The sequence below is a fragment of the Ambystoma mexicanum genome, chromosome 5p (assembly GCF_040938575.1).
Source record: "Ambystoma mexicanum isolate Mex_15411 chromosome 5p, UKY_AmexF1_1, whole genome shotgun sequence".
Taxonomy (NCBI): Eukaryota; Metazoa; Chordata; class Amphibia; order Caudata; family Ambystomatidae; genus Ambystoma; species Ambystoma mexicanum.
This window is the reverse complement of record NC_090930.1, coordinates 99,309,999-99,454,177: the sequence shown is the minus strand read 5'-3', so window position 1 is coordinate 99,454,177 and position 144,179 is coordinate 99,309,999.

The window sequence follows — 144,179 nt, the reverse complement described above, 5'->3', positions numbered from 1 at the left end:
ATCACGCAAGAGAAACAGACGAGCACGTCTGTCATGTGGTGGCATGCGCCAGGCCACGAGCCCTGACGCTGCAAGAAATAATACAAGAGACAAGAGAAGACACAATTTTACAACACACTACCTCGGCCATTCAATCAGGAAGCTGGAAGACCTATCTCATGTCGACATCCCACCGCACCATACCAGCTCAAACCAAACTCAGAGCACTGTTCGGGATTAGACACGAACTCTCGATAGCACCAGAGGGAGTGCTTCTGAAAGGTCACCGCATCATTCTGCCGGAGTCCCTCGAAGAGAGAGCGCTCAAACTAGCGCACAGTGGACATCAAGGAATTGTCAAGTCCTCGGCGTACCTCAAGTCCCGGATGTGGATGCCAAACATGCACCAAAGAATCACAGAACTAATTGAGTCATGCGCAGCCTGCCAAGCGTCCAGGAGACCAGAGAACCCAGAACCGATCTACAGTGCACCACGGAGCTGCAAAAGATGGGACGCGGTCAGCATGGACCACTGCACCATCGCAGGTGAAGGATACTTGCTCGTAGTGATAGATGAATTCAGTAGATACTCCAAAGTAGAACATGTGTCATCCACCAATGCTGAAACCACCATCCTCATGCTGGAGAAAATGTTCGCCACGCATGGGATCCCAAGGAAAGTGAAGAGTGACAATGGACCGTCATTCACCAGCCAAGAGCTGCTAGAATTCTTCAAAGAGGTAAACGTGAAACATCAGCGAATTACTCCACGATGGCCTCAGGCCAACGGAGATGCGGAACGCTTCATGGGGTCGCTAAACAAAGTCATCAGAATTGCCAAGGAGCAAAAACACCCCTGGCTGAAGGCAGTATACCGATTTCTGAGGACGCACCGGCAAACCCCGCACTCAGCCACTGGGATCAGCCCAGCAGCCCTTATGTTTGGAGTACCAATACAGGCGGAACTCCCCGTACATCCACACTGGGTTGCACCCGAGTTAGACATCCCGGAAATGGATGCTAGAAGGAAGAGGCACAACGAGCAAGAAAGCGTCGCCAGGCGCGCACACCATCGAGAACTAAATCCCGGGGACACAGTCCTCGTCAAGAACCGGGCACAGCCAAAGAAGATGTCCCTAAACTTCGAAGTTTATCCGTGGACAGTTCAAGCCACCAACCACAGCATGGTCACTGCCACCCGAGGAGGGGAAACTGTGACCCGGAACATATCCCACTTCAAGAAAGTACCCCCGGAGATGTGGGAAGAACACCCCCTGTCCCCGAAAGGAAAAGCTGCTGAGACGCCCCAAAGACCCACACCGTCAACCAGCGAAAATACGCCGGAAGAGTCAAATAGTCCGCGCCCACCAGAGATCGAGACAGAAGAAAGGATCACCACAGACACCTCGCCCAAAGGACGGAACACCCGCTACAGCCTGAGGGAGAAGCCCAAACCATCATCCCACCTCAAAGGGTATGTCATAGACAGGGTATATCGTAAAGAGACTAGCGGAAGAGACAGTAATCCATGCTAAAATGTATTCTGTGGTGCATGTGAATTTACCTCCAATTTGGGGAGGAATGTGGTGTCACGTGCCGGACGGAAGGGTCACGTGACACAGGGAGAGGGGGAGGAGAAATAAAGGAATCACCGGAACTGGCGGTTTCGCGCCAGTCCGGGTTTATGCAGCCAGCCAACGGGTTGTGTGTCCTTTTTCTGCGCGGCGCATGCTCCGCGAGTAGACCTGCGTTATCGGGGGCCGCGATCACTCTGCTGCCGCCGCCTGCTCCAGGGGCGGCTTTGCACAGAGGGAAACCCTGCGTTTGGGGGGCGCGGTCCGTAGGATGCCAACCGCAGGCAGCGGCAATGGCAGCCCACCGACAGCCCACTGAAGCGTCTGTTTTTCCAACGGAGCAACAGAGCAACGGAGCAGGTTCCAACGGAGCAGTCCCTGGGGAAACCGGAGCACGATACACGAAGCTCGAAGAGCTCGAAAAGCAAACTGTGGGCGTGTCAAGCCACACCTCCACCCACAATAGTAGCAACGTAACGCAGCACAGTAACGCAGAGGCACGCAAGGGGGAGGCCACTTCCGACACACACCGACTTACTATTGTTTTGAGCTTTAAGATTTTTGGGGATATGGAAAATGTTTTCATCTTATAAATGTCCGAACAAACAATGTCTTTTTTCATTCTCCGAAAAGATATTTCCGTCAAGCTTTATTTTGGAAATAAATAAATGTAAATACAAATTGCTATTTAACCTGCAATCCTGTTAATCGTGTCAAACAAATGTAACACTTTCTCTTTTGTTATGTTTTAAAGTAGAGGTATCCGACCTCAGTTCATACGTTATGCTTAGTTTCTAAGAATCATAGCCAGTGAATTGTTTTACACATGCACTTGGAATTAATGCAAAAATTAAAGAATAATTGCATAGTAAAAATAAGTACAGTGAATTCACAACCACAATGCACATACACATTAAGTTTAGATGAACTGAATATTTCAAAGTGAAAACAGCCGACACGTGTTTCGACCACAAGGTCTTCTTCCAGGCTCGACTGTGTTCTGTTCTCCCACTTGTGGGAACTTAAAGTGTACTGTTTTCAGTAAATTATATTAGCCGCAATTGTGTAGCACTCAACTCTGACGTCCCTAGCAGCTTGCCGTGCATCCTCGCACATGCAACTAATATAATTTACTGAAAACGGTACACTGAAAGTTCCAACAAGTGGGAGAACAGAACACAGTCAAGCCTGGAAGAAGACCTTAACGTGTATGCGCAGTATGGTTGTCAATCCGTTGCACTTAAATTCCTATTTGGTTACCCTGGACATAGGGTTCAAATGATCACAACCGCCAGCTGCATCTTCATTAGAGAAACAACCAATTGTCAACCTTGGATTTGATGGTTAATATTTACATAGCTCAAGGTATAGCATTGACATGCACTTTGTGCTTCCAGTCTTATGCCATACAATTATTGTTTCAGTAAAAAAGAGCCTAGTTGTTGACATTTTGTTTGTGTGTGTGCCAGTTATAGTTGTCAACCTTTACATAACCTCACAGAAAGGAAACAGCTTGCCTGTGTGACTACACTTCCTGCACTCAAAGTGGCAAATACACAACAACAAAAACAACTCTCAACCCACAGTAGCTGTCCCTGGTGAGTGTCTCTCGAAGAACAGGTGTCTGTTGCTGAGGAGAAAAGGAGAAAAAAAGAGCTCCGTGCCTTGTCACGTGAACCGAAAGGATGGAGTTTTTTGGACCGGAACGTATTGCCCCTTCACTCGGAAGTGATTCTGGATGACAGGAGCAACGCATGAAGAAAGCCATGTGAAACTGACCTCATCACCGCCAATCAGATCAGAATGCTGGCTTCGCTGAGAAGGCTTAGCCCGGTAATGACCTAGTTAGCCTCTAAAAGGAACAGCAGACGTTTTTCCCAGGCACTTGGCAACAGTGACTATGTTCAAGCACCAGATCACCCACCATACTAGAATTTGCATCACGAGTTGTGAGAAATGATGAATGGAGAAATGTTCATTCCTTTGCTTACCTTTTCTGGGTGCTAATATACCTCGTGGACTTTTTGAAAGGTCTTCTCGTTTTGCTCTATTTTCCTTATTATTTTCCAAAAACATGTTTTTTGATTTGCTTACTTTTTATATTTTTTAAAGTGTCAACAATAGAACAAAGATTAGGCACCCTGTACAAATGCATTACTTAGAAGACAATATAAACAGTAAGCTTACATTCCAATAAAATGGCAAGGGAATGCACATTAGCAAGAAATTGATAGAAACCATGTCAGTCATAATGTAGTAAGTTGTTATTTGAAAACATTAATTTCCTGAACATGGGTTACTCAGGATTGAGTATAAGCCACAGCTGAACAGGAAATTAATTCTAGAGAGGCACCGCAATCTAGTTCGAACAGTGAATCTGAAACACCTCGTATCTTGTATTTGGCATAACTACCACTTCACAACCACCCAGGATCCTCAAACATTTGAAGTTTATTTGCTAGAGAAATGTGGGAAGTATAATATACAGGCCTGTTGGTGATGCCATCAGCCTGAACATGAACGTGTCCACAGTGCCACGAAAAGAAAAAGAGGGGGCGTTGCTTGGACGCCAACTATGGTAGAGATATGCTCAGAACTTACCGCCCTTAAATAAGCATGTATATGCTTTCTAGTAAAGGTACACCACCTTATTTAGAGTGTCTCAGCCAGTGAACGGACCAGTCAGGGTGTGAGCTGGCATATACACACAAGGAAATTCCTATGTGGCTGGGCTGGTGTGGTCTTACCTTCTGTGACTACATTTGCTGCAGAGTAAAGCACTGCTTGCTTAGAGCCCAAGGTTAATTGTGGCATATCTCCCAAGACAGAGTTGAATTAAACAGTGTGTTAAAGTACCATTGCTTATAACTACTGACCTGAATTCAGAATTAAAGTTTGAGTAACGTTTTTAGGGACTGTTAATACACATCGCTAATATATCTGTCTGACGTACCCGCAGCTGATTCAAGGTATAAAATTAACCAGAGATAGGGGGAAGAGTGTGCCAAAACAAGATAACTCCTTACAGCTGCAAGGGACCTCACCTTCTAAGCCAGGGTGAGGCGGCAACATTTCTTAGCAAACAAGAAATAACTAATTGTTGGAGGTATTCAGTTTGACAAAATCCTTCATGTCTATGGGCCTCATCAAGAGTTTGGCGGTAACCCTTAAATGCGGCGGTAGCGCTATTACCGCCGCATTTAAGGGACCTCCAAATCACGGGTTTGTCAGATTTCCCCCCAGCTCTTAGCTGGGGGGAAATCCGCCGAAAAAGAGCGTGAAAATTCCCCATTGAGCCCAATGGGGAATGGGGAATTCCCGAATAGGCTCAGTGGGGAATGGGCAATACCCGTTCTGCCAAACCCGTGATCCGGCACTATTAGCGCTGGGGGGTTTGGCGGTAGGGCTATTAACGCCGGCGCTAATAGCGCCGGCGTTACCACCAAACTCGTGATGAGGCCCTATGTCTTCAAAGCTTATGTGTTTGGTAGTTGCATTGTTGTATGCAGTCCATTTTGGGCTGATGAAGCTATACTTAAAATAGCACCAACCTCTAAGATAATGGGCCTCATTACGGGTCCGGGGGTAACCCTGCCGGTGATACCGGCGGGTCAGAAAAAACATAAAGACACACTTGTTCATCTAACTCTAGACAATTACCTCTCTATCTTCAATGTTTCGTTGTACCTTCTGTCTGCACCCAGTGCCTTAATGCCTGATATTGAAATTGAATATTAAATACATAAATTAATAAAGAAATACAGAACTACATGGCGGGATACAGCGCTAGTTATGCTCGTAGTGCTTGTAGGATTTTTGTGGCTAAAAGGTATGTTTGTGACTTGCTTCACTGAAACACAACTAGCTGTACTTTTTCTGGGATCGATGCCTACAATATGGGCCAAAGAGATACACAGGTGACATATAATAGGTACAGGAACAGTGTTTGGGATTAAAGGCAGATCATTATTAACTGTATGGGTGATATATGAGTGGCCCATCCACCATGTGTTGTGTTCCTTAGATGAAAGGATGCTGAGATGAGATGTGGGTATTTTGTATCTGTAAATAAATTGGACATAGCAAGATGTTGTGAGCAGCCCATTCAGTCACAACACTGAGGTATTCTGGGAACTATTTTAAGATGATATGAAACATTCTAGCCAACATTCTTGACACAATCCAGTAAAATAATGGTTTGGCTCAGCTTAATCCATGGATACCTGAGTTGTAAATTGATTCAATCAAAGCCTGACAAAAACCTGTTCTAATTACATGATAATCTTAGGCCTTGATTAATGGAATTGTGCGCGTTGACCCTGCAAAGCCTGCCTGCTGTGTATTCATGGATTCAAAAGCGCATTTCAAACTGACCCGCAAAGAGAATCAGACTGTGTGAGAAACACCCACAACACCCACCCATACAAACCAAAAACAGAGCCATAGACTAACCTTTCCGCAAAGCTCCGTGTCCACCTATGATACAACATCCAGCACCCCAGCTACTGTGCGCAAGTTTCCACGTACGTAACGACTGCATCCCAGCTACTATGAACAAGGTTTCACGTAAGGAATAGCTGCACACCAGCTACTCTGAGCGAGGTCCCATGTAAGTAATGGCTGCACGACAGCTACTCTGCGAGAGGTCCCGCATAAGTAGTGGCTGCATCAAAACTACTCTGCATGATGTCCCACGTAAGTAACGGCTGCACCCCAGCTGCTCTGCGCGAGGTCCCATGTGAGTAACGGCTGAAACCCAGCTGCTCTGCCCGATGTCCCACGGAAGTAATGGCTGCACCCCGCTACTGTGCACAGGGTCCCAATAAGTAACGGCTGCACCATGCAAACCGTCCCCCCTATTCCCACTGAATACAAACTGCTAGCACATACCCTGAATACACAGCAGACCCCTCGAGTCCATACACCACCCACCAGCCCCCCTTGCCTCAGACACCACGCCCAGGCAGCCCCCTCAAGTCCTGACCCCAACCACAAGCCCCCCTCACCTATGCCACTACCCCAGGTTGCACCCTTAAGTCCTGACACCATCACCTGGCCTCCTCACCTCCAACAACACCCCTAGGCAGCCCCCTCAAGTACTAAAACAACCCACCAGATCCCCTCACTTCTGCCACTACCCCTGGCAACCCCTCGAGTCCTGACAGCACCCAGCAGCACTCCTCACCTCTGCCACTACCCCAGGCAGCCCCCTCAAGTCCTTACACCACCCACTAGCCCCCTTCACCTCTGCCACTAACCCCAGGCAGCACACTCAAGTCCTGACACCACCCACCAGCCCCCATTCCCTCCACCACCACCCCAGGTAGCCCCCTCAAGTCCTGACACCACCCACCAGCCCCCCTCACCTCTGCCACTATCCCAGGCAGCCCCCTCAAGGTCTGACAGCACCCACCAGCCCCCCTTACAAAATTCCAAAATCAAAAGGCACACAATGAACGATATACATAGCAGCTGGCTCAATAGTCTTGCATGATGTCCTTCAGGGCAGAGTCGCATTCCTCATCCTCCACTTTGATGCGAGCTACCGCTCGGTCCAGGATGGCTTGCAGGCTCTCCCTCATTTCCTCTACTCCTCCCCCGCATCCCTCGAAGCCTCCTCCAGTACGGCAACCTGCCTCAGTGACCTTCCCTGTTCCACCTCTGCCCTGGCCATAGCAACCCATGCCCTCCTAGCCCACTGCCTCTCCGCCATCAGCTGCATCCTTAAGTCCATCCGGACGCTCACCAATTGCCTAAATAAAGCGGCTGTGCTCCTCCTGCCATGTGTCCGAACGCTGTGTGTCACTTGCCTCCCTGATGTTGGAGTGCCCTCTGGCCACTCCTATACTGATGCTGCCTGGCCAAGCGTACCCTGCATATGCACCCCTGCCATCTGTATGTTGCACGATGGGGAGGTACAGTACAGCATGGCCCTCATGTGCCAGCTGCCCCATTGATGCCTGTTCCTGTATAGGTGCCTGTACAGGCACAGTGACCACCTCTACTGAACTTGCCGGGACTTTCACCTGAGGCAGGGATGTGCTGACCACCACACTGGGCGGTGTGGGAAGGATTGGAGTAGAAAGGGCCTTGATGGAAACTACAAACGAAGGCCCCACGGAGGAGGACTGGGGTACAGTGGAGGCAATGGAGGAGTGGGCATCTGAATGTGCCAGTGCACAGTGACCACCCAAGAGCAGCTCACATGCCAGCTGGCCAAGCTAGAGGCAAAGTGATTCATGATTATGTGAGAGCACTGCACATATCTCTCTCACATCACAAAGAATTGAGGCTGTCCACCTTGCAATCCCAGCCAGCAGGGCGTGCAAAATGTTTGTGGCCCCAAAGTGGGGACCAGACTTGGTGGAGGCATCCATAATGGTGGTCATAGATGCATCAGATAGAGCAGGGACAGGATATTGGTCAGCTCCTTCCACTGTGCACTGCACATCCTCCTTTCCCTGGTCCAGGGGTGCAGCCTGAACACCTGCCTGGATGCCTCCGTCCGACCCTATGCGCTAGCCTTCATCTGCCTCCTTCTCCACCACCACCTCCATCTACCTAGATGACTCCAGAGAGCCGTCCTCCCTGGATGTCCCTCTGGTTCAGCAACCTGGCCCACAGCTACTGAGTAATCCCCCACCATAACAACATCCTGGGATGTAACCCCAGCAGCTCTGCCCGATCACCATTGGATGATGTGGACTCAAGTCTAGCTGGTCGTGGTGTTGAACGGGAAATTATATCGTGCCTCCTATTTGATGAATATATGTATATTGGCCTACGCCAAGCTGCTTATAAGCCACGTACGAGGAAATCCGTGTTGCAAGGTCCTGACCTTAGATCAGTATAAACCGCCATTTTAGGTCTATCCGCCATTTTAGGTTCTCTCTGTAAAGTCACCCTGTGAGCTAAAATGGTGGACAGAGTCATTCCGAATGTAACATGGCCGTCTTGACCTCTGTGTACAAACTAATGTGTAACTTGCCTGCAGGCCACATGTTAGGGTCATGAACTGAGACCTTGTCCTTCGCTGACCTGTGTGTAGAGGATTACCTGTGGCAATGAAGCTAATCCACGAGTATATGTTAAACACAATGTATCCAAATACTGAACTGTGGACACTTGTTTGACTACATTGTATAAAACTGTTTGAGAAGGCTCTACGAGAAATCCTAAAATATACTGTTGCCATTGAGGCTTGTAGGCGAATGTATTAAAGGTAAACCCTAAGCGTACAGATGTATGAACTCGGTACGCTGTAATGTATTAACTTATATTAACTTACAGTTGGGTTCAACATCATGTTTTTGAGGGTATATAAAGTGAGACTATTCTAATGTACAGTCCCACTCACTCAGCACACCGAACCACGCTGGAGTTCGCTGTGTTGTACTGAGGGCCGATAGCTATCTGTTGCTTTGTACTTTGAAACTGTTCAGCATAAAATAAAGATCTTTGTATGTTCTTTTGTAACCCGTGTTCGGTGTATTTCCTTTTGGGGTACTGAGCCTTGATATCTTCTCTTTGTTTTCACAGTTGGTGCCCGAATAGGGACCCTCAAGATTGATGCAGGATCGTCGAAGGTTGACGCACGCTATCGGACCGGGATCGGACGGTGTGAAAAAATAAAGGGGCCACTTTCTGAAAGAGACGCAACACCTCAGCAGCGCTGCACGACCCGATCCCTGGACGATGAGCTTGTGGTCCGAGACGGCATCTTGACGAGGGTCCACTTATCGGGCGGGCAGATTTCCAAAAATCACGAGGTAGAGAAATCGTTAGAAAATCATTTTGAAATCCGATCTGACCTCCTTGGGATTGATCAGGTGAGTCGTGACCTGATTCTTAAGTATCCTGATAATTTGTTTTGGCGCATTGTATCTGCAAATAAAATTATTGACCAGGTAACACCAATATTTTGATATGCCTGGGAAATTGTCTACCTGCTTCAGGGCGTTATTCCGCAGCAATAGGTAATCTTTAGAATTTAGCCATCCGGCACCAGAGAAGGGGTCGCCGGCTTGTACTATGTAGTGTAAGCATGGCATTGGTAGTATAGTGTTTAATGATATTTGCCAAAGACAAAGCAGACATGCTTCCGAACTTCAGTGGCCAATCAATGGTAGTTTTGAAATCCCTCGTATTGAATATTTAGAGTCAATTTTGTTAAAGAAAAAGGCTAGACCTGCAGCATTCGATGTTTTGCAGAATTGGAAAAAAGAAGCTTTACAGCAGCTTAAGAGTAGAGAAAAACATGCGCGTCGTCATAAGACGAACGCAGAAAAAGCATTATTATATGACCAAGATAAACAGACTGAGTCGGCTAGGAACATGGATAGGGCTTTATCACTTGGCATTCAGAAAATCTATCCTTCTAAAGACTTTCATGTTTCCGACGCACTTATTGACAAATTGTTAAATGAGCGAAGGCCTGGTGCCACTGTGCCACCTATGTATGTTCCTCTTCCTGCTGCTTTGCCTCTTCCTGCTGTTATTCCTGCTCTTCCTGCTCTGCCTGTTGTCCCTGCTCCTCCTGTTGTTCCTCTTCCTCCAGTCGTTGTTCCTCCTTTTGTTGCTGCTCCTCCAACCGTTCCTCCACCTCTTCCTATTGCACCAGTAACAGAACCTCAGTTGAATTAGCCTGCTCCCCCTCTTCCAAGTGGTCCTGCACCGCTTGTAGTCAGTCAGGGTGCAAGAATGAGGGTTGTCACTCGCAATACTGTACCTCCAGAGAAGAAACGTGACTTGATTGCATGGGCTAAGCATTGTATGGAGAGGGATGATCGAGCTAATGTTTTCGCCACACTTTCTAATATGGACAATTTTTTTATAGAGGGATTGGGGATTCACTTAAGTGTAATGTGGGACGGATTAAATAATGCAGATCTCCCACAAGGGTTGAGGGATCTGAACACTTTAGCATTCTCAAGAGACATTGTGTAGAAAGTACAAGAGCATGTTGAGAGGATATTTGAGTATAGAAAGGAGTTGGAAAGGTTACAGAATGAGGATGAAGATCAGGATAGTATGTATGTACAGAAACGGTTCCTTCCTTGTCGTAAATCGATATCTGAGGAAGCACGAATTTGTACGAAAGATGCGATCAGACAGACATGTCGATAACTCCAGTTGAAGTATATGACACATATAGTCAGTATACGCCAGAAATGCAGAGGAAAGTGATACAGGTAATGGTAGAGTACCTGCAGGATGAGTGTGTAAAGAGAAAGATTTGTTGTCCCACAGAGCTATTGAGTATTTATAAGAGAGCTTTTTCACTTGACACTTCTTCGGCTGCTTTAGCACTCGATTTTGCTCTGTTGCTTAGTAAGCGTTCGGAGTTGCCTACTTCTCAGTTGCCTATGAGAGAGGTTCCTCTGACATTTTTCCCGAAAGTTGAGATTGTGGCTAATGCTGTAATGGGTGCAGCTGCTGTGGATATTCCAGCACATTATGTGTCACAGTTCGTTCACGTCCCGTTCTCAAGACAGGAATGGAACACTATTAGACAATCTATTCCCGACATTAGGAAAAATCCGACAGGATTCTATAAAGAAATAGAGTCTGTCTTGCAATCTTCAATATTCACCTTAGGTGATATTGATCTGTTGTTTCCTGTACTCCTGCCTGTATATTTATGGAAACGGGTTAGAACTATAGATGATGCAGCAGGGTTAGGAGATACATGGGCTAACATAATTAGACTCGATGGAGAAAAGCCAGCTGGCGAGAGACCGCCTCAGGTGATACTAACTTTACCTGACAGAATTGTTGTGAAATTGAAAACCATAATTCCCGAGAAGAGAATTATTTGGGACAAGCTTACGGCCTGTGTCCAAGGGAAGTCTGAGGGTACTACCGAGTTCTTTAATCGGTTCAAACAGGTATTCTCGGATTTCAGTGGACAAGACTTAGGCACAGAGTCTGGGAAAAGATTATTTGTGGACAAATTTGTGCGTGGATTTTTGCCTGACATCCAGTCGCAAATTATGTCTTCTGAGAGCGCTTGGCTAGCGAAGTCTCAATCAGAAGTACTGAATATCGCTCAGTACTATGAGAATCGTGTCAATAATGAAAAGGAAAGAGTCGAAAAGAGAAAGGGTGATTTGAAGACTAAAGTGTTATTACAGCAAATTGTTAGAGGCCCTAGAGGAGGTAGTTCACAGATTAGAGGTCAGTTTGTTCCACAAGGAAATGTGCCCTTGGGTCCTGTGAACATTAATCAATGTGCCTATTGTAGGCAAGAGGGTCATTGGCATGCACAATGTCCGGTCTTTCGACAAAGGTCGAATAACACATTTGGAAATATGGGTAGATGATCCAGAGGTCGCCCGGGTGTAGGGGGACCTGGTAGAGGTCAGTTTGCACAAGATTCACAGCAACCTTTTTTGCAGGATAATCAGGTTCCGAGTGTGGATACTAGAAACATATTTGATCATCCTTCTGCCGCTTACCTCTCTGAAAAACTTCCTTTTGACGACATTCTGTTTCGTTAGGATTGCCCGAAGCAGGGTTTGGAACCAACACCTATTCCCGTTAATCAGAAAGGTCCATACATTGAAATGATAGTGGGAAATAGGAAACATCTGTTCTTGATAGACACAGGAGCACAGAAGTGTTCCATTGATCATTCTCGGGTTCCAAACATTCCACTGTCAGGGCAAACCAATGTTTCTATAGGGTTTTCTGGCACACCAGTTGTCTGCCTGGTTTCTTCGCCGGTACCTATCTCTTTGGCTCCCTTTACAGACCACTGTCCATTCCTGTTGGCTTCGAATTGTGGAGAGAATTTGCTGGGGTTGAATCTGTTGAAAGAATTAAATGCAGTAATTCATTGTTCTTCTGATGGAGTGCGTTCGACGATTTCACCACAGCAACTTTCTGTCTTACAATTCTTAACCAGACCTTTGCCGCCAGAATTTAGTGATGTACCAGAGTGTTTAAGGGCAATTGACGGCAATGATGTTGGTGTTTTACCGATCGAGCCTGTTAAAATAGTCTTGAAACATGGAGTAAAGCTGCCTCGTATTCCACAATATGAGATTTCAGTTGAGGGCGAGTATGCTTTGAAATGCATTGTTTCCGATTTTGTACATCGAAGGGTAATTGAGGAAATTGCAGGTAGTTTGTGCAATAGTCCAATTTTGCCCGTGTACAAAAAAGGTGATAATGCAATTCCATTTCATTTCATAATTGATCTACGTGCCATTAATAAGGTTGTCGCTCCACAATTTCCAATTGTGCCTGACGTGACGACAATATTAACTATGATTCCGGCTTCAGCTACTTACTTTAGTGTTGTGGATCTGAAGAATGCTTTCTTTAGCATTCCTATACACAAGGACAGTAGATACTTGTTTGCGTTCACTTTAGGGGAAAGCCCATTCACCTTTACCCGTGCACCGCAAGGTTACACAGAAAGTCCTAGCATCTACAGTAGGGCTTTGAAAGAACAGCTTGATACCCTTGAGTTGCCCTCTACTTGTACATTGCTTCAGTATGTTGATGACTTTAGCTGCCGACTCTGAGAGCGCTTGTAAGGAGGGCACTGTGTTGTTACTTATACATCTGGCTAAACATGGTTACAGATCTTCGCTTAAAAGTTTCAATATTGTTGTCAGGAGGTCGCCTATTTAGGCTATCTCCTGTCAAAGGAGGGAAGAAGATTGACACCTGAGCAAATAAAGCTAATTTCTGGCATGTCTGTCCCAAATACACAGAAAGAAGTTAGAGCCTTGATAGGTATGGCTTCTTACTGTAGGTTGTGGATCCCGAACTTCTCACTAGTGATTAAGCTGATGTTGGCTTTGACGAAGAAGGGCATTTTTTCGCCATTGCCGTGGAACACGGAACACCAGCAATCATTTGATCTGCTCAAGACTGCATTGTGCTCGGCACCGGTTTTGGGCACACCAAACTATGAAAAGGCCTTTGTGTTGATTGTGCATGAATGTGATGGATGTGCTTTGGCTGTATTAACGCAGGAACATGGAGGGAAGAATAGGCAATGCGGTTACTTTTCTTCCGCCCTTGATCCTGTAGCATGCGCTTTGCCAAGATGTTTGCGAGCTGTCGCTGCTGCTGCTGCATCTGTAAAACAGAGTGAGGGAATGGTCCTAGGCCATGATTTAACCCTAATGGTACCTCACTCTGTAGATGTTCTACTGCACAGAACTCAAACGCAACACCTCGTGTTGTGTTCTTAATTCGGCTGAATTCTTACCTTTCCCGCAAGGTACGCTTGCAGTGATGAAGAGTCACATGACTGTCTGTACACTATCAAGCAAGAGACAAAGGGTAGAATTGATCTAAAATACACTCCTTTGAACAATCCACAAGGGGAGCTGTTTTGTGATGGCTCCTGCTTCAAACTTCCGGATGGTACATCCACAGCTGCTTATGCAATCACCACAGTAAGCACGGTCGTGAAAACCAAGAGAATCACGCATGACTCTGCGCAGGCCGCAGAGATTATAGCATTGACCCGAGCCTTTGAACTTTCCGAAGGGCTTATAGTAAACATATATACTGACAGTCAGTATGCTTTTGCGGTGGTTCACAACTTTGGGAGACTTTGGTCAGAAAGAGGATTCTTAACTTCACATGGTACAAAGATTCAGCGTGGCTCCCTAATAGTACAACTGCTCTCAGCGCTTGCGCTCCCTACTCAGTTAGCTGTCGTGAAATGTGACTATTTTGGTCAGATTGGGGACAAGCACAGGTTAGCTGTTTGTTCTCCATAAAGAAACGGTATGCTGGACTAAGGCATAACCCTTTTTATCCCGCAGACAATATTATCTATTGTTGAACTATGTGACTTTAGTGCCTTACATAACTCCTTAAGCCTCACTAACTAACTCTTATACACATATATATAGAGTTTGGTTATAATATATCCCCCTGGTTAAATACAGTCGGGGGTTCAATTGAGGATCTTTGCTGTCCACGGAAGCTATGTATGTTTGAATTAAGTTAGGCACAATGCACTTATGCTTACATCCTAGGATGTTCAGTAAAATAATATGCACTTTAACTAGATATGTTTAGCATCGATTATGTGTTTTTATGCTGGTTTTAATTGTATGGTAATTGAATATGTGTTTAATAAAGATTGATTGAATATATCTCTATGTTCCTTGACCTGATCTGTCCCCTTATTTAGCTCCCTCATAGTGGGCAGTACATTCCATTGATTGATTCTATGGTTCTATTCCCATGAACTTCCTTTTTTCCCCCTTGGTGGGTTTGTCTTACTATAGTCGTGAAATGTGCAGCACATCAAAAGATTGTAGATGATATAGGAAAAGGGAATGCTTTCACTGATCAGATAGCTAAGCAGACTGCCACCAATCTCTCTGCAGAGGGAGACCTTAAATGCCTACGCAATGGATGAGGGTGTTGATTCTGTAAGGGATATCCAAGCCGATGCCACATTAGAAGAGTCCAAGAAATGGGCTGACGGCTTGGGGAAACTCGATGATGATGGGTGTTGGGTGGACATAGTTGAAGGGAAATGGCTACTTCCTGACGCATACGTGATGATGATGGTCGTCATGGCTCACGGCCCTACACATATATGTGCCCGGAAGCTTACAAAAATGTTGGAGAAAGTTTGGGCGAATGACAACATTTCTAAAATAGCTCAGCGATATGTTCAGGACTGCATGATCTGTTTACAGCACAATGTGGGAAAGGGAACATCAACTCCTAGGGGATGTTTTGGACCACCTTCTGTCCCATTTGAGGTTATTCACTTTGATTTTATTGAGATGGAATGGTGTAACAATTTGAAATATGTGTTAGTTGTCATCTGCGCTTTCAGTAAATGGGTTGAGGCTTTCCCTGTCAAAGACGCTAGAGCCATGACTACTGCAAAAACTATGTTAAAGGAGTATTTTCCCAGGTTCGGGCTACCAAGAGTCATCTGGTTGGACAATGGTCCACATTTTGTCACTGCTGTAATTCTGCAGATATGTGAGGCATTGCAGATCAACAAACGGTTCCATACGGCCAGACACGCTCAGAGTGCCAGACTAGTAGAAACACACAACGGCATTATCAAGAACAAGCTTGCTAAAACGTGTGCCGGCACCACACTACAAACCGATCGTGTTACTAGCCATGTGTACAATCCCTCAAACTAAGACTCTGCTCTCTCTATTTGAGGTGGTAATGGGGAGACCTGCCAATATCTGGAACCTTTCAAAATGTCGGTCTTTAAGGAATGTTGAAAATTGACTTCTTTCAGATTACTGTAGCCAGTTGACTAAAAACTTGTATTTGATTTATCACCAGGTACGAGAGGCTTTACCTGTACGATATGAGTGCCCGGGCCACTGCATTCGGCCTGGAGACTGGGTGTTCATGAAGGCATTTGAGCGATCTTCTTGCCTTGCACCTCGGTGGTGGGGCCCATTTCAGGTCCTGCTGGTCACACAGACGGCGGTGCGAGTCGCAGGCAGAAAGAACTCGATCCACGCGACGCATGTCAAGAGACTTCCTCACCCAGTGCCATACGATACAGAAGAAACAGAACCCCTCGCTAATGCTGTAACCAATGATCCCGAAGCAGTAAATAGCGTTGAGAGTGCATCGGAGTCCCTCTCTGAGCCCGTGAGGCCTGGGGAACCCGCCATTTTGTCTCCACACTCTCCAAATGTTTTGCTTCCAGAAACTGTTGTTCCGGATCTTGCATCATCACTTACTGTTGATACGCTGCTTCCAACAGGAAGTGACGACACGTTGTTCTTGGATCAATCAGTGCCAGGGACAACAAGGTACAATTTACGTCCAAGGAAAATAGACTTACGGTTCGGCTGTGCGTCCGAAAAAGGAAGGAAAAAATCATCAAGGGCTTGGTTTTGGCCCAAATAATTGTTTGAAAAAGGTGATTCTGTTGGCTAGGGTTGTGGAAGGACTAAGAAGTCTCTCGGCCTGGAGGCCGCCAACAAAAAAAACATTGGGGTTTCCGTTTGAAGACTGTAATGCCTGCAACCGCTACCGCTCGTACAGGACTGATAAATGATTGTGTGACCAGCTGGGAAAATGGCCAAACTGTTAGGGCCCCGAAAACGTATTGCTGTCTTTTTATAATGTTAATTGGTTTATAATAGTCACTGTCTTAGGCTTTTGGCATCTCGAAGAAGTACATCCATTAGAAACCTTGTTACCGAATGAAAATGTACCCACTGTTTCTACTCCTTTTGTGCATCTGCATACTTTATCTCCTAGAGACTTCCAGCATAGACAAAGATATTTCAACAATACATTATTACTTATCATGAATGCTACACATGCCATTTTTAATAAAACTAACTGTTGGGACTGTTCACTTTTAATGCAACACGGGGATAAGGGGCTAGGTTGATATATTCATCCTTTACCTTTGACAACTATTTGTTATGCTTCTCTTAGAGCACTGTTTTTTGGTCAATGGAACAATAGCATTTCGGGGAACTTTGATGATACTAATTTTAATAGTTTTGAGAAACGTGTCCTTACGCCCCTGGCATGCTCCCTTTCTTCACAAATAGGAGTAAGCTTAATGTTGCTTCTATTAGGCCTTCTGACAGACTGTCTTGTCCTTTCCATTCTATGATTTCTTTCAAGATGGCTCCTATAGGCAATAAGGATGCCATGCCTCCATTTTACGCTGTTAACCATAGCCCCGATTCAGTTTCTTTCTGCATACAGAGGAATGGTACTCAGTCAATGGGAGATTTTAAAGGTTGCGCCAATGTTGCGAATTGACTGGGGAAGACAGACATTTGTATGTAGGTGAACCTGTCTACTTTGCAGTAATGTAGCATTCCCATGGTTACCCGGGGATTGGCAGGGAACTTGTTATTTAGGGATCTTGTTACCCGGGGTATTCATAGCCAGTACTTTAGAGGTTTCAAAGGCTCGTCCACGGCAGGACGAGAATGGTGACACTCCAGCACAGGTTCTGGGAGATGTAGCGAAATCCTTTGTGCCATTTTGGGGACAAATAGCGAACTCTGAAGAAATCAGAAGACTAGCGAGAGTACGGGAGAGAACCATCAACCGGACCACGGACATACTCTATAATATGACATTAGAGGAAAAAGCAATAAGATTAGTAGCACTTCAGAACCGGATGGCATTAGATGTCATTCTGGCTGAACGTGGTGGAGTGTGTAAATTAGTGGGATCCGCTTGCTGCGTTTTTGTGCCAGATTCCTCCCAAACTATCTTTAAGGCAATACAAAATCTGCACGTCCTTAGTTCAGAAGTGCATGTTCCAGATGGAAACTGGGATCTTAGCGCTTGGTTCTGGGACTTCTTGCGATCTTGGGGTTGGAAGGTGCTTTCGGTCTTGCTGATCATTTTGGGAATTCTGTTGTTTCTTTGCTGTTGTATTCAGTGTTTACCTATTATATGTTCGATGCTAGGGGGATGTTGCGCACAGGTGATAGGTACAATAGGACATAAGGTATACGCCCCAGATGAGAACTCCAAAGAATATGTGTTAAAAGAAATCCTGATAACCGATCTAATGGCAATATATATTTCTGACAGTGATTCAGGGTGTATGGACAATGAGACATGGAGTTGTTCATAAAAGTGATCAGAAGTAGTTTTAGCACTTGGCATAGGCCAAAAGGAGGGTTTGTCGAACAGGAAATTATATTGTGCCTACTATTTGATGAATATATGTATATTGGCCTCCGCCAAGCTGCTTATAAGCCACTTATGAGGAAATCCGCGTTTTAAGGTCCTGACCTAAGATCAGTGTAAAGCACCATTTTAGGTCTATCCGCCATTTTAGGTTCTCTCTGTAAAGTCACCTGTGAGCTAAAATGGTGGACAGTGTCATTCTGAATGTAACATGGCCGTCTTGACCTCTGTGTACAAACTAATGTGTAACTTGCCTGCAGGCCACATGTTAGGGTCATGAACTGAGACCTTGTCCTTTCCTGACCTGTGTGTAGAGGATTACCTGTGCCAATGAAGCTATGAGTATATGTTAAACACAATTTATCCAAATACTGAACTGTGGATACTTGTTTGACTACATTGTATAAAACTGTTTGAGAAGGCTCTACGAGAAATCCTAAAATATACTGTTGCCATTGAGACTTGTTGGCGAATGTATGAAAGGTAAACCCTAAGCGTACAGATGTACGAACTCGGCGCGAACCCTAGATCTGTATTGTATTAACTTATATTAACTTACAGTTGGGTTGAACATCATGTTTTCGAGGGTATAGAAAGTGAGACTATTCTTATGTACAGTCCCACACACTGAGCACACCTAACCACGCTGGAGTTCGCTGTGTTGTACTGCGGGCCGATAGCTTTATGTTGCTTTGTCCTTTGAAACTGTTCAGTATAACATATAGATCTTTGTATGTTCCTTTGTAACCCGTGTTCGGTGTATTTCCTTTTGGGGTACTCAGCCTCGATATCTTCTCTTTGTTTTCACAGTGGTGTGCACTTTGTACTGGTGGATTTGTCCCTGCCTTCATGCTCCACAACAATGCCTCTGCCTTCTTCAATAGCTGCAACAAATGCAGAAAATGTGAACAAAAAAAAGACATTTGTCAATGTATGTGTGGCATACACAAAATAAATATAACCAATCATGAATTATGTTTCAACCATGAACTGACACACATACAATGCACACACACACATGGATGTGCTGTGGCAAACTGCATTGAAAATGTTGCATGAATGTAGTGTGAAGGCTCAATCACAGTCTTGTCCCCTGCACATGTGAACAAAAGGAGCTACATGATTTGTCCGCGGGTAAATTACCCACAGCAGAAATATTTGAATGGGAAATGCGTACATTTTCCATGCAAACATTTCCATTACAAAACCATACAAACATACACCCCCACCCACACCCACAACACACCCCCAACATACCCCCACCACCCTACTTACTTTCCCTTCGCACTGTGTCCGTGTGGCACCGTTTCCCTTTCACTTCCGTGATCGGGAACCAGCGCTGCAGGGACCTTTTCTTTTCTTTTTTTTTTTTTTCATGCAGCTACAGGTGTTTCTCCTGCAACCCCCTGCTCATTCTACTGTTTAGTATAGTGAGCGGGGTGTTGCGGGGGGCACCCCTGGAGCCCGTTTTTTCTTTTCTTCCTGTCGGGTGTGCTGTGGGGTTTTTCATTAGAGCTGCAGGGGTGTCCCCCCGCAACTCCCCCTCACTATACTTTACAGTCTAGTGAGCAAGGTGTTAAGGGGGACACCCCTGCAGCCCCCGCAGCCTTTTACATTTGTTTTATTTCAGACCGACCCCACCAAAAGACCTAAACACATTCCACGGAAAGTTAATGACTAACCATCATAAGAATGACATGCAGCCATGGGCATGGGGACAGCACCAGGACACATGCCCACGCAAACACAGTCACCAATGTGCACATGCAACAGCATGACCCACAAGCAAGCAATATGTACCGCCAAACATACTGGAAACAAATTGCACATGTCAGTTCGCCAAGCATACAAGTATTGTATGTACACACCCATACTCTTGTGTTACAAATGCTGTGGGGTGATAGGTCACATCCCAGTCCCAGAGACGTCAATGCATCAAATCCACATACACAGCCAAAATGCACATGTCACTATCAGCAGATGTGCCTGCATGACTGCACTGTCAGATGAGCCACACTCAGACATCATGCGCATAACTCACATGCCCACAACATAGCATGTCTACATCTGTCATGTCCAAGCACTTGCTCCATGCTCACACACTACATGCGACCAAGTCCAACAAGCCATGGATGTGCATTCTAACAATAATCGCGCAAATGCCAGAATACAATGTCTGATGCCACAAATGGCTTGCATTGGCATGCTGCAGCAATCAACTGTGTCTCACAACACACACAATCCACAAACAGGATGTGGCATCAGCAAACATGCATGCCATACATACACCATAGGACATTATCACACACGGGTACTCACAAGTGGCATCCAGACAACTTCTCCAGTCCAAGAACTGTAAGTGTAGGTCTGAATCGAACCTCTCATGTACCTGCAGCTGTATCTAGATGAACCAGTGGCAGCCAGCAGAGTAGTCCTCCATGGTGAGTTCAGTATCGAGAATTGCCACCACATTGGAATGGCTATGGGTCTTGAGGCCATCCCAATGTTTCCGGACTATGTTCCTCGGACGGACTGCCACCCCCTCTGTGTTGATGGCAGCCATGATCTCATCCCAGATCCTCAGCCTTGCATCATTGCCCAGCTGTGTAGCTGGGTTGAAGAGGGCATCATAGGCACCCAGGACCCAATCCACCAGGATGCCAACTTTGGTGGAGGTGAAGTTGGCAGCCCTTTGCCTCGACGTGGGGGTGCTGCACTCCCCGGATGACATAGATGGGACAGACATGGCACCACCATGGCAGGCATGGGCTTCGTGGCTCCTGGGTAGGTGCTGTGGAGCTTTGGGGGTGTTGGCAGAGGTGGAGGTCCGGCTGGACAGCTGGCACACCAAGACAGTGCTATTTTCTGGCAGGCACTCACTCTCAAGCAGGTAGCAGCAGTATAGGAGTAAGTGAGGCAAAGCAGGGCCAGAGGAGGCAAACACAGCAGTATGTAGGCTCGAGGAACAGTGGGGTGTGTCTTCCATCCACAGCAGCCGATAGCAGATTACAGACCTATGCATCTCACTGCAATGATGGGGTGATATAAGGCACGCAACCCGCATCACTGGTTTTGCACATGAAGGTGATCCTGATGAGTTTCCCAGACGTATTTTGGGGTGCTATGAAATCCTTTCATTCAGGTACTGTATACTGAATATTTCCATACGTGCATGTTGTTGTGAACTTTTGAGGCCTACAGTGTGTTGCATACGCACATTTGTAATCTCTGGGTGCCTCTGTGTATCAAATACCACATTTCTGACTTTCCGGAAGCTTTACAGGTAACACATACATAATTTCTGTGTTTGGGGGTGTCACAGAACATCATGTATCATATTTATTTTTTATTTTGGGGTACATTTGAGAACTGTTGGACCACACATCTACATGGCACATCATGAAGATTATTCTCTTCATCATATTGCCCAGGACACTCACTCAGTATGCCTTCCATTCATCCCTTACACCTGTGCCCCAACAGGGAAAGGGGGCAGACACGGTCGGGGACATGGTGACGGCACATCTGCCCTGGTCGCAATGGGGTCAGGGGTGTGGTGTGGACACATCTGGCCCAGTCACAGAGGGTCGGGGACGTGGTGGGGAGACATCCGCCCCAGCCCCAGGAGGACATGGCATGCCCCAGTCCACAGGTGGCCCAGCACCTGGACTCCAACGTGGTCCCAGCCAGACAGGGGCAGCACCAACAACCCGTGCTACTCAGTCCAAGAAGGGATGCCCTGCACAGCAGAAAGAGGACACTGGCCCACAAAGGAAGAAAAACTTCACTGATGAGGAGCTCCACACCCTCATTAACTACGTGACCGATCACCATCGTGACATGTGCCTCTATGCAAGGAGCACCCAGGCACTCACACAACGTATGGTGCATTGGCAGCGGGTCACAGATCAGATCAACGCCTTAGGGGACGAGATGCACAGTGTCAAACAGGTTCATAAGTGTTGGAATGATTCCCCTTGTCAGACTAAAGCACAAATTCAGTGTCAACCTCGCCTCTGCACTGGCAACTGGAGGGTCCACAAGAGGAGGAGCAGCTGACACTGCATAAAGAGGCCACAAACCAATTAATCTTCCTTAAGCAGGTGCAAGATGTGGGAGGCCTGGGGAACTATGAGGGCACATCTGGTGTGTGGCTGTCATTGTGCATCATATGTTTTGCCAGTCATGCATGACCCACCTTATTAATGTAGAGGCAAATCTTTCTGCAGTTGTATGACATACATGGGTAATGATTGTTTGCAGACGATCAGAGTCATAATAATAATAATAATAATTTGGCATTTATATAGCGCTACAAACCCTCAGGTATCTGAGCGCTGCTTATTATTACCCACGGTGTGTGGTGCTCATTTATCGACCTCGGAAGGATGAAAGGCTGAGTTTGGCCTTGCTGGGATTCGAACCTGCGTTAGCAGGCTCTGCACGGATGTCAAAGCGAGTGCTCTACTCGCTGTGCCACTTGCCACAATGCCATCATTCTGGACGTACCCTTTGTGGTGGGCATGTGTGGCACATGTCTGTGTGACAGTACACATCACCCGTGGGGTACTCCCTTGGTACATGGGCATCATGAGACACCAACATGTACTGTTGTGTGCTTCATTCATTTGGCGTGTGACTCTGCACTGCTAGACAGGAACATGCAATCAATGCAGAACTATCACATCATGTCATGCTGAGTTGCATATTCCATTTGTCACCTGCTTCTATGGGATGCCTTGTCATGATGCATATTTGAGCTGTCTGTCACCATGCCTTGTGGTGTGCCCAGAGTGAAGGTGCATAAGTGCACACAGACCACAGACCTGAATTGTAGGCATGTTATTAGTACTTATACTAATTCATGTAGTGAGGGGTTACACCATGTACTACATGGTGAAAAAATAGCTGATGGTGGGTTGTCATGCAGGGGTTGGCATCCTTGCAACATGAAGATCACATGGCCATAGACAGTCCATGTGGTAGGTCATGTACATCATGAATGACAATGAGTGTGCCTGCCTTCATTAAATTCTATACATGTGCATGTTGTTCAAACTTATCAAGTGACTTTCATTTCCAAGCACTTGTCTGGCGTCAACAGCCTGTATGTGTCTGTCAGTTGATACTTGACAGGAACATGCTTTGAAACTTCCATCATTGTGTTGTGCAGTTGCACAGGCATTGGCCTCTCTGTGAACTTGATACATGCACAGTTCCCCACACCTGTGTCATCTTTCTGATAAAGACAGACATGCCAGTCACATCGCACACCCAGATGTGCCATGTGACTTTGTTGCAACATGTGTAATGTGATAGGTATTTGAGGCAGTGCTGGTTCACAGTTTGAGCATGCACGGCCATGACCATTTCAACCAGCATTGTGGGATGATGTGCATTTACAGGGACTGCATTGCAAACGAGAGCACCAACGCCAGAGGCATTGCTGTGGGGATTGATTGCTGCACATACATGCCACTCATGGACCTTGAATGACCTTCATCACCTTGTCCAGATACTGGGTCTCAGGATATGTTCTATGTGCTTGACATTTGCACATACACGGCACCCCCACCCGCATAGTTGAAGCAGGAACAACAGGGCAGGGACATGCCACTGGAATACCGATGATACGCAACTCTCAAACAATCCTCAATCCCTGCCTTCCTCTCATACTCTCGGATAAATTACTGCCCGTCTGCTATACAGCAAAGGTGTACTGCTACCACTCTTTGTCTCAATGCAAGTGACACATAGAGCATACTCATTGGTACCCCTGCTCCCTCTTTCCCTCCCACACTCTGGCCGAACTCCCTGGTCCCACTCCCCTCATCCTCTTGTGGGTCAATGGACCTCGTTGTCATCTTCAAATACTCTCTCCTTCTCTATTCACTTTGCCGACCATGCCTAGAAGGCCCACTTTCAGCTGAACCTCCTCAGAGGCATTTTCCCTCTCCTCACCTTATGCCAGGACCTCAATGTCTCCAGTTACCTGTTCAAATTCTGATTTGTGTGTCATGTGTTGACTGGGGTGGTGTCTGGGGTATGGGTGGCTGATGTTGCAATGTGATGTCCTTCAGCATTACAATGTCACATGTGCCATACTTTCCCCTGGTGTGTGTGGTAACATGACAGTTGCATGGCCCATCATTGTGTGTTTACACCACCTTTGTGCGTCAATGTGTCCACTGGTGACATGGACAGGACCCGGAGAGGGGGGGTGACACTAGTCAGAAAATGCCACGCATCCATTGCAAATAGCTCACAGTGTGTAAATGCACAATGTCTGATGCTTGCGTGTCCTGAAATGTGTTGTTTGTGTGCACATTGATGCACATGTGGATTTATTTCTCATTGCACATGGCTCAATATGTCTTTCTCTGCCCATGTGCAGATGAAGACGCACCAGATGCAGAGGAGAAGGAGGACGAGTTAGTGGTGCCTCAGACCAACAGTGAAGGACTTGGTGTTGTACGCCATGAGAACCCACTGGAGCTCCAGACCATCCTCAGTCGTGCTGTGGACTATTCGTACTCTTCAGACTCAGCTGACTTTGATGCGCAACCAACTGTATATGCCGCAAAGAGAAAAAAGGAGAGTGTCCAAATGGGTCGATCCGATGGGGCCCTTAAGTCTGTGGTGGTGCAGAAGGCTTCACAAGGGCAGTCAATGGTGGGCCCCCGTCTGCTGTGTATATGGCTGCAAGGCCACCCTCCAATTAATTGGCCTCAGGTCCTGGGGCTGCAGTTTAAGGGAGGATTGCAGACCTGCAGCCAATGACAGGGGCACCAAACCAACAGGCATGGTCCCTTCTATCAGGCTGCCATTGGGCCCTGCACACGTGGTTAACGTGTGAAGACTGGGGAGAAGAGTGGGAGCAGCAGATGTTGCATGCCACCATCCGACATGGCAATGTGTTGGACAGAATTTCAGAGTGCATGTATAAGATGGCCAAGACCATGACCTGAACAGTGGCTTCGGTAGAGCAACAACTGCAGGTCATGCGGTCCTCATGTCACTCCCACACACTGTACATGGAGGCCAACATCAAGGGCCGATGGGCTTATCTGAGGTGTCTGCAGGGGTCCCTGCAAGCAGATGCTTAGATATACACATAGGCCCTGAGATGTGAGATGCAGGCCATGAGGACTGCACTCAATGATGAACTCTCAGCCACAAGGACACTGATCCATGAGGAGATGGATGACTTCAGACAGACACTGTCCAATCAACTCAATGCATCATGGGTGAGTGCACATACAGACTCTGCAGCCATCCTTAATGCCATGCATGGAGACCTCATTTCCCTTACTGTGCTGGTGCATTCAACTCTGTCACAGCTGGCTGTAGCCAGTGAATACCAGGCCATGGCATTGTTTTGCAGGGCTCCAACACCACAACCACCTGCAGATCAACCGCACAATGGGGGTCCCAGCACAGACCAGCCTCCTTGTCCACCGTTGCCGTGAGGTCCATCAGCCCATGGAAGGGATTATTTCTTTGTTTGTTGTTTTTACCACTCATGTGGGTATTGATATGCACCCACCCCCAGTCCAGGATGGACTTTTTTCTTTTCTTTTGTTGCCCCTTGATTCGGCATGGGCACATTTTTCTTGTTTTTCAATACCCCTGGGCCGGATGGTGGCATGTTTTTTTGTTTTGCCCTTTCCAAGGTGGACTCTTTTTTTTCCCCTTGAGATGTGCAGTTGCCCTCTCAAAGGCATTATGAATGCAGTTATAGTCAGTGGTGTCAACCTCCCTGGCTGCCTTGAGGTTGACAGGATGGTATGTGGATGTAACAATTGGTTTATGGAATCTTGATACATGTTTGCTGTATGCATTATTGTGAACTATGGCTGGTGAAATGCAATGTCCCATGTGGTTGCAGTGATCCTGATTTAACCAGTGACTGCAGTCCATGGGCGGTACACCCTGCATCCTTTCACATCCCTAGTTCCCATGCCCTCTTTTAGGAACTGGCCCTCCTTTCACATATTTGGAAGTACAGTTCCCCGTCGAGGTGATGAGGGAATTACATCATGCCAGCTCTGTCTGCAAGTATGCATGTGCACTGTCTCGCATGTTGTGTCTGTATTATTGGTTGCCATGATCTTTACATGCATGACACTTTTTTACTAGCTGGAGGGGTTCATCCTTGAGTCACGATAAATGTCTGTCCAGATGTGTGTCTGTCCACAATCATGTGTGTGTGTATGTGCTGTTACACTTCTATGTGGGTCCATTGTTTTGGTGGATGCACTTTCAGAATTAACGCAATTAATGGATGTGATTGGGCAGCACTGAATTCATTCTGGATGTTCATACTAATTGATGGCAGCCATTCTCCCTGCATCTGCACGCTGTGTATTTTTTATCTCCAACACTTGGCTCACTGACTATGATGATATCTCCTTACTTCTACCCTTATACTCCGCCTGGCCCCATGTATCCAACCGGGCCCTGTAGGTGTACGCCGTGTGTACACTTTCTTTGACGTGTGCCACTTCCCAATCCACACCCTTGTCCACTTACATTACCCGCCCTGCCCTGCACATATACCACACATGTCCATAGTCAGGTCTCATCCTCTGCTGCACCGCTTCATGTTGTAGCCTCTGGTGACACAATTCTAGCCATTTGTGTCCATTGACTGCACAGGACAGGTTTGTCACACTTGCTGCATGTAGGGTTGTACAGATATGCACATGTGTACCCCTGACAGACTGCTTCTGTGTTAATCAATCAGGTCACTTTTTTGACATTGTTTTGTTTCTGTTGGTTATCTACACTGGTGGGTGTTGCATGTATTTTGGTTTCCATTCCTTGTTCATCTCATAGGTGCACATTGTGGGCCAAAGCATGTGTTCCATCGTCCAGTCCCCACATCTTGTCTTCATCTGTTCTCCAGGTGTGAGTTTCGAGTGCACCCTGAGATCCATGCACATTTACTGGGACAGTCTCACTCCGGATGTCTGATCTGTTGCGGGGTGAATGAACAGCTACATGTTGTCCTGATGTCCATTTACAGTGGTATCCAAGAAGGATGAATGTTTTTTTGATGTAGGGTATGGGTATGTGGTTGTTGGCACATCTTTGCAGGGATGTACCGTACATGGGTCTTTTTCTGCTTTGCATGCCATGGTGGGTGTTGCCGGTGGTTTGTCTGATATAGAGCTGCTGATCGAGCTTTCAAATGTGCCCATTCTTTTCTAGTCTGATATTCTCCATCACCCACGTTTGTCCTTCATGGCCCACAACACGTGGTACCTTTCCATATATGTTCCTTCCAGGCTTTCTGATCAGGCTGCTTATTGCAAAATTGTTCATGTCTCCATCTTCCTCTCTTGGACAACGTCTCTCTTTCCTCACCCACTGTGATGTCAGCCATATCCATCCTCATCTACCCTCCAGCTAGTCTCCTCCTTGCAGTGTTCTTTGCCTGTCCTTCTCTCTCTTGCTCCACTCCACTGCTGTGCAATCGTCACTCTGTGTCCTGTCTCCTTCCTGCACTATGTCATCCTTCGACACTGGGCGGTCCATGTCTATTTTCTTGTTCCATCCATGAGTTGTCATGGATGCACAGTAACTTTATGTTATTATAATGTATGTCTTTGAAAATGTATTTCAGGTGTGATGCAGTGGATGCAAGCCAGACGGTAACCTGGGCAGGTAAGTTAAGGACTCTCAAGGTGTCACTTGCATTGTGTTTTGTGGCAGGGAGTCTGCCACTATGTGGCGTTGCTTCTCTTTTACTTGTATTGAGGTGAACAGGTCCAGCATCATGGGTGCATGTGACACATGGTGATGGCAGGCTGGTGTAGCTATGCATGCTGTGTTCTCAAGCAAAACAGGGGGTGCATTGGTTGCCGGCTCATAGTTGTGAGGAAGGCTGTCACTGTAGGGCCTTTGTTGATGAGTTGTCATGAGTGTGGCATGCCAGGCTGTTGTTGTGCTATGACACATGGTGATGGTTGGGATGGTGAGTATGTCCTTGCACTTTTGACATGTGTCTTGCCTGCCACGTGGCATCCCGTACAATAATTTTTCAATAGTCATATCTATCCGGGCAGGTATTCCAATCTTGGTCTACCTTCCCTTCTGAGGGTGCTGTCACAAGACAAATCAACACAAATAATGGCATTGCTGATTGTTTGTGGGATGCCATGTTCTCCGTTGACACCAGGCACACACCATTGGATAGGGGTTGTTGTTTGCCATGGTGAACATGTGACATGCACGGTACAGCACCAGATTTTATGAAGCCTGTTGACAGCTGCTGAGTGCATTTCAATGTTCCATTCAGTTCAAAGCACATTTGACCCAATTCAATCCAGTCCCTGTAAAGACTGCCTTCCCTTCAACTTTCCTGCTGCCTTCTCCCTTTTGTGTGCAAGTGTCATTGGCATCTGTTTTTCATTGCTCTCTCATGTCTGCTTGTGCGTTTCATGCCAGTTTCCTCGGTACCCTGCCTCCCAGCTGTCTCTGTGAAGTGCTGCCTTCTGCTGTATCCTGTCTTCAGTGCAATTGGTGATATGTTTCAATCACATCTTCTTAGACTTTGCATCATTAACTCCCCTTCCAGTGTTTACTGCACTGTCACAGTGCCACGTTAAGCAGGGAATGTCATATTGTGGCAGTACTTTCAAGTTCTCCATCCACTTGGCGTGAGTTGGGTGGATCTAGCTACATGGGTGCCGTTACACATGGTGATGGGTGGCTGGTGAGTTATTGTTTGCATTTGTTGCATGTCACTCCAGGGGCACATGTTGCTGTATGTGTGGGTGCATGGATGTTGTAGAGGAGCAGTTAAATGCATCTGCAGGAAATCCTCCCCCACTAACTCCTATATGTTGGAAGTCTGAAATTGCAGTTGTGCCAATACCGCTGTGTATATTCGAAAAAAAGGTACCCATTGAGACAACCCTATCAAATGTATCCCGGAAGAGACGCCATCTGAAGGAGGAACTCCCTAAAGGAATATGAAAATAAGCAAATAATGAAGTCTGTGAAATCATAAGAGAATATCAATGACCTGTCAGAAGATATTGGCTGAAGAGGATGTATGGATCCTACAGAAACTAACGACGAAGTAAAGATCAAACAAACTTTTAAATACAAGAAAGAAGAGTACACATGCACAAAGTGCTGCAGAGAATGAACTGTTCAATAATTGTACAGACGCCGAAACGCAAGTAGATAAAGTCACCATAAAAGCTGGCTATATGTAGTGAATAGAAAGCTGGTGGAGCCACCATTGTATAGAAGCTCCACATCGGTATCATACATTTTAGTAAGCCAAGACCCATGAAGAAGAGAGGGAGAATTGAGTTGCAGCAAAAATAAGCTAAAATTGTGGGGCTGCATGGCGAGGCTGTCTTTCCTGGTATCAAAACTGAAGCAACCAAGGTCGGCTATCTATTCTTGAAAGGAGTGAACGTGAACATACAAAGGATGAATCATCTCTTGTTAAGGTGCGAAGGAAGAACACCAAGGATGCCAAATTTGATTCATTTAAGACATTTAAAATCTGCAAAATTAACCAAATTGTGGTCTCCTGTCATACAAGCCAAAGATGAAAATAGAGTCAAACTTGGATTCATAGAACAATGATAGCGAGTGCTCGCCCTCCCATGTATTCTCAGAGACAAGGATACTTTGCAAGGCCAAGTTCAAAGACAATCTTCATGGCATATGGCTTGGTTGATGAGAGATGTTGGGCTAATTCGGTGAGGAGGTAGAGTCAGGCCCACCTCCCTGCACCTTGGTCTGAGTTTATGTGCTGCTAAGTGAGCCGAATGTTCTAGACATCGCACAAGCATGCCAACCTATTGTAGAGGTCCGTATAATGAAGGACCTTAAAGTTTGAAGACCATTTGAAAACTGTGTACTTAATGGTTTTGTGGATGACAGGGTTTAGAGGTAATCATATATAGTCCACCTGACAGCGGGCAGCCAATCACAATCCTAGTTCCTGCGTAATGTATACTTAGATATCCCCCTTAAGCCTATCACAATTCCTAGTGGTTTTTTTTTTCATTATTTGCCACATAGTATGACATCACCTCTGACATACTTTTAGTATAAAGTCTATGTTTTGTGAAATGATTGCTGAGAGAAATTGACCGAACATCCGTTGATGTCCTTTGTAACTCCCTGTTTTAGATAATTGTTAATAAAACACTACTTTGCCATCTTCCTGAGTTGGATTGGTTATTTGGACTCAGAGTTATTCTGTGAACCCATCCATTGCATGAACATTACTAAAGGGCCCTAAGCTCAATGTGTTGCCTACCCTTACATTGTTTTGTATTTCTCTACAGAGGCATTCTGCATGTGAACATAGTTGCTGTGATTGAAGGGGAAGTGTCTGTTGTATGCGTGCACACAACACAGCATGAGGTTTGGTGGTTTCCATGCCAACATAGGGGGACATCCATGGATTGCACTGTCCAGCTGGTGCAGGCTCACAAGGGATAAGATGAGATGTGCATATTTCTAGCCGAACACTTGACATTTTCAGGATCTACATTGCTACTTTGATGTGACTGTGTGTTCTGTGAATAGTTGTTATCAGGAAATGTGTTGGCCACTTAACCTGTTTATTGTTGTGTATCAGGCATAGGGGCTGCAGGGGAGTCCGCACTTGTCTTTGTAGTTTGCATTCATTTTATACTATGCCTTGCTACTTGTGATCTCATGTGTGTGTTTTGGTATCTACATTCACAACAGCTGTTGTACATGTGATGGTGGGCTGGGACTGTTTTGCTTGTGCTGCGTGCTTTTGTGTGTACTACATGGACAATGTTGGTTCAATTTGCTATGACTGTGTGGGTGATTTGTGCACAGCACAGCCATAGTGATTAGGGGCATGATTTACCAAGTGTTTCCCTACAGGATTGCACCATTATTTGACACTTCAGTGAATCAGGCCCTTGGGGTGTATCAAGCATGTTTGATCACTTACAAATGTGCTCATATTCAGTGGTAATTTTAATATGGGGTGCAAAGTCTCCCTATTCACTGTATGTATGTAACATGTGGAATCTTGCACCCATGTGTTCACACTCACAGCCACATTGATAGCTTTGTGGCTGTAGTGCAGGTAGTCCCATAGGTGTACAATAGTATTTTAAGTGGCTGATTGGAACTAGTGAACATGTTTCCTTTGATGGCCGTGAATTACTAATTGATAAGAATTTCATGTTGCCAAGTTAATGCACGTTTCTGTTTCAACATGTTTTTACTTGGTTATGTATTTTTTAAATGAGTCCATTTTTTATTTACTCCAGAATCATTTCACTTCCAACTTTGCAAAGTGGGAGTGGTACACTGTTCTGGGGCTCTGTTTGTGCATGTTGTTTTATGTCTAATGGACGCACACAATTTTGCCATCCCTGAAGCACATTCTCAGTGTGTTGTTGTGGGCACGGATAATAGGCCACAATTTATCATTGAATGGTACCTGGGATGTGTTCTCGGTGTGTGTGCTCCACAGGGACATTTATCTATGTGAAGAATGACTGCATCAGCTGGGTAGGTGCAGCATCTCCACGTGCCCTTTGGCCAACCATGGGCGAGAGTGGTATGTGTGGGTGCGGGCAGTGTCCCACCTTGATTTCTACTGGTACACTATGCCGTGTGACAACATTGTGCAGCACACATGCAGTCACTCTGATTTTACATACTACCGGTGGTGCATATAGCAACACCCCACCAGAGTGGTCAATGGAGCAGAACCGTGAATTCAGCACTCTTAATGTGCAACCGACTATGGCCCTAGTGGCTACATGTTCTGTATTGTATCTCACTTCACCTGGTTTTGTGGGATTCCAGGTTGGTGTCATCATGAATGTTGACAGCAGGTAGGCACTGTCCCCTGTAAATGTGTATTTGGTTGTCATTGTCATTTATTATCAGGGTCTATTGTTCTATGTGTCACATGCATGCATGTGCATGACCGTTCATACTCACCGATGAGCCATGCATTTCTATGTTTTCCAGATGCCAGGGCCTGGTGCCGTGGTGACTGGGGGAAGATGTAGCTATCATGTGCGCTGATTCGGATATTGGCATACACTTCCATGATGATTCCATTGGCATCGAACACTACCTGCCCATTAATAGAGTGCCAGTGCTTTCGATTCCGGTAGATGTGCTCCGTCATTCTGGGGGCCTGTAGTGCAACATGTGTGCAGGCAGTTGCACCTAATAAATGGGGGAAGTGTGCTGCATACAATTCCTGGATCACTCTATGCACACACATGAACGTGCCTGTATGCATGACAATACCTTGTGTAGGCAGTGGCGTAGGGTGGCCTGTGATATACCATCAATTAATGCAGCGGTTCACTTGAAGGAACCAGTTGCAATGAAACAGAGTGCAGTCAGCACTTTTTGTAGGCTGACGAGGGCCTGGGAGCAGATTGTGGGTGATGTTAAGCCATCTTGCCACTCCCTGACGTGGTCTAAGAATAAATGGGGTTGAACGTGTACCTGGCATATGCCTGGTCATCTGGCATCCCAAACAGTCTGGTGTGTGCAGTGAAGATCCCAGACCTGGGCATCCTCCCTCCTCTTGTGGTGTCTGTGCATGAAAGTTCCGACTATTGCTGGGTTCATTGTGGCAGTCGACATTGGTTTGGTGTGTTTTGTGTGCTTTATACGCATTGGTTCCTACGCGCATTGACGTTTACGCCTGCTATCATGTGGCGGATGGATCAGAGGGTTTGTATGTGTTTTCTCGAGATGCAACATTTTGCGTCATAATCCATTAATACATTTGTATTTGCGTTGGAATGGGTGTGCGATTACGCCTCAATACGCCTACATTTTCACATGTTCTTGCTCATTCTGCATGTTCAGCCTCCTATTTGGGTCGCTGCGTAGGCCCGGCCCATATTCTGCTTGGAACCTGGCGCAAGGCGCTCAACCATTCACAGAGAAGTGTCGGCCCGGGGGTTTTGCGCAAATAATTCCATGAATCGGGCCTTTAGCTGGATTAAGATTCAAGTTAGATTTGAATGCTTGTGACCTGAGCAAAAGCCTAATCTAAAATTAACACAATGGCAATAAATAAATAACTAAATAAATTAATATATAGAGAAAACTTTTCCAAATGTTTAAACTCGGTGAAGCCAGTGGTCTCTCTCGCTAGACATTTGTTTTATATTTAATCTCAAAATGATTTGAATCATTCCAACTGATTTGAACACCTGTTGATTAGAAACGTGAAAATCAGATTTGTGCTGGTACACCCATCCCCAGAAAACAGGCCCCTAGTCATGATGTCCCTGACTGGTCACATAATGTTTTCATTTCCTGGCTGGGTGTTTAGGGTTTCTTAACAATTGTACTGTTCTGAAATCAGTGGGCCAAATACGATGTTGCTGGCCACCAACAATGATGAACGAATTGACAATCTCTTTCCGCTCACGTGAGCAACATTTTGGACAGGACCCAAGTTGCTTCAATTAGAAGAAAGCTGAACTTGAGCAACCTCGAGTCTTCTCTCAACAATAGTAATACGTAAATAATTCGGAAATAATTACTGGCGCTAGCTAATGATTAATGGAGGATTTCAAAACCGGGTAAACACAGGAAAGGCAATTAAGCTTCCAGCTATTCTTACTTGTGTGGCTCACAGTGGGTGCGTTGTGTAATGGGGGCCTGCGGTGAGGGATACGAGTTGGCCAGATGCCTGTGCATCAACCAGGCATGGGCTAACAAATGGAAACATTGAATGCATGATGACAATGGAGGAGGTGGCACTTTCACAGAGTGAGAATCATTGGATAGCGTGGATGTCATCACTCTGATATGCCCGAAGAAAGAGCAGAATTTCCAAGTTCAGAAAGAGCAAATGTTGACCAAACCTGTGTTATGCAGCGATGTTCACAAGTCTATTCATGTGCGTTACGCGTAGCACATTTTAAGTCTGACTTCCATCAGCCAAGTATCCTTAATTATTATTATTATTATTATTATCATCATTATTATTATTATTATTATTACTATTATTAAGCACAGATCTAGCTTCAGGAAGCAACATAGCACTTTTCAGTGGTAACAACAGAACAGATATGCAGCAGAGGGTGCATACAGATGATACAGAGGGGCAAAGTGAAGGCATCCAGTTGTACCGTGTGGTGGTGAAGGGGCGCGTCGAGCAAGTCAGGTGGCGCGCAGGGCAATGTGATGGCCTAGCTGTTGAGGTGGAGAGATTCCCTGAACAGGTGGGTCTTAAATTCTTTCTGAATTATATGAGCGTGGGGGCGAGTCTGATGCTGACGGGACAGGGATCCCTAGTCTTGGGGCGTAGGCAGAGAAGATTTGTTTACTGGTCCTTTCCGTTTTGCAGCTGCAGATTTTAAGTCTGCACGTGCCCCAGGTTCTGGTAGTGCACTATCCACTGGAGATGCTTAGTTTTTCTGCAAAGTAACTGCGTGACTTGAGGGCAACTACCGTACAGTCAGAGGTCGAAGTGGGCGGGAGTGGTCGGGAGCGGTGCTCCTATACATTTTATTTTTAAGTTTCACAGTTCCTATACTTTTATTTTAAAAAAGAAACCGTTCTGGAATGGTTTTGTTTTAAAATAAAAGTTTAGGAATAAGTTGAAGCTTGCACTTCAGTGCACTGCACTGCACATTCCCATAAATAGCAGGTGTGCTTGTTTGGGTGTTTGGATTGTGTGTGGGAGGGGGCGCAGGGATGGAGTTTGTGGGGAGCGGGGCAGACCAGCAGGGAAAATAGTTCCACTACTTCTTTTCATACACCTCGACCACTGTGTATAGTAGTTGATGCAACAAGACCTTCACGCTCCGCCGGGTAACCGAATTGTCTTGGCGCTGACACGCCCACTCGGCACCAGAATTGGCTATCCAGCCCCAGTGGCACCCTGACTCGGGAGGACCACCCATCAGCTCTGTCCAGAGCATTATCACTACTCCATTGGCCCTGAAAAAGACTTAGGTCGAAACGCGCGTCGGCTGTGTGCACTTACCTATGTTGAACAAAACTGGCAATTTCTGTCCAACTTAATGTTTTGAAATTGTGCTGGTATTGGTTCTTTTACAACAATAATAAAACAAATGACTAAGACAACCAAGACTCCTCGGACCTAAATCGCTAGCAAATCAGCTATATTCATGGATCTTTGATAGGACTGGAAAGGATTGGCACAGCACAGCACGACACAGCACGGCACAGTGCAGCACAGGATTGGGTTTAATCTGCCCTTCTTGGTTCATAAGATAATTATTTAGCAGGCAAGCAGTTACAGCACAGCCGGCTGTTTATTTTGTTCCACTTAGCTGTGTGGGATTCTTTCTGGTTCTGGAAATTCGAGGCCTAGTTGAAAATGGTTCAACTAATGGAATGGGCCTTTCTGCTTGCCAAGTTTCTGGAGTCAGGAGAAAGGAAAATGGATGGTTCTCTCGCAGGGTGCTCCGCCAGCAACCGGTTAGTGGGTAAATCTGTGTGTCCCTCTAAGTATTCAGCTGTCTCTTTTCCTGCTTATGATAAAGGTGGTGTGTGCTGGTTTATCCTAAGTGCGCCTCTTAGGCAGGCAATTGGCTAGTGTCTCTTCTCTCCCTTGATTGGAGGAGAAAACAGGGTGTCACCATGATGATGTGGGTTTATGAGTCAGAGAATCCTCCCCTTGTCCCTTTGAACATAAAATCTACTTTTGGTACAATACTGATTTACATGTGTGCAATCTCTAGAACAATAACATATATAAATCACATATTTTGTGCAGCAGATATTCCTCCAAGTCTCATCACTGTGGGATCATATGTCTGCTTTTGACAGAATTTCGCCCTTTTTGACCGGAACACAAGGTCCAGTTTATCCGAAAATGTGTACAAATATGCACATTTAACATGGGAATAAGGGTATAACGTTTCATACTTCTGGCACAAATAGATTTGGTGTAAAACCACCTTTTCCGCTGTTTCCTTCTAGAACTTGTCACATGTTTTGTTTTGCCTATTAAAATGTACAGTCAGAATTTAGATACACAAATACAGGGGAGTTGCTAGGTCTGGAAAAGACCCGGGGCTACGCTGCTGTCAGAACTTTTGGGACTGGGGGATAACTAGTCTTTTGGCTGTAGCTCCTGAGATTCTATCTGGGGCTACAACCAAAAGGTCAGGGCTATAGCCCCTTTAGCCCCCCCAGCAACACCCCAAATATGTGATTTTTGTAATTTAAACAATTTTAAGTGGTAAGTTATATGTCTTTAACAAAATGTTTCTTTGTGCATGTCCAGCCCTAAATAGCTCTTTGTCTCTGCCTACTTCTGGCTCTCTGCCGTTAGAAGTAGTCTCCTCCCATTTCCTGCAGGCAGAGACCATTTACAACTCTTCATAATTAGCATCTCCTTGAGCTGGAGGAAGTCCATTGTCTCCTTGCCCTGGCAGACCAAATTCTCCTCCCCTAATCTAATCATCACAGAGGTGTGATTTCCTGGTGGAGTGAGCAGAAGGGAGATACCTGGCCTCTGTTGGGGGAAGCTGTTGGACTGGTTTAGTTCCTTTCAGTCAGGATTAAATTAAATGTAATTTTGTTACAAGTTTTTTCTTGGTTTAAAACAAACTTGTTATTTCAAACAAGCAGCTAGAACACTTGTTCCAGATTCTAAACCATGGCATTAAATAATTACAACCTAGGTTACTCTCAATAACAGGTCACTTAGTTTTCAGACATTAGATTTCAGTTGTATAAGTTTAAATCCTTATGATGCAATCTACTGACAGCTGTTATACAGGCGGCCACGGGTACTGCACCCAGATTTTGACAGATTTCACAGACAGGCACATTTTTGCTGTGAATGTTTTGGTGACAAATTCAGCTTTTCAGAACATTGTATTCATAATGATTTCTTGAACTAAGTGACTTGTAGCACCCAGCAAGAATATTGGATGTTTGATGGTGTTTTTTACCGGCATTCTGCAGTTTCAGTATCCAAGAAAAAATGTTAAAACAAGATTTCTTTCAGCAAAGCACCGCTTTTCACAAAAACGTTGTTAAAGGGACGATATGTCTCATTTGCCCTAATATGATATGGATAGGTTGTTATTAGTGCAAAGTAAGTGTAATGTTCCTTTCAAGTACTTGTTGCACTGAATTTTATAGGTTTTTCTTAGGGCAACTGAAACATATTGTGCATTTAACAAAATTTTCTGTCAATGAATGTCATAGCTTTTTAGTAGTGCAACTTACCCACAACGTCTCTTTAGCAATGTTTTTTGTGAGTGAATTGCATAGGTTTTTATTAGTGCAACTTAACCATAACGTCCCTTTAACAACGTTTTTTGTCAGAGAATTTCATAGGTTTTTACTGGTACGTTTTGAAGATGTACTGTAAAACATACTGAACCTGGGGCACCCTATCAATGCACACAGCAGTCTTGGAGTATGTGTCTGGTCCTGAACATCGGGTGGCATCCAACCTGCTCAGAAAGGATAGGGCTCTCTTACATAGTGGTATCATTCAGTAAACACAAGGAACATATGCAACAAGCAGCATGTACGTGAATTGCAAGATAAAATAGAGTAGGTCTGCACACTGTTTACTTATGTAACAAACAGCACAAAGGCATAAGTCCTACAGCATAACAGAATGCACCAACAACAGAAGTGACTTCTCCCTTAAGCAATCTTACCTCACTGCTACTGTGCATGGGAACAAACAGCCAAAGTAAGGACGGTAATGTACTAAGACCAGAACATCCCTGCAACGTAGAAAGCTCAATACAGTTTGTCTGATAACTGCGCAGGTGGTGCAGTATATAAAGGTATAGAAGTATAAGGGTTTTGTGTGTACGTAGCAATGGCAAGCACCTTACAGTAGCTGGAAGAAAAATTCAATCATGACGCAATGACTTGTGATACTAACCCCACTGGTACTCACAGTAGTGTGAAACATACATTATGTATTATATATTGCATCATGTACACCTAACACATTTTCTTTTCCGTACGAGAACATATTGGAAAGGAAAGCAAGGCAGCAAAAGCGGCACCCTTCCACAACAGCATACGGCATAGGAAAGGACAGAAACTCTGTAAATATCAAAATGGACAGCCTGGAAGCCAAAATGGAAGAATTGGTGAACAATTGTGCCACCTTAAAATATTGAATACAAGGGTATATTATGGACTAAATAAAACAGCACTGCCAGACCTGCACATGTACCCCTTCCCCATGTCACAGCCCATCATCCCTTCAAAATCTTTGTGAAGGGAGATGTGATGATGATACCTCAATCCTGTCCTCCCCTCACGCCCAACTTGTGCAAATTCCCAATTCGCACAATAAGTATCCACTTCTGCTACCCTTTCCCTTTCCTATTGGTGTTTAGCAATGTGTTCAAGTAAACGTTGATATTTAAATGGTTGAGCAGTGTATATATGGTATTGCTTTTTTTTTTTTAAATGCCATTATGACTGAGCGGCGCACAGTCTTTGTATGAATGTCCGCAATTAAGCAAAAGGTAGGTGTCCTACGGACACAACACCTGCGTGGCCTATCCGCAATGACAATGGGGTCATCCATACAATGCCAGCATGACCCGAATTTCCACATGGTGTGCACCACCTATAATTAAGTGTGGGAGCGGACGTTTGTTTGTTGTGGAAGTGCACGTATGTGTATCTGGTACTCTGAGTTCTGGTAACACCGGCACTGTGCACCATATGCAAACAAACTTTATTTAGTTTAAGCCACCCAACCACGTCCTACAGGTAGCTATACAGATAAACATCCCACCTGCTATACCCTATAAACACCCAGCGCCTCCCAAAATGGTTGGCACACGTGTGTCTCACTATTGCTCAGTAGAGAAGTGGCAACGATGTGCATATGACATCTATGCACATGCGTACAACATATTCTGACCTAAATGCATCCTGCGGACAGCCGTCCAAAGGGAGAACAGTGGCAACGTCAGCATACGACCGCACCCACTCTGCGCATGGGCCCTTGTTTTGGGGACACCACCGGACACTCGGAAGGCTGAAAAAGACAGTGTTGTGCAATATATAGAGTGTTTTTCAGAAAGTACATGCTTAGAAAACACACCACAATGTGCCATTGCACATGTATATATGTTTTTCAACAATATAGGCCTGTTTTCCGGGTGCAAGTTCTCTACAGCAGCCCTACAAAAGGCCACACCACAGAGCTGCTCCACAATCTGTTTGTATCTTTTCAGAACAGAGTTGCAGGCTACATTGGTTTTCCCTGTAAGTGATGTTGCACCAATTCTGCTGTGCTTCATTGCAAGTAATGGCAACCATGTCAGCCCGGCTCAGTACCCACAGTAATGGAGAAAAAGTATTGCCGGCCTTTCCTGTGACCCACACCCTCAGTTCCGATAGTCCCCACTGTCCCATTCTGATAGGTAGCATGCTGAAAACGGTAGTATGTGGCATGTGCATTTCCTGAAGTACAGCGAGGGCCGTGCCCCAATAAAGCTAAAATATTCCTTCTACCCTTTCCACTTTCTTCTTTCCAGCTTGCCCTCATTGGGTACTGGAAAAAAGTTCCTCACGCATCCACCAAACACATTGAAGAGCTCTCCATGTAACAGTATCAGTTCTGTATAACAGTCCTCTGTGTACACACCACACCCAGAAAACTTATTGCTCAATACCTAACCTTCCACAGTCCCATTTCCATGGCCATCCTCAAATGCTGCGTGTCGGCATGGGGGAATAAATCGCAACAGGGGTAGGGGAGCTTGTTTTTATTGGTGGCTCTGAAAAGAGGCTTTTTTTCAACATTGCTTCTAGAGAAACACCTTTTTTCAGTTTTTATTTGATTTTGTGTGTTCTTGTACTCAAATTGTTACAGTAACTCGTCAACGCATCTTGTAGATGGGCAAACATAACAGCATTACCAATGGGCGACAACGAAATGCCATTTGCATGGAAAAACTCTGCATTTCCACAACTAATTAGGTGATTATTGTAGAAGAACATCCCAGAAGTGGACAAAAAATCCCACATGCTTCGGTTGATGAGACACCTTCCAACCTCTGGCTCAGAACAACATACATTAGCATTGTCCCATACCCTTCTTGGTGTTATGGATGAGAAAAGCACCTGTGCAGGGGGAAAAAGCCGCTTTACTACATTCAACAACCTCTTCAGTCGATGGAACAAGCCTAAACAAGCCACATAACCCAAATGCATGCCCCCATACTGCACAACGACAACATCAACACGAGCCGAAGTGGCCAGGCCTCTGCAAAGTGCATGCATATCGGCGAAACTGTGGTCTTAGACAGTGCTCCACAATGCGTCCACTCCTTCCAAACAGAAATTGCCATCTAAGTGTCTTTCCAGGGCATACTTGGGCAGATCTACCACAAAGACATCACCCAAAGTCAACACAATGCGTTTCTCCGTGTCAGTCAGCATAACTATGCAGAGTAATGTAAAACAGTATGACCGCCTTTTCCTGTGAGTCACACCCTCAGTACCTGATTGGCTAATCCCCACAGTCCCATTTCCATTTGCCAGCATGTTCAGAAGGGCAGAATGTGGCACATGCGCATCCCAAAGTACCACGATAGCCGCACCCCAGGAGCAGTCCTTCTTCCCTTTCCTTAATTTATTTGTCCACCAACACCTCATTGTGTAGGGGTAAATAGTCACACATGCATCCACCTATGACATCCAAGACGTTAGCATCTAACACTGTCAGTTCTGCACACCACTTCATATGTAACGCTACATATTCAGCCTGCAAGTGTCCTGCCATTGGAATGCACGTCCAGTAGAAAGTTCAGTAAAAGATTGCAAGATTTTTGCTTCCACATTCATCCACATGAGCACCCATCACCACAAAATGGAGGTATGAATACTTGTTCTATAGTATGTTTACAACTCTGTTATAAGTGCCTCTGCACACGGTATCGGCCACTGAGCATCCATTACGTTCTTTAAAAACAGACTGTTTTCTCTCCCACCCTCTACCATCAAGTCTCACTTCAAAGGTATGTGCTTACAATGTTTTCCTTTACCCATATTATACATTGTTGTATCAAAACAGGAATTATCTTCTTTCCATCCGACAATGCTACAAATTGTTTTGCCCACTATCACATCTCCTACATAAATGGTAAAAATATGTTGCTAAACCAGCACTGAATGTATCTTACCAACCTGAAGCAAGTTCCCAAAAAGTCACTGTCAGCACAGCTGTGGTTCTCTCTAGGCTACACTACTGCAACAGCCTCTTTTTAAATCTGCCCATTTCTACTCTCTGCCTTCTGCAATTCTTCCGGAAGAGGACTGCGCAGCATATCCTTGGCGTCAATCTCAGGGATTGTATCTGTCCTGGACAGAAATGTCTGCAATAGCTCCCTGTGGCTGCGAGGAATAACATGAAAACCCTCTGCATTATGCACAAGGCCTTCTGTGCCCTGGGACCTCAATACCTTCAACTTTCACTTCCTATAAATTTCCCTGCTCAAGCACTTCCCTCATCTGCCCCCAACTCCCTCAGGGTCAGTTCCTTCTGCAAGCAACCAGTTGGTGGTAGATCTCTTTTTTCGTCTGGGGCCTCCCTCTACAACAGCCTCCCTGCCTCCCTGACACTTGAGGAGAACCATTGCCAGTTCGGGAAGCATCTCAAAGCCTTTCTCTTTGCGTCTGCTTTTTCTCCTCTTCTCCCCGGTTGAGTTTGTGGCTGAAACTGATACTGCACTGCTTACCTGCCCACTCTCTGTTGTCAGACCCAGGCCACCTCCCCCCGCCAGTTGCACCCCTTCACTGCCTTTCTGGCACACCCCGAAATGGGGACATTCTGTATCCCTAACAGTTCCACCACAACTTGGTGCCTGCACTTATCCTTGCACTTGGAACATTTGGGCCATATTTTTACTTATTGTCATCTGTTCTTCTTCCCATGTACTGCACTTTCCCCTCTGTCTCCACCTCTGAGCCTCCTCCCTTGCCTCGTCGCGCCTTGCAAAACTTGTGTATAGGCGCTTTATAAATGCCATATCATACAATTTCACAACTTATGATACCATACACACATTGCATTCATAACAACAGTATGCCTGCCATTTAACTTGTACACTTCACAGGGTTTTTTTCCGCAGTACCCCACTTACTACAAACATTTAAAAAATGATTGCTCAAAAGCAGCAATGAATACATGTTATCAACTTCAAATAAGTATATACAGTGTATGCTTACACACAGGATGCCTGCTGTTAGGGAACATTCTCATAAATGGCTGATTACCTTTAAATAAAGAGTCCCCAGGCAGCTTTGCAGGATTTCTAGGACTTGTTTCTTATACCTGGTAAGAGTGTGAGCCTTTTATTTCCCACTCTTACATATGTTTTGCTCTTCGTATTTTCACTTTTTGTGGTATTTTGGGCACTGGAGCCTCATCTACTACCATGTGCACCACTTTTTGTGTGTGTTACACAGCACCTTCAATGCAGTGACACAGGGTTGTCTCTGAGACTTCCCCCTGACTTCATTTTCTGGGCTGAATCCTGTCCCCCAGAAACAGGTAAAGTTTCCATTAACTTTATATAGTCACTTTAAACCAAAGACCCAGTACACCCCATCTTACATCGAGTATTGGAAAGAGTTAATTCTTATCCCTTTTTGTCTGTGCCTCTTGGAGCCTTTTTTGAATCCCTTAAAATTTAGACTTGGCTGGTGGCAGTGGTAACTACCCTAACTTTCCTACCGTGATTATCTTATGTAAAAGTGGTATTGTTACAGGCTATTATAGTAGCCTCGAACATAAATGGTTCCGGCTGGGTTTATTCACCATTTCTTTTTGCTGAAGTCTTTCTCGTGTTTTTCTCTGCACGCCAAACCGGGGATGATTCCTTTGTTTGCTGTCTTTTCGCGGGCTTCTGCACAGAAGCCCTCCTTAAGGCGCCTGATAGTCTAGAGGGGCAGGATGTGAGGGAGGGATATTTGGACCCCTGCCATGGCTTGACTTAGCAACCCATGTTGCACTCTTGTCTGATTGGCTAAGGGAACTGGCCTTGCAGGCCAGCCACCCTGCTGTGTGATGAGTGGGGGAAAACTGCATAAAAAGCCGGTCTCTGGGACTGGAAGAGCAGAGTTACCACTGGAATGAAATAACCAACGAGGAACTGGAAGAAGAGGACCCCTAACATGACTGAACCGCCCGGTGAAGCCCTGCTGCAGGTCCGAATCTCCAAATCTGACGACAGAAAAGATCCTCCAGGAAACTTCTTCCCTTGAGCTGGTGGGACCAACCAGTTCACGCAAACTGCAAGCCTGGACCCCACCTCTGGTCAAATTCACTGTACCGAGCTATAGTGGGCCGGATAGCCAGGATGGTCAGACCCTGCTTGGGTTTTAAGGAGCGCGCCTTTTATTTGTTGATTTGCTCTGCTGCTGGTCTCTTCACTGGGTGACGCATTATCCTCCAGTCTTCCTACTTCGTGTCAATCCGACTGTCGCTTCAGGAACCGTGAGCCTGCAGGAACCACCAGGAACGCCTGCCTCAGCTATAGCTCCCTCTCCGTTTCAAGGTATTGTGCAAATCTGGTTGTCCGTTTCGGTCAGCCGTGGTGAAAGTGTTTGAAATCTTTCTCCAATCTGAGGGCTTATCCTTTTCTTCTCTTTTGAACTAACTTTTCTACCAACCATTCTCGTCCATAATCTGTGCCACAAACTTTACCGCAAACTACCCTGAACTGTCTGATCTTGAGTAAAAACTTTTGGCCCATTGCTTTTGGCCCTAAGCCATTTCCATTTGATCTCCTCACTGTAGTCTCTCCTGTTCTATTCCCCTGATTACTTACCTGTTGGTTTTGCATAGTGTCTAATAACTTTGTCTTTTCCTGCCTTTTAAATTGCTGTAGTGCCATTTGGCTGCCCTTTGTGTAACTCTTGTATTGCTCACTTACTCTTGAGATAAGTCTGGCTGCTCCGCTACTGCTACCACTATAACTGTGTAGTACAGACTTGTACCAAAGGTGAAATTGTACTGTCACTTGTAGTCTTAATTGTGTGTAGTGTTCCTAAAGGGTACTGCATATAATTTTGCCTAACACCTGCCCCTTACCTTGCACACTTCCACCATAGGCTTCTGCACTTCTTTGTACAAAGAGACCTTCTGCCACAGATTTTGCATACACACCACAACCACAAAACCTATTGAGCAATGCCTCACGTCTGCAGTGCCATTTCCATGGCTCCCATCCTGAAAATGGCTGGATGTGGCATGTGTAATCCTGAAACTACCACAGAATCCACAGAGTTTTCATGCTTGGAGTGGGGGAGTGTGAAACAGGTGGTGGAGAGTGTGAAACAGGGAAGGGGATTGGATCTTAATGGTCCGTCTGAAAAGTTTTTTTCTTTTTTTTTTTCCTTTTTTTACGTGCTCGCAAACAACTTTTTTTCTCTTTCTATGAGTTTCTGTTTGCTTCTCCTCCTTCTATATTTACCGATTTATTATCAACGCTTCTTGCATAGTGTAAAAGAAAATAGTGTTGCCAATGTTGTTCAAAGAAATGCCATTTGCATTGAAGCAGGGTATATTTTGCAACTTCATGCTCTCATATTGGGTGGAGAACATCCCATTAGTTCACATAAATGCAGACATGCTTCTGTTTATAAGACACCTTCCGAGCTCTGGCTGAGGACAAATGACATCGGAATGGTGCAAATACTCCTCTTGGTTGAATGGTTGAGAAAGCGAACTTCGCAGTGGGAAAAATCTGCATCACTGCATTGATCAACTTCTTCTGGTGACAGAGCAAACGTCGACACAATATGTAACCCAAATCTAGACCTCCATAATGCACCATGACAACTTGAACAGTAATGGTAGAGGCCACATATCTGCAAAGGCGAACCTTCCCACCAAAGTTGCGCACGTAGAGACTGGCCTACAAAGCGTCCACTCTTTCCAACCCGAAATTAGAAGCTAAGCCTCTTTGCACGGCATACCTGTGCAGATCGTGTATAAAGGTATCTCCCACGATCAGCAATGTGCATCTCTCCATCTCTACCAACCTGATTCCATGATCCCCATAGTTCCATTCACATGACCACCATGCTCAGAATGGCAGGATGTGACACGTGCACTTTCCCAGCAACAGCGATGGCTACACCCTAGTAAAGCAGGGACAGTCCTTCTCCTCTCTCCTCTTTTCTACTTCCAGCACTCCCTCATTGAGTACTGTGAAATATTAACGCATGTATGCAGCAATTACAGCCAACAACTCTGCATCCAGCACTATCATTTCTGTACAGCACTCCATATTTACTTTTGAATACTCCAAGTAAACGTTGCGTGTGCTTTCATAGCAACTTCAGTAGCAAGTTCTGGAAAAACATCCATGAGTTCAGCATCCAAAATCATTCAGAGCGGCAGGCATTACGCCTTCGACCATGCACACAAGAGTCTACTGCTTGCCCTCACTCAGCACTACATAATGGAGCCATGCCTGCAAACATGTGGCCAGAAACCACAATGCACAAACATAACATAGCCAGCAACACTTCTACCCAACCCCAGTACCATACCACAGCAATGCATGGAAACATGTAAAAGGTAACAGATTCCACAAACATACCACTGCCTCCGCCACCCCTACCCACGTCCATTCACAAAGTATTCTGTCACTGCCAACCAAACGACACAATCTTCACAACGTTTTTGCCTACTCCCAGGAAGCTTCACAAACCAGAATATCCAAGCGCATAGAAGATCCACTTCAGCCCTACCCTCTTCTATACTGACAGTGTTTTAACACTGCACCCAGTGGGCACATTGCAGGACTTTTCACTGCACCATCTCCAGCCATACACCGAAAACTGTAGGATGTTCTAACAATGACTGCGCCCATGGTAACAACAATATAAGCATGTCAGCACACTTCTGGTGTGCTATGAAGAGTAAAATGTGCTCCACGACCATTCTGTAAAGGTGTCCACCCTCTGAGAGATGCAGTCTAAACTGCATTGCTGCAGGGGGTGGGCAAGGCCTAAACTATTGGGTGCATGGCCTATGGCCTACGGCTTTTGGCCATGCACCCAATAGTCTAGGCCTTGCCCACACCTACCGCAACGTAATGCAGCCATGCATGCAACATGTGACCAAGTACCACACTCCACACACGTACCACAGCCACCGCCACTGCTACCTAACCACCGCGCCGTAATACAGCTATGCATGGCAACATGCAACAGTTCGCAGAATCTACAAACATAACACAGCCTCTGGCACCCATACCCACTTTCATGCACATAGGATGGTGTTACTGCCAACCAAACAATACTTTTTTTTGCAACAGTGGCCCTGCTCCCAGCACTCTATTCAGTAGACACAAAAGGAACGTTGCATAGAATGCAGGGACTAGTGTCACATATAGGTATTACATGTTTACAGTTGAAAGGTACAAAAGTAGCATATACATTGAGAACGGTAGGGCATGACAGGCAATCTTAGGAGCAGGTGCAGTCGAGGTGTGAGCACAGGGACGAGAAGGGTTTAGGAGTCGATAGCAGAAGGTTTAGGAGTCATTGGTCCATATCCAGGTGAGGACTTTCCGTCTAAATCTGGAATAGGGTTGGTCTGATCTGAGATCGAGGGGGAGTGCATTCCAGTATTGCGCGGCTATAACCGGGAAGCTGGAGACACCTGCTGTGGTACGCTTAAATCTGGGAATCTCTAAAGTGTTATTGTTGGCAGATGTCATGGGGTGGGTAGTGTGTCTCTTGTTTATTCTTTTTGCAAGATACGGTGGAGCTATGTTATTCAGGCATTTGGACATGAGAGAGACTGTTTTAAGGAGGATCCTGTCATTGATCTTAAGCTAGTGAACATCTCTTCTAAATGTCGAGATGTGCTCTCTGTTAGTGTTATTTCTAGCTGCTCTAAGGGCATTGTTTTGAAGTCTTTGCATTTTGTCAATAATGTAATTATTGGCTCCTGCGTACAGGGCATTGCAGTAATCCAATCTGGATATTATTAAGGCATTGGCCAGAGTGCTGCAGTTGTTTTCAGAGAGAAATGGTCTGTTGGCTCGTATCAGTTTGCATGTATATGCTGTTGATGATGCTAATGAGTTGACTCCCTGCCTCTCCTGCGTCCTGGTCCGCCTCCCGACCCGCCCACAACCCGTCCGATTGGCCATCCGGCCTCCTTTCCCAGGCAATTACTGCAGCTCCCAAGGCAGCCCCCTGCCTGGCAGCCCTACGGCGAAGGACCCGAGGCAAAGGACGACTCCAGATCGTATCTGCAGGTATCCGCAGGAGAAGCAAGAAGCCAACAACAAGTAAGTGTGGCAAGGGCAGGTCCAGAAGCTACTACTTCAGGCCATACTACCCTACCACTCCTCTAACGCAACATCAACAACGTAATTACTGCGCCAAATAGCCTCTCTAAAAAAGTTGAATTGAGAAATATTCCCAATTTGCATTTAAAAGTTTGCGTTAATACATAAGTGTACCCAATTGCATTTAGAAGTCTACCCAATTGCATTTAGAAGTCTACCCAATTGCATATAGAAGTGTACCCAATTGCATTTAGAAGTCTACCCAATTGCATTTAGAAGTGTACCCAATTGCATTTAGAAGTGTACCCAATTGCATATAGAAGTCTACCCAATTGCATATAGAAGTCTACCCAATTGCATTTAGAAGTGTACCCAATTGCATTTAGAAGTGTACCCAATTAATTTTAGAACTGCTCCCTCCTCCATTAGAACTGCTCCCTCCTCCATTAGAACTGCTCCCTCCTGCATATAGAAGTCTACCCAATTGCATTTAGAAGTCTACCCAATTGCATTTAGAAATGTACCCAATTGCATGTAGTAGTTCCTCCTGATAGCCTCTCTGAGAAAGTTAAATGGTAATTGTTCCCACTCACATCTGAAGTGTACCCAGCAGCCTCTCTGAGAAAGCTAAATCTAGAATCGGTCCAACTTGCATTTAGAAACGTACCCAACGGCATTTAGAAATGTACCCAATTGCATTTAGAAGTCTACCCAATTGCATATAGAAGTCTACCCAATTGCATATAGAAGTGTACCCAATTGCATTTAGAAGTGTACCCAATTGCATTTAGAAGTGTACCCAATTGCATTTAGAAGTCTACCCAATTGCATATAGAAGTCTACCCAATTGCATTTAGAAGTGTACCCAATTGCATTTAGAAGTGTACCCAATTGCATTTAGAAGTGTACCCAATTGCATTTAGAAGTCTACCCAATTGCATATAGAAGTCTACCCAATTGCATATAGAAGTCTACCCAATTGCATATAGTAGTCTACCCAATTGCATTTAGAAGTGTACCCAATTGCATTTAGAAGTCTACCCAATTGCATATAGAAGTCTACCCAATTGCATTTAGAAGTGTACCCAATTGCATTTAGAAGTGTACCCAATTCCATTTAGAAGTGTACCCAATTCCATTTAGAAGCTGCGCCCAATAGCCTCTCTGTGAAAGTTAATTTTAGAACTGCTCCCTCCTCCATTAGAACTGCTCCCTCCTCCATTAGAACTGCTCCCTCCTGCATATAGAAGTCTACCCAATTGCATTTAGAAGTCTACCCAATTGCATTTAGAAATGTACCCAATTGCATGTAGTAGTTCCTCCTGATAGCCTCTCTGAGAAAGTTAAATGGTAATTGTTCCCACTCACATCTGAAGTGTACCCAGCAGCCTCTCTGAGAAAGCTGAATCTAGAATCGGTCCAACTTACATTTAGAAACGTACCCAACGGCATTTAGAAGTGTACCCAATTCCATTTAGAAGCTGCGCCCAATAGCCTCTCTGTGAAAGTTGAATTTAGAACTGTTACCCGCATCTAGATCTGTACCCTATACCCTCCCTTAGGAAGTTGAATTTAGAATTGCTCCCACCTACAGTTAGAAGTGCACCCAATCACATTTAGAAGTCACGCCCAAGAGCCTCTATATAAAAATCGAACTCGAATCGTCTCCCACCTGCTTTTAGAAGTGAACCCAATTGCACACCAACTCCACCAATGCCCGTCAGAAACTACTCCCACGAACCTCCTCCACTCTCCGATCTGCCCTCCCTCACCCCCCCCCGCTCCCAAGACAACCCATCCTCCTCCACAATCCCTGCCAGCACCCTCTCCAAACACCAGGCCAGGGGGGCACGATGGCGTGCCACCCACCCCAAGACCACTCATCTCCTGAACCTCACCGCCGACCCGCCAGCACTGCCCAGGCCCGCTCTCCCCACTACCACACCCCACCCTGCAACCATCCACCCCGCGCCTCGCCACCATACACCTACCACCTTCCCCATCCGACTGCACCATTTCCCCTCCCTAAAAACTGCGCGCCTAGCCCTAGCGAGAACCGAAGCCGCCTCTCTCTCCCCCTCTGACCCTCCTACCCTCTCTCTCACGCCAATCGCAGCAAAGAAACTAAAAAGGAAGCGTTCCTGGTCCCCCTCTACCTCTCTGCTCTCCTCGCCCCCCTTGTCTCGCCCCACCACATCTCTCCCACAATCCCCCCTCTCCCCCGTATCCTCGCCCTTCCTGAAACCCCTCGCCCTCGATTTCACCACAACCGAAACTCCCAACCGCCCTCCCCCATCCTCAAATCCCCCACCCCAATCCCGATCATCCCATCACACACATCCACCCAACCCCGCACGAAGCCTGCAAAACTCTCGGCTCGCTCACTCTTCCCTAGCACCACCATCCCTACCCCTCTCCCGCTACTCTCTGCCCCTCCGCCCCTTCCCGCTCCAGCACCAAAACCAACCTTCCCTGCCGATGTGAACTGTATCCTATTTAACGCCCGCTCTGTAGCAAAAAACAGACTTTGCATCTTTGACCTCCTCACCTCTGTCAAACCTGACCTAGTTTTCATCACTGAAACCTGGTTCTCTGATGACTTCAGCCCAATCGCAAATGAAGCCTTTCCGCCCGACTACCGCCTCATCCCACTGAACCGTCCGTCCAGAGGAGGGGGGGTAGCATTTGTCTTTAAATCTCTCTTCCGCGCCTCAATCATGGACAACCAACCCTCCATTCCATCCTGCGAATCTCTCCTCGTTAAACTATCCCTCTCCCCGTCGCTCTCACTCACCTTCCTAATAATCTACAGGCCCCCTGGCTACGATAGACATTTCGCAAACAACCTCTGCGACTCTATCGCCACCCTCCAAATAAACCATCCCAACCTCACCCTTCTCGGAGACTTTAACATATGGCTCGACATCCCCACCAATCCTATGACACACGCCCTAATCGACGGTCTAGATGCAATTAATCTCCAACCCCACATAAATGGACCGACTCATTTTAAAGGACACACTCTCGATGCCATCTTTAGCTCAGACACCCAGATTCAGTTAAAGCCCCCAACTCCTATCATCTGGTCCGATCACTTCATTCTCTCGTTTGCCATCACCGCACCCGGCCCCCTTCCCGTATCCGCATCTGAACCTCCGATCCTACGCAAATGCTGGAAAAAACTAATAATCACCCCTGACCTAGCCGAGGCACTCCTCCAGTCCCCACCACCCACCTGCAACCCTAAAAACCAACTAACACCTGAAGCCTTTGACTCATGGCTCAACGCATCTCTGATGCAACTCACCCCTACATGCAAACCATCAACCCGCCGTGGCCCGTTCCCCAGTTGGTTCACTCCTGAACTGAAGACCAGTAAACGACACTACAAATACCTAGAACGCAATTGGCAAAATGAGAAAACCCACGAAAGCAGGACCACCTTGGCCCGTCACTTGTACCGGTACAAGGCTGAAATCCGGAAAGCTAAAAAAGCCCACTACAACGCCCGAATCCTAAACTGCAAAAACCCAAGCAAAGAACTCCACAAAATCATCTCCGAATTCACCAATCCAACTTGTAATACAACCGTCGCGACCCTGTCACAATCACTGTGCGACTCACTCTCCCTCCACTTTTACACCACAGCTATTGAAAGGACAAAAACTATAAACACCAAACTGGCTCTCTTACAACCAATTGACAATCCTCCACCCGTACCGGCCAGCCCGTCAACTACAACCTCAACTCAACCAACATTCGAATCTTTTAGTCCAATATCACCAGAACAATTTCTCAAACTCCTATCTGCCCGCAAACCATCTGGATCCCCTCTGGACCACTGCCCAGCCACAACCCTTAAAGAAATCTTTGCCTCCACCTGCGCAGGAGAACACGCAAGATCTATCATAAATGCCTCCCTTTCCTCCGGTATCTTTCCCGAAGCATTCAAAATGGTTCACGTCAAACCTCTAATTAAAAAACCCTCGCTCGACCCTCTCGAGCCCAAAAATTACCGCCCAATCTCAAACACCAGATTCCTCGCCAAACTCATTGACCGAACCGCCTACTCCCAACTAAACGCCTTTGTTGAAGCCAACAATCTCCTTGACCCCGCCCAATCGGGATTCAGAACACGCCACGGAACTGAAACCACCTTAACCTCGATCTGGGACGACCTTAAAATGACAGCAGACTCCGCGGGATGTGCCACTCTAATCCTTCTTGACCTATCCGCTGCCTTTGACACGATCAATCACTCGATACTCCTAGACCGCCTCCACTCACTAGGAATTCGTGGAACCGCTCTTAAATGGATAGCTTCATTCCTCAAAGACAGGCACCAAATAACGACACTCTCCAGCTTTACCTCCCAAGCCCGACCAGTCAACACGGGAGTCCCTCAAGGAGCATGTCTATCCGCCCTCCTATTCAATCTCTACCTGATCACCCTCCCACCAATAATTCGTTCACACAACATCCTATGTTACAACTACGCCGACGACACTCAACTTATTCTAAAATTCCAGAACTCGAAACCCAACTCCCAACCCGACCTGGCATCCTGCCTCGTAAACATAGAGCGCTGGATGACCCAAAGCCACCTCTTGTTAAACCCCTCCAAAACAGAAATCATGGTTTGCGGCAACTCCGACCTTCTTCCGCACCCGCTACCCTGGCCACCCGCCATGGGCAACTCACCTACACCCTCCAAAACGGTAAAAAATCTTGGTTGCACCCTAGACTCCGACCTAACACTCTCGCGCCAAGTCAACAATGTCTCAAAGTCCTGCCACCACCACCTTAAAAACCTAAGGCGCGTCTTTCCATACCTCTCTTTTCCCAACAGAGTCTCCGCTGTCCAAGCAATCGTTATATCCAGACTGGACTACGGAAACCCCCTTTACCTCGGAATCCATACCTACCAACTGAATAAACTCCAAAGAGCACAAAACGCAGCGGCCAAATTACTACTTGCGCTCAGTCCAAGAGACCACATATCCCCAGCCCTTAAAACACTGCACTGGCTTCCTGTAGCCCGTAGGGTAGCTTTCAAAACCTTATGCCTCTCGCATCGAGCACTGCATAAAACTGGACCGCAATATCTTCAAGACAAACTAATACCTTATCATCCCACTCGCACCCTAAGATCAAGCTCAGCCGGCCTCCTAGTAATTCCCAAGACAAACTCAGTCAGGCTAGGCGGATCATCATTCTCTGCCCTGGCTCCAACCCTGTGGAACTCACTCCCACCCCACATCCGCTTAACTGAAGACTTAACGTCCTTCCGCAAACTACTGAAAACCTGGCTCTTCCCATAAAACCAATCCAGCATCACCACAATAATACCGACCCATCAAACTACCTGAAGCGAGAATGACAGCTAAATAAACTCGAATGTAAACTAGAAAGACAAGCAGGCTTAAACGAGTAAAGTAGATCAAAACAATGAAACAGAGAATACGAATAAATCATTGAGAAACTCAGGAAATCTGAACCGATCAAAACGACATAATAAATGAGAAGGGAATACAGTGAATGACATAAATGAAACAGTTAGAATGGATGAAGCGTACAGAACAGACAATTACACTAAACGGAAGCATGTGGATGTGACTGGAGAACAGATGAGTTGTGGAAAGCGGTTGAGTGTGGAAAGCGGTTGAGTGTGGAAAGCGGTTGAGTGTGGAAAGCGGTTGAGTGTGGAAAGCGGTTGAGTGTGAGGAGCGGTTGAGTGTGGGGAGCGGTTGAGTGTGGGGAGCGGTTGAGTGTGGGAGCGGTTGAGTGTGGGAGCGGTTGAGTGTGGGAGCGGTTGAGTGTGGGAGCGGACGAGTGTAGGGAGCGGATGAGTGTGGGGAGCGGATGAGTGTGGGGAGCGGATGGGAGCGAGAGCGTAGTGCAGATGAGAGCGAGAGCGTAATGCCGATGAGTGTGGAAATCGGGTGAGTGTAGAGAGCGGGGGAGTGTGGTGAATGTGGTGATTGTGGCTGAGCGGGTGAGCGTGGAGAGCGGATGAGCGTGGGGAGCGGATGAGCGTGGGGAGCGGATGAGCGTGGGGAGCGGGGGGAGCGGATGAGCGTGGGGAGCGGAGAGTGCATGAGTGTGGAGAGCGCATGAGTGTGTGTGAGCGGACAAGTTGTGGGGAGCAGATGAGCGCGGTTGAGCGCGGAAAACGGTTGAGTGGATAGAGCGGCTTAGTATGAGGAACCGAAATGAGCGGAGGTCTGTGGAGAGCGGAGGACTGTGGAGATCGGGTGAGTGTGCGGAGAGCGGTTTGAGAATGGAGAGCGGACGAGAGTGGAGAGCGGGTGACTTTGTGAGCGGATGACTTTGAGAGCGGATGATTTTAAGAGCGGATAAGCGTGGGGAACACATGAGTCTGGGCAGCGCATGAGTGTGGGGAGCGCACGACTGATTATGGACTGAACGAATGTCCTACCTCGACCAGTATGTAGACTGGACGAGTGGATAAACTACACAAGCATATAGTCTGGACAAATGTCTAGACCTGACGAAGTGTGCGGCCTGGACGAGGGTGCGGTCTGGACGAGGGTGCGAACCAAACGTAGGGTGCGGACTAGACGAATGTGTGGAGCGGTCAAGTATGAGGAACGGACGATTATGTGCAACGGACGATACTTAACATGCCTTGGAATGAAGGAAACTCTTGAAAACATACATCACGCCACACCCCACGCTTACCCTCTCCCTTACACCACCACTCATCTAGAACGCAGAGATACTATGACACCATTCGGTATAACTGTTCCCATATCTACATCTCCCGCTTACTCCACATCACTCTAAGTAAACATTGCTGGTTTCTCACCACCCAGCCAGGCGTTCTTCTCAGGCCTAACGCAGCCAAACTCGTTCCGGATAAAGCCGACCAGAACGAACACATACTCCTGATCTCTCAACCACCACACCTACAGCTAAGAAGCAGCTACCACTTGTTTTCGCACTAGCTGCACACATACATGGTGCGCACACGCACTTTTTGACTCCCCCCTACTCTCTCTACTGACCTGAACTTCGGTTCCCAAGGGCGTTCAACCTACCAGCGCCTTCAGACCATACCAATGGTATATAAGGCGCTATATAAATGCAAAATAACATAACATAACATAACTTGCTTCTTAAGTGCAGAGTCCAGGGAGAAGCCTAGTGTTTTTACTGTGGGCATCACTTTGATGACGTTATTGTCAATGTTGAAGGAGGCATAGCTGGGGTTGAGTTTTTTAATGGTCGTCTCTAAACCTAGGATCAATAACTCTGTTTTGTCATCATTCAGGCATAGGTTGTGAGATGCCATCCATGCCTGAATGAGGAAGTATATCTTATTTACTAAGGCCAAGTCTATCCAACTTGTCAAACAGGGGCTTAGTAAAGATGTTATACATGGTGGGAGACACACATGATCCCTGGGGTATGCCGCAGGGGACTTGTATGGGCTCAGCAGCTGCTGATTGGGAGAAGACTCTCATTGTACGGTTAGCAAGGAAGGACTGAACCCAGGTTATGGCATTGCTTGAGAAATGGGCAGCCGACCTAAGGTGGTTGCATAAGACTGCGTGATCCACCAGGTCAAAGGCTGCGGATAGGTCGAAGAGGAGTAGCATAGCTGATTTCCCATTGTCCTTCAACTTGTCAATTTTGGTTTTATGGTCTATTAGGGCTGTTTCCGTGCCGTGGAGTGGGCGGAAGCCAGACGGGCATTATCCTAAATGGTGGTTGACTTCCAGATAGTCCGGTATTTGCAGATAAGCTACTCTGTCGATAATCTTCAGTAAAAAAGGGACTGTGGTGACGGGTCTATACTTAGTCGGAATGGACAGATCTAATGTTTGTTTTTTGAACAGTGGGAGCACTGAGGATTCTTTGAGATTGTTAGGCACTGAGTTTGTCTTGAATGAGGTATTGATGAGCTTCAAGATGAAAGGGGCTAAGTCTCTAGCTGCATTCTTTATAATTTGTGCCAGGCAGTTGTCTTCTTTGCAGTTTAAAGGTTTTAACGAGAGTATGATTTTTTCCATCTCAGAGATAGAAATGTTCTTGAAGCTAAATGGTAGGGTGGTGCTGTCCATTGTGGCTGGTGGGGGTTGCTGCTCAGGTAGAAGCAGTGATGCTTTCCTTTTGGCTATTTTAAGTTGGAGGGAGGAGATTTTATTAGATAGAGCATTTTGCATTTCCGTACACCAAGAATTATCCTTGGGAGTGTTGTCAGGCAGAGGTATTGGTGATTCCATTTCTCGAAGGATAGAAAATAGTTCCTTGGTGTCTGACTTCGCCTTAGATGTTCTGTTGTTAAATATATTCTTTGTACTGCTAATTTTTTATTTCTTGTGCAGTTTGGATAGGTTTGTTAGCTTGGCTTAATTTTCATCAGTGGGAGAGTGGAGCCACGTTGATTGCAACTTTCTTTTTTGGAGTCTTAATTCGGATTTTGACAGGTGCAATACTGTCCAAGGCCTTGGTCATGGCGCTGTTGAAGACCTCCACTAGTAAGGTGGGGTCTGTATTGCTGGCTATGTCAATAATGGCAGGGAGAAGGTGAGGGAGTATTTTTTCCACTGTAATATCCTTTTTTACTTCTAGTGGGGAGTGGAGGTGCCATAACAATAGTTTTGGGGCAGATGAGGTGATTCGATAGTGGTCAGTCCTGAATTGCGGGGTAATACTGGTGATGGTAATATTACAGTTGAGGTTGGTGACCCAATCTAGGGTCCTTCCTTTGATGTGGGTAGGGGAGAGGGCTTTTTGTGTTAGCCCATGATCCTGCAGTAGTGCAGCGACTGATTGGGCATGTTTGTCATCAGTGTCATTAAAGCAAGGTTGAAGTCACCTAGCAACAGGATTTGTGCATGGTATTTGGTATTATTGGCTAGGAGGCATGTGAGGTCATCCTCGAAGGTTCCTAATAGTCCTGGTGGTCTGTATACCAGGTGGATTGTGAGAGTACGGTTATTGGATAAGGGGAGATAAGCTGTAAGTATCTCACAGGATTGGTAGGAAGGAGATATAGCAAGTCTGATGGGTAGATTAGATTTGGAGATGATGGCTAGACCACCGCTTCTGGCATTTGCTCTCAGCTCAGAGTATCTGGTAACCATCTGGTACGGCAACCATAAGGGCAGGTCCTGCTGCCTCGTGAAGCCAGGTTTCAGTTATGGCAAGCCGGTCCAGGTTCTCGTTAGTTATGGCGTCTGCAATATCAGCAGCATGGGCCACCAGGGATCTGTCATTTATAAGCCACCCTGCTAGTGATAGGGTACTTATGGGTTTGGAAGTGAGTGGCTGTTTAATTGTAGGTGTAGGGAGATTTTCATCGTGGAGGCGTGTTGGCCAAGAGTCAGGTTGTGGGAACTGTTCTGCTGTGCATGTTTAGTAGATAGTTCTGTAGGTTTGGCAACATTACTTGTGTGGTGTCTACTAGTCCAGTTTGTTTTAGGTTCATAAAGTCTCATGTTCCTATCCTTTGGTGGCATGTGGCCACTAATGCCAAGGCCATTATGACAAGGAGACCTAATAGAGATTGGGATGTCTCGGTCCTCGGGATTCTATTCGTGTTCATAGACTTGGCTAGGACAGATTATATAGCCTAGGTAGATTATTTGTATGGCCACAGGAGGGGCTGTATCCATTAGATGTGAAGTTAACAGGACATAGGCTGATATTACTTTAGGAATGGGCTAGTGACACTTACATCAGAGAAGGCTAAAATCAGCTTTCAGGAGTGGGCTAAAGTCACTTACAGGTGTAATCTCATCATTTGCCTCAAATAGGCTAACACCAGCTTTATAGGAGTGGACTAAAATCACTTACTAGTGTAATCTCAAATGATTTGTATCAAACTAGGCTGAAATCAACTTTCTAGGAGTGGGCTAAAATCACTTACTAGTGTAATCTCATATCATTTGCATCATAGAGGTGAAAGTTTAAAGACCTTTAAGGTGGAATGCAACCAGTGGTTTGGTGGTATTTCTACTGATAGTGGTATTCCCTAAGAATGTCCATACCTATAATGAGGTTCTGAGGTTACAAAATGCTGCCTGTTTTAGTGTTATCAACTAACTCATAATGGAACCCTCCATATAATAATAATAATAATAATAATAATAATAATAATAATAATAATAATAATAATAATAATAATAACGCATGTCCTTGTTTGGCGCTTCATGCTGGATTAATGGCTTCTAATTATGGTAATCATAGTTTTTAATATCGCCCTATTTAAAAAACAGGGCATATTTAACAAATAAAAGCCTGTTTTAATATTATCACCTAACTCATAATGAAGCACTCAGTATAATAATAACAATAATAATCATCATCATCATAATAATAACATTAACTGATGTCCTTGTTTGGTGCTTACAATAATAATAATAATAATAATAATAATAATAATAATAATATTAATGCATGTACTTGTTTGGCGCTTCATGCTAAAATCATGGCTTCTAACTACTGTAATCATAGTTTTTAATATCGCCCTATTTAAAAACAGGGTATATTTAGCTTTTTTAGTGTTAACGCCAAACTCGTAATAAAGCCTTCAGCATACTACTACTACCACTACTACTACTACCACTACTACTACTACTACTACTACTACTACTACTACTAATAATAATAATAATACTTTTTTTGTTTCCTTGTGTATGGATGCATGACAGATTTAGAATTGGTATGTGTGTGTGTGTGTGTATGTATTGCTATTTATATAGCACTTTCACCAAAGCACTACACAATCATAGTTGGAAACAGTACAACGAATCGGAAGGCGAGGAAGAGAAAATGAACAGTCTTCAGGAATGAGAGGAATCATCAATGTAATTGTGTGACAGCAAGTTTGTTTTCAAATGAGCAGAAAAGATATGGAGAGAGTCAGAAGAATGGGCACATACGGAAAGAGAGGTCCCGACTTTAAGGGGAAGTAAGGAGCATGAGTGGAAGCAAATTGAAGCATTGGGGGCCGTTTAGGAACTGAAAGTAGATGCAACGATTGGGAACAAAGAGAGCGGGAGGGAAAGTATAAAGTGACGAAGAAAGAAAAATAGGGTGGAGCAAGATCATGGATACAACCATTAGAGAGGGGACTAGATGTTTAATAGCAGGAAAAGGGAGAAAGGCACGGCACAGCATATTTTAAAGAGATGGAAACGACGGATACGAGCAGTATTAGAGATGTGTGTAGAGAAAGGAAGACAAGAGTCAAAAGTGAAACAGGTTATGGGCAGTGGTGAAAACAGAGAGGATTGTGGGGGAGAAGGAGAGAGTAGTAGGTGTGGGGAGAGAATTAAGAGAAGCTGGAAAGAAGAGAAGCTACGTTTTGGAAGGAATGCGGTGGAGAAAGTGCATATGCATCCAGGTCTGGAAAGCTGAAAGACAGGAAGACATAGTAGAATGAAGACGATTCACAATGGAGGATAAAGAGAGGAAGATTTGAGAGTCATCAGGGAAAAGTGACAGGGAAAGTTAGGAGAGGAGACAAAGTCAGATAAAGGAATAGCATTGAGTGAGATACAAGAAGGGAACCAAGTACAGAACCCTGTGGAACTCCCTAATGCAGATGGTAGGCAGATGAGGATTGGCAGCCCAAGTCACAGAAAAGGTGTGATCACTGCGGAGTCCACAAGGCTTTCTGGGGCCTGGGTCCATGTTATTTGCAACACAATCTCCCCAAATACTCTCCTTCTAGAGCCCTTCCCTCAGCCTCCTCCAACACTTTCTGGGTGAGTCGTTTCTCTGAACAGAGATGTGGGTGTAGATTCCTATCCTCTGCAGGTGCCTCCCTCTGGAACAGCCTCCCTGCCTCTCTCTGTCTTGAGCCGGACCTCCTTAAGTTCTGACAACTCCTCAAGACTTTCCTCTTCTCTTCCTCTTTCTCTCTCCCTCTTCCCTTCTAACCCCCTGTTTTTCCACTTGTTTCCCTCCATCCTTCTTCTCAAACCCCCTTCTCATTTAGGCGACTGGTCGCCTAATGCACCCCAGAACCTCACAGGTCTCTAACTCCCCCGCCAGTTCTGCACTCGCCTCTGGGCCTCTGCACTGTTGCCTGGTGCTACTGCACTATGCCCCATGGGGCAACCACTCTGCACTTAACCTTGGCCCCTGCTGTAGTGGGTACACTTATCCCCGTTCCCCACCCTCGCACTTCCTGTTCTACGCACTTGCTCAAACTTCCTCTTTTTTCGTGCTTAAAACACTCATGCAGAGGAGCATTGGATGACCAACTACCAAGCAATCTTCAAATGTTCGCCATCCAGTACAGTTGTTCATGACCTGTATGTTCACTTCCCTCTTCCACCGCTTTTTATTTTGATTTTGATTTGCCAAGCACTTCAATAGTAGATCAGCCTCTGTGATTGGTACACTAGTTATTGTTGTTAGATCATTCAGAATCCTCAAGGCCTGAGACTGATGACTGTATTCCCTTGTTCTCTTCCCACCTTGAAGCACTTCAAAGCACTTCACTTGTGTATAAGCGCTATACAAATAAACAGTTGCAATTACAATTTTACAATTGCAACCAGTAAGATAGGAATGAGACCACTGAAGTACAGAATCAGAAAAGCCAAGAAAAGTAAGAGCTAAAGAAGAGTCTGACGATCCACAGAGTGGAGAGCTGTGAATAGGCCGAAGAGAGTCAGACTTGAGTACTGAATGAGCAGGGCAGAGGGGAGAGAGTTTGAGGCATGGAGTTTGGGTGAGAGTGAGAACGACGGAAACTAGAATGTAAAGGAGAAAGTAGTGAGGGAAGGTTGGGATGTGAAGAGAATTGAGAATAGATAGTCATTTAGAACAAAGGGAGATGGGTCTGTAATGACCAGGTGAGATGGAATCCAAGGCAGGTTCTTTTTAGTACAGCTGTTCTTTTTTCTTTTTGTATTTGTGTAATCATATTGGTTATTACCCCCCATTTAAAAGCATTATTTTGATTGCCAGAGTGAGGAATTGTCTATAGGATTTGCTAACATTGATATACATATTGATACAGGGAACAATAAATATACTTTTTTCGGATGTTGACCCACGGTCAGACAGACTCAATATGAAGTTGGTCTATGATACCTGATGTCATAACCGTAAATGTATATTCTTACAACCAGGCTACGGCTTCTCATTGCTCTTCTACTCTTTGAGTGCAGCTGCTTCTCTACTGTGCCACACTTTGCTCATCCTGTGCAGTGAGCATCCTTGAAGATATTCTCTCCTACCTCCAAGCAAAGACAGAAACTTTGCTGCTCTTGCTCTTCAAAAAAAAGGCAAACCTTATGTTTTTGGTGGGGAAATGCACACAGTGTGATCATTAATTCAGCGACAGACAATGAGCTGCCAATGTCTTCAACTCGCCTTTCTATATTGTTCCCACAATCCGTAGGGAGGGGAGTGCGTGATGTGTGTGCTGCTGTTTAGGTGACCTTTTCGAAAGATACAGGCCAGGCGATGCTGTTTCAGCAAAGACTGCTGTCCTTTCATTTCCTCCATTCAGCCTGCAATTCCCAGATGGGGAGCATTCAAGTCGCAGGCTCCTTCCTGCCACAGTGTAAAGATATTGTTCGCCAGGTTACAATCACAGCATCAAGGCATACACTTGCTACCCAACGCTAGGCAGAGAAACAAGTGAGACAAGGCTCAAGATAAATGGGAAAGAAAGAAAGAAAGAAAGAAAGAAAGAAAGAAAGAAAGAAAGAAAGAAAGAAAGAAAGAAAGAAAGAAAGAAAGAAAGAAAGAAAGAAAGAAAGAAAGAAAGAAAGAAAGAAAGAAAGAAAGAAGAGCAAGTGAGAAAATATTTGCAAAAAACAGATCAGTCAACGCAAAACAAGAAGGAAGGAAGGAAGGAAGGAAAGAAAGAAGGCAGGAAGGAAGGAAGGAAGGAAGGAAGGAAGGAAGGAAGGAAGGAAGGAAGGAAGGAAGGAAGGAAGGAAGGAAGGAAGGAAGGAAGGAAGGAAGGAAGGAAGGAAGGAAGGAAGGAAGGAAGGAAGGAAGGAAGGAAGGAAGGAAGGAAGGGCGGATGGAAGAAAGGAAGGAAGCAGGGAGGAGGAGGGAGGGAATAATGCGGGAGGGAGGGAGCGAGAGAAGGAAGGAGGAAGGTTGGAGGGAGTGGGAGTTTTTATCTGTTCTATTACTTCCTTTCAATGATTGGACAACAGCTTGCGTAAAGTGCTATAGCATAATTTATCGCATAACCCATTTCACACTTTACAAATGGCTTAAAAACCTAGCTGTGGAAATAACTCCCTCCACTAATGGCATGACACTGCTTTCAAAGATGTATTTATTAAATAATGTATTTGCCTGCCAGCATATATCACTTCATAGTACACATTGGACAATAGGAGCACAAGAACAATGGTTAGAGTAAGGGTCTTGAGCACCATTGTGCCAAGCAAAAAGTAGGGGCTCAGTATCTTTCATGTTAGTATGTTTTCGGTTAAATTAGGGGCATGGTTCTGTCTCCATGGGAGTCGGACAATTGTCACTTGCTGAGAGCAAAGGTTTTTGTACAAAACTGGTCATCATGGCCTAACCGTAAATAAGGAGATGTTCCTGAAACTTAGTTGCTGGTACACAGAGAAGATGCCATGGCCCGTATTTCGGATGGCTACGTGGAAAGCATGGAGGCACTCCTTAGAAAACACTACCTATGTGCAGGTCCCTTCTGCCCTGTGCCCTTCTGCGCTACTTTGATTCCCTTTTAGTAACAGGTACACTTCTAACACAGAAGACGTTACCCCCAGTACCAAAACCAATTGGAAATGACATCTACCTTTCGCAGGTATAAAAAAAACAAAAAAAACATGCAGATTCCCCCGAAACCCACAGTATCTGCGTCAACATCGAAATCGCATGCAGGTGGGATGCTCTCGGGTGTGTAAGGTGGGGGACAGTAAGAGAATGGGCCCTTGGAAATATATTGCATCTTGGACCTAAGAAGCGGTAAACTGGAGGTCCCACAATCCAATCTACCAGAAAGCCAGAGAACTGACCTGTCTCCAGCAGAGAAACCTCAACTTTCTAATTTAGAAGAACAACAGATGGTATAGAAGACACACCATCAGAAAAGATCACCCCAATCTTCCGTTTCAGGCCTGGCCATGATAATGAAGTAATTGAGATAGACTAAACGTTGGAAACCCCTCGTCTGGAGGAATGCTGCCTCCGGATACAAGTGAAACACAGTCGTGCTGACGCCAATCAAAATGGAAGGACTACCAACCAATATTTAATGCTTTTCTAGGCGAATTGAGGATCTAGTAAAGTGGCAGGTCAACCAGCCTCAACTTTCACTGACCTGAAGGGAGAACATTTCCACTTACATGCCTCTGCTCTGTCAATGGCTGTGAATGTAAAAATAGATTGACCAGTCCCTTCACAAAAGCATCTACAACTAGGTCTTCCCCCCACAGAACCTAAGTCCAAAGTTTCTGGCATGCCCCCAAGTAAAATGTGTTTTCGTTTCTCTTGTGCTATAGACTCATTGTCAACCCTTTGTAAAAAAGAGAGTCCATTGAGCCTGACTGATAAACACGGAAGCACCCAAAGGGGTACCCATCATGTGTCTTCTTCTGCCAGATTTAACATTCTGACCAAGACCCACAGATATAAAGAACCACAAGCTAACAAGTGAAAAAGGCCCTGTCAATCCCATTTAGAAGATTATTTTCATATGTGAAAAAGATATATGCTTGCATATAAATATCTTGGGTATGTGCGGCATTGCCCAACAGATTAGGATGGGGACATTCCAAATCCATTTTGCTGTTGGCAATAGAGTCCATATCTAGGTCTGATACTGAGTATCCATATTCCACAAACAATTGCATAGAGCCCAAATGTGCTACATTTGAGATGATCCAGAACTGAAGGTTAAAATATTGAGGCTGCCATGTTGTACTGGATACCTGAAGGACCTTCCGCAACATATAAGTAGCCTTCTATTGCAACTTATAAACCAAATAAAGCAGATGGGCCGGAAGCACCAAGGATCTGCGGACGATGATTCCAGAACCATCATGGCTCTCTTAGCTAGAATACCATTCTCTTCCTGGCTTGACAATCTCGCATGGTGGTGTTACTGCTATCCCAAGACATGGGTTTGGTGGGTGCAATGAATGCATTACATGCTTCCCCTTCATTGCCATGGTCCTTCTTTTTTATGGGGGCATTAAGACATAATGGAGGCATCTCCATATTGCCTGACACTCCTCCGAAACCTGTTGGGAACCTTATCCCCGTGAGGCCCTCTTGAAGGCGATACACCACCCATTCCAAAAAATAAAAGGTTTGTGAGATGTCTGCAGGCTCTTTCAAATCAACAATCTTGTACACAACCCTGGACACAAGAGTTTCCACAAAACCCACACATTAATGCTTTCAGTCTTCAGGGCCATCAGCTCTGAAGTCACTCATTGATCACCACAAAAACTGTGAAAGGTACTTATTTCAAAAAGTCATGTCGTCATGACAAGTCACAAAAAACATTGGGCGCCTTCACCCCTCATCATTGCTCACATGGCCATAGATCTTCAATGGCGGTCACCAAACACCACCAGCAGCAAACAGTCCAAATGGAGACTGGCCGAATTGGAGCACCAGCGCAATGCTGGGGCGCGCCCGAATCACAGACACCACAGCACAGTCCAAGTCTGAGAAATCCACAGCATGGCAGAAGATAAAGCTGGGCTCCATGGACTCCTCCATTGCCCAAAACGCCACTGAACATCAGGCGACGGTGACACTGGACGGGTGGCACAGCAGAGCAGTGAATCAGCAAACAGTCAAACCCCAGGAAGCCAAGGCATGGCCAGATCCAGAAGGCAACAACACACCAAGGTGATCCCCTGATGTCACAGGATGACAGCAAGACACACCAAGCTCCCACAAGACTCCTTCACATGCAGCGGCAGCAAGGGTTGTCAGGCTTTGCTGATGCTTGATGGGGAAAGGAACAGAGCGGCTGGCCGTCAGCCCGACTTGGTTGCAATAGCCCTGCTCCAAGATGACAACGTGACCGTGGCATAGTGAGCAAGAAATAGGGACAGCGTTGTGTGAATCCACGTAGTAATGACACTGGATTAGTAAGAATTTGGCCTCTCACCTCTTGAATTAAGAATCTCTCAGGAAGGAGAGTGTATATCTGAATGCATTTGATTGAATTATAGTTTGATTTGTTATTTATTATGCGTCTATACACAAGTGTTTCAAGGAGCAACCAGGCAAGGGGAGGGGAACAAAGGGAGGACAAGACACACAATCTTACTAGGCCTAGTGACATTTAGATTGTGCAAGTGCACAACATAAGTGCAGGGGAGAGGTTACAGGGAGAAGTGCACCCAGAGCAGCAGGGCCTTGCGTTAAGTGCAAGGGATGCTTGGACTTGAGGGCGCAATCCCAGCCCGGTAGTTTAAGGTTAGCCAGGCAGCAGTGGAGGGCGGGCCAGGCGGCAAATGCAGGTGGACTGATCAAGGGGGGGGGGGCTGGTATCCTGAATGACTCAGAGGGCACCGAGCAGCCAGTCAATAGACAGAGCAGGAGTACGGGAGGGTTAGCAGGGGAGACAGAGTGAGAAAGAAGAGAAGAAAGGAAAGGTCTTGAGGAGCTTGCAGAATTTAAGGAGATTCGGCTGAAGGGGGAGAGAGGCAGAGGGGCAGTTCCAGAGGGAGGCACGTGCAGAGGATAGAGATCTACCCCCCCATACTCTGCTTGGAGAAGCGACTCACCCGCAGAGAATTAGAAGTAGACGAGCAGAGGGCTCTCAGTGGAAGGTACTTAGGAAGAGAGAGTTGAAGGTTGTGAGGGCCACAGCCCCAGATAGCGGACAATGCAGAGGGTTTTAAACATGATCCTTAGAGCCACTGGGAGCCAGTTGAATGATTTTAGGGCCAGAGAGTTGTGGTCCCTGGGCTTGGGGACAAGGATAAGTCTTAGTGTCCAGTTTTGGATGGGTTGAAGAGGTCAAAGAGTAGAGTTAGGCAGATTAAGAAAGAGGATGTTGCAGTAGTCCAGCCTAGAGAAAAACAGGGCTCTGGAGATAGCGAGTGGCTCTGGAGACAGTGAGCTTCTGGGGGAAGGTGAGAAAAGGAAGAATACCTCTGAGGAGGTGCAGTTGGAAATGGGCCTTCCTGGCAAGGTATGTGATGTGTGCCGAGAAGGAGAGAGTGGAGTTGAAGATGACCCCATGGTTTTTTGCCTCGCAAGCGGTCAAGGGCAGAAGGCCCATGGAGGGGGGCCAGAGTGAGAGAGGAAAAGCGGGATCATGGTCCCAATGAGAAGGATCTCAGTCTTGCCGGTTTGGTTGGGAAGGAGATGAACCTATCCCACCCCCCTAGGCGCTCTAGAATAATGAAAATCCGATGAATACACGTGTGATGTGGCAGGGCAAGGGGTCGTATTAAGGGACCCAGCATGAACACAATACTATGCGAAATGTAGGTGCTTACACTTAGTGCGTGCATATAAACAGGTGCCATTTTGTAGTGATGGTAGAAACATGCAGGGCTGCATGGCTGTGCAGTAGACATAAACCACAAACCTAACGAAGAAACCTGAATAGGCCTAAGTGCTGATGATGGACAGATCCACACTGTTGGCCCCCATAGAAACTCTCCTTTATTCCAGAACTGTTGCCAATAAGTGTTATCCCGAGAAGGAATGGGCCCCTCAAGGCCGCGAGACAGTACCAGACTCCTCGCAGTGCACGTTCATTACAGCCAGAACAGTCAGGCGCCCGCACCCCATCCAGCCAACCATGAATTATGGCACCCTCAACTGTCCCAGTCCAAGACCCCCTGAATTCCACTATAGTAAGTGACCCCAGACCACCAACTATAAATCCACTGGCCATAAAAATCTAAAGAACACCACAATTCCACCTTATTTCATAATGATAATATTTGTAACACAAGGTAGAGGGTGAAATAAATAATAGTCCAAAGCGAGTGCGGAAGCATTGGGTTGGAATATAGTGATACAGAATGAGTAAAGAATGGGTGGGTCAGCTTGATCTTAAGCCTCCCCCTGTGCCAGTCCCCGAGCCTCACAGGTGCATGCCATAATGATAGAGTAGCATTGTCTTTCATGGTAACTAATTGCAAACTCGACCTTGGTCCCTGGAGATGATGAGCCCAGCAGTCCCCAAGTGATGGAAGATGGATGGACAGGGCTGGGGCCAATGGCCTGGCATCTCCTATAGAGCAAGCTGACCATGTGTAATGTCTCACCAAGCAGGCACATCAGTTTTTACCTATATGTTTACATCACTGATGACGGTGTGGTTCCTTATATCATTCTGCTTGTACCATTTTTCAGCAAAACGTTTGAGAGCAGCAGAGTTCTTTGCTGGCAAACCTATTTTTTCTGTGATTAACACGTGTTATCCTTGCAAGAATCTCGTGGCCTTTTTTGCATAGCCTGTTGCATTTTTTTCTGGCGTGGGCGTTTATGGGTTGCCTTCATTTGTTGACCAGGATGTGATCCCAACGCCTGCCATACCTGCGGCGGTGTCCAGGCAGCCTCTACGAAGGGGCAGCTCCCACCTACAGTTACCAGTCCTTAAAACACATATTTCCCAGTGGCCTTACAGGAACCATCTCTGCAGAATTCCTGTATGCGCTTTGCAGTGGGCGCGGCTCCGCGGAGAAGTACAGGCCAGTGTTGTTGGAACCCTAATACGGAGGAGTTTGGGTGAACATGCGCACGTGAGTATAACCTTGCAAGTGATAACAAGTAGGGGATAAATGTATGGAAGAATGTGAACAGGATAAACATGCCGATTTTGACATTGTCAGTGTGACCTGTTTGTGGTTTGTCTTGTTTCTTGGTATTACTCATTTTTTTAGGAGAATATTAGGAAAGGGAAATTGAATTTTGGGGAGCCTCCCCGAGTGAGGGAAAAAGGTGGCGCCACTCATACTGTGTAATGCAGGAAATGGAAATACATATGAGTCCTGCATAATCAGAGGGCTCGGAATTAGTAGTTGCTGTTATTTTAGCTTGTTTTATTTGTGTGTTTATTGTATAGGTTGGAGGGCTGGGAGGGCCACTGTGTGATGTGTAGTATGTTTATAATGTGTGGATTGTGTGAGGGGCAGTGTTGAAGGAGAGAAGAGGGAAGGGGATAGAAAAGAGCATTTGTTGAATTTTTTTGACAGAAGGAAGGGGTGAACATAGATTGTGTTTTTGGCAATATGTAACAGAGTGTGCAGCGTGTTAGTACAAGCATAAGGGAGCGACCACCATCACCATGGGTGGAGGAACCCCAATAGAGTATATGTGTAAGGCCCTACCACTGTACCGAGACAGACTTGAGAAGCACCATAAGCAGTGGGTGACAGAAACAAGAGGAGGGGGGAATGCGCTGCTCATGGCCAGAGCAGGGCTCTCATAATAAGTATATGCTAGAGCATATGTCCATATTACTAACAGCTGAATATAAGAGAAAACAATTAGAAAGAAGAAAGGAAATGTTAGACTTTTGGAAGATGTTCAAAGACACTGAAGAGTTTAGGGACGAGGACAGACAGGGTGGTAGCAAGGGTGATTGCCCAGGACTAGAGGGCAGGGCAGCGACAGAGCACAAAGGGATATACTCACTGACAGCCCGCCCCGCTGTGGGCTATTCTAACCCAACATATGTGTTCACAGCAGCGACAGCCCCACCGCCCTCATATATGTCCCCTCCGGATGCCCCAGGACATGCCGATGTTAAGTAGGGAGAGTAGATGTGGCATTGGCCTCAACAAGAGCATAACTAAATAGACACTGAAAAGTGCAAAACGAACAAAGGTCAAAACCCTGAGAATTTACTTGGACCAACACTTAAAAATGCAGGCCCAAGTGAGCAGTTTAGTATACTACATAAAACTGCTCACTCAAATATGCCCTATATTTCAAGCGCAAACTGCGAGGTACTAGCTAGAACTATTATTGGGTCCAAGATTGACTACTTCAGCAGCCGACTTGTGGGAATTAATAAGGCAGCATTTGTGGACTCTAGGTCATTCAAAATAGCGCTGTGAGAGGGACTGTTGGATTTAGAAGAAGAGACCATGAAACAAAAAACAGAAGAGATCTACAAAAGTTACCTATTAAAGCAAGAACTAAGTTTTGCTTGCTGGTCACAGTAGATAAATGCCTTCCGGGCACGGGTCCCACTTATCTGAGCGAGGTACTGCCTATTAAAGCTAATGCCAGAACACTCAGATCCAACAACACAGAGCAGCACAGGGAGCCAAGATTCTTGAGCTCTCAAGCAAAGACGGGTGCTTTCTTTGCTGTTGCCCCTATGGCTTGGAACGCTCTCCCAGAGGAACTTAGAAAGATTAGTGTTATTGGGATTTTCAAAATGAAACTGAAGACGTTGCACCTCAATTAATCTTAGAAGTGCTCCTGCAGCTGTTTCCTTCCACCCAGCATCTTACAGGTCTTTGTGTCTGTTTGTGTTGCGCTCATAAGCCTCCGGGTCCATAGGTTGCGTGGTATTCATTTTGTAAAGTAAAGTAAAGAAGTGAAAGCTGACAGATAGGTAGAGCATGCACCAGATGGATGGAAAGCAGGAGATTTCCTATTCAGGGTAGATAATACACCCATAAAAAACATGTATGTGGAAAAGGAGGGAGAAAGAAGTGAACTAGCGGACAGCCTAGGATATGACAATGATGATGGGTGGAGTACATGCGATGAATTTGAGGATGACGAGAATGAGGAGGCGGAACATGCTCCCGAACAAACTCCTAGGATGGACAGTTTATGGGATGAGATGTTAAGGAGTAGGTTTGGCTGGATGGTGGTAGCAAGGAAGAAGGGAAGTAGGAAGAAGACTGAGGGAAACAGCAGGACTGCAAATGCCTCTAATACATAAGGGGACCGGCAGGCCTCATTATGTGCCATGGGCACAGATGGACAAAAACAATCTGATAAAAGCACTCCCAGCATTACGGCGGGCATGTTGAAGTGGATCTATGCATTTAAAAAACAGACGGCAAAGTGCCCCATGACATTAAAAGCATAATGGTGGGTACTATAGAAGATCAGGCTGCTAAAGTTTGGGTAAAAGCGGGGTACCCGGGAGTAACTCTGGAAACGATGCACATGATGGGGCATCCTTTAATAAGATTTGAGTGAAAATACAGGATGCGCTGCAGTGAACATTCCCTGACACACACGAATTACAGTCAATCATGCGATGTACTATGGGCAATGATGAAGGTGCCGCTCAATTCATTCTTAAAGTTCAGGAGATGTGGAGAGCAGAAACTGGAAACACTTGGGTTCTATCAGTACCCTTTTTCTACTTCATTTTCAAACAGGACCTGCCCAAAGAAGTGCAGAAGGCACTAGACAAAATTGTGGGTTTTGAGCTGAAGGGGTGGCCTGAAATACAAAGTATAATAGTACACCATTTCCGAAGAATAAAGGGTTGTGAGAAGGAAACGACTCAAAGGTGACAAGCAAAGGAAGCCGAACTAGAACAAAATAAATTAGCTAAGGTCACTGTGGAGGCATCAGTAATGATGCCAGCACAAACAGAAGTAGCAGGATACACCCCTAATTGCGCGAACGCCAGAATAGCAAAAGTGTAGTCAGAAGGAGGACAAGGACAGTGGACAACACACAGTACTTCAGTCCGCAGTGGCAAGGAGGACAGCAGCGAGGAAAGGGTGGGTTCCAAGCATCAAGGGGGGTGGGATTTGGAGAAATGGGACGCAGACGAGGAGTAATGGGGTTGTCACAATGTTGGAACTGTGGAAAATGGGTAATTGTTCAAGAGAGTGTAGAAGTAGACAGCGAATGGGACACTGTTACGGTTAACAAACTTATGGTACACTGCCTCAAGATGCTCCTCAAGGGTCGACTCCCAGAGTGACCTCCATATCCCACGAAATACACCAAGCCTACACGCAGTTGCCTCCGCAGATACCAGGCTCTCCCTCACAGCAGCAATCACAGCAGGCGATACAACAATATATACCCCACAACACTTTCCAGCAGACAGGTAACATGAAACCCTTTAACGGAGCACCCAATTGCACTGTTGCCTCATTCCAAGGCGCAACCGTGGGAGGGAAATCCCTTCTCATTTCCAGGGGCAAATACATACCCTGATTAGGACAGCCCACAGAAAGCACTTGCCTGTCCATTCCTGTCGATGACCCTTAACCCTAATGAGAAACCCTTGGTGGGGCAAATATAGGAAAAAATTAATTTTAATGTTTAATTTGGGCGCTGAGAAATCATGCATCAGCGAAGGGGACCTTTCATTATCTGGCAAAACTCTTGACATGCAGGGATGCTTTGGGGATATTTCTATGGTTCCATATACTAAAGATTTTGATGTAAAGGTTGGGGGAAGATGGTGCACACTCCCCTATTGTACTCTGAGAGTTCTCCTGGCAACCTGCTCGGAAGGCATCTGCTTATCAAGTTGAGCATGACAATCTCATTTACTGATGACAGGATTGTGTGCGCCACACCAGGGATGTTTGCAATGAGAGCGATGGTCATAATACATGCCATGGCACATGATGAAGTGGTCTGAGGCTTACCCATGAACCCAGACATGTTCATCTATCGCATAACATTGCTCGTGGAGGGAGTGGAACAAATTGTTAAAGCCTGCTAAAGATTACCAACATATTTCATAGTGTTCCCAGAATTGTTGGCAGGTAGATGTGAAGGCCATAGCCCCTGGCCCTGGTACTCGGGGTCTCTGGGCCTCATCACAGTGTTCCTGCAGGGCCACAAGGGCCCAATCATGCCCCTCGAGACTCTCCTGGAGTCAGTCCTGGCGCCTTTGGTGCCAGGCTCATATGGCAGATGGAGCTTCCAATGGGAATGGAACAACATGGCTGCCCCCACATGGTTCAGTTCAGAACTGAACCATGCGGTTTAGCATCTAGGGTGTGGTCAGCCCTGAAGGCACCTGGGATACCTGTAGACTATTTAAGCCACACCCAAGCTTTAGCAAACGCTTCGTGTTGCCCTGCACTCGCAGCGTGACGTTCACTGTGATCCGTCCTCAGCATTCCAGGCCTGCCCCTGCAAAGGAAAAGAGAAGAAGAACACCATCAACCATCCTTACCTGATTGGCAATCCAGCTCCTCAATCGCTCCAGTGTCGCCTCGGAAACTCGTCCTCGCTTGAAGGCAACATCCTGGAGGAGGAAAGAAAAGGACAACATTAGTAAGTGTTCACCTTCCTCATTCAAGCATCATTCAGAAGCGCGCTTATCCAGCGAAACTCTCTGTTGATACTCGACGGCGGTCCAGACATCTTCCACTCAGCGTTCCACATCCCCCTGGCCGTTCTTCATCCAGGAACATCAGCAGCCTACAAGAGAAGGATAATACAGGTTAGCCAAACAGCAAAAGCGCACATAGCGCTGCGCTGCGCGCATTCACTTACCATCTCGAGCACAGCCCGAGAAATTAGCCAGGAAATTAACCAGGGCAATCACAATTACGGACACATTATTTAAGAACAATAGACTTACCTCAAGAGCAGAATCGCAGCAGGTCTAGACTCTCGGGCCCACGCCAGGGAAGTAACTTGGCAGCAAGGCGCCCATTCACGACGCACCCCTGCACAGAACTGCAGGACGGAGAGTGCATCTATTCGAAAAACAAGGTGAGGAAAACTCTAAGGGGGTCACTGGGGTTCACACGGGAGGTGGGCGATGAGAGATTGTGGGCTAAACCAGAACTCCTGTCATCCAGACCAGATCCTCGGCAGAACGAGAACCCGGGGGAGGCGAATCCAGGTAGGAAGCAGTCCAAACAAGTCGGGTGGTGTCCCTGTGGATACCAGGTGAGCGTCACAGTAGAATATTGTCTCTAGATTTACAAGGGTTGGTGGTATCTGCGAAAAAGGGTGGGTGTTCTCGGAACAGACAGGCACGGGTGTGAATGGCATACAGTACAGTGCATCAATCCCACCATACCCCTAAGACAAGTAACAGATGCAGACATTTTCAAAAATAATGACAATGACAGAGAGATAACATTAGAGATCTGTATCCCTGTGAGATCATGGTGCAGTACAGGAGGATGAAGTGCCCCCTAATGGCCGTTGTTGCACCACCTCTCTTCATTGAGGCAGACTTGGAGTATGTGCCCGCACATTTGTGGACTACCAACCCACAATATGCAGGGTTTCTAAAAAAAGTGACCCAGTACACATTACACTGAAGGTTGGAGCAGTATTACCCCGAGTGAAACAGTACCCACTATGAAGGGAGGCAGAAGACAGAATAAAAGACACAATGCAGGCCCTACTAAATCAAGGTATAATAGTACCCTCCAACTCACCATGCAATACTGCTCTCTACCCTGACAAAAAAGCCATAGGGGGCAATTGGAGAATGATCCAGGATTTATGACCTCTAAATGTTGTAGTACAGAATAAATCTCCTGTAGTTCCGAAAACCGGCCACCATTATGTGGAGTATCCCAAGAAAGCGACCCACTTCACTGTAGTAGAATTAAAGAATGCCTTCTTTTCAATACCTTTTCATCCAGATTCACAATATCTCACCACCTTAGCTATGGTGGAAAGCACTCCAAACACACCTGTTTGCCCCAAGGGTACTGTGAAAGCCCAAGAATATTTAACAGAATACTACACGCTGTACTAGGTAACATCCAAGTTCCCACTACGATCATCCAGTACATGGACGACTTGCTTGGGTGTAGTGACAGTGAGCAAAACTGCTGAAGTGACTCCATTACTCTCTTATATCTTTTGGCCTGCAAGGGGCACAGGGTTGAGAGGATCAAGCTCCAGTATTGCCAACTGGAAGTACTGTACTTGTACCAGTTGGTATCAGCAAACTGCAAGAGAATAATACCAGACAGAGCAGCATTTGCGTGCGCCACACCCAGACCTGTGACAGTGAAGGACATGCAAATGTTCCTAGGGTTGATCAATTACTGCAGAGCATGGATTCTATATTATGCAGTGTACATGATACCACTTCTACAGGGTCTCAAAGAAGCACAAAAAGGCAATCACAAACTTGAATGAACAGAAGACATGTTACAAAATGTACACTTATGACAACTGTACTAACACAGAACAGCACAATGGGCCACAAGTCATTGGCCTACTACAGCAGTACACTTGGCTCAGTTATGCAAGGGCAATTCACATGCAAACAAGCACTTGCTGCAGCTGCCTTTGCAATGAAAAGAACTCCCCAATTGTCATAAAATGCTTAGTAACTCTATACGTGGAGTGATCAGTATTCACCATCTTAGAAAGATTGAAGTATACTCTGACCAGACACAGAGCATTGACACACAAGATTATCATCTGAAGCCCAAACATTCATGTTGGGCAATGCAAAACAGTAAATCCTGCCATGTTTCTAACACAAGTGTGTACAGACAAGGACTTGCAATGACACAACTGTACCACATATGAAGGGGAAGAGGATGACATTAGCAAAGCGAAAGATATCCCATTAGAGGAAGGGGTAGTACTCTTTGTTGACCGTTCATCAAAAAGGACCAGGACACAGGACAAAGGGATATGGGCATGGCAGTTGTATGCCTTGAGGCAGGAGACTATGAAACACTAGTGATGAAGAGATTACTCATGCACTATTCAGCACAAGCGGCAGAGCTTGCTTTGCTTATCGAAGTGCTACATGCATTAGAAGGATGTCACATGATCATTTATTCGGACTCGGCATACATCAATACAACAGTGCATGTCGGGTTGCCATGGTGGAAAAGAAGAGGTTTCCACAGAGTAGACGCTTCCACGGTACAACATGCCGCATTACAGATACACTGATTTCTTCACTGTCACAACCCTCTGTGGTGGTGGTCATTAAATGTGCCACCCACACCAGTAACACTGAGGAAATTTCATTAGGGAATGCCACGGTGGATTCTGCAGCTAAAATGGCAGCCTATCTCCCTGTCCGAGTAATTTAGGAATATGTCATAATGACACCAACACACGATAAACAAAACACACCAAACACAGCGCTGCTCATTACCCAGGTCATCGAGCTGCAGGTCAAGGCACCAAACGAAGAGAAGGAATTGGGATCAAGGAGAGGGTATACACTATGCCCTACTGATCTGCTTTGGAGACAAGAATGCACTGGCAAGTCAGTCAAGCTGTTAGAGCTCTTGGCTGTTGCATTCATTCAGTTACACCACCCATCCCATAGCTCCAAGCAGCACATCACAGCAAACATACAAGCATATTGGTTCATACCAAACCTTCAAAAACATCTCACACAGATGATTGTACATTGCACCACCTGCCAAACTTTCAGCACTGGCATCAAGCTCCGGACATTACAATGCACTCTACCCCGCCCCATTTGGATGTTCAGCGAGGTACATATAGACTATGCAGACATGGGAGAAAGATGCAATGGTTCCCGCTATCTGATCCTTGTAGTATGCCCTTTTTCATGATGGGTTGAGGCTGGACCTTGTGCAAATCTGGATGCCAAATATGCTACTACATTTTTGGCACATGAAGTGTTCTCTCGATGGGGCATGTGCGATGTATTGAGGTCCAACAACGGCACCTATTTTTTCACTGAGCTCTTCAAAGAGATCACAGCGCTGCTTGGCCTTTAATAAACACATGTGATCAATTTATCACCCAAAAGCAAACAGTGTTGTTGAGAGAATCACTGGCCTCCTTAAAGGCAAACACTGTAAGCTCTGAACCACATTAAAGAGAAACTGGGTGCACTGCTTGCCCTTGGCCCTCTTCAGCTTATGTACACAACCAAGTAAAGACCACCACCTGTCACCCCACAAAATAATAACTGGCAGACTCATGCATATGCCCATCTCCCCAGTTAGAAGGGCATCAGATGTCCATAGGGCTGCAGTGGTTCTAGGGGAAGAATTCAAAGATTATTTAACATGTGCAATTAAACATGTCCCCGACAGATTTCAGAACAGTTGAGTGTCCTTGAATGCTTGGACATACACACACAATCTTTGGATACACATTTGTGTTATCTTCGGGAGTCCCTACAGAGAGAGAGAGAAAATGGGTTTCAGAGGAAGGATAGGGTCCTGAGTCTACCACAATGGACCACACATGATGACCACTCAGCAGATGAGACCAGACCTTGGCCTGTGGAACTGGGGATCCAAAGACTTGTTGAACTGCAATGAGTGACACGTACTGTATTGCTGTGGTTAGTAAGTCATAGAGTAAGGCCACTCTGGAAAGTCTGCGACTAGTACATTTGGGCAAAGTAGTTTGGGCAAAGTAGAACATTAAGAAAGACACCATTGTTTTGACTAGCATGTTCCCCTCAGGGATGTAACAGGAGAAATAGAGCTTCAGTATTATTTCTAGCAGTCATAGGAAATATTTCCAACAGTTAATCTTGTTAATAAAAACCATAAAATAAGATCACTTTGGATCATGTTTTCTTTCCTGATCACAATTACCTTTGGGACACTGCTTTCCCCTCAACGCATTTCCTGTCTTCTTCTGTTTGTCTGTGCCAGGCCCACGCTCCATAGGCGAGGGGGGCTCTAGTTATGGGGTTTGGCTTGACTTCCACTCAAAGCACTAGGTACATGGTGTCCTAAACGTGGCAGGCGCAAGCTATTCTTGCATGTTGATCTTTGGTGCACATTATGCTGTGCCTGTCCTGCGCTCTGGATGAAAAGTTATTCGAAAGGGTAGTGTCCCTCACACCTCGTATGTCCGTGCACAGGGGAGCAAACAAAGCAGGCTTCTGTACACTCACGTGGCTGGCTCAGTACAGTTTCACACCCCCTGTTCTGTTGCCCACATGTGATATGATATATGGTATGTTATTGTGCTTAATACCCAGAAGTTTCTAAGCGCGGATCCGGGAAATCGAACCTGTGCTGCTCTACATCATCTTGCTTCTAAGTCAAGCACATTGCCCCTTAGCTATCCTTCCGAGACTGTGACAATGACCATAGTTCCAGTTAAAGATAACGTGATCATCTGCTTGGACTGTTATTGGAACGATATCTAACAGCGCCAAGAAACCAAATTGTGGATTACGTGTGCTGTATACATTCTCAGAACATAACAGTAGTGCTGTATGAATACATATCTTTATTTCTATTGGCTCCAGGCTGAGGTGATAGATTTCAAGGGACATTACCACCCAACTCAAAGATGTTTAATGTATTGGTCCAAGAATGATGAAAGACTACATCCTATATGGGCTTTTGGATATTTGCACCTAAACCTCTAGATTAAGACTTGAAGTGTGATGTATTATTGACTCTTAGGGCCTCATTACACAGTAGGCGGTAAGGGTTTACCGGTACCGGTAAGGGCACCGGTACCGGTAAACACTTACCACCTTACTACGAGGTCCCTTTGCAGGACCCGACCTTAACGGCTGGTGTAGACCACAATAGCACCATGGTTTACCGCATAACGTGTAATGAGGCCCTTAGACTCTTAGAATTTGCCCCCTCCCCCCCATTGTGAATCAGGGACAGAAATGGCGCCTTTCCACTCTTTCAATAAAGCTCTGACAAAGCAAGCCTAGTGAGTATTCTTCCACTCCCCTGCTGCGTGCCTTTCTTTGTTATGCCATGCAATGCCTATTGAACATCACTTGCTGATAATCTGCACCCCGGAGGCCCTAAACATTGCTTGCTCTGTTGTGCTATTTGCCACATAATCAAGGCAACAGCTGATGCTCCGGGTAGGTGCATATTGGCTAAGGAAGCCACGTTATTAGCATTATGTTGATCACACGTCATGTAATCCAATAAGGAAAAAGGTAACATGTTTTCAAGTATGAGAGACAAAAGAAATTACTTTTCAAGAATATTTCCCTTTCCTTATTATATATTCTGTGTGCAATTGGATTTGCACACTGCAATACACAATTGTACCCCTAAAAACCTTGTTTCCACCGCTCCTTTACTGGATTGTATTTTTGTTTGGAGGCAGGTTTTGCCAACTGAAGGGAAGGGGGCCCCCCGACATCATTTTGAAATGAGGCGCAGCGCATTTCCAGCAAGCACCGCCTTGCATCAAAGCGGCCCACGCCTGGAGCCTGTGATTGTCTCTCTTCTGAACCCACCCGCTTAGAGGATACTGTGCCCTTCAAGGTGCCGGTGCCAGCCTCTCTTCGGCGAGCTGGGCACTTTCACTCCTGCAGAAGAGCCCTTGTCTTCAGGCGGGGGCACAGCACTGGTCCCCTGACAATGTGCGCCGCGATTGAACATATCGAAGTGACAGGTCTGTGTCCCCTGAGCCCAGACGCATTCATACAAAGTCCTCGAACACACCTTCTCCATTTGAAAGACATCCATCGCGCCTTTTCATTGATAACTTTTGCTGGTCCTGCAGATAAACCATGCCATGAGATTCTGAAGGAAAGCTCTGATGGGACAGTCAGCGACAGGATGTTGTAGCCAGGCTGGGATTCGGGTTGACAATATGATTGCCCGTGAACCTTCAACATTTCATATCCTTGGGTGGAGAACAGGGGAATAACTTAAAGGTTATTGAAAAAGCAATGCTGTTTTTATGCATAAGTATTTCCAAATCGTCTGAAATCTCCATCTAGTTTTTCCAATGTTTTTTCTATAAATGTCATTCAATTGCATGCATACACTGGAAGTACTTGGGCAATGGATTGTTTTTTTTAATGTTGTTATTTAATATATTCTGCTATAGTTCCCAGAACTATTTCACATCTGTTTCACTTAATTTACCTAGGTGAACTACATACATCGATTTGTATAAAAACATCCTTGAATAGTATTACAAACTTCAATAAAATACATCAAAATTCATGTAGCACATTCACATTTCTTTAAAACATTCCATGCAACCTTCCAAACATTGTAAAGTGCTATCATTAAACTGGTATTACCAGAATGCATACTATATCTCCAAAAACGTGCTTGGTTTATCTCTCGAAAGAAGATTGTGTGGACTGTGGGAATCAAAGCATGCTGAAACGTTAAGCACTTCATATTGGACTGTACACAGTTTGTATATTATCGAATTAGACTTCTGGGCAGGTTTGCCAATTCTGCAAGCCTCATCCTCAGGAATAGTCTGTGGGCACGTTTGATGCTAGCAGATGCGTTATTCTCATCCATTGCCTTGAAGGGTTTTCTAAAAAAAAAAGATTTTTTGAGCAATTTGGGGTTAATCAAGCACTTGCAGATGAATTGATGAGTCTGCAGGATTACGAATCCGAAGGGTCTGTGCAGTGCGGCATGCCTTTCTACTGCTAAGCACAGAGGAGAGTCATACAACCTGTTAAGTCAATGCATTTACAGAAATGAGAGTGACTTCATGATTTCTCATGTTGAGTTAAAACTTGTATGATGAACTGTATGTGTCTGAGGGCAAGGAATGTGGTTTTAGATGTTGTTTGTAGAAGGTGTCATAATTATTGATGATTTATTCATGGAACGTTTTCCTATGGGATTGCACCATTATAAAACACTTCCATGAATCAAGTCCTTAATGGTTTTAATTCTGAGTGAAAAGCTCTGTTATGATTTGCTATAAACTGTTTGTAAGTGAGCAACTATTATTTTGCTGTTATAATCCCTTTGTGAACGGTTTAATATTGAACAATACACAAATGACAACAAAAATGCATGTCTTCAAAGTTCTTGTACTAAATAGCCAAAGATATCCCCAGCAACCATTTAATTTGGCAGAGTTCTGGAGCAGGTTAAGGGGCTGATTCATGAAATTTGTGGCCCGAAAAACGGGGATTTTTGCGCCATTCTGCCCGCAAATCCCCATTTGTTAAACAGGGATTTGCGGGCAGAATGGCGCACAAATCCCCGTTTTTCAGCGCACAAATTCCTTGAATCAGCCCCTTAGTGTCAGGGGACGAAGGATCTCTTTACTTCTGCATTAATTTCGCAATGCATTCACTTTGTCACTTTTATCTCTTCTTTACTTCTGTCTGCCACTTCTGTTAGAATTCACTTCATAATTACATGAGTGGATCTTCTGTACCCCTTTCCTTTCTAGTCCACCTTCCTCTTCCTACCCCAACCCTACAGCTAACCTTAACTCTATATCCATTGCCACCTTGACAATGAGAGGGTGCAGAGGAAGTATAGGCAGGAAGAAATACATTTCTGAAGAAGTGAATGTGGAGGGGATAAGAGTAAAAGAGGTTTTCTGCGTGAATTAAAGGGGGACACCCTGTGAATTAAGGTATGGATGTGTAAAACCTATGTGGATCCCTTCAGACGATTTCAGCTCATGCTTCTCTCAGTTGCCTAAGTGTTGTCCCTCCTCTGCTGTGGTTTCAAATGATACTTCTGCTTTAATGATGCTGGCTATACATTAACCTGGCGTTAGAGTGCTGTTGAGCACTATCCTGCTTTGCCTGTTTCTGTCAGGATTTGTAGCCATTTTCGTTTGCTGACAGCCCTGATTTATATTGTCATTGTTCGTGTGAATTCCCCGGAAGACACCACTCCTTGCCTCATCACCGCTGAGCTACCCCTTCCCAAACATCTTTAAGGCATTGCATACCTGATGCTCATTCAGATGTTCTCCGCCTGCTCTCCAGCAGGCCTCGCTGCCCTTCCAAATTTCCCGAAGTGTTGTTGTTGCACAGTGTGGTTTGAAGTCGACATGTATTCACTGGGCCTCATTACGGCTTTGGCGGTAGCCATGCCCTTGATAAGGGCATGGCTGCCACCAAAACCGTGTCTGGGTCTAGGTTCCCTGAATGAGGAGTTTCCGGGACATTCCGAGTTTGGAGGGCCCGGTAATTCCTCCCTCCGGAAACCCGGGCCCGGACCTTCCCATTCCCATTGGAGAACCCATAGGGCTCAATGGGAATGGGCGCGGGAGCTAATAACGGGCTGATTACGACCAGCCTGTTGTTAACTCCCTGGTCCCCTCGCGGGACCCAGTAAGGATGTCTGGTAAAACCAGACATCAACACCGGGTCCCGCGAGGGGACCTTGTAATATTGCAGAATGGGATTAACGGGTCCGCCACCATTAGTGGCACCCGTTAACCCATTCCGCAATTGTCGTAATGAGGCCAACTATCTTGTGTGTGTTCCCCTGTGTACTATCATATCAGTCGGGATGTGTAAGTCTTGGCATGAGAGCACTGTTGGATGGGCTTTTTGATGAGTCAAAAAACAGAAATTACACCAAAAGGTAGCTGTCCTGAGTTCATATGACGGTGAGCAATGGATACAGAAGCTTCCTCAAGGCTCATGGTTTTGGTAGCAGACAGATAACAAGGATTCGCTATTGAAGACATACTGACGTATAAACAAAACAACACAATTTGAGTCAGTACGCAAATGACCAATTTAATCTCAAGAAAAGATAAATAAAGAGCTAACATTAATTATGTGTTGGTGTTAAAAGTGAACATGCATTAGCAATGCCAACAGTTTGGCTGTTTTGTTGTCATTGGAAAAACACTTACCAGGCAATGTCTTAGTGGTATTAACTGTCCATTGATGGTAGCAGCTCAAAAATGGTAAAGGTAACTAGGCATATACACAAGCAAGTATATAGGCACGCACCTAGCCAAGTACTTTTCAAGTACTGCATAGCCGCAAGACTCTGTACGACATAGCTGCTGGAAGCTTCGACAAACTTGGATCCTTTTGGATTGGAACTAACTGTCCTAGAAGGCTGGTGGCAAGTGACACACCCCTTTTAGAGGCGTACTATATATTGTGCACTCACGCGCACCAGCATGTGCACACCTAGCCAAGTACCTTTCAAGTACCGCTTAGCCGAAGGGCTCTGTACGTTTACACAGCGGCTGGAAGCTTCGACAAACTTGGATCCTTTTGGATTGGAACTAACTGTCCCAGAAGGTGAACAAAGTGAATGGACATCATTACCGACAACCTACATGAAGGACATTTTATTTACTTCATTTTTTCCCTTGTTTTTCTGTAGGCTGGTGGCAAGCGATACACCCCTTTTAGAGGCACGCACCTAGCAAAGTACCTTTCAAATACTGCTTAGCCACTTTGCCGCAGTGCTGCGTTGCTGCTGTTCTGAGCTACGTTTGAATAGGTACTTACATGGGGATTGTCTGACCTCACTAAACTCCTCTCTTTGGAGGTAGCAAGAGGAATTGTTTGGTATTGGGGCCTGTGTATCTTGGGTAAAAAAGTTTGTACTCTAAAGAGGGGGATAACACGAGTTCATGCTACATCGCATGTATATCTTAAAATCGAATATGCCCGAGCCTTTAGGTCTGTTGATCAATAGTCCTCCAATAGTAAGAGAGAAGGTAAAACCAACTTCTCGCACCTCGAAAAAAATGATCACGCTTTCCTCAGTCTTAACAACTCCGCTCTCCAATAGAGACATTGGGCCTCCTCACGAGAATGGAGGTAGCCATGAAGCTATTAGCTCCATGGCTGCCTCTGTTCCGGGCTCCATTACCAGGTTCCTGCAATGGGGACTTACCGGGTTACTCCGAGATAGGAGGACCAGGTAAGTCCTACATGCCGGAACCCATGCCCATTTGAGCCCCCATAGGGCTCAATGGGAATGGGGAGGGAGGTAATAACGGGCAGAGTACAACTTGCCCTTTATTGCCTACCTCTTCCCCTCACGGGACCCGGAAAGAACACCTGGTTTTACCAGGCATGCAATCCAGGTCCCAGGATGGGAAGCTGCCCCCTTCATTGTGGGAGCGCCAGCCTTATATTGAGGCCCATTCACTCTTTCTGTGCTAAGAGAAAGGAGTGTATGCCTGAAGTTCTGCCCACGGCAGCGGTGCTGTGTGCCTGAGTACTGTTGTCGCTACGGTAGCATCTATGAGTGAATCACGTAATGAGGCGCCCCAGCAAGCATTTCTGATCTCACTATTTTGACAATAACTCAAAAGCCTAAAAAACAAACAAGAAATAGATGACATATGTCCCCAGTGAACAAACTCATGGAAGTGACTCCCGTGCTGTCTGACATATCAATACACGCTAGCACTGGTAAACTGAGTAGCTCCCATGGCACGACAATCACTGATTATGGCGCCCTTGGCTCAAAGGACACGTCTATCCAATCCATTGCGGAGTCCTTCTTACACCCGACACCACGGCGCCGACTGCCGATAGATAACTCCGACAATCCATCAGAAAATCTGGCTCTCAATGAAATCACACTGGTGGTAGTAAATACCACGGTTGCAAGTTTATCATTTGAATGTCTTGATGCAACAATCACACAGCAATCCAGTCAGATACAACAAATACTTGATTGGATTGTAAAAATGCCTCTGGACATTAATAATTCAGGGGCTGGTGGAAATACAAGAGAGAAAGAAGGAGTTGATGCACCACATTCTTTGAATAGAAACTTGCAAAATACGACCCCCATCACTTCCGTGTTACCCTTATTCAAGAATATTATATGTCCCATTCAACATGGTAAACCAGAAACTATCAATCTAAATGATTCCTGGATTGGCATAGACATGAGTGCCAACATAACACAGGCCAAAGCACGTGCTTGCCCCCCTGATGCTTTTTTTCTCCAAAATCCGAGTAATAAAAATCGTGTTAAACAGATTGTGACAAAAGCAAAAGTGGTCACACGGAAGGCGAATAGGATACTCCTTCCAGAAAATCTGGTGCCTTTCGTGCCTCCTATAAATCAATCAAAGGAGCAACCACAGTTAATAAAGCGCCCACAGGCTCCTATAGCATTATTGTCAAACCCAACTCTTTCCCCAGCGGTGGCCGTGCACAGTCATAAACTGGCTGCTGTAGATCAACCATTTAGGCCACAACCCCCCAATTATGCGCCCTTGACTGAAATTGTAGATTTAATTGGGAAATCTTCAAAGTAGTTGCATATAATGGCGAAAGACAACCAACAGAATGCACAAGAGGCACAAATGATTTCAGGACTGGAAATAAATCCAGTGCTGAATAAATCAAATGAAGTAACAAAAGATAATGTCTTACAAGATCGCATAACTTCCATTAAAGCAGCAGTTGAGGCATATTTACTACAACGCGTCACACAAGCCATGGTGGTCAACACCCCTACGCTTGCAATGGGCGAGGCAGCTCCCACTCCGATGAATACAAATCAATCCGTAATCAAAGAAGTAGCGAATAGCTTACCTCTACCCAAACAACTAAATGAATGCTCACGGCCTCAACATGACCCTTATTCACAAGTTGAGTCCGCTTTTATAGCAGCGCAAACTTAAAGCTAGCATAATAATTTGATCATCAGATGAAGTCACCAGGAGCATAAAAATACTTTCAACAATTGTCACTCACTTATTATAAAATGCTGTGATGCTCCATTTGAAACATATGACCTATGCCGTTCAAGCATATTAAACATCTTTGGAGATGTAGAAAACTTGGAAGACATATCCACAGGTGACATTGATCAAGTCAAATTTGTTTGTGATCAAAATCTGTCCATTGTGCGACTCTGGATCAAATCAGGCTTGGTCCTGAATACGATTTGGAAAGCAAAAATTGAACTATTTAAAATGGAATTCCTGGCCTCGCAAGATCCGGAACGCCTGGTACAAGAAAGTAAAACAGCTAATGCGAGTAATTCCAGAATCACAATTCAACTCTATTTGTTTATGTCCATATTTTGGCCAAACTTCAACACAGCAGCAAGAGAAAGTGAACACAATGAAAGCATAACCCCTAACAGAAGATATTGTAAATACATCTTCATTAGTGAGTTGGAATACTAGGGGTTACACTCACCTGCAATGGGGCGTAAATAATCCCATAAACCATTATGACATAGTGGCACTTCAGGAGACCTGGATGTTGGTGCCTTCAGTGTGGGATGACCATGATGTCATTTTATTGCCAGCAAAATCTGCCCAAAGGGGGAGGCCCACCTCGGGCCTCTTGGTTGCGGTAAAAACGAGCCGAGGGTTGACCATAACTGAGTGGGCCTCACCGAATACTTAATTCAATTGGTTAAGATATCTAACTCCACTCACTCCTTGGCATTAATTAATTTGTATCGCAATCTGGTTGGGATTTCAGAGGATAACTTTCATAAAAATGTATCTAGTGTATTAGAATTGGTAACACAAGCTCTGAACAATGTTGCCACAGCATTGGTAGGAGATCTTAATCTTGATTGCCTTGGACTGAGAAAACCTGCACATGCACATGACAAGAAGAGGCGGGTTAAGTTTGTTGCAGATCGCAATTTTCACATGGCAAATGGCTCCATAGTGGGAGACATCCCTCCACATCACACGCGGGAAAGGGGACTGTCAAAATCCATCATAGATTACATATATATGACTGATACCTTATTCCAGAAGGTCAGAAAGTTTGGAATTATACAGCAATCAGTCAGTGATCATCATCTTCTCACACGCTCTTGGCAGTGGGATCATAGGCCTCCTGGAAATACACAACAATGGTCCAATCAGACACTGACAATCAATAACGCGAGCACACACTTCAGATGGTCAGGTAATTCACATTCAGCTTTGAATGAGGCTATTGTACGAAGACAGAATATGAACAATTGTGAGTCATATGTAGATGTCTTGTTCCTCTTTAGAAATATTTATATTAACAAAGGTACATCACAGTTTTGACTTACTCATACAGCAAACAACAGCAGCCAATAGGAGAGAATTAAGACTCATTTATAGACTTCCTCTAAGTGAACGTGATCAGGCTCGAAGAGTGACCAAGTGTAGGTACCGAAATTGGACTCGCGCAAGAAAAGCCAAACTATTTCAAGTTGACAGCGAGGCGTTTATGAGCTCTCTATGTAATGAAAATTCTGCGCAAGTGTGGGCCTTGCTCAGCAATTCTTCTAATCAGACACAAGTAAGCATCCAACTGAATGGGGTCATGTAAGTCCAATGGCTCAATCAATTTTCACACTTATATGCTGACAAGAGTTTTGATAAGTATAGGTATGAAAACCAATCTTTAGTGGGGTGGAATTTAGAATGCTCTGAGGAACTAATAGAGGATTTTAGAAACAAATCCTCATCCTCTCGTGCAGCAGGGCCAGACGGCTTGAACAAGTTTATGTTGAAACAGAATCTGACACTGTGGGCTACCATCCTCAACAATGTTTTTGAACAGATTCTAACGTCTAGAAAACTACTGGTTTTGTGGTGTTCATCTCTGATCGTCCCAATTTCTAAGAAAGTTGATTGTGGTGCGCCCACAAGCTATCGACCAATTGCCTTATTCGATGCCCCAGGAAAGATTTTCTCAGGATTAGTCTTGAGAGACTTTAGCCTGTGGTCACGTACATGCGAGCAACGTGATCCAAATCAGACAGGTTTTGTCACAGGTCTGGGGACAGCAGTGAACCTTCTAACTCTTAATGCCCTTAACCACATGCACAAATCTCTAAACAGCTGATCTATTTTACGCTTGTTGACTTACACTCAGCATTCAACTCGGTTTCAAGAGTTAAGTTAATGACAACATTGATTAAAGCAAATTGTCCGGCTACATCATGCGACATTATAAATGTGTTGCACTATGCTACTACAATGAAAATCAGGTTATCACTGATGGGCCTGCTGTCTGCAGCAATTGCAACATCAAGAGGGTTGAAGCAAGGATGCATCTTTAATTTATTTATGGATGATGTGACGCAGGCCTTTGCGCAGGTGTGGTCGGATTCTCCAAAAATGAATGGCATTGCTATCAAGGTGTTATGGTATGCGGAGGACTTGGTTTTGGTCTCAAAAACACCAATAGGCCTACAACATCTCTTGTCAGCATTCATTGCCCACCTTGATGACAATGAATTATTCATTAATTTACAAAAAAACTCAGATAGTGATATATGCCCCTAGGCTAAACAACAGAGCCAAGATGGACTGGAAGATCAATAGTGTGAGTATGGAGATTGTACTGACATATCTTTACCTTGGTCTATTGTTTGATGGAATGCTGCATATTGATTCACAATTGAAAATGCTTGTACACAAACTAATCTCAGCCATACCGCAGACAAGGCTAATTTTGTATAAATTTGGCAAATTCTCGATCAAATCAGCCATAATGTATTGGCGTCGGAAGATTATGCCAACAATCCTTTATGTTTTAGAGACTAAAACTATAATCTCAGCCATTTTTTTTAACAAATTAGAGGCAAGATTCTGGAAGGGCGTCCTTTGTCTTCCACAATGTACCCCAGGACCTTGGTTGCGACATGAGCTGGCACTCACCTCATTAATGGCTGTATTTAATTGGCATTTATGTGCCCTATTGCGCAAATGTTTAATGTATACACACAATGTCACTATCTTAGCAATCTTGTCCAAGTATATGTTGTCTTCATCACATGCATTTGTCTGACCTTGGTCAATATGTATTCTTGAAGTTTTGGCCAAAGCTGATGTGACGATTGATATTCTTATCACGAACCCGGATCAAGCTAAGGATAAAATATACAGGTTGGACTGGATTGAAACAAGAAGAAGATGTCTTATATACACAGATTTTCAGGCCTGTGGATTTGAGCAAAAAAAACTTAAAGATTTGGAACCAAAAAAAAACTTAAAGATTTGGAACCATATTAATTTAGAGCACCATCACAACAGCTTAGATCGGCGATTCTACATTTACGTTTCAATCTGTATCTGACATGAGATGTTAAGGAGGAAACTTATCAATCTAAAAGATAACTAATGCAGATTTTGCTCTGACATGTTAGTTAAAGAAACTTTGAAACATGTAATTGTGGAGTGTCCGGCCCTTACAGATTTGGGAACAACATGTTTCCATAAGCACATGATTTATTTTGGCTTGAGGTTCCCAGAAAATAGATGGCCAATGATTCTGGCAACTAAAGTTATGAGCATTCGGATAGCCACCTTCAATTTTACGAACCCTTTAAATTCAAGTGCCTTGAGTGAGTCCGTGGTCATGTAGAGTCCAAAAGGAAAACTGTTGCTATTTGTGATGTTATTATGTGATAGCACTATCAGCATGTGTTTTAGGATTCAGGGGATGTTCTTTGACACTTATGTGAGCTAATCAACCACATTAATTGTTTTTAGTTCAGGTGCTACTCTGTCCCCATATATTTGTGTTGAAGTCGTTCTTCTTTTATATGTTTTGTATGTGTTATTCGTTACCTTTAAAAGTATTTGATTTCTTATTTTCCTTTTGTACATGTACCATTGTATGATTTTGAAATTTAAATATTTTGAAAAAGTTGAGTATACTCCGCTAAATGCAATAAACAATTTAAAAAAATGAAAACTAGGCATATAATAGCATTGAATGGCAAATTCATAATACTTATAAACAAGCAAAAACTGTTCGCTTGTTCAATGCGTGTGTTTAACAGGACTTCAGTGAAGGATGCACATAGTGCTTATAGATCGAGTGCATAAAGGCAGACCTGGTTAAGCCATTTGAATTACAACAGTACCTCCAATTCAGTCATTAACTCTCAGATAACTGATTTTAAAAAATACTGGCAGGCACTTTGAGCATAAGGTTTGATGGTAAAGCTGGATTAAAGCGATCTCAAAAGAGTTCCCACGAGGAGGTGTTTTGGGCGGGGCAGGAACTGTGTGGGAATGATCATAGGGATTAGCATGGCCATGGCCAATCAATGGATGGGAAATAGCCAAACAACACTGACAAGCCGGTTGTCCCTTCTCATATTTCATTTCTCCCTAAATATACTCTAATACAATCGTTTTGATTTATAGGTGGCGTAAGTGCCACCTAATACCCCAAACTAGAAATGGGTGCAATAACTTAATTCAAAATGTCATTTTTAGGAATGTAACCACTAACAATATTGATGCACTGGGAACTGGCCCATCAAAAAGATGAATGCTGCCACAGATAAAGTCAATTGTGGTACCTTGTCTCCCTATCATTAATGTGAAATTTGACAGACTCATTGCCAAAACGCCACTGAATTGATTTACTGTGTATACAATGTGAATATAACTATGAAACCAGTATTTCCTGTTAGAGATTTAACAGAGTGAGGGGCGAATTTACCAAAACATTATTTTAGTTTGATGGTAGTTAGTTCAATAATTGTTGGCTTCTGATATTGGAGAGAGAAAGAACTGTCTCCAGTGTTCTCCATATGCAAAAATTGCTTCTCCAAAAAACGAGCTGGGGGTAGATCTCTCTCTGCAGCATTGGCCTCCGTCTGGAACAGCCTTCCTGCATCCCTGAAACTTGAGGAGAACCATCTCTGGTTCCGGAAGCACCTCAAAACCTTCCTCTTTGCTTCTGCTTTCTCTCTCCCTCTCCCGTGCTAAATCACTGAAACTGTACTGAATCAGCAACTGGGCCACTCACCAATCTCGGTCCTTGGCCCAGCCACTCTCCCCCGCACTACCTTCCTGGCAACCCCTGCACTGCGGGACTGTCTCTGTATCCCTATAGCCCCCCTTCCCAGCACTTGTCTGCACTTATCTTGCCACCAGCTGGCCCTTATTATTTATCTTGTTCATTACTAACCCTGTACTGCACTTTCCCCTCTCCCTTTCCCCCTTGCACTTTTCCCGTCCCCCCTACCCAGGCACTTGCGCGATCTGAATGACACCTGGCCTAGTAGGATCGTTGTCTGTCTCCCCTTGTTCCCCCCTCCCTGCCTCGTCGCGGCTTGAAACACTTGTGTATAGGCGCGTTACAAATGCCATATCATATCATATCATATCAAATAATGATGAAGAGATTGGTGGCTTGTGCTCCTAGCAATGTTGCCCTTTATCCTACAGGCTACAGCCTTCTTCTAGTATTGGATATTCAATGTCACGTTCAGGAGCTACTGGATGGGGGAGCAACTCTCTTCACCAAAGTAATCTCACGAGTGGAACATTAAGGGCCTCTGTGGAGACAAGGGCGCCGGCTGATTTCTGTTTTCCGCTGTGAGGAGAGGAGATTTTGAGAAGAGAACCAACCTGAACTTGACTGCTTTTGATTTGAAACTGCGTGCAGAGAAAGAAAGATAACTGGTCCTGCTAAGACACACGTAAGAATGCTGGCAGGAGCCGAAAGCAGTTGAAGTGAGCAAGGACTCAGTTACCCAAATCTGAACTGAATTGACTTGTCAGGCGAGTCACGTGATTCCCCAAAAGACACGCCCACAGGAAATACAGTTAAAAAACACAGCCTTGCTGCCCTTGCAGTGTTAAGCCTGCCGTGGAGACAAGGGCGCCAGCTGATTGCTGTTTTCCGCGGTTTACGGCTGGAGACGGCATAAAAAAAAATGCAGCAACCACTTGGTAAAGTTGTCCTGTCATCGGAACCACCACACATAACGATAACTAATCAGAGGAGCTGCACGACGAGACAAATGATGAGTACAACAAGTGTCTCTACGGACCCAGAGGCGGACACAAAGAGAAAGATGCGTCAATTGGTATGGCAGCGTGTGGTCTCTTACCCCATCTCCGGGCCCCGTCACCATCACCTGCCCGAATAAGACACAAAGGGCTCCCGTCCCTAACACAGTCCTGCCTCTCCTTCCAAGTCTGACCACTTAGGTGGAACAGGCCAAGACCCCAACATTGGGAATTCTGGATAAGAGGGCTGACGGTCGGTTACACAGGGCTGAAATAGTATTGAAAAAGACTAAAATCCCAATCCATGAAACCGACGGGACAAATGACCCTGAGGAAACTGAACAAGAGAGGGACAATCTGCCTATAAATGACTTCCAGCATGACATACAGGAAGGATCCAAAAACAAGGAGGATCAGCGGGACATGCAAAAAAATGATCCACCCACAAACCCGCAATGTCAGGATACCTCGGATATACCAAGTTCATCCTCAATATTCCCTGCAAGCTTGTCTGCTCAGAGGGATCACTTAAAAGAAATAAAGATACGATTAACACCGGCCAATAGAGACAACCTCATAACCATAACCTCCCCAAACCACATCAATGATACAACTACAATCTTACAAAGACACAAGCCAAAGCAATTGGGGAGTAATCAGAATATAGAGAAGACAATGAAGGGTGATACTGGAGTAAGGACTCTCATACCAGGAGCCGAGATCCTACAGGTACAAGCCGAACCTCCAGCCCCTGACCAAGGCCAAGTGGAATGTCCCAACCATACAAACGACCTGGCGGGCACGAAGAAATGTGGGATGACTCGTTTAAGCAAGCAAATATATCCCCATCTAGAGATCGATCCAAGGAGCGGGCTAAAATGCTAGTAAAGCATCAACTAGAAACGAGGTAAACAGAAAAGGAAAGCATGGGACTATCGTTCAAGATAGCTAATGAGGGGAATTTACCCCTGAATCAGGAAATTGTGAAGTGCCCTTTGCCACTGGAAGAATTAAATAACCCGGAAACAGAAAAACTCAACTTTGGCCAATAAGTTAATTCAAGACATTGGAAATCTTACAGGGAAAATATTGAGTGAGAAAAAAAGGGACTTGTCCTTCATAATGGAAAAAATTGCCGCACTGGAAGGAGAAGATCTACAAAACCAGCCTACGCCAACGAAAAAACATCAAGATGAAGGAGCCAAGTCTACACAATGGCCAGAGGGAGCATATCTATCGAGCACGCCCCGTCCCAGATTTGCCCAAGTGGGCCAACATAGAATGATCAATGACTGGGCCATAAGGGAAATCAGTGTGATGTGCGACAAACATCAACAGGATGATTATACTCACATCCAGAATGTTGTTATGGCAGCTCTAAACACAACGATGGCTCCGCTCTTGAAACTTTATGAGACCATCAATGAGTCAGTAAACTCAACCTATGCACTGAATATTAATACGAAGGAGCAGGTAACTGAACTTGCGGGATTCGTGAAAAGATTGGATGCAAGGCTTGAAAAAGAATCTGACACCTCTTACCAATGGCAAAGTCGATTATGTGATCTGGCACATCAAGATACAAATGATAAACATCTACTAATGGAAGCCATTCTGGAAGATCACAAGTAGATAGGGCAATCTTGTGAAGTAATAGCTACCGTTAGTGGAACCAACAACGACCTACAAAACATGAGCCTGATACCCAGTGTCCCAGGCAAAAAACCAGCAATGGGATTGTAGCCTAAGAACTCCACAAAAAGTATGGGTGGTCCGATGTTCCTGGGAAAGAATCAAATTAACACCAAGCAGACAAAAGGGGCCTTTATGGAAAAATCAGGAATTAAGGAACCACTCCCAACATAGTCAATGTTCCAAGAAGGAAACCAGCAAGACAAGCCAGAGATAGTCAATGTAGAAAACAGTTCTCCCCATTCGCCTACCAAACTCTACTGAAAAAAAAACAAAAAAACAAGCAATTAAACGGAAAGCAAATGGATTGCAATCTTTCCTAAGAAACATGTGAACCCCGCCGCGAGAAGATCTGAAACCACCAACAAAGAAACCAAGAAGAGAAATGACACTAAGCCAAGTCGCTAATAATAAATCCCACTGTGAAAAGGCTCATAAAGGGGAAGACGGATCCGATGTAATGTCAATAGTGGATGTAGATGCTTCTGAGTGTCTGAGTAATCGCATTGAAGTAATAAACAATAACCAGGAAGAAACATGGGAGAACATCAGTATGACTGACTGGCAAGTCATTGATAAATATTCAAATTTGGATGACAAAAAAGACAGAAATGAAGAAGAAAAGTACACAGCACAGAAGAACGGAAATAGAAGGTTGGAATTCTTAAAGTCTATACAATATAAGACACTAACGAGAAGAGATGAGAGGAGTATAGACCATGCCTGGAAAAGGGAGGACCAAAGACCTCTAGGCTCAAAAATACATATAATAAATCGGAAAGATAATGACGATCAACCGTATAGAAAGAAGCTGGACTGGCAGAACTGGGAAGCTAGAAAACACCAAAAACAACATAATGGAAATGAAAAAATACCACGGCAGCCACCTACAGAAAGTGAGAATGCCCAAAAAATATCTCTGTAAAGGCGAGCTAGGACACATGGCTCAAGGTAAAAGAAGTAAAACATAAAACTCCTTAAATTAAAATTGGAAAGGATCACTAAAGACCACAAGAAGTTACTCTTGAATAGAAAAAATATAACTACATTGCTAAACCAGTTTCTCACAACTGAGAGGCTCCGGCCGGATGACATAGCGATCGTTGAATTCACTGATGAAAGCAAGATGGATCTAATCATTATGCATTTCAGATTAGAGAGGGCAAGAGACACGGTGCTGAGAACAAAGAACACATTATGGGACCTGGACCTGAGACTAAGCATAGTTGAGGAAGGGGGGAGAAGAGCAAGACATGATAAAAGCATCCTACCAAGACAAGATTGGTCTGCCAACAAAGCAAACCAAGCTGGCATAAACCTCCCTAAGCACCACCAAGGGAACTCCTTAAATGACCCAATGGAAAAAGCTACTCGAAAAGATGAAAAATTCAAAAGATGCGCCAAGGATCCCCAGAGGACGGGAAACCAAAAACCTACAGACCGAATGCTGTCAAAAATGAGGTACAAAGGGGACAACTGAAGACCACATTTGAAGCATCCCGGACCCAGAGAAACTAATCAGGCCATAGGGGTAAAGAAAACAGGAAACCCTAAAATTAGAATGGAAAAAAAGAAACAATAGAAGCAAAAGAAGGATCAACTGCAGCAATCCCTGTTGGCCTCATGGAATACCAGGGGTTTTGGACACCTGTGCTCTGAGGAAACTGAATTATTGTCGGAATTTGAAATTATATGTATACAAGAGTCTTGGATAAGAACTAGCCCCCTTTGTGAGGGATACCAAGTATACATCAACCCAGCTTTAAAAGGTTCAGTGGGAAGACCCAAAGCCGGCCTCTTGACTTTAATTAAAGATGACTGTGATTTACAGATTCAAGATCATCAAACCCCAAATCCATACATACAAGTATTAAAATTGGTCAAAAACAATGGAAAATTTGAATGCAGACTACTCCTAATTAATACATATCAGAATAGTCAAGACTACGACATGGAGAAATACATGGCAGCCATTATGGGACCCATGGACATATCCAGGGATGAAGATCCAGAACAAATTATTCTACTATGTGAAGACTTGAATCTAAAGTTTCTGGATGAAAATGGAAGGCTGAAATTAAGATCAGACCTAGGAATACTGGAAAAAAGATGGATCGCAGAAATGAATATCCGTTACTTGAATATGTAAAATGGTCAGACATGGGACGACATATCAGGAGCAGAAACCTGGTTTTATAGCCTCTAGACAGCCTGTCTAGGCTCCTGTTTTGTCTCCAGAAATACACTATGGTGGATCAAATCAATGACAGTAAAGAAACAAGCAACTAGTGACCACGCATCACTAGAACTAGAGCTATTATGGAATTCAAAGGTGCAGACTAAACCAACCAAATGCCCAGTGGAAATATCATGGGGAAGGAATCAGATCCGAATCAAACCTTCTAACATTCCGAAATTAGTGGATAAACCTGCCACCAACATTAGAAATAATAAAGATACGACAAAATACAGATGGATGTTAAAAGAATTTGAAGTGAAAAAATATATCAACAAAAATACCACTATTGTAAGAAAACATGCATGTAACAGGGAAGTGGTAAAGAAGAGAAGAGCATATCGAGCTGAGCAAAGAAGACTCTGCCAAAGTAACCTCCCGGACAAATTAGACCTGCTAAGGCTGGGAAAACAACAATATAAAAACTGCTAAAGTCAACCAAGATCTGGAGAGCACAGGGGGATGCGGAACAAATGCTATCATCAATTACAACTGGTAATGCACGATCCCTTTGGGAAATCATAAACAAGGGAGAAGAGTTTCTATCTGCCGTGAGTACGAATCAAGTAACAAAGGAAGTATGGGTGAACCACTTCATGGCACTTTTCAAAGATGATTCAGACTCAAAATCACCCCAAAAAAACAATAATACAGCACCCTGGCTTATAGATATTGATAAGGAAGACATAATATCCAGAATTAAACAGCTAAGCTCTTCAAGGGAGAAGCATTGCTGGACTTTATCCTGGCTCTATTCCAACAGATTATTCAAACCAGAACAATTCCATCATCCGGGAAAGAAGCCTTGATAGTTCCTTTCTTTAAAAAGGGGGATCGGACAAATCCAAGGAACTACAGGCCAGTAGCCCTTTTGGATTCCATTGGGAAGATCTTCTCATCGATCTTGTTAAGAGATATAAAAAATGGGCTACTAAAGCCGGGATTCTGGACAACCGTCAAACGGGACGGGCACTTCTCGGAACCTCTTCCTGTTAAAACTGTTAAAACTAAGAGCCCTAGAATCGAAAGGAAACATGCACTTAGGCTTCATAGACCTTGAACAGACTTTTGACACTGTCTGTAGAGATTATCTATGGGCAAACACTAAAAAATGGCACTTTCTTAAGGATATATTGGAAGAAATTCAAGAACTCTACACAGACACTACAATTCAAACAATTCTATCAAAAGATGGTGACACAACAGACAAGATCGGGACTTCCAAAGGTATTAAGCAACACTGTGCCTTAGCCCCTTTCTTATGTGTCCTATACATGGCAGACATGCAGACATTGCAAGGATCTGTAAGAACTATCCCACCTAAGCTGGATGGATCAGAGCTATCGTGGGTTATATATGCGGACGATATCATGTTCATCGATCAAACGGCAATAGGATTACAGAGAAGAATTGTGGAATTTAAGAATTTTCTAGACAAAAACAAAATGAAAATAAACATAGAGAAATCAAGAATCTTGATAATGCAATCGGCCATAGGTATTAGGAAAAAGATTCCCTTTACCTGGTCACTTGAAAACCAAGCATTAAAAGTAGTGGACAACATCATCTACTTGGGGGTCAAGATAAATAAAAACATCAATGAGCAGGCTCAACATGATCTCATAAAGGAAAGACGTGTTAAATTGATCAATCTGGGGAAAGCTCTGCACCAAAGATATGGAGCATACTCCATAATTCCAATCATAACCTTCTTCAAACAAAAGGTAATACCCATTTTGACACAAAGAGCAGTGACTCTCCTAAATTTAACGTGGGAATCCTGGGGGAAACTAGAGGCCTACTTTTGGCAGAAAATTCTTAGGCTCCCTAACTGTCTGACAAAAGCAGCAATCAGACACAAATTACGTCTCCAATCCGTGGCCTTGATAGTCCTTTGGAAATCAATCTCCCTCTATCGCAAATGTATAGTGGACAGCCCTGCAGCTCCCTTTGAGATCTTGGAATCATTACCAAATGTCAAGGGAGATAAAATCCTGACAGCATGGAAACAAAAATGTTCGGATGTACTTCTTTATAATAACATCAAAAGGGAAACTCTCAAGGGTACCCTGATAAGGCTAAGAGACGCCTAATGGACTGGGTGGAAACAGACACGAAAAAGGCTGAAAATAGACACTGTTACAACTTTGGGAAAGAAAAGCGTTGAATAACTTACCCCATATATGAAAAGATTTCCCTCTCCCTAATATCGTGATCTCCTAATACGGTGTAGACTCATCCTACTACCATTGAGGGAATTTCAGTTCCTGAGAAAGAGAATACATTAACAGGATGACATATGCTGCTTCTGTAAAAATCCAGAAATATAAGTTTCACAAAAAAACATCTGGCTCTCTCCTGTCCGAAACTTCAAAGAGTCAGAAATCTGAGAAAACCATCATCCATGCAACATTTCATCCAGAAAATCCCCTCAATATCAGAACAAGTGTAATGCAGTCATTGCCATAGTGTCATTGCCTACTCTAAGTATTATTCCCTCAGCAATACACCTCAAAGTTGTGCAAATGAGCACATAACAAAGTCAATGCTGTGATGTGCTTCTCTTATAACAGTTTCTCCATCAACAGTATCCTACACTATAGCAAACACAAAAACAGCATTAGAAACAATTTATATGAAATATATATTTTAAAAAAAGAACATGTGGCTTCTTACTATGACCTTTGTTTCCTTTGTGGGGTCCATGATCATATTAATAGACAATTAATACAAATAAATAGTATGCAGCCTTCTCCTGAGTGTTCAGCAGGAAGTTAACTTTGTGCACTCTGGTTCTAAAAGGAGTCTTATACTAGAATATTTGCTAAGTTGGTTAATGCACCAGTCCATGCAACTTACAAAGTTCAAGATATTGAGGTATATCTCATGTAAAAGGCATCTATGAAACGTGGACAAAAATAAGAATGCCTGTACCTTCAATGCTGGGAGTTCCATGCAGCGAAGGAATTGGAAGAGGACCGTACAGCTGGTCTGACAGGTTTATACCAACATTCTAATTTGTCTTCTTGGCTTCTCCTTGTTTCAACAGAGAATTTTACGCTCATTGGGTAAACTGTTTTAATAGCAATAATGCCCCACCTCCTAATGTGCCTTACCCCTCGTTGAAATCCTTTGCTATTATCAGGACTTCAATTTGGTCAGAGCCCTTTCACTGCCTGATAATGCCCCTAAAATGTGCCATTATTGCTTAATTATCACACATCACCACATCCTTCACAACCAATAAATGTTAAGGCTTACTAATTGATTAGATTATTGGAATGTACTCTTTGATGTTGCTACTACTGATAAGAAAGATTGATGATAGGTAAGGGGCAAACATAATCAAGCACTGATAATGTACAAAGGAGGGGCATGCCGTACGTTTGAAAATTATTCTGTTTTAATAGACATAATGCACAGATGGAGTAGCTCACCATTAAGGACAACATCTCTTCCCTCGCTCTGCCTCTTTCTGACTTCTGCAACTCCTCCTTAGCATCTGCCCCTTTCCCTTCTTCTGTTAAGCACACCCTTGTGCACCCCATCCTAAAAAAGCCTTCAGACGACCCCTTGTGTCCGGGCAACATCTGCCCTATCTCTACTACACCCTTCCTTGGGAAACTCCTGGAGAAGTTGGTGTTCCCCCAAATGACCCAACACAGTGTTCGTTGTTTTTTTTACATGACCATCAATCCAGATTCCGAGCTTCCAGAGGCACAGAAACTGCTCTCTTGAACACCTGCAAAGAACTGCTTGCAAATCTTGACTCTAACTCTCCTTCTGTTCTCATTCTCCTTGACCTCTTTTCCGCCTTTGACACAGTCAACTATACACTCCTCATGAAGTGGCTTTAAGATACTCTTGGTGTCTCAGACTGGGCACTGAACTGGTTGACCTTGTTCCTCACTGATCATCCTTCCCAGGTGCTCCTGGGCTCCTTTTTCTCTTCCATCACTCTCTGTACATGTGGTATTTCCCCGGGCTCTATCCTCTTGCCTTGGCTTTTCAACATCTACCTTGCACCTCTTGCTCCCCTGATCTCTGCCTCCTCACCTGAATGTCAGTGTTATGCAACTGACACATAACTCTTCTTCAAGCTCCCCTCTTCCTCCTCCTCTTCCTCTATCATCCTTGACTGCCTGTCTGCTATTCAGTCTTGGTGCACCACCAATGATCTTTGTCGTAAGGCCAGTGAGACTGAGATCCTTCCTATTGGGACACCTGCTCCCTGTTTATCCTGCACTCTAGCCTCCCTCTATGGGCTCACTATCAGAAAACTTTGGACCACTTTTGACTCTTCTCTCTCCTTTACTCCTCAAATCTTGGACATTTCCAAGAATGCCTTCATGCAACTTCAGCTCCTTCCAGGATTTCTCCCTGTCCTTTCCCCAGAACCTCAATGTCTCGGGAGCTCTGGTCCTCTCCAGGCTTGATTACTGTAGCAGCCTCTTCCTCAACGTGCTTCTTTCTTCACTCTGCTCTCTTCAACTAATCTAGAATAGGACTGCAAGACTTATTCTTGGCCTCAAGCCCTGGAACCATATCTCTCCAGCTCTAACATCTTTCCACTGGCTCCTGGTTGTTCTAAGGACCAAATTCAAGGCCCTCCATCATCCACAAGACTGTCTGGGGTCTGAGACCACACTACCTGCAACATACTAAATACTCTTTTTCCAGATTCCTTCAATCTTCTTGCTTCAACTCTCTGCTGATCACAAGCTTCTCCAAGCAGAGAGCTAGGGGTAGATTATACTCGTCAGCTGGCTACCTCCTATGCCACAGTCTCCCTCTCTCTTGCCATCTTGAACCATACCACCTATAGTTCGGCAAACAACTCAAGTCCTTTCTCTTCCCCTCCTCCTTCCGTCTCCCCCTCCAATGCTAACCATCTCCTCTGTCACTGAGATTGGTGGCCTAAGCCATCAGAGTCCAATAGGGTCCTGGCCTTCTGCCCAATCACCCCCAGCACACCCCACCTGCATGGCCCTCTGGGCCAAAAACCACCTGTCTGGTGGTTCGCCTCCGTGCTGCACTTACCTGTTTGGGTGGTAGTCCTCCCTCTTTGCCAGGGATGTCTCTGCCCTTGCACTTACCTGTTGCCTTCTCAATGGGCACCTCTGACACTTCTTCCCCTAGGGGATCCTAATAGCACTTACTACAACCCTACCCACCTTTTTTCCTTATTATGTTCACTGCACTTGCATGCTCTGAATGCCACAAAGGCCAAGTAGGACCACTGCTCTTTCTATGTTATCCATTGTCATTTTCATTGGGCCTCATTACGTGTTTGGTGGTAGCCATGGAGTGCATTGGCACCGGTGCCCCCCACTCAACATTGTTTGTCTTTTTTGTCTCTTTTATGTCTCCCCTTTCTTCAAGCTTAGTATTGGTTCACTGGTTTTGCCAGGCGTTGGACTCAAGTCGACTGAGGGTGTTGCTTTGTCTGTCCCTGACCGTGCATAAAGAGGTCTGTAATGCCCATTGGTTCTCTGTGACACCTAGATTGGCCAACCTTAGAAAACAGTTTTGTGAGAGTCGTTAGGCGTGGGGCCCAGCAGAGGCAAGCCTGCTGTGCTCCTGTCCCATACAGCTTCATTCTCACCACCCCTCTTCCATTCATAGTTTTTTAGTAATATGACTGGCATATGCATCACACAAAATGTATAATGACCTCTAACCTGTTGCATTTATCTTCATGGTGTTTCCTGAGATTTCCAATGCCCAGAGCAGCGAAAGATATATAGACACTCTACAGTCCTAACATCATTGAAAGTGACTCCACAGAAAATTACATTACAGGGAGTGTCATTTACCTTTTATACTTCAAGGCATGATTGGTAGAGCCATTAAAATAGGCTGCTATGATTAAACTGCAGTGAAGGTGCTGATTCAGCACTGCCAAGGAGGGCGACCTTACCAGCTGCTGAATGATGTGAGCCGGACAGGGAACTTCTGGGTGGGAAAGGATATCATTGGCAGCTGCCATAAAGGTGTCTAATGCGCACATACAGCTCAAGAATTCCAGGGATGAGGGCTCCTCAAGGGGGGACATGAGAGGTCTTCAGGAATAAGAGAAATGATAACAAGATAACTACGGTAACCCATTGTGGGGTCTACTTAGCCACTCTTATGAGGCTTGAGCCACAGGTAAGTCAATAACAAGGGATTAACATTAACAGGCCATGCATGTTGGGCAAACATAAGAATTTCATGAGCACTCTGCAGAAACAGGGTGTAGGAGAACCAATGCCAGCTGACTGTTCCCAGTACACAGGAGTCTCTGGGAACAGGAGCCAGCAGATACCTACAAGGTCAACAAGCAAGGCTCATGGGCACTTGTTGGGATGGGGAAAATTAAACTCGGAAAACAAAACATGTTCGGGGAGGCTCAGTTATGGTGTGGTCGCCGGTTTCAAATTGCCCCTTGGCAGAGGGGCCTACGAAGACGGATGTGGGACGAGGGGTTGATAAAAGAAGGAGCCCATCATAAGGTGAATCTTGGTGTCCCTGAAAGGTAACAAAGATATTGTGGTCTTGCTGATGCCTACAAGGCGCCTCATTTGTCGGATGCCATGTGAATATCTCGCTTCCCTCCATCTCAGGATGTCTCATGTATGTATTTACTATGTGAACTGGCCAATGGCAGATTAATAAAGTTCCAGTGGTCAACACAATTGGGTATTGCTAATTAAAAGTAATTTCTGGGGCTGTGAAGTTATGTGACGTCACATCAGTGTTAATAAACAGAGGGGTCACAATTGTTTTCTCCTGTCATTTTTGCTTAACATAAGTCTAGCTGTAGGGTACTGATGTAGTCCCACAAATCAGCTTGGTAGAATGTCCAATATTTTGCAACAATGCAACTGTTTCTCAAAACGCAAATTACGTGCAACTGAATTCAAGATTGTTCAGCAGTGGGTGGTGTTATCAGCTTCTATGAACCAGTTCTATTCCACTGTGCTTTTTGCTTTGTGTTTACCCAGCTGTAATAAACAATGTTACTTCTTGCTCCGCGTATGCTCCTTATCGCGCTACTTTTGATGTACAATTGACTACGTGCTTGCAGATGACCCTTGATATAAAACCAAGAGAGAAATACATGTGTGGTTTGCAACATATGATGGGTAACCACAATTATATATTTGGCAACTCTAGTAAACGACGAGTGAGGCTTTTCTTTAACAGCGACACTTGCACTTACAAGGACTCCCAGCTTTGTCAGATAAAGCACAGTGGGATTAAAACATTGCTCAGCTTCACACAAGTTGCCTAAGCGGTGAACTTGGAGGCGGGCCCAGGTATGTGACCAGCTAGCTTGGCAGCTTTGTTCACAATCATAGTTTTCAAAGTTGTGTTTTCAAGAGCTTGAGTGATAATTGTTTTATAGAGATGCTTTGAAAATGACACATATCACATGATCTAATCTGATACTATATAAATCATTATAGAAACGAGTTGCAGTCAAGTAGGGCTATGCGTTTATTTTACCCATCCTGAATGGAGGATAACTGTAGCAAGGGGGAGTGGGGGGCAAAATTAGAATCTAATCAAACTTTCATATGTTTCAAAACTGCATTACTAGGGCTAAAAAGCAATGAAAGCAACCTTGTTTTATAACCCATAATGTGCACCCATTCAGGGCCAATACTCTATCCCAAGGGGTGAAAGTCTGCTGTGTCTGGGCCATGTACATTTCATCATTAATACTGTAACGTTCTATTGCAACAAAGAAAGACCTAAGGGGAAGATGCGGTGCTGCCATGCAATTGAAATACCACACCAACAACTGTGAGCTTGGAGTGCTGGAAGTGTTTTGAACAGCTGTTCCTGTGTATGGCAAGCAATATATCAAAGCAACATCAGATGACATCATAATGCATGCAAAAAACAATCATCCATAGCCTGCGATAAGAAGCATCCCCTGTGGTGAAGGCGTCATGGTGAAAAGAAATGGCAGTGAAGAGAGTGCATTTCAAAGACATGCAGAGAGGATGGCAGAAACATTCAAATAAATAGGCTATAATACAAACATTATTAAAAGAGCATGCAACAAGGCAAATGACATGAACAGAGAAGGCCTTCTTAAAGTAAAAAGCACTGGAAAAGAGAATCAAGATGAGACTATGTGATTTATTACAAGTCAAAAAGTCTGTACATTGACAATTACAGAAAATATTGAACATACTTTGGGATGTTTTACAAGCAAATAAAGACATATTAGAATATATCATATATAAAATAAAAATCAGGCTGATCTTTATCAAACCGTACAATGAATTAACTGAAAATCAAGCAGGGGTGAAGAAAGGAAGGGAGGTTGTAAGGAAGATTGCGGGGCATTGAAGCAGCTATCAGATTCCTCAAAATGCAGGCTTAGATTGGTTGTTTCAGCCTGCGTTCCGAGCAACCTGATTGGTTGCTGCCCCCACCCCGGGTGCTAATGTCCTTTCATACACACTCTGTATGTGGTGTTGTCTACCCGCACACCATATCACATGCCACATTCCTTCCAATCAATATTGGTCAATAGATCCACACACAGTTATTCAAAATCAAGAGAAAATTAGGATTAAGACTAAAAGTCTTGGGAAGCAAATATTCAAGCGTCTTTCTTCGCATTGAAACGACTCTCACATGTCCAGTTCTCTACTCTGCGTCGCTCAGGGTCTCCAGTCTCTCATTACTTACTTTGTTAAAGGGCAAGTTGCTTCATGGAGGACTGTCTCTCTGGGCCTCCTAGGACCACATCTCAGTGAACCCCATGTCCTGACTCCCGGGAACACAATGCTATGTTGGGCAGACTTTTGGGGGTCCAGTTTTGCCAGTGACGGCTGTAAAGGGTTTTTGGAGATTTTGAACTTGGTTCTCAGTCCTTAGAAAGGCTTCTTTCCATCAGGGTGCCAGTGTGATCGCCCACCCACCTCCACCAACCTGTCTGTCGCCCCAACGTAGGCTCATGCCAAAATGGCTTCCAAACTATGGAATAACATGAGAACTTTAATTTGGAGTTTCTTTCAGGCACCTGAAAAGCAATGCATGCAACATGAAAAACAACACAAAATGGCGTCCAGCCATTACGCGATATACCAAAGCATTTAAACCACAAAGAAGAAGTGGCCTGTCCTGAAATGCTCGTCATTAATTACTGATTATAAACTGTGGGGGGTCAATTGTGTCTTTCCTGCAATTATCGCAAAGCATTGCAAGAACCGCGGTGCCAAATGCCAAACTGTGCTTCTGAACAAGAAATTCAGAATGCCCATGATTACTATTAAGCTTTTGTCCTTACAATAATCACAAAATCACTACAATTCAATCGCTTTTAATTAGAAACACTTGTCCTCGTCTTGTTATCGCCTGCAGGAATGACAAGGATCACTTCTACTCAAGGAGAATTGTAAAGCTCCACACACACTGATTCACATGTAGGCCCTGGCAGGCTCTCTGATGAGCCAACATATGTGTAATGCTGGATAGACTGGCCTAGGCATGTTCACTGGCATGCCAATGTCTGCAGGCATTGGGAATTGTGGCAACGTAATGTTAAAGCTGTTCTGATTGGGTTCACTTGTGTACCTTGCCCAGTTACAACTAGGTCATCTCTATATCACTCAGAGTCCTGACTTTCCTTGTCACGGTCAATAATTACAGGAGAAGGACTGTGACGAGGAAACCAAACAAAGAGGTAACGGCCGGATTACTTACCTGTGATCATCACTGTTCTGTGTCCGGTCTTCCTCGTCACATCATTCTCATTTAATGAAGGACTCCGACGAGGAAGCTGGACGAAAGGTTAATGCATTTGTGTTCTTGTTATGTTCAATGCTCCTACGATGCACTGTTGTAATTGTGGTACTATCTTCTCCCTGAACAGCTGCAATGTTGATGTGGTGAAGGCTGTGCCCAGAACTGCACGAAATAGAACCAGATTGCAAGTCCACGTACTTGTCTCTGACTGCAGCGCCATTTAGTGAAGTGCAATCATTAAGTGCAGGAAACAATATGTAACTGAATTGCGATCAAGTCAAACATCTAGAAAAAAGTTGTGCACAAGACAACCACAAGTATAATATGTCAGACTGCTTTGGTAGGCTACCTTTTTTTGTGCATGTATTGTGCAGTCTTTATAAGGTTTGCCTTCTCATTCACATATTTCCATTGGGGAGATTTGAACCTAAAATATGCAGACCTGATTCCTGCCAGGCATCTTTCCTTGCAATACTGAACAGACCTCTTATCATGGCTCACTTTTTTCAGAAAGGTGAAACTCATTACCCTGAATGAACTTTGCAAACCTCTCTAGCTATGAGCTGCTCACCGTAGACCTCTTGCCACTTGATTACTTCTGTCCAGTGGAATTTCTGATGGAAGCTTCGGAAGTTCTCCTCCTACTTGGAGACTCTAGGGCAGACACACACCTAGGCGTTTCCAAAATAATTCCTTCAACACACAGGAGATCTGCAGTCTTCAACATTTGTCTATCATCCACGTTCCAACCTCTGTCCCAGAAACCCCTGCATCACCCACCTCCAAATTGATAATAACAAAACTGTGTTTTTTTTTTCCCTTTTATCAATTGTCACAATGTAGCGGCAAGGGATTCACATTTGAATTAAGAACTCTGAGTAAGCCGGGCATGATCCATCATTTCTCCACGCTGGTTTCCAATAGCGGCAGCCTGATCGAGCCACAAAATGCATGTTAACGCGTCAGCAAGTGGTATTATTTGGTTACTATGAAAGGGCATATCAATCACGGAAAATCTATTGGGAAAGAACATAAAGTAATGCAGCCGATATCATTAGTCAACCACACCATTTCTTTAATAGTTTTCTGTATGGATTGCAATGAATGCGTCCGGCCACCGTCTTCCGTTCCTGCTACCCTGGTGGTCTGTACCAGGAAATTTGCTCATTTCCATATCCTTTGGTTGTCTTTTTTACATGTACAATTTGACTGTGACGCATTGTCGAGTGCAGAATAATGCAGCCCTCTTTTCTGACGCCGCGTCCATGACATGCACGGTAAGTGCCCAATCTGGATTTCGATCTTTATGGAATTGCTTCAATCTTCCGCCGGCATCTCTCACTGTAATTGGATCTCCCTCCTGGCAATCTATCATTCATGCGCACGCTGTGGTTCGACTTTTGAAGCTTGGAAAATGTATTTAAAATATCAAGATCCTTGTTATACTTTCAAATCGTACGGGCAAGCTCAATTGAAACAGTTTCTGTCGTAAAGCGTACACGTACTGACTTAAAAGAATGGCCATTTGCATGCCAATTATCTTCTAAAGTGAACGTGAGATGAACACAAACTTTGGAACTGCTTTCACTTTTGACTTGTGTCATTGTCTGATCTTCTTTTGGGAGCTGAACTGGAGGTGGAAGACCTATGGGGATGTTTCATTGAAAACAATCTTTTAAACATAATTCATTTGGCAGCCTCATAATAATAATGCTGCATTTCACTTTTAAAAGTGAGTCAAATATTTGGTGGTGCAGTAAGACATTTATAGATGCCCACTTTGTTTGCCACCAGCTGGTGGGTTATAAGTGAATGCCAAATTGGCCTTTATGCCATCATATATGGGGGTGCCAAAAGTAAACTTTGCTTAAAGCAGTACAAATCCTTCCCAAACTCTGATCTCAGGCACCCCAGTCACATTCATTGACCTTTCCACACTCTGATCTCAGGCACCCCAGTCACCTTCATTGACCTTCCCACACTCTGATCTCAGGCACCCCAGTCACATTCATTGGCCTTCCCACACTCTGATCTCAGGCACCCCAGTCACCTACATTGACCTTCCCATACTCTGATCTCAGGCACCCCAGTCACCTTCATTGACCTTCCCATACTCTGATCTCAGGCACCCCAGTCACCTTCATTGACCTTCCCATACTCTGATCTCAGGCACCCCAGTCACCTTCATTGGCCTTCCCATACTCTGATCTCAGGCACGCAGTCACCTTCATTGGCCTTCGCATACTCTGATCTCAGGCGCCCCAGTCACCTTCATTGACCTTACCATACTCTGATCTCAGGCACCCCAGTCACCTCCATTGACCTTTCCACACTCTGATCTCAGGCACCCCAGTCACCTACATTGGCCTTCCCACACTCTGATCTCAGGCATGCCAGTAACCTTAATTGACCTTCCCATACTCTGATCTCAGGCACACCAGTCACCTACATTGACCTTCCCATACTCTGATCTCAGGCACACCAGTCACCTACATTGACCTTCCCATACTCTGATCTCAGGCACCCCAGTCACATTCATTGACCTTCCCAGACTCTGATATCAGGCGCCCCAGTCACATTCATTGGCCTTCCCACACTCTGATCTCAGGCACGCCAGTCACCTTCATTGACCTTCCCACACTCTGATCTCAGGCACCCCAGTCACCTACATTGACTTTCCCACACTCTGATCTCAGGCACCCCAGTCACATTCATTGACCTTCCCACACTCTGATTTCAGGTACCCCAGTCACCTTCATTGACCTTCCCACACTCTGATCTCAGTCACCCCAGTCACCTTCATTGACCTTCCCACACTCTGATCTCAGGCACCCAGTCACCTTCATTGGCCTTCCCATACTCTGATCTCAGGCGCCCCAGTCACCTTCATTGACCTTCCCATACTCTGATCTCAGGCACCCCAGTCACCTTTATTGGCCTTCCCATACTCTGATCTAAGGCACCCCAGTCACCTTCATTGGCATTCCCATACTCTGATCTCAGGCACCCCAGTCACCTTCATTGGCCTTCCCATACTCTGATCTCAGGCACCCCAGTCACCTTCATTGACCTTCCCATACTCTGATCTCAGGCACCCCAGTCACCTTCATTGCCCTCTCCACACTCTGATCTCAGTCACCCCAGTCACCTTCATTGGCCTTCCTACACTCTGATCTCAGGCACCCCAGTCACCTTCATTGACCTTCCCATACTCTGATCTCAGGCACCCCAGTCACCTTCATTGGCATTCCCACACTCTGATCTCAGGCATGCCAGTCGCCTTCCCATACTCTTATCTCAGGCACCCCAGTCACCTTCATTCGCCTTCCCATACTCTGATCTCAGGCACCCCAGTCACCTTCATTCGTCTTCCCATACTCTGATCTCAGGCACCCCAGTACCCTTCATTGACCTTCCAATACTCTGATCTCAGGCAACCGATTTAACCAGACCGGTCAATTCTCTGACATTACCCGTGACACTGATCCGCCATGCTCATATAGAGATATAGGACCACAGGATAGGTTCCGGCAGTGACCTCCTGAAAAAGAACTGAACCACCAAGGCAAGTTCGTAAACCGACAGTTGCTTAAAGAGTACTATATTCTGTGCAAATTGCATGCACTACATTGTCTAGCATTTCAACCATAAATGTTCAATACAGGTTAAAAGGTTGGTAAACACACAAATGCACAGAAGCTGACAACATTAAGCTCGACAGTGGAGATTGCCAGAATAATGTGAAAAGCCAAGACAATAGTCTACAACCAAGAGCTCAGATTACCTTTATTGATCAGCACAGTTGCCAATGCTGTCAATTATTTTGGTTGGTCTGAAATGTCCTTACCATTGAGTTACCCTAGTGTTTGGGTCCACAGGATTCCCAGGTAAGATGCAGGAAGCATGCAGGAGCCGGTAAGTACGAAATAGATGAAGCTTTATTACGTTACAGGGTATGAAGTATGGAGTTAGGAGAGAGGTCAGGTAAATGCATCCTGCAAGCTATAAATATTCTACAGACTGCGTTTCTAACATTCGTAACCCGCCAAGGGAACATATCGTCACATATCCGGGACTGCAACCACCGAATCTCGAAGCTGTCACCTTCGAGCACAAACAGTTATACACTACATCCACACTCACCTTTCACCCCATCCTGCCACTCAGGGACTCGAGCCTGCCATGCCGGAGCCCATTCACATCCGTCTAATAATAATACTAATCTTAAATACCTGTATCCACAGCAACAATAAAGCTAGAACCTAACACACCACCACACACTCACACAGGGATCCTGTCACCAGCTCAACCAATCATCCTTCACCAAGAGAGACCACCTAAACACCTGACACCAATTACCACAAATGATAGAGCCACATAGCCCCAAAAGAAACACATAAAAGCAATGAAAAGAAAGGGAAGCCACAAACACAACAAAAGACACATACAAACAGACATTGCTGCTGGAGAAGCAGATCATCAGTAAAGACACACCGGCACAGGTTCATTACTCCCGTGGAACTGCATTTAGAAGATGGAATATTTGCAGGGATGTGAACATGACTAGTATAAAGTTTGACCTGCACAGATTTCTAGCGCTTTAATACAACATACATTCCACGCATTGGCACTTGAATGCATAATAAAGCTCACTACCCAATAAACATCATCACACACTCCAAAGATACTGATTTTTGAGGGCGGAGGAAAGTAGACAGCGTAGATGAGAGAACCAGCACCAGAATGATAGGATGAGGAACAGAGGAAAAGTTCTTATTCTTTTGCTTGGAAGGAAGTGCATGTCGATGGAAGGACAGAATGTGCGGTATCAAAACTGCAAATGTGCAGACTGCAACTAGAAAATATATGTAATCCTGGGTATATCCTTCTACTTAAATGGGTCTGATTATTTTAAATGTGCACTACATACAAATATACACTTATATATAGTGTATTAAGCTACAGCGTTTGAGCCAAAGATAACACAAATATTGATAATGTATAATGTGCAAACCACATGCTGAAGTATACCTCAGTTGCACTTTGCTCTGGCGCTTCTGAGACACGTTTTTCTCCTAACAGAAAAGTGACATTGATGTTGTTGTAAACTGTTTGGTGGGCAACAGGGCATGCCTTGTGCATTTCCCTTTACTACATAAAAAACCTGCCAGGACTATTTCTTTTACTCTTCTCTCGGACTATGGGCAGTGGTCATGGGCACTCCACATGCTACTCAGGTTGTGTCTGTGAATGGGGCCAAGGGAGGTCACATCATCTTGGGAAAACAACGTTGCTGCATAGATATGAGGCTTTCTAACTGCCACATAGACTTTTACTTTGTGTCCTTGACCTCCTACCATCCAGGACATGTGGGTGCTGCCTGTTGCTCCCACTTGTAGCCACGGAACGACAGACAGTAGTTCTACTAGGGTTTTAGCACGCTCCCGGTTGGGCCACCATACCAGCACTAAGTTTGTTTGAAACAATGACTACAAGTAGCTGACATTTATATGCACTTTTATTGTCGTGTGTCCTGGTCCTGAAAGTACAGTTGGAAAACGAATGGGATTGTTTTGGCCGACATGACTTTGGACTCTGGTACATGAAGAGTTCCATTCAGGAAGGTGAACATAAAGCTATGACAACTCTTTTTGCTCAACATTAGGTTTTGCATATTTGTCAGGTGGATTTATATTGTGATTTCTGTACTTTTAATTCATCTTTATGCAACAGTGCATTATATTAGCTACTTAAAGCTCACATTATCACACATTTATATCAGAAAGAAATAAGAAGATATGTGATCAAGTGTATAAAGTCAATACTGGGATCAAATCCCATTTTACAGAAAATGTGTGATGTTGGACAAGTAATTTCATTGTCCTGTAACAAAGCTTCTAAAAAATTGGAATTGCAGATGTAGGGTTCCTGTGAGGTGGGCAGGAAGGCGTGACATCAGGTATGGGTTTGTGTTGTAGGGAAGAGGAAGGAGGAAGCTAGATACTGGGTTTTTGTCATAGGGTTTGAGGAGGCAGGAGGGCAGATATGGGATTACTGTTTGAGAGTGGGCAGGCAGACAGCAAGGACTGTATCGTTTTCTACCTCAGCTTACATTTGGCTTTTAGAGTCATGCCAGTCCACTTGGCTAAACTTACTTGGCCCCATCCATCAAATCTTTGGCTGCCCATCTCTAGTGGTGAGCTGGCCAGAGTTTATTTTTGTGTTTTCTTTTTTTTTTCTGTCAGATGGCGTTGTGCTTCATGGAAAACCTGACAGGTGTGCTTGAGAACTGCAGGTACTAGTTGTGAATGATTGCCAAGTGGAAAGAGTGTAGTAGGCTTGGCTCTTTTGATTTTTATGTCTAATTGTTGTATTTTTTATATATATTTTTTGTATATGGCTTACAAAGAAACCTTTACAGCATTACTATCTAATATGTTACATAAAATAAAAGGAGCACATTATTACGCTGCTTTACAGGACAGGAAAGTCTTACTCTTAAAAAAACACTTGGATACTGAATTATTTACATATATCTCAATTCATCGCAATTAGCATCGGTACTTGGAAAACAAAAGAAACTGTCAGAGCCTGAATATTAAAACAATTGCATACATTCCGTAGATATTATCAATGTAAGGAATCTGAATAATAAAAATGACATGTACGTCTCAGATCATCATAGATCGCCCTATTTCAGGGGATTGACAACTTCGACATATTCCGTTTAACAAAAGCATACAATCTACATGAAAAAAAACACATATTAAAACATTAGAATTCCACCCATTTAGTCAGCAATACATGGCAAAAAGGATTGTGGCAACAATTAGCTGCATTTTTTCTGCCCCAAATGGGTTTCATAACAAGGAATGGCTACATAATTTCCTGTGATTCCCAGTTGAAAAAGAGTAGTGGGAGAGCCAACTATACTTACCCTGGTCATTATACAGATTCAGGGATTTAATAAATGGTGCAATCACCAAACCGTATGAGGTGTATGACCAGACATAGTTGTCATCCCCCATAACTCCCCATTTAGCAAATGTGGCCATATGGATAGATCTTTTATTGCATAGAGCCGGGCATGAAAGTAATAGGTGCTTCACAGATTCAGTTTCCCACTCCTTCTCACAGAATTGGCAGAAGGAGTCTTTCATGCCTATCGTTTTCCTGCGTAATAACACTTGGCAAAATGTTCCAGTGTAGTTTTAAAAGAATCGTCCTATACTATCGATTTGGGAACTGCAAAAGAAGGAGATACACAACCCTGTGTCTCTTATGATCCCACTGTAAATGATTCTTAGAGGGAGGGATAAGGGTGGAGTCTACCTATGTTTGTAATCCAGTCCCTCTCATATAGCAATTGTTTGACCCTACCTGGATTTGTTACCAATGTTTCTCTATCTGTATCAATGTTACACAGTGGTTGATCACAGATATTCCGAATTACACCCATCAACTTATTAGAGTCATCCTCCAAACCGCACATGGCCATCAATTTACCCAGATCAGCATAGAGCGTATTCAAAAATGGGCCAACCCGACTACTGATAACAATCTCCATCTCACCCGGGCCTCCAGGGATGCTATTTCCAATTCGTGCCTGATAGCTGCCATTGGAATATTGTTAGGTAACTTAAGTGTCCGACTCCACAACCTTCCCTCCAGCGTTTCCCAAAATTTCAAAGGCTCACAATAGTACAGCTCCATCACATGTATCAATTTTGGCACACCTTTGCCTTCATAGAAGCAACTTCGAAGATTTTATTGAAAAACATCAACATTTTTGATCCATTTAGACCATTTGATTAGTCAGGGTTTTTTTCTGTTCAAGGAATAAACGGAGACCACATCGCGGGGGCTTGGCCATTAGGGGGAACCCCAAGTAGAGAACATTTGATGTGCACTCTAAAGGCACCCCCTGCATGCTCCAACTCTGCCTTTTCCTTTTCCGTCTCCTCAACAGCACCAAAATGCAGATCTAACTAGGATTGACAATCAATCCATTTTCTGATGCAAAGTTTGTGCATTTATTAATTAGGCATTAAAGGCCTACTTTGGTGCAGTCGAAGAGCAGAAGGTCATCAGCATACACCAGCCTAGGATTCCACAGGACTCCCAGTTTCGGGGTTACCAAACCTGCCCCTATAAATAATCTCCAATATCGGATACATATAAATTGAAGAGACAGAGGGTGAACACCCCTGTCTCAGGCCCACCCGGGTTTGAATCCTACAGGACAGGTTCCCCTCCAAATTAAGTCCCACACAGATTCCTGCATTGTCATAAAGGGCCATAATTAGCCTCAATAGGCCTCCTAGAATAACACGGTGAAAAGCTGTCGACAAATCGATCGAAGCCACATACATTTCTCCACCATAATTTCCCCACCCAGTTTCCTGTAGCACCCTCATAACTAATCCATTCAAATGTGTGGAATGACCTACTCTAAACCCTGTCTGGATTGTATTTAATCAATGAGAAGGGGTCATCCATTTGTTCAGAGGTGATAGCAGAATGGAGGCAAACATTTTACAATCAGCATCGATTAATGCTATGGGACGATAATTTCTAGCCTGACCTCTCTCACTGCGTTTAAAGATTGGAACCACATCAGCAGTATGCCAAGAGATCGGGATAGGACAATGTTTCCTAATATTGTTAAAAAGTATGGTGAGAATCTGTGAACAAACAATGGGGTGGCCCTTAAAGGTGTTGTTGGTCAGGCCATTTGGTCCTGCCTTGTGGGAGGATTTGGTCCTGCCTTGTGAGAGGATTAGCACTTTTAATAAGCCTTAACACGACCTCATATTCAATAATAGACTGCCATTCTTCACCACCATATCGTTGTGGGTCACTAAGGTCCTCAATCAATCAATCCCGCAGGGGAATCCCCATATAGATTAGGTAAAAAATCGACCAATTGTGATTCAGAAAATACATTCATTTGGCTAACAATAGTAGTGAGCTCTTGGTCATTTATAAGTGACCAAAATACTCTTACATCTCTTTTAGCTAGAGTATGTGGCATGTTTTCAGCATCCTTTTGCAGCATTTCTGCCTTTCTGGATCTATAATATTTTTATACCTTAGTTTCACTGATTTGATTCTAGTATTTGTTTCTATTTGATCCCAACCAGAGCATCAAATCGATCTCAGTTTTTGATGCATAGAAGCTTTCACACAGGCTAACTGATGGTTAAAAATATGTCTGTGTTTATGACTCGGGCACCTTGCCTTATGTTAGGCATAGCCCTATCAATCAAGCAACCCAGGACATTTTCAAATTCAGTGGGAGTGAAGGCATGGAGTTTCCATTCCAGGGAACTAGTACTCATGAATGTGGTCAATTCATTATTAAGGATCCCTATATTCGGGGGGTACCTGTCCAACTGTTCTGAGATTGATTAGATCCCCTTTAGCTGTCTTATTTACTAATATGTTGAAGTCCACTTTCGGACCACTATGGTCCCTCCATAGATTGGGAGACATTTTAACACCTGTATTAAGTTTAGAGGAGATAATCTGTAGAGATATAATCTATGGTTGAGGAACTATCTCCTTGATGCCAAGTTGGTATTGTTTGATTAGCAGCATCCAATCCTCCATTCAAACAGACCAAACCCATTGACTCCAGCAATACATTCCACATTCTCCCCCAATAATGCTTGTGGTTTTCCCGTAGTCATATCTGGCAAGGTCTACCAGGTTTCATTATCATCGTTTGACAGACTACAATCCGAGTTGAGGTCACCTGCCAGTGTAACTCTACCATTAGGAGCAACTCCCTGCCTGTCCATGATTAGATGTGTTATTATTCCCAAAAATTAACCTAGTTCAGCTTTTCCCTTGTGCCAGTAAGCATTTATACATAGAATTTTACGGTTCCCCCGCCATCGAGGAGAATACTGTAAAAGCCAGGATCTCCAGTGTGGGGTCAGGCACTGCCATATATGAGAATCCTAATGTTCCCTTAATTGCAATCATAAGGTCCACTGAGGGCCTCTTTCCCCTATTTTGATTGGCAAGTTGGGAGAATGCCTCATAGCCATCTATAGAGAGATTAACCAAATGCCATGTTTCTTGTAAAAAAATACAATTACTATCTTTCACATGGTGACGGTTTTGGGGTTGGATAACAGATGTAAGTTCTCCCTAGTATTCCATGATAACAACTTCAAATTAATATCCTCCTCTACCAACCCTTTAGGATCTATAGATATAGAGTGGCAATCATTTCCAAAGAGCGACTGTAATTTGGACCCAATCTTCATTTCTGTTTATAAGAGCCTCTGTACTTGCGCCTCTTTTGCCACTAACTGCATCTATCGGGATGAAACACAGCTTTCAAATTCCCGCCAGAGTTACAGTTGCTTTTTAAGGGTTGTTGCTCAACCTCTGTTATTTTGACCTCAAACCCCAGTTTTCCTAGAGTTTTCCTAGAGCTTGAGCCAAAACAAAATTCATTGCCAGTTGGATTTAAAGTACATGTTACATTTCTCCCATCGATCTCAGTCTGGGAATTGAATCCTATTAAGATCACAGGAAGATAGGAGACTCAGGTTTGGGATTTCCACAAAGATTTTAAGGCCCAGTTAAGAAAAACTAACATGTTTGAGCCCCAAGGCTCGTCATCTGGATAATTCTTGTGACTTAGGGTTCCCTTCTAAGGTTCTCATTTATACCATTGAATGTTCCCGTAGCACTGCTATTACTGCCATACATATGTTATGTTATGTTATGTTATGTGTGCTTATATCGCGCAGAAAGCCTGCAGGCATCAGGGCGCTGAAGATAGATTGACTTTGGCCCTCACTTCCCTTAGCCCCCCTCAGGATACTCTGGGACCCCACCGGCCCCGGACCCTGAGGTTTTCTATCTCGATAGCTGAAGGGGTATTTAGGGTGATCATAAGCCACAAAATTATCTGTATCATTTGGTACATACATTTTATCCAAAACGTAACCTTCTCTGGGAACTGTACAAAGCCTTGCCTAATACACCCATATTGAGAGGGTAGCCTCCTCCATTATCGCAACAGGCAGGGAATGGGTCAAGAGTGGGGGGGGGGCAGTTTCTCAAACAGTCACTTAACAGTCTCTCTTTCTGTCAGTGCGGTACCCTCCTCATCCCGGGTGACAACCTTCCTAAAGGGTTCAGGCTTAAATATTGTTTTATTTGTAGTTAATGTTGGAGTCCCTCCCAGTGGGGTTCCATGACCAGCCAAAACAATATTTCTACATGCTACCATATTTTGTGAAATGGTTCCCGATCCAATCATCTTTCCATCATCAGATTCCACCCTTGTGTTCATCCCAGGAATGTCAATTTCAGCCCTTATTGATTGTGTCCCACAATCAGCAACCGTATTCTGTAGTTCATGTCTCCTATGTGCCTGCTGCCTCACCCCAAAAAATCTAGCACCTTCTCCCGACCCGGGTATTCTCTCCTCAATACTTTCTTCTAAAACAGGGTGTCATCCCACTTTGTAAACCTTTACTTCTATTACTAAGCAGAGATCCGGTATTGTGACGTTCTGGAGATATTTACGGGAGGATTTGTTCTGTTTTAGAATATTTTAAATAATGTTTGATTTCTTAGCCTTGTAACTTTTTTCTTTGGTACTATATACATCTTCTTTCTTATTGGTCTCCTCTATAGTTAAATCTACAATATCAGGTTCAGCCTTTGGCACATCTGGCTCAGAAATAGGTCTACCAGCAGAATAACACAGCCTGACCTTAGTACCAACAAAGCATTCAATATCATCAGTAAGTGAACCCCCTGAACAACAAACGTCATAAGCTGAGACATTGGCTACTGCTGAGTCGCTACTGGCGCACAGAACCTTTAAGGCCCTTCTATTCTTTTATCATTTTCAGTTGGTCCATCCCTTAATGCATTTTCAGTCTCTGGAGATATCCTTTGTTTCAGAACCAACCCACAGCTTTTTTCATTTCCCTCCAATCTATTATAAATGTCTGCCAAACGGTTGGTATGTGCTCTGACTTCAGCCAACATATTATCATAAAGAGTCACAAAAGAGCTAAGTACCATTTTGAAGGCTGACATGGTGGATTGTGTTAAGCGGATTCTACTGTCCACTTCCCTTAAAGTATGATGAACCAGGGCCTTTTCAGAGTATTCATCATTCACCTTTGAAATGAGGCCCTTGCTCTGAGCCAATTCTGTTGTTTTGTATGTTTGTCTATAAAATTGATCAACTCAGTAGGATACCCTACAGATAAAGCATCAAAGGTCTGCTGCACTAAGATATGGAAAATAGAGTTGGAATTATCATTTCCATTCTCTTCCATAACAGGGTCAGCAAACTCTATGATGCTGAGGACATGAAGTTCATTGTCTCTGGGCTTCCCTGCTACATTGTTCATCAAAGAATGGTCCAATCTTGCAATCCCACTTTTAGGAATTATAGATTTAATGTCATTGCTGGTACAGGTTCTTCCCCCAAAATAATTCATATTTTCTGTCCAACAATAGGGGAAAAGGTAATTGATTTCTTCAGATTTTATTTTTTCTGTACGTGCGTGCCTTCGGTTTTGTGTGAACATCCTCATGGGTGGGCAAACACCCTCTAGCCAAGCCCACCGAGGAACCATTAAAGAGTGTTAGTTATTTCAGTTATTTAATTGGGGTCTTACCCTTCGATGTTGTATGGTCCTCTCTCATGGTGGGAATACCATGGACACATTCATCCTCCTCTTGCAAGGCGACCCCCACCCTATTAGAGGCATCAACCCCCAAATGTCAGGTAAGCACTGCCACCAATCAATCTTCTTGATGGTCAATGGAGTTTTCCCTCACCACCGTCGACACATTACTCCTATTGATATGGCCAGCAGTCTCATGTAGGGCCAGTGGCTCCAGATCAGGATCAGAAGTCTCTAAGTGATGCACTGGGGCAGTAATAGTGATGTCACTAGATCCAACATTATGGATTTGAACTGTTACTACAGAGTTTCTTGGCAAATTGGGCAAATAACATTGGGAGCCTGCCATTAGGCTGGATAATTAACATTTGCCATTTGCACATCTTCCAAAAAATGTATTGGCAAAGGCAAAACATTAATAGGATCTTAATTAACAACTATATCCTTTATTTCATCAATTGTTTCATCAATATTCAGTTGAATCTGAAGTCCCTTTCACATTCTAGAGGAGAATTATCCACAGAGAAAGATAGAGGAAAAGAGAGGCACCACAAGATAAGACTACCAGGGAAGGGCATGGTGAGGTCCACTGACTGAGCAAGGGCACAGGCTCAATAAAATATCATAAATTGATACATTTAAAATCCCCCCAAAAAAGTTAAAATTCAAGTTCAATATATTAATATCTAAAATCACAAGTTCCTGGGATTCCTTTTGTGCTTTTGAGATTCCAGTTCCTGCTATTTGAAATATAACAATGTCAATAAGATAAAACCAATTACATTCTTTTAATTCCAAGTGAAACAAAGTTAAGATTCAAATTAAATATAACACATACCTGAAAATCACAAGTTCCTGGGATTCCTTTTGTGCTTTTGAGATTCCAGTTCCTGCTCTTTGAAATATAAAAATGTCACACGGTGTCTCGAATTCCAAGTGCAACAACAAGTAAACAAGTTTCAATTCCAGTTAAAATGATCACAACAGCACAAGCTCGAATATGTATTCGAGCAGCACAAACGCTGTGTAATGCCTAACTCATTTAGACTGTCTTTTCTGGTGCAGTAAACGTCCCATAGATGCTCCTTCAGAAATAAATACACAGAAGTTAATTGCAGTCAGCTGAGTTAGGATTACACTCGGTACATCTCACATGAGAAGCTCAAAGTCAGAAATCAGCTAAAAGGTGCCTTCAGCAGGTCTCCTAGAAGAAGCTCAAAAGAAAGCAAATCCAGCAATTACTCCTCCAGTGGGACACCAATCGTATAGAAAAGTTTAATAAATATTGGCCTGCAAAATACGCGGGAGGAGATTGTCAGCAGGTATATTTACAACCACTGGGGGAGCTCAAAGGATGGAGCCCCAGTCACCACCCTGTTAAAAACCCGCTGTAGAGCTAGAGAGTTAGCAAAAGAAAATAGGGCAACCTCTAAGTCCCAGGTAGGGTACAACCGTTATTTAGACCGAAGCGGATCGGGAGCACTTATTCGTATTGTCCATATTGATTAAACACAATTATTTCCCCGGACACCTGAGCCTACTGCAGCACAACTGAGCACTTCCTGAGACACTTCACAAAATGCTTTGCGTTATGGGAGTGCGTTTTAAGTCCTTAGATCCTTAAAGGCACAAACGCCACGCAGTAGATAGGCAGCAGGAAACAACCAGCAGTGTCAGGAAACAAAGAACAACTGAACACTTCCCGAGACACTTTCTAACAACATCTGTTGGCAATTCTATCTCAGAATGGGTGGCCTGCTTACCAGGCTCCCTTTTCAGCAAACTCCATGTCAAAAACATAGTGTACACTTACAACCTGCTACATCAGTTTCAAGGTGTCAAGCCCCCCCTGCACTCCAGTGGCTCAGAGCAGGTTCAGAGGTCACAGGTGCCCTCTGTACAGCATATGTGAAAGCCACATCACTTCAACCTTGGGGCTGTCTTTGAGATATGCACCCCTGTTCCCGTAGTACAGCATTATAAAAAATCACCGACCAGGTGGCACTAATAATCTTTAAATATAACCCATAAATGATTTAGTTGCGGTGGATGGCGTTTGTCTTAATTATAATAGCCACATCGGTTGGTTTCAAACTCATGTCAGCAGATTGATTCCAGCCCACATTGAACACCTTTGTGTTTCAGTACAGGAATCATGTATTAGTAGTTTATGAATCATGGAACCTGTTTTTGCCTACAAAAACATTTATTTTTACATAAAACCATACAACATAAAATCCATTACCAAAGCTTACATATAACTTACATGTAACCACATTCTCACATTCAACCTGGGGTAGTGTCTGTTGTGGCTACACATGTATATTTGACTTGCATGCATAATATGTGTTACACCTATGTACCCAATGCTGTAACTTATGCATAATGTAACTAAGCTTGCTGCATGTAACAGCACGACAATGCCCTTGGGCTGCCTGTGCGCTATACAAATGTAAAAAATAAAATTGAAATAAATACACCATAGTGCCACAGAGTGTTGCATTCTCATAAATTCAAGTTAGTGGTAGGAATTTCTTATACAGAGCAAATACAAACAGGGATTCAAAAAAACAGGAAAAATCACGCAAAATATTATTTGCAAAATCAAAAAGACCTCAAACAGATTTTAAGTTCAGTGGACATCTACACTTGTGTGTTGTTACTTATTTTTATGAAAGGAACATATCCCTTATTTGTGTTTCTCAAATCCTGTCTTCTAACACCCTTTCTTTGTCTCTGGAGTTGCTTGCTTTCAGTCACCTCTATCTGTTTTATTGGGTGAGGGATTTTATGGGTGTATTGCCGATGCACTGCGTTTCGGCCTCTGTGATAGAGATAGTTCACATTCATACAATGGTCTTCTCTTTAGTGGTATCAGGCCTTCGTCAGGACCAAGAGTAGGTTCTTTATGATGAACTTAAATCTTCTAACCCCAAATTCATTCACAATCTTGTTAAGTGGATGGGACAGGGACAGATATCAATATTGAGTGTCATCCAAAAGTTTCAATGCATCTGCTTCCGATCTCCGTGTATGTGATTGCAAGTTGGTTACCAAACACTGCGGTATATCAGTATATGTCACTCTATCGGTGACGTATTCTTCTTATGTGGGCTTCAATGAGTCCTTGTCCACTGGGATAACAATGATCTTGACCAAGGAGCTGCTGTATCCTTTCTTCTAGGCACGGAGCCCGGCGGCTGTGGCTATGATTGCGTCCCAATTATATAAGAAGTGGTGTATTCACCCAATAAGAAAAGAAAAAAATAATAACGCTAACGTTGTAAAGCAAAAGAGAAAACAATGGGCACTGTGCCACATCTTTCTGAGGAGACGCTCGTCGGTTCCACACTGGATTATTGAAATGCCTTACATCTGCAAAAAATCGAAACAAATTACAAATCACACAAACAATGCCCTTTGTGCGGCTATGGACTTGGGAAAACACAGTCATATTACAAATGCCCAGAGAACAGTGCATTGACTACCCGACAGAGATAATAATGTTCAAGGCCCTCTCCATTACCCAACCCTGCCTGTCCAACCAGGCACGGACTTACCTCTCCCAAAATGTAAAAAGACAAGCGTCTACAAGACCACAACGCATGGCTACAAACACTGCATATCCACACCGAGATACAATCTCAAGCGATCAGGAGGATTTAGCTTCCCATAGAGGCTCCAGCCTTTGAAACAAGCTCCTCACCATGCTCAGGGCCAAGCCCTCTTACCCATCATTCAGAAAGAAGCTAACATCTCACTTCTTCCGCTAACCATTCACCTATTGTTCCACTACTAACTTTTTTGCATGTAACTAGCGCCTGGAAGCCCACAGGCATTGCACGCTGCTATAAACGAATACATTAATAAATAGAAGGCCTTCAGGACACCAGTGTTTGGTAACCGTTTGTTTATGTTGTTTCATGTTGTTTTGAATATTTGTGTTGTTTAGTGTGAGGGTTGGTTTTGTGAATGTCCCACACACTCTTAATAGAAGTGGCCACACCCACTACAGGCTGCTAAGAGTGGTTACCCTAATGAAAAGAATATGCAGGAAAAACAAAATATATCTTGTTGACCACAAATCTGCAGAACCTGGAAGCATGCTGCAAAACATATTTTTGTTTTGTTTTGTTTCCAATACAATGCGGTTTCTCCTGAAAAGCTGTTTCTCCTGAGATAACCGATGTTGCTAACCGATGTTGCCTCCTAATTGAAGATATAACAGTCACACCCCACGGCTTTTCTGAAGAAGAATCTGTTTTTCAATCAAAAAGAAAATGTCGCCTCACAAACAAATATCAATCTGTTTCATCATTCAGCTTGATTGCGGCAGGGACATGATTTCACCAAAATGCCAGAGGTAGCAGGAGTGACATCATAAAACCATTGACTTCCAATAACCTCACAGGACGTGATGTTATTTGACCCCACCCCAAAGTTTCATTGTGGGAAGCGATGGGACACAACCTTTCACCTTTTGACAAAACAGGAAGTGGCATCACATTGCATTGTTCCTAAGTACACTACAAAATATCTGGTTACGATAGCACTATAATGTGAAACACATTTCATACAAGAAAGGATCACCATATGTATCGTTAATATCAGTATGTATAGGCCCATCTTGCCAAATTACTGTGAATGTAAGCAGACGTCCAACGCCAAATGATAATGCGTTATTATATAGCACGTACGCTTATGAGCTTTAAATAGAACAAATATACATACAATATCACCCAACCGGTGTTGGTACTCATTTATCGACCTCAGAAGGATGCAAGTCTGAGTAAGGTGTTTAAGAACCGACTAAATTAGTGACCCACCCCAAACAATGTTCTCCCCCTGGCAGGACTTGCTTTACCACCTTGGGCCTCAGTAAGAGCCAAGATGAAAACGCATTTCCCCAGGCTGAGCAGGATCAGTGGAGGAAGCGCACTCCCTCCGCACACACCAGACCTGGGAGGAGGGGTCTGGAACACAACCAGTCATCCCCACTGGCTGCTAGACTGTTGCTTGGTAAACACGCAACAGCTGACAGGATGTAGGTACCACACAGCTGGGCCCGGACCATACGGACAGTGTTCCTTTCACCAGGCACTGCAAACACCTCCTGGATGCCTCACGGCTCTTCTGTCACCAGGATACTCGTCGGCACTAAAACATGTGGTAAGGAAGGAGGAGTAGAGCAAGTAAAAGGTAAGTGATAAGTTTATTCAAGGATAAGACCCCATGTAGGTCTGTTCACCAAGCAAGCCAGATAAGAAATGCCGTTGCCACTAACTGTCAACTGTCACATAGCGGAGCACACGCGATGATGGCATTCCAATATGGGACATTGAGATGCCATTGCGTGCACGGCAGATATAACACTTAGGCTCTACTTATCCTTGTCCTCCTGCAGAACAGAAATCATTTTGTCGCAAACCTAAAGAGGAAAACAATACCTGGCCAAGAAAATGCTTTATCACCCTGCTATGACATCATAACAGTCGATTATAACATTCATAATCCTTTGAAATGATATCACAGCACGATGATACCGCCTTTGGAAGTGTACATTATTAATTACGGTTTCCTATGAAAGGGATAGGACTAGCAATCGTGAAGTTAAATGGGTCAAAGGTCCATGTGCGGAATTAAGGATATGTTGTTACATAAACTGCACTGCTCACCTGGCTACTCTATGATCTCGGACCCAGGTCCCCTCCCCTGCCAGTTGCACACCTGCACTGCCTCCTGGGCAAAACACCTGCACTTGGGGGCTGTTTCTGTATCCCTACAGTCCCCTACCAGCTCTTGACAATTGATGTCTGCACTTACCCCTGCACTTGCCACCAGCTGGCCGCACTTTTTACTTATTGTTCCTATTTATTTTACTGTGATCCTATGTATTGCACTGCCCTTTTCCCCTCCTGCACCGGCACTTTTCCCTTTCACCTCTCCCCTGCACTTGGGCAATCTCAATGTCTCCGGGCCTAGGAAGATCGTTGTCTCTGTCTTCCCTCTGTCCCCCCCCTCCCTTGCCTCATCGCGCCTTGAAACACTTGTGTATAGGCGCGTTATTAATGCCATATCATAAAGAGATAAGGATGATGTAGGCAGCATACGTAACTGAGCAAAGTGGATGAAAATCAATATTGTAGTTTATATGCTCAAGATTAGAATTTGTGTAGGGGTGGTTTTACTCATTCAAAACTCTGTATACATCTCTAAAATAGTCAAGCTCTCACCGGAAGCACTGTTTTCTGCAATCCCCGGGGTGCACGATGAAGCCAGGGCCCTCCCAGCTTTTGACATTGAGTAAATAAGAACGGTTTAATGGCTTCAAACATAAGAATACAGTGAAATGCCTCACCCAGCAGCTCTGGCTGGACTCTGCCTGACCCCTTCGTGTTTCTATGAGCAGAATCCTCTACAACGGAACCATGTTTCCAGGCCAGTGCTCCCCCCTCGGGCGGAAGATATTTGATTGTGTCCACGTCCGTCCTTAATGGTTCTAGCCCAGACCCTTTCTCACTGCTGTGTATGATCTCGTGCCCATACCCTGGGGGTCTGCGCAGCCAGGGATGCTCCTTTTGGGCTCAGAGGGGACAGAGAAAGAAAAAAAAGAAACAAGGGCAAAAGTAAAATAACACAACGCAAAAATGAAACGCGAGAGCTAAAAAAAACAGAGGGTGAAACAAGGACAGTTTCAGGGGCGCCAGGGGGCACACAGGACCATACACAGGACGCAGGGCTGCTGGAGATGTGCGTTGAATCAAAAGATGTGTACGGATCTGCCAATGAGAACATGTCAACTACTTTCAGATACCAATTAAAGTAAAAATGAATCTGTGTGTCTTGCATGCATCGATCGCCGCCCTCCCATTCCCCTGGAATGATGCGTTGCCGGTGGGAAGGATGGGAAAGCGCTCGCGAGGGAAGATGGGATGGGCGGGGTATGGTATATTTAACAACAAAAAATGAGTTGAGATAATGAAATAAATCGCAGAAAGGATCGATTTGAGCACCAGCTGCAATGGGTCATCGATTCTTGGGAACGAAGGCGATGAGATGGTGAGCCCTGCGCTCTAAGCTACTGGGCCTTCTTGCAAACAGGAGACGTGAGAAATCTCCCCTTGAGTTTCTATATGTGGAGGGACCCAAATGTTAGATTTCTCAACTAAAAAAAGGCTTATGCCAGACTAACCTTTGTATCATATGCATAAATGCACATAGGATGTCATGACGATGTGTGGTGAGTGACGCATGCATTAAGGCGCGCCCTACGCCTGTGTGCGCATTAAAACGCACAGATAGGTGATGTGCAGTGGAGGCCGGTACATTTCTGAACTGAAGAGGAATAAATGTTTGTGCCAGTTATGCAGGATTGACAGAGCACAGTGAGAGAACCGAATCAAGTAAGGGGCATTTGAGGGTGTTTGAACCATTGGGTTAAAATAGCGCATTTTACAGCACTTTCTTTGCAAAATTGTGCAAAAAGCCATGCAGTTTGCAATTGGTTTTGTATGGTAGCACATGGAAAACCATAGTACGGAAGCATTGCTCCAGATAAGATTTAAAAGCTGGAGTATTTTACTCGCTGTTTAAAAAAAAAAAAATGCATACTCCCTATTTTTAAAGTTGTGAGTAAAATGTTTTTTATTTATGGAGTAAAATAGTTAGTCCAATTCCCAATGGGAGTATTTTGCAAGTGAGCAGACATGTATTAACTTGAAAACATATCGAAAAAAGGAACATGGAGTCAAAGGTTACCCTTGTCAGTGACACTAAGGTGGTTTGTCTTAAAATGTGCAGTGGAGCTTTGGATATCAGTATGCTCTTCCAGAGAAAGTGGAGACAGTTAAGTTCTGCAATTTATTAGTTCACATCCGATAAAATAGTATTTAAAATAATGACATATGCCGTCCTGTGCACAAAGGGGTATTGTATATAGATCACAATACTATGTACATATTTCAGTGGGTTAGTACAATTCAAGTGACTGTGATTTTATGTATTGCTAATAATAAGGCAGTACACAAGCATGAAAACAGAAATGCTTTTATAAAAATTCTTTCTTTGCACCTCGTAATTCATGCACATAAAGGGGGTAATTCATAGAATTCAGTGCAGAAGCAGCGCATGCGGGCAGCGCAGAGAGGTAGCGTGCACCAGCGTGCACCAGCCATGTGCGCTAAACAGCATTCTGACGTACCGCGTATTCATGGATTTCCCAAGCCATTTTGAGCCGTGATGCAGCGAACATCCCGCAGCACCCGTTACGCCCCCAAGAACGCCACTTGCGCAAGGAAAAGCCATTGAAATCCCCAATACGGCGCAAAGGGCTGTGCTAACCCTGGACCAGTTTACAGGCCTGCTACACTGTAATCACGTGAAAAACTATGCGTGCCCTGCTCACGGCGGCCAAAATGGGTGAAAATGTATTTGCGCACCCCCCTGAATATGGGTACCCTGGTTGCGGCAGCCAGACCATGTGAAAATCTCCCTGCGCACCTCCTTCGATATGCGTACTCCACTCATTGCAGCCAAAATGTGTGGAAATCAACTCACGCATCCCCTTGAATACTCGTACTCCGCCTGCACCAGACAAATTTCGTGGAAAATGTCCCCACTGTGGTGTGGGCTGCCTGCGGGTCAAGGTCAGGGATGATGGGCTGCCTGCGGGTCATGGTCTGGGGTGATGGACTGCCTGTGAGTCATTGTCAGGGGTGATGGGCTGCCTGCGGGGCTTGGTCAGGGTGGATGGGCTGTCTGCGGGGCATGCCCGGTGTTAGGAATGATGTCTTAATACTGGGTAATTTTCCTTCCATGTGGCAAACCCTAAACCTTTTGCTGTTGTTTTCACCATGATCTAGACTTTGCCAGAGAAGTACAGCCTTCTGCCGCACTCCTCTGGGCTTTCGCTCCATTGTTACGGGGAAACTGAAATGCCCTTAAGACAGTCAGTACCGGGAAACGTTGTTTCCCGTAGTTTCTTTATCATGTTGCAGCTTTCGCGCAACATGGCACAAGAGGGCATTGTAAGCTAAGTTACTGCTCTCTTGGGTCTCTAGTCTTCTACAGGCCCTAGATACACTCTTTGGATTGTGAATGAACGGAGCAAGTGAATCACGGACAGGATTGGTGGCAGCTATCGTTTCTTGTGTTTTTGAGCTCCTTTTGGCGTTTTAAGCGCGTTTCTCGCGCTTAGCCCAAAATGGTGGCCTGGCTCCCAACATGGTCAGACCACGAGGCTCTTTGTCCTGTCCGCTGACCATCTTGCCCCCTTCACCTCCCCCAGGTCGAGCCGACCCGGGGCCTTCCTTATTTGGGCATGTACTTTCCCGCGAAACACAGATGCTTTCGCGGGCTTCTACAGGCCTTGTGTGTGCTTCCAGGATGGGGGCTGGGATTTCTGGTCCCAATACACATCCTGGGCGCCAGAGAGTCTAGGGTGGTTTGAATGCCTGGGACCCCCGTGGTCCGTGATAAGGTCCACATATGGTGTGAGTGTTTTATGAGCGGATCTCCCATTGGGTCCCCTCTGTTTTGGCGCGAAGGGAACCGTGGATAAGAGGGGGCTGGAAACGCCACTGCCATGTTGATCTCCTGAGTTCTCACGAACAAAGGAATACAGGAGCCAAGTATCCTGCAACCACGAGGCTGAATCGAGGAATCGCTGGTGACCTGCTGAAGGACTGCTCCTCTGCACTGCTGTCGCCTTGTGAAACCTTTTCTACCCCGGATCGAACGAGAAGGCCTGTACTGGTACTTCGACCCTTGGAATAGTGGGGACAACTATTCTCGGCATCTTCACCATATCCTGCACGTAAGCCTTCAGAAGTGTCTCTGGGCCATCCAGCAGACTGACCAGCCTACCCAGGAGCCTTGCTCTGTAACCGCTGTCAGGTTGTGTTGTATTACGAGTCCTGGTCACCCTCACACGATTCGTACACTTGGCATTCCCAGGTCTGAAGTGAGTAGTGTACAGTGGGCTGAAATACACACGGCTGCTCCGTTGCCCTGCTGTGGTAACAAACTGTGCGGGTTCACTGCGTTTGGGACATCCTCAACTCAACTTCTGCTGCGGAATCTACACGACGCCGAGACGTCCCATGCTCGTATCTGAACCTGCCAGCACTGAAACTGACGCGGAGAAGCCTGGGTCTGCTTGCATCGGGGACCGGTGAGTAGCATCGCTAGGAACTGGTCACTCTCCTGCAGGAGCCCATAGCTTTTCCCCGCTGTGTCTAACAGCACGCCTTTCCGTACTCGCGCTCTGCTTCTGCCCACAGTGGAGGTTGCGCTTGAGTCGCAGAGCTCTGTTCATCTTCATTTGTTCACCAAACTAAACTGCCTGATTCCCTCGAAGAGACTCCCCTTTTTGCCCGTTGGCACCAGCGTGTGCAGGTACTTTTGAGCACAAGGCTCCACTCTTCGTAGGGCTTGGACTTCCTTTTAGTTAGGTGCCTCTGAAGGCGGACTGGGTCTAATTATTATTCGCACTGCCTGTTTTCCTCCCCATCTAGGTGGTCTACACATTTCGTGCGTCTAACTCATTAGACTCATTTCTATTTATATATATATTGTATTGGTTTGGTATATGTTGGTTCACTTGAGTTTTATTGTGATTTCTCGCTACGGTCAATGTTACAAAGACCTTGTAATAAATGTGTATATATTTTTAATATAACACCTGCTTGGAGTAATTTGTAAGTGTACTTGCTTTGTGTGCTCATTGCGGGCTTTCAGTCACCCTCACCTCTCTTGAGACCTAGTCTTGATTGCCGCGATCGCTACCCTGATTGGTCTGGCTTGTCCAGAAGTTACCCTGCTCCAAGAAACTAGGCTGGCCTTCTGAACTTCTGCCCCTCCAGGACAGATTTTAGAAATCCGTCTTAACAAATTGGTGTACAGGAGTGGGATACGACTGAAGGTATCCAGTGTTGCGCACGAGCGAAGGCATTTCAAATTATTCCTACCAGGACACGTAGTGAATTGTCGTAGTATAACTTTTAAAAGGCCATAGTCCTATCTAACAGTATGGAAACAAATACCTTGTACTTTAAATGCTTCTAAATCCGAAACATTGAAAAAGATGTGTGCGGAGAGAGGTGTCTCCTCTCAAGGCACCAAATCTGATATGATCCAAAGAATCGTGGCGTGGCAAGAAGCGCAGCTTGACGCTATAACTTCTGAGTACAGTGCGGAAGGAGGTGGGGATGCTCTCACTGGTAGAACCGACGGTTCTGCCGCTGCACTGATCCACCGCGACCATGAGGAAAGGAAGGATGAGATGTCTAATGTTTCCTCTGCCAGTGTCGATGGGGAGGCCATTCTTGAATTCAAGAAGCAAGAGCTGCTGTTTAGGCAGAAGGAGCTTGAGTTCAACATAACCAAACTAAGAATCGAACAGGCAGAAAAACAGAAAGACAGGGATCACTAGTTGGAACTGGCCAAGCTTCAGGTTGCAAATGGATCCAAGGGTCCTGGACATGGGTCTGGGGCCTCCTCTCATCCATGGTTTCCAAAAGATCTGCTCAGTGTGTATGAGGAAAAGAATGACATTATGGACTGGCTGAATACGTTTGAGTATGCATGTGAAGTTCAACAAGTTGACAATGCTGATAAGATTGCCTGGTTACTCAGCAGACTGCCCCATTCTGGCTGTGGTGCCATTATGGAAATGTCGAAGGCTGAGCGAGCGGATTTCGCAATGTTAAAGCAAACTCTCATTTTAAAGTTTGGAGAGACTCCTGCCCAATATTTAAAACGATTCAGAGAGTATAAGAAAAAAGAAGGTGGTACTTGAGTATCTTATGTAACCGAATCCTTAAAAAACTTGACTGGCTGGGTCGAAGGTTATAAGGTTTCTACCTTTGAAGGCATGATAAATCTTGTCATGCTGGAACATATTTTTGCATCTTCTTCCCCAGAGCTTAAGCAGCATTTGGCCAATTCGAAGGAGATAGATCCTAAGAAGCTGGCCATTGCCGCAGATTTATGGGTGTAACATTGAGTGTCCCATAAGGACAAAACTTATCCTGGTAAGCAGGAGGAAGGGAAAAAGTACAAAGATAAGGAGGGTGGAGAATATGATAAATCTTCTCAAAAGGGCCACAAAAAGAAAAATAAGGGTAAGACACAAGAGAACTCACAGTGTAGTGGAGGTCAGCCTCCAAAAGAGAACTCAGGTTACAATAAGTCTCCCTATGTAAACAGACCCAATGGATCTTGTTTTGCTTGTGGAGCAACTGACCACGTGAAGGGGGATCCCCGGTGTAAGGTTAAACCTTTGGGGGTCCACTCTGCTAATCTGGCCTTCTCCTCCTACGAGGAAGAAGAGATTACAGGAGCATCCTTCTCCTCAGACTCCTTCCCCAGCGCGATAGAAACTGAGGTAGTTTTAGTTTCCCTGGGTTCCTGGGAGCCTAAAGTTGCAGAGGCTTATGCTAGGATTCCAGATAATACCAAGCACTACTTTAAAGACAGTGTGCTGATCAATGGAGTGGATACTCCAGCTCTTAGGGATAGTGGGTGCAGTCGAACTGTCGTGGATTCTACCTTGGTAGACTCAGAGGAAGTTGCCAGAGCTACTCTGATGCCCACTAAGTTGGATGACGGCCCACCTCGCATGTTCCCAATAATACCTGTAAATCTTACTTTAAATGGGACAGCAGTCAGGATTCTGTGAGCATTCAGATAAACGTCCCAGGTAAGGTCTTGTTAGGCAATGATCTCCGGGCTTTAGGCCTCGTAGGAGACACTGCCGAAAGACCCTGCACACGGTCTCAAACACGGGCAGCATTGGCCAAGACCAATACGCCACCCCAGCCCGAGGGGAACCCAAGGCGAAAGGAGTAAGCAAGTCAAGATGAGGGAAAGAGAGCATTCCCCCAAACTCGCCTACCACTGCGGTGGAGGAAGTTAGTCAATCGCCCAAGCATGACGAGGATGTGGCGATGCCTGAAGTATTTGACCCCAACGACCATCCAGAACTAAAAGACTTGTTAGTAGAAGGTGGTCCTGACAGGGAAGAATTCAGTAAAGGCCAACGTGAGTGCCCATCTCTGGAAGGCCTAAGGAGACAGGCCTGCTCCCAGCTTGAGGGTGAACATCCTGGGACGCATCAGATTTATTGGGAAGTTGGATTCCTGTATAGTGAGCCCACAGAGTCTACAGAAGAAGACCATAGGAGGTTGGTGGTTCCCCTTGCTGTAAGACCCTTCCTCCTGCAGTTGGCACATGAAGTACCCCTTGCTGGTCACCTTGGTATTAAGAGGACGAAGCAAAGGTTATCCATGCACTTCTACTGGCCCAAGATGGGGGTGCAAGTAGAAGGTCAGTGCAGGGGTTTTGCCTCCTGCCAGTTATCTGGTAAGAGTGGCTCAACAATCCAAGCTCCATTGGTACCACTCCCAGTTGTGGGAATACCATTCAAAAGGGTAGGGATCGACATTGTTGGTCCCCTTGTCCCGCAGACATCCTCATGCAATAGGTTTATCTTGGTGCTAGTCGACTATGCTACCAGATATCCTGAGGCCATCCCATTGAAAACTGTAACTGCCAAGTCAGTTGCAAAAGCGTTACTTGGCATCTTTACTAGGGTTGGCTTCCCTAAAGAAGTTGTGTCTGACAGAGGCAGCAACTTTATGTCAAAATATATGCAGGCTATGTGGAAAGAATGTGGGGTCACCTACAAGTTCTCTTATGCATACCACCCCCAGACCAATGATCTGGTGGAACGTTTCAACAGAATGTTAAAAAACATGATTGGGGCTCTGGAAGAACCTCAGAGAAGAAAATGGGATCTTCTATTACCATGCTTACTGTTTGCCTACCGAGAGGTACCACAGGAGGGTGTTGGCTTCAGCCCCTTCGAACTTCTGTTCGGTCATCCTGTACGGGGACCCTTAGCCATAGTCAAAGAGGGATGGGAGATGACCACTCCCCCTGTTACTACCAACGTAGTCGATTATGTGCTGGGGCTCAGAAAACGGATGGTACTTCTGATGGGCTTGGCTAGTGATAAATTGAAGGCAGAACAAGCGCTGGTGAAACATTGGTACGACCAGAAAGCTTCCCTCATCAACTTTACACCTGGTCAGCAATCCTGATCATGAATCCCATAAGGCTTTGAGCATTACAGGACAAATGGTCAGACCCTTACACTGTGGTGGAGCCCCTGGGTGAGGTTAACTATTTAGTGGACCTTGGAAGGCCTGGACAGCCTCCAAAAGTGTTCCACGTAAATACGCTGAAGGCTTTCGTCCCAAGAGTCGAAATCGCAGCACTGCTACTGGCTTCAGATGTTGAGGAAGAGGAGTCTGAACCTCTCTCCGACCTGTTCCAAAGCGGTTCTTCAGATAGCTCCTTTGAGGGTGTCCGAGTGGCCCCTCACCTGACTTCTAATCAGCAGGCTTAGGTGAAAAGTTTGCTTAGGCAGTTTTCCCCCCTGTTTTCACAGTCGCCTGATTTGACACCTTGGTGCAAACATAACATAGACACAGGAGACAGTGTACCTACCAAAAGTATGGGATACAGGATGTCAAACAAAGTATGGTCTTACATTAAGACCGAGGTCAACAAGATGTTAGACCTTGGGGTGATTGAACCCTCTAGCAGTCCTTGGTCCAGCCCGGTGGTTTTGGTTCCAAAGGCAGGCACTTCTGAATTGAGGTTCTGCGTGGATTACAGGGCTCTGAATGCTGTCACCAAGACAGATGCACACCCCTTGCCTCGAACAGATGAGCTGGTGGATACTTTGGGTGCCTCCAATTACCTCAGCACGTTTGACCTCACTGATGGCTATTGGCAAATAGCTTTAGCAGAACATGCCAAGGAGGAGACAGTGTTTTCTACTCCAGACGGCCTTTACCAATTCAGGGTAATGCCGTTCGGGTTGAAAAATGCACCTGCCACTTTCCAGAGGCTTGTGAATCATGTTTTGAATGGGTTGGACGAATTCTGTCTTGCATATCTGGACGATATAGCAGTTTTCAGTGCCACCTGGGAAGACCATGTGAAACACCTCAGGATTGTGCTCCAGGCTCTTCAGAAAGCACACTTGACCATAAAGGCTAGCAAATACCAGATTGGACAAGGCTCAGTAGTTTACCTTGGACATGAAGTAGGTGGAGGGAGGATACAACCTCTTCCCAGTAAAGTACAAGCAGTACAAGACTGGCCTACCCCCACTACACAGACCCAAGTGAGAGCCTTCTTAGGACTCACGGGGTAGTACCGCAATTTCATGGCAGACTATGGCACCATAGCTGCCCCTCTGACTGCCCTCACTACTCCGAACAAACCCAAGAAGGTAACTTGGACCAACGATTGTGAGAAGGCCTTCAATGGCTTAAAATACTTCTTGTGCCAGGCCCCTGTCCTCAGGGCCCCTGATTATCAAAGACCTTTTATTGTGCAGACGGACACCTCTGACACTGGGATAGGAGCTGTACTATCGCAAGTAGATGAGAAGGGTAAGGAACACCCTATTGGTTTTATTAGTCGCCACCTTAAGGACAGAGAGCGCAGATGGTCCACAGTGGAGAAAGAATGTTTCTCTGTTGTGTGGGCCCTACGAAAGCAGAGACCCTACCTCTATAGGACCCACTTCACTGTGCAAACTGACCATAAGCCCTTAAAGTAGCTAATGAACATGAAGGGAGAGAATCCAAAGTTGCTTAGGTGGTCCATAAGTCTACAAGGCTTCGACTTCACTATTGAGCATAGGCCAGGTGTCCAACATAGCAATGCTGATGGGTTGTCCAGAATGTTTAACCGACCTGAACATGAGACTCATCCAGGGGTGGATTAGTTCCCCCTGTCCATAGTCTGGGAGGGGCGTGTGTTAGGAAAGATTTCTTAATACTGGGTAATTTTCCTTCCATGTTGCAACCCCTAAACATTTTGCTGTTGTTTTCACCTTGATTTAGACTTTACCAGAGAAGTGCAGCCTTCTGCCGCACTCCTCTGGGCTTTCGCTCAATTCTTACGGGGAAACTGACATGCCCTTAAGACAGTCACTACCGGGAAACATTGTTTTCCGTAGTTTCTTTATCATGTTGAAGCTTTCGCGCAACATGGCACAGGAGGGCACTGTAAGCTAAGTTACTGCTCTCTTGAGTCTCTAGTCTTCTACATGCCCTAGATACTCCTTCACCTCCCCCAGGTCGAGCCGACCCGGGGCCTTCCTCTTTTGGGCATGTACTTTCCCGCGAAACACAGATGCTTTCGCGGGCTCCTACAGGCCTTGTGTGTGCCTCCAGGATGGGGGCTAGGATGTCTGGTCCCAATACACATCCTGGGCGCCAGAGAGTCTAGCGTGGTGTGAATGCCTGGGACCCCCGTGGTCCGTGATAAGGTCCACATATGGTGTGAGTGTTTTATGAGTAGATCTCCCATTGGGTCCCCTCCGTTTTGGCGCAAAGGGAACCGTGGATAAGAGGGGGCTGGAAACGCCACTACCATGTCGATCTCCTGAGTTCTCACGAACAAAGGAATACAGGAGCCAAGTATCCTGCAACCACGAGGCTGAACCGAGGAATTGCTGGTGACCCGCTGAAGGACAGCTCCTCTGCACTGCTGTTGCCTTGTGAAACCTTTTCTACCCCGGATCGAATGAGAAGGCCTGTACTGGTACATCAACCCTTGGAATAGTGGGCACAACTATTCTCGGCACCTTCACCATCTCCTGCACGTAAGCCTTCGGAAGTGTCTCTGGGCCATCCAGCAGACTGACCAGACTACCCAGGAGCCTTGCTCTGTAACCGCCGTCAGGTTGTGTTGTATTACGAGTCCTGGTCACCCTCACACGATTCGTACACTTGGCATTCCCAGGTCTGAAGTGAGTAGTGTACAGTGGGCTGAAATACACACGGCCGCTCCGTTGCCCTGCTGTGGTAACAAACTGTACGGGTTCACTGCGTTTGGGACATCCTCAACTCAACTTCTGCTGCTGCGGAATCTACACGACGCCGAGACGTCCCCTGCTCGTATCTGAACCTGTCAGCACTGAAACTGACGCGGAGAAGCCTGGGTCTGCTTGCATCGGGGACTGGTGAGTAGCATCGCTAGGAACTGGTTGCCCTCCTACAGGAGCCCATAGCTTTTCCCCGATGTGTCTAACAGCACGCCTTTCCGTACTCACGCTCTGCTTCTGCCCACAGTGGAGGCTGCGCATGAGTCGCGAAGCTCTGTTCATCTTCATTTGTTCACCGAACTAAACTGCCTGATTCCCGCAAAGAGACTCCCCTTTTTGCCCGTTGGCACCAGCGTGTGCAGGTACTTTTGAGCACAAGGCTCCACTCTTCATAGGGCTTGGACTTCCTTTTAGTTAGGTGCCTCTGAAGGCGGACTTGATCTAATTATTATTCGCAAATCCTGTTTTCCTCCCCATCTAGGTGGTCTACACATTTTGTGCGTCTAACTCGTTAGACTCGTTTGTATTTGTATATATATTGTATTGGTTTGGTATGTGTTGGTTTACTTGAGTTTTATTGTGCTTTTTCGCTACGGTCAATGTTACAAAGGCCTTGTAATAAATGTGTATATATTTTTAATATAACACCTGCTTGGAGTAATTTGTAAGTGTCCTTGCTTTGTGTGCTCATTGCGGGCTTTCAGTCACCCTCACCCCTCTTGAGACCTAGTCTTGACCGCCGCGATCGCTACCCTGATTGGTCTGGCTTGTCCAGAGGTTACCCTGTTCCAAGAAACTAGGCAGGCCTTCTGAACCTCTGCCCCTCCAGGACAGAGTTCAGAAATCCGTCTTAACACCCGGGGTGTAGGGTGGTCCCCTGTGGTGTGGGCTGCCTGCAGGGCATGGTCAGGGTGGATGGGCTGCCTGTGGGGCAAGCCCAGGGTGTATTGTGGTCCCCTGTGGTGTGGGCTGCCTGCAGGTCATGGTCTTGGGTGATGGGCTGCCTGCGGGTCATGGCCTGGGGTGATGGGCTGCCTGCGGGGCATGGTCAAACCGTGTTTGGCACAAATAGGTGGCCTGGCTCCAAAATGGCCATGCCACAAGGTTGTTGGTCTTGTCCTTTAGCCATCTTGCCCCTTCACCTCCCCAGGTTGAGTCGACACGGGTCAGTCCTTATTTGGTCATGCATTTTCCCGCAAATCCCAGTGCATTTGCAGGCTTCTGAATGCCTTGTGTGTGTGCCTCCACGATGTGGGCTGGGATGTCTGGTCCCAATACACATCCTGGGTGCCAGAGAGTCTGGAGTGTCCTGAATGCCTGAGACCACTATGGTCTGTGATTGGTACACCTATGGAGTGTGTGTTTGTGAGCAGATCTCCAATTGGGTCCAATCTGTTTTGGAGCGAAGGGAACTTTGGATAAGAGTAGGCTGGAAACACCACTACCACATTGATCTCCTGAGTTCTCACTGAACAAAGGATAGGATCCAAGTATCCTGCAACCACGAAGCCGAGTTGAGGAACCACTGGTGACCCGCTGGAAGGTCTGGCACCCTGAGCCCGCTCTCGTCCCATGGGACCCCTCTGCATTTGGTCATCGTAGAAGGTCTGCAAAGATGTTTCCACCCATTGGAATACTTTCACCAAAACCTGCAAGTAAGCTTTCTCAGAAGTGTCCCATGGCCAACCAGTGGGCTGACCACCTTACGCAGGACCTTTGCACTGTCGCTGCCGTCGTTTCGAGGAGGCCGTCAAAACTTGGTATACTGCTAGCTCTGTTTCCACGGCACCCTCACACTGAATTCTATACACTTGGCATTCCCAGGTCTGAAGTGAGACAAGTGTTCCCGGACCGGAGTAAACGCAGTTACTGTGTTGCCCTGCCGCGGCAACGTTCTTTGCAAGTCTGCTGCATTTGTGACCCTCTTGCCCCTGAAGCCTGCTGCAGTGAAACTGGGGCAATTCATGCCAGAGTAGAGAAATCACCACTGTCCCGTTTGGGAATCCTCGCTGGATCTCAGGAACTAAAAGGTGCAGAGAAGTCCTTTTTGCCGCATTCAAACCTGCAACCGAATTGGACTAACCTGCTGAAGTTTGGGTCTCTTTGCATCAGGGCCAGTGAGTAATCAATACCCCAACCGGTGGCCCCTAGTGCAAGAGCCCATTTTTATGCATGATTGGCCCCGGGGGGCCCCTCTCCTGTCCGCTGCTATTGCAAAATAGTGACTCCATCCCAAACTCTCGAACTGCCCCTGCCTTCAAGTGGAGGTCCTTCTTGAATAGTGGGAACTTATTCTTCATCGCCTTATCCACCTCCCGAGCTGCTAGAGACCCCTGAAGAAACCCTGTTTTGCCCATTGGAACAACCACATGTGTTGGCATACATGTACTATTGAGCACAAGTCTCCCCTCTTCTTAGGGCTTGGACTGCCTCTTAGTTAGGTGAATAACTGATGTTGAATTGGGCCTAAAGATTAACTGCAGTGCCTGTATTCTTTCCCTCTAGGTTGGCAACATATTCCGTGCAGTCATCCCTTTCGACCCCCCTGGTCTTGTATATATATATATATATATAGTATGTATTGGTTTACTTAGTGTTACTATGATTGTTTGCTATGGTCTATGTTACAAAGGCCTTGCAATAAATCTGTCTATATTTTTAATATAACACCTGTCTTGAGTAATTTGTAAGTATCTTTGCTCTATGTGCTCATTGAGGTCCTTCAGTCACCCTCACCCCTCCTGAGCCTTAGTCTTGACCGCATGTCATAGCTACCCTAATTGGTCTAGCTTGTCCAGAGGTTACTGGACAGGTAGAGACATTTAATTCCATTTTCTGCGGGACGCTCTGCCGGGAAACTCCAGACTTCACATCCATCAATCTTCAGAGACCAGAAATTTACTTCAGAACTTAAAGCAAGGGCCTAAACCCACAAACTGAGAACTCTTCTCAGCAGGCCTCAGCATCCTTAAAATCATGTGCAAACACTTCCACAGCTGTCTGAATTCTTGCCACAAACTTTTGCCAGTACCCAGAAAGCAGTGTTACATCCAGAATCCACTTGATCCGGACAGGAAAGCAGAGCAGTATCCAGAACCAGAGGCCGCTGTGTCCAGAGAGGCTAGACCAGCAGAGCAGAGCTGACCCAGACCGCTGTGAGCAGAACCAGAGATCCGGATCGCTGTGAGCAGAACCGGTGCCTGATTGAACCGCCGAGCAGACAGAACCGCCGCTGGACATGTTGACCAGATCCGTGACGAGGCCTAGTTCAAATTTATATTGTGAGTACCTAGCAGAACTGTGCAGAACCAATCTCTTAGTTAAAATAATCTAATTCAAGCTATTTTAACCTAAGTAGAACTGCCTCCTAGAAATCGTGTCATCTGTCATTTTTAAAGCTGCAAAACTGTCACCTGTCAATTCTGCAGCTGCAAGCTGTCACCTGTCATTTTGAGTGTTGCTTTAAATCCGAAAATCTACCTTTGTTAAATCGTCCGTATCTCTTGAACCGTTTGTGCTAGGAGCGAAATTTCCAACGAACCTTGAACCAACTTCCTACTCCTTATAGTGCCTCCGTAAATACGCTCGACGTGTGCGAGTAAATTTGCAGCGATTTGACATTTTGCACAATTTCAGCCATGTGTAAAAATCAGCAGCTTTTTGCTTTCCTTTGCTAAAATTCGTTTTAACCTGCTGGTTACACATAGAGCATTGCTAAAGTGAGCCTGAACTAATATAAACTAGATATCACCCACCCTGAACCTCTAGAGGGAATTAAAAGCATTTTTAGCACATTTCTCACTTCATTGTCATCACATTCAAAGCATTTTGGGCCTGTGTTTCAAACCTCTACCTGTTTTCCTCTAAGCTTGCTGGGGGGGAACTGCATTTGGTATTGCATTTTGTTGGGATTCTTGAAGACTGTGTGCTCTACTTCCATTTCTTACATTGCATAGGGGGGGGGGAGTGAATTGTCAAGGAAAAGTGATTACTTGTCTTTTGTTGAAGCCATATCAATTTATTTTCTGTACTGCATTTCATTCATCATTGCGTTTCCTTGAACCATATAAAGCATTCTTTCCCACCTTATTCTTCTGTTCCTATTCATAAGTTACCTCTTGCTGATTACTGCTCATATTCACAAGTGTAATATCCATTATCAATTTATTTATAGAAGTGTGATATATATATAACAGTTTTATTTGAGAACTTAAACATATATATATATATATATATATATATATATATATATATATATATATATATATATATATATATATATATATAGTTTAAATTCTTTTAATTTGCAAAACAAACCTACTTCTTGGCTCAGTGGGGTCAGGGGGATTCTAAGAGGGGGGTGTTATACAAGGGTTGTCATCCAGAGTACTGAACTGGACATAAAAATACATCAATAAGGGTTTTCCTCAGCATCCCAGACTAGGCATTGACTTAGCTGTAGTGTTGATTGAATATCGCTTACAAAGTGGGGGCTCGTAGCCGGAGATTCTGGGTTAGATCTATCACTTGTGCAGATTAATACAGTGTGCTAACTGACAAGAGACATACATCCGGTCGTATCACCACACTGTGTTACGCTGTAAAGCACTCCTCAAAGGAACGCTCTAAGGAAACGGTCTGTTTTGCAAAAATAAAATACAAACTACTGTAAGTCAGGAAGGAACTCAAATTCCAGAATGACGACACTGGTAGACATCAAAATAGCCAGAGAGCACTTCTTACATAAGCTATTTGTGAGAGGTGAGTGGACTCATCAGGACCAAACGGTCTGATTGCAGGCAATCGCGCAACAGGTCACTGAAACAGGGTCAGATACATGGAGAGATCAGGGTCCCCTACATGTGGCCCTGAGTGAACTATATTTGGCCCCTAGAGCCAAAGATGAACATAATAAGATTGCCAGGATAGCGGCATATTTGTACCTATATATGGGAGCCATGCAGGACAAATGTGCTGAAGGCCAAGATCTGGCAAATAGGCAACAGATGGCGTTAGAGAAGGCCCAATCTGATCTGGACTCTTCTGAGCAGAGGCTGCATAGGAGTCAGGAGTCAGAAAAGGACAGCAGACAGTACATCACTAAAATAAAAGAGGATATGGATGTGCTGTAACAGGAAAAGGCTGACCAGGATACCAGATTTCTGGCCTTGCAGAAGGAGTACCAAGAAGGTTTGGACTCCCTACTGCAGAGCCAGAAAAAGCTGGAGCAACAGTTAGACTTCAATAGGGCATTTGCTGAGCAGGTAGTCACCCTGCAAGGCCACCTAGATAGGGAGAAGGCAGAGAGCAATAAACTAATTTTGAAAGACCTATATACCCAGGCAGAGTTTGACCAGGAGCGCCAGAAAGCTGATGCCTTCCAAAGGCAAAGGGATGACCTGGCGGCACAGATGCAGGCTCTTAGTCAGGAAAGGGATACCTTAGGCCAGGAAGTCTGCCACTTAAAAAGGAAAATGGAAGAAAATCACCTGGCCCTCCAGGGACTGGGTGACCTCCAAAAAGAACACCAGAACTTGTTAGAGCACACCAGGAGGGTGGAGGATGCTCTGGCAAGAAAGGAGCAGGCCAATAGGGACACAGCTCAGGAGGTAACCCTCCTGCAGCAAAGACTGGCCCAGTACTCCAGGACCAATCAGGAGGCACATAGAGAGAATGAGGTTCTCTGCCAGCACAATGATAGGCTCCAGCAACAGGTAGCCATGCAGGAGAGACTGATAGAGTCTAGTAAGGCCTTAACTGAGGAACTGAAAGCGCAGGCTCTTGCATTGCAACAGGGAACAGGGGCAGAGAGAGATGAGGTTCGCTGGGAAAGAGAAACTCCTGAGCATAACCTCAGGAGCCCTAGTACCAGAGGCCTTCATCTCTCCCAGTCCCTGGACTCTGCCACCCTCCTGTCCCCTCGTGCACATGAGCCCAGGGCCACGGGGATGGCAGATTACTATCCAGCTAGAAGTATGGGGCTCATAGGCCAGTACCTCCCAGGAATGGAGGGGCGGGCATCCGGGTATGGGCACCCAAGCACAGTACAATTTAGTGGGGAACCCCATGAGAGTAGGCCCACTAAGGGCATCCTGAAAACCTCTGCCCAGTTAGGTCAGTGGGGCGGGTACCCATCAAATCCTGGTAGCAAGTAGGGATTTTAAGACTCCTCTGAGTGTCACAGGATACAGGAGACCAGGTCCCCATATTCTGCCAGCTATTCCCAGGCTCGCAGAATCCGGGAAAACCTGGAAGATCAGACGGGCACCTCTGGGAGCAGTGCTTCGGAGTCAGAGGATGAATGGACCAGGGTGACCCAAACCAAAAAGGCCAATAAGGCAAAAAGGGCCTTGCTTAAGGACGCATTGAAACAAATAAAGGCAATAAGGAGTGTCATCACTCCTTATCATAAGAACGCCAAGTATTCTGTTTGGGAACACTTGGAGCTCTATGAGCAAATGATGGAGACTTTCCATTTGAAGGACAGCAGTAGCTGCATCCAGTACGTCAAATGGACCTTCTCACCAGAATACTCTAGTTTCTTTTCAGGGCTGGAGGATCAAAACCATTCAAGGTGGTCCACATACAGGGCGGCCATCTTGAAACATTTTTCTGTGCACAGAAATCCTCAAGAGGCTCGCAAGGCAGCATACAATTTGCAATGTGTGGAGGATCAGGCCCCACAAGAGTTTGTGCAAGAATTAAAGAGTGCTTTTGCGCAGACCACCAGAAGGGTGCGCACGGATAGCAGAGAATTTATCAATATATTTTTTCATGCCTTACCCAAATACATAATGACCCAGCTTGTGAGAGATTTTCATGAGAAAAGATCTTTAGACTGGGTCATTGAACAGGCTACCCAGATCTCTGAGGTGCAGAAGCCCATCGAAAATAAAAATAATGCGCAGAAAACCCCCAAAACCAACAGCACCCCTGCTGCTGCCAAGGTGGCAGAGGTAAAGTTCACCCCCGTTTTAGATTTGGAGATGGAGGGCCTAAAAACCTACCTGCACCTAAAAATGCCAAGCCCAGAAGGCCCTCGGGCCAGTCACAGACAGGGAGTCGAGGAGGTAGTCCCACAAATGGGGTCCCTCGCTCCCCTGATTATGTAAGTCCCCGCTACAAGGGAAACCGACCCATCCTGGGTTATGTGTGGAATCCTCCAGCCCAAGGGGGGGGATCCAGCCAAGCACCTAACCCAGGGAACTTCCCTCCCAACTTCCCACAGGAGGGCAGAAATTCTCCAAATCCTGGGCAGAACTTTTTCCCCAGGCATCCACCCAATTTCCAGCCCCAAAATCATCCATCCTTCTTTCCCTAATTGCCTGAGCCCAGACAACCTAATCCGGGAGAGGGGAGGCCAAGGGTGGAGGGGTACCCGAATCTTCCCAAACCAGGGTATTACCAGAGAAGGGATAGCTACCCTTCCCGGGATCAGCCCAGGGGAGAAAATAGAGCCCTGTATCTGCCTGAGCGGGTTTCCCAGTTAGAGCGCCAGGTCCAAAATATGGCACGGGATCTGGGTCACATACTGAGGGCTCAACAGAACCCTCAGATGAGCATGCCACCGCAGAATGCCCCAAACTCTGGACCTGGTGCTCCAGAACAATGACGGGGGCAGCACCCCGATAACCCACCGGTTCCAAGGGAGGAGGCACAAGGGGAAGGGAGGTGGAAAGCCTTGGAGGAAGCTTCCTTCCCAACTTGCAAACAGCCCCTGGAAAACCAGTAACCGGAAACGAAATCTCCTGCCCCTGAAAGCCTGCCTCCCAAGGAGCAGAGGGGGGTAGGAGAAACAAAGGACCCAAACAGACCCACTTTGTGGAGGAGGTACAGGTCTTCCAATTTGAGGGAGAGGGATCCTCAGAAGATCCTGGGAAAAGGATCTTCTCCTTCAGAGATGGGGGAACTCCTCCCAAGGAAAAATGGGTCCCAAGGGATGTCAATTCAGACTGGGGAGATGTGGAGACTGAGCTACCGCCACCCATCATCTCATCCCAGAACCGACAATACCAAAATCGCATGGGTCAAACCCATCCTGATTACTGCCTCCAAAAATGGGGGGGTGGCCCAGAACCCGAAACCATTTTCAGTTGCCAACGTTTTCTTTCAGATTCCCCAGCCTCTCCACAGAATTCTGCCCAAATCTCTTCGCTAGCAATGTCCAAAACCAGAAAGTTAGCCCACCAGTTGTCCAAAAATGTGTATTATCTGTGCCCCCTTGAGGAGAAGGAGGGAAGATATTATGCCCCGGTGCAAGTACAGGCGCAGGGTACGATTTTGGCACTGGTGGACACTGGATCCCAAGCTACCCTTCTGTCCAAAAGGGCCTTTGATGAACTAAATGCAAGAATGGGGGAGAATTACCGTATTCCTCTCACCTCTCTTCCTGGACAACTGCAGAACTTTGACGGGAAGGAAATTCCTGTGGAGGGGACTGCAGATTTGGACATCAAAATTGGGCGACACAAAGTGAAACACCCGGTCATAGTAGTGACTCCAGAGGGCACCCCTTGTTTACTAGGGAATGACCTCCTGAGAAGGTTGTCACCCCTAATAGATTGTGTAAACAAGGTCCTCTGGACCCAGACTAGCCGACCAATAAAATTAAAACAGAGTGTCAACCATGTTGTTTAAATGGCACCTGTCACATGGTTGAACAAAAATCTGACCAAGTAGCATTTCACTTCCAGAACAACCAAATTCCAGACGTGACAGTAATAGCAGTAGGGCAACAGACTGGTGATGGGGGGTCCTCTCTATTTCTGAAAATCAACCTTCCTTCCAGTTTAAGGTGGTATTCCACACTGGAAGGAAATACTCTGAAATTCTTTACCAATCCACAATCAGACACTCCCACTCCTATAGTCCAGAAAGATGTGAAATCAGCTCAGAGCCTGGCTGATATTTAGTAAATTGGAGAGCAGTTGTTCATCCCTGTTCAGTTAAATGTTGGGAAGGACTCTGTTCTCGCCCGAGTGTGTGCGAACAACAGTAAGAGCTTAATCAGCGAAGCCATGTTCCGCCAACTCCCAAAAGATCCAGCCATTCCCACATTCAAACTGACAGACAAATGGGAAATGGACCTGGACGCACCCAATTCGAAACATCTCCTGCCAAGCAGGTGTATGCTCAAAATCTCCATTGGCAACAAGAGCATAGTCCATAATTGTTAGCGGATAATCACATGGGCTTTGACGATCCAGAAAAAGCATTTAGGTCAGCTCAATTGCTACCTTATGCAGTTGAAATTCAGATTAAAGAGGAAGTCACCATCCCAGAAAGGACCTGACAATTCTCCCTGGAAGTGAAAGTTAAAAGAGGACAAAAATTGAAAAGCCCTGATGCTTACATACATCTAAATGCTTCCCTCCAACAGCAAGGGTTGGGCGTAAACCCAACTCCATTAGTCAACATAGAACATGACACCATTCCAATAGAGGTGGATAACAGCGACTTAGAGAGTATTACTCTAGCCGCAGGCACCATTATTGGAATGGCGGTTGATGACCGACACTTTTCCATTGATCTAGGAAATGAACTGTTAGGACCAATCCCCAAGGAATGTTTTGACAGTGACAGTGATGACAACACAACACCAGACAGGATTTTCACCTGGCATGGGGGGAACATCCTGGTGTACACTTCTTGCCCTTATGTTAAGGAAGATGTCACTTGTGACTTCAGGAGGGATGAGGTGATTTTCCAGGTCCATGAGGGCTGCCTTTCCCACCTGAAGCCTCCAGTCCAAATCAGCACTCTGACCAGGGACTTCTCCACCCAGCTGGAGGAGGCTGCTGAGATAGCCAAACCAGAAGTATTTCCCGGCTTCAGGCAGATGGTGGAAGAGAGGGTCAACCTAGCTGATGCATGTGTGACTCTGGAACAAAAGCAAAAGGTGAAAAAAGTTTTCTTGGATTTCCAAGATCTTTTTGCAGTAGACTCATATGACTGTGGTCGCACCGACATCCACACAACAACAATTCCCACGGACCCTGGCATGACTCCAGTGTTTGTGAAGCAATATCGCTTGCCTCTCGCATCCATGGAGTCCCTTACTGAAATAATTAAGAACCTTGAGTCCTGGGGAATAATCCGTTCAGTACACAGCACCTTCAATAATCCGGTGCTGGGAATATTGAAGCCAAACGGCCAGTGGAGACTCTGCGCCGACCTTAGGGAGCTCAACAAATGGTTCCATACTTCCCGATGGCCTCTGCCCTACATTGACCAAGGGCTGGCCCAGATACAGGGGTCACAAGTATTCACTGCAATAGACCTAACCAATGGGTACTGGACTGTGCCTGTCAGTAGGGAGGACCAATACAAACTGGCTTTTACCTTTGGGGGCCAGCAGTACACCTGGACCCGGACTCCCTTTGGATACCTCAACTCTGGCAATGAATTCAACATTTTCTTACACAAGGCCATGCCCGACTTAGGTGCGAGGGGTAACCTGGCTTATGTAGATGATGTCCTCATTAAAAAGTTCATCTTTGGAGGAACACATAGCAGAGATCCGTTATGTTCTGACACAGGTGAGGGCCGCCGGAGCAAAACTTTCCTTTCAGAAAGCACAGTGGTGTAGAACCAGTGTTAATTTCTTGGGGCATGAGATTACTCCTCAGGGTCTCTGTCCCCAGGAAAAGAAAGTGGAAGCACTTCAGAAACTGAAAGACCCAACAACTCTGCAGGAACTACAGAGCCTCCTTGGACTGACTAATTACAGCAGAAAGTTCATTGAGGGCTACGCAGAGATCACTAGACCCCTGATTCATCTCTTGAACGAGGGGGTCAAGTGGGAATGTGGTCCAGAACAATCCGAGGCAGTAAGACAACTCAAAAGAAGCCTCTCACAAGCGCCTTGCCTAGCTTACCCTTTCAGAAACAAGGAGTTCTTCCTCGAGACAGGGTTCTCTAATACGTGCTTGATGGCAGTATTATACCAAAAGCATGACAAGGTCAATAAAGTAATCTCCTATGCGAGCAAAACTTTATCCTCTGTGGAGGAAAAATTCAATGATTGTGAGAAGGCACTCCTCACAACGGTGTGGGCATTGAAGAATTACCGCCCGTTTATCCAGGGGGAACACATCATAGTGGAGACTCCACACCAGCCGTTGCAATATCTCCAGAGTGACAGAATCC